The sequence below is a fragment of the Sorex fumeus genome, unplaced genomic scaffold (genome assembly GCF_029834395.1).
Source record: "Sorex fumeus unplaced genomic scaffold, SorFum_2.1 ptg000061l, whole genome shotgun sequence".
In the NCBI taxonomy this organism is placed as follows: Eukaryota; Metazoa; Chordata; class Mammalia; order Eulipotyphla; family Soricidae; genus Sorex; species Sorex fumeus.
The window spans coordinates 56561454-56697776 of record NW_026606118.1 but is presented as its reverse complement, the minus strand read 5'-3'; the positions used below and the strand labels follow the sequence as shown (position 1 = coordinate 56697776).

General features: G+C 56.6%; 8 protein-coding genes across 9 annotated transcripts; 4 read left to right on the top strand and 4 right to left on the bottom strand.

Annotated features, from left to right (window-relative positions):
• Positions 1–17697: 17697 nt before the first annotated feature.
• MYMX (myomixer, myoblast fusion factor) lies at positions 17698–17969 on the top strand. Its single transcript, XM_056126395.1, has one exon. The coding sequence runs from the start codon at positions 17706–17708 to the stop codon at positions 17967–17969; it is 264 nt and encodes an 87-aa protein (XP_055982370.1). The 5' UTR covers positions 17698–17705.
• Positions 17970–25336: 7367 nt separating this feature from the next.
• SLC29A1 (solute carrier family 29 member 1 (Augustine blood group)) lies at positions 25337–39200 on the top strand. Of its 2 annotated transcripts, none has more exons than XM_056126141.1 (13): positions 25337–25404; positions 29644–29723; positions 31494–31575; positions 31677–31903; positions 31977–32116; positions 33468–33602; positions 33714–33811; positions 33930–34008; positions 34187–34281; positions 34919–35027; positions 35265–35350; positions 38128–38327; positions 38595–39200. In XM_056126141.1, exons 2-13 carry the CDS (start codon positions 29695–29697, stop codon positions 38704–38706), a joined length of 1392 nt encoding a protein of 463 aa, XP_055982116.1. In that variant the 5' UTR covers positions 25337–25404; positions 29644–29694; the 3' UTR covers positions 38707–39200. The 2 variants fall into 2 exon arrangements, with proteins under 2 accessions (XP_055982116.1, XP_055982117.1); XM_056126142.1 differs by having other exon boundaries at positions 25366–25404; positions 29641–29723.
• Positions 39201–61995: 22795 nt separating this feature from the next.
• On the top strand, positions 61996–68453 carry HSP90AB1 (heat shock protein 90 alpha family class B member 1). The gene is made up of 12 exons (XM_056126180.1): positions 61996–62154; positions 63416–63562; positions 63793–63999; positions 64089–64248; positions 64343–64476; positions 64561–64869; positions 65247–65412; positions 66465–66655; positions 66756–66903; positions 67029–67297; positions 67645–67978; positions 68086–68453. The coding sequence occupies exons 2-12, from the start codon at positions 63416–63418 to the stop codon at positions 68193–68195; spliced, it is 2175 nt and encodes a 724-aa protein (XP_055982155.1). The 5' UTR covers positions 61996–62154; the 3' UTR covers positions 68196–68453.
• A 117-nt stretch (positions 68454–68570) lies between these two features.
• Positions 68571–71990, bottom strand: SLC35B2 (solute carrier family 35 member B2). The gene is made up of 4 exons (XM_056126182.1): positions 71855–71990; positions 71171–71364; positions 70862–71016; positions 68571–70044 (listed from the first exon to the last, which is right to left on the bottom strand). The coding sequence occupies exons 1-4, from the start codon at positions 71863–71865 to the stop codon at positions 69106–69108; spliced, it is 1299 nt and encodes a 432-aa protein (XP_055982157.1). The 5' UTR covers positions 71866–71990; the 3' UTR covers positions 68571–69105.
• Positions 71991–73730: 1740 nt separating this feature from the next.
• On the bottom strand, positions 73731–82481 carry NFKBIE (NFKB inhibitor epsilon). Its single transcript, XM_056126183.1, has 6 exons — positions 82028–82481; positions 79716–79818; positions 78489–78711; positions 75382–75470; positions 75029–75268; positions 73731–73831 (listed from the first exon to the last, which is right to left on the bottom strand). The coding sequence occupies exons 1-6, from the start codon at positions 82312–82314 to the stop codon at positions 73766–73768; spliced, it is 1008 nt and encodes a 335-aa protein (XP_055982158.1). The 5' UTR covers positions 82315–82481; the 3' UTR covers positions 73731–73765.
• Positions 82313–93307, top strand: TMEM151B (transmembrane protein 151B). Its single transcript, XM_056125895.1, has 4 exons — positions 82313–82481; positions 88407–88552; positions 90238–90678; positions 92127–93307. Exons 1-4 carry the CDS (start codon positions 82313–82315, stop codon positions 93276–93278), a joined length of 1908 nt encoding a protein of 635 aa, XP_055981870.1. The 3' UTR covers positions 93279–93307.
• Positions 93308–96386: 3079 nt separating this feature from the next.
• On the bottom strand, positions 96387–104568 carry TCTE1 (t-complex-associated-testis-expressed 1). The gene is made up of 4 exons (XM_056126181.1): positions 104452–104568; positions 102145–102713; positions 99793–100242; positions 96387–96596 (listed from the first exon to the last, which is right to left on the bottom strand). Exons 1-4 carry the CDS (start codon positions 104564–104566, stop codon positions 96387–96389), a joined length of 1344 nt encoding a protein of 447 aa, XP_055982156.1. The 5' UTR covers positions 104567–104568.
• A 16078-nt stretch (positions 104569–120646) lies between these two features.
• AARS2 (alanyl-tRNA synthetase 2, mitochondrial) lies at positions 120647–132357 on the bottom strand. The gene is made up of 22 exons (XM_056126177.1): positions 132121–132357; positions 130659–130850; positions 129810–129955; positions 129457–129624; positions 128429–128573; positions 128073–128218; positions 127855–127963; positions 127559–127597; positions 127365–127476; positions 125933–126066; positions 125593–125737; positions 125237–125409; positions 125010–125123; positions 124768–124908; positions 123523–123660; positions 123326–123435; positions 123111–123219; positions 122766–122888; positions 122540–122650; positions 121915–121998; positions 121729–121839; positions 120647–121392 (listed from the first exon to the last, which is right to left on the bottom strand). Exons 1-22 carry the CDS (start codon positions 132355–132357, stop codon positions 121228–121230), a joined length of 2952 nt encoding a protein of 983 aa, XP_055982152.1. The 3' UTR covers positions 120647–121227.
• Between the last annotated feature and the right edge of the window lie 3966 nt (positions 132358–136323).

Below are 136323 nucleotides of genomic sequence, written 5' to 3'. Positions count from 1 at the left end.
CATCCCACCCTGCTTCTGTGGCAGGGCATTCCCTTTTGTTCTCTCTCTCCTTTTGGGTGCTGTGGTTTGCAAAAGAGGCATTGGGTGGCAATCATATTTGGTCTATAGTCTACTTTCAGCATGCATCTCCCATCCTGGGAGGATCCTTCCAACACCCTTTATTTGGTGCTCCCTTCTCTATCTGAGCTGCCTTTTCCCCTAGCACGTGTGGCTGGCCTCCAAGCCATGGAGCAAACCTCCTGGTACTAATCTCGGCCATTCTTGGGCGTTAGTCTCCCATTTTGTTACTTTATGTTTCCCAGATGAATGCAATCTTTCTATGTCTGTCCTCTCTTTCTGACTCATTTCACTTAGCATGATACTTTCTATGTAGTACCACTTGTCTGTAAATTTCATGACTTCATCTTTTCTAACCGCTAATAGTACTCCATTGTGTAGATGTACCAAAGTTTCTTTAACCAGTCATCTGTTTTCGGGCACTCAGGTTTTTTCCAGATTCTGGCTACTGTAAATAGTGCTGCAATGAACAAACAAGTGCAGATGTCACTTCGACTATACATTTTTGCCTCCCTGGGATATATTCCCAGGAGTGGTATTGCTGGGTCAAATGGGAGCTCAATTTCTAATTTTTTGAGAATCGTCCATACTGTTTTCCAAAAGGGCTGAACAAATCCTGCCTGCCACTCTTAACTTCGTTGGTCACCGCCTGCCCATGAGGTCAGGGTCCGGAGCTCCTGGGTTCATCAGTTTGGGATGGGGTGGGGGTGCCCACATATACTCTGGCTTCCCACTGAGTAATCATCCCAGCCAGCCTCCCCCAAGCACAAAGTCACTCCTTTCTGCTTGTCCTTCTGTCTTTACTCATGTCCTCTCTCCCCTGGAGGGGGGTCCCCTCCTTGTGGCTTGTGTCCCCCAGACCGAGCTTCGATTTCTCTGATCCAATTGCTTGTTTCCTGCCCTGCTCTGCCTGTGACCATGTGCTGGACCAGGACTGGCCTTCTCGTGCATGTATTTCCGTAACTGCATTGAACAAGGTGATGAATGATCCGCTCAAAGTGTCACAAACGTCACAATCGGAACCCTCAAAGCTTTCTTGCCAAAATGCCCAGCGGCCAGCTACAGTGGAGCCGGTGGCCTCCTGTGTGGCCCTCCCAGCTCCATTCCCTTGACTGTCTTCCCCCTGCCCCCTCTCATGGTGGCTGAAACCCTCTCTGAACCTCAGCTTGTTCATGTCCAGAGAGCCAACAATCGAGGACATTTTTTTTAAGTAACGTAGGAGTACTGCTATTTGTTCAGCCATTGATCAAGCTGATTGAATTGGGCATGAACTCTATTTACTTTTTTATTTTATTGTATCACCGTGAGATAGAGTTATAAAGCTTTCATGTTTGAGATTCAGCCATACAATGATGGTAGAGTCTCTTGCCCCCGCGCCTGGCTGTCCTCGTCAGGGCCCCTTGGAAGGGAGCGGGTTGAGTTTCCTCCCCGCCCCGACCAGGGCTCCGGCAGCCGAAGACCTCCAGAACCAGCCACCACCATGCTGAGACCACTCTCCACACGCATGAAGGTACCGGCAGAGGAACAAAGGCATGTGGGTCCCGGGGCTGAGATCTCCAAGCCTGCTCGGATTGGGGCTGCGCATCCTCCACCCAGATCCTCCAAATTCCAGGAGGCAGGGGTCACACCCACCAACTGGCCCCCTGGCGCCATGTAATCCCATCAACGGTCAAGACTCAGAGACTATAAAAACCAGCTCCCGGAAGTAACATCTTATTATCTCATTCCTACTTTGGACAAACTGGCAGGCTACCGAATGTAACCTGCCCACACGGCAGAGTCTGGCAAACTCCCCGTGGCGTACCCAATCTGCCAAATACCAGTAACAAGGATGGGTCTCATTCTCCTAACCCTGAAAGAGCCTTGAATTTGGCACTTTTTAAAAAATCTCGGGGCTAGGATGAAGGAGACGTTACTGGGGCCTGCTCGAGGCAATTAATGAACAACAGGATGGTCGTGATCGTGATCGTGATTTTATTGTATCACTGTGAGTTATAAAGCTTCCATGTTTGAGATTCTGCCACACAATGATGGAATACCCATCCCTCCACCAGTGCACACTTTCCACCACCCACATCCCAGTCCTCACCCTGCCTCTATGGCAGATAATTTCCCCAATACTCTCTCTCTAATTTTGGGCATTATGTTTCGCTCGAATTTTCCCACCACCATTTAAACCTACCTGCCAGGGGTAGACACTAAAGGTAAAGGTAAAGGTAAAGGCCCTCCCGTTGATCGTCGATTTGCTCGAGCGGGCCCAGTAATGTCTCCATTGGAGACTTTGTTGTTACTGTGTCTGGCATATCGAATACTCTCGGTAGCTTGCTGGGCTCTCCGAGAGGGGCAGAGGAATCGAACTCGGGTCGGCCATGTTGGCCGCTTGTAAGGCAAATGCCCTACCACTGTGCTATTTTGCCAGTAAAGGTAAGGTAAAGGCCCTCCCGTTGATCGTCGATTTGCTCGAGCGGGCCCAGTAACGTCTCCATTGGAGACTTTGTTGTTACTGTGTCTGGCATATCGAATACTAGACACTAAATAATATATTTTCCATAGCTCATTTTGAATATCTTGAGAGCACGTGTGGCCGAGATTGTAAATATAAAATTCTAGATTGTAAATGGTTGGGCTCCAGAGACATCTCTGTGTGGCACTAATCCATTTTGGGATTCACCTGGGAGTCTCTAGGCCAGGGCTGTTGGTTATGCTAAGATGGCGTCTGGAGGGCGTTACAGCCAGTCTTCTGGATGGGTGGGGACCCAGGAAGGGATAGCCCGGGTCCTCTGCTGCCATGCGGTCTGGAGATTTAGTCCTGAACCCGCATACCTGGGCCTTGCTTGTGGAAGCTCTTGGTCACCAGGATTCCATCTGGAGTAGGTGGGGAGGGCACACCTGCTCCATCTGGGGTGACCCAGTGAAATTGACTCAGTATGGGGCCCACTCTGTGGTGTCTCCCAGGACTTTTTGCTGTGTTTCTGGGTCAGGGCTGTTAGTGCACGAAGATCCACATTACAAAATTTTCAGCAGATTATATCTTGGTTGGGAGAGCACGGCAGAGCCTGGCAAGCCCCCCGTGACGTATTCGATATGCCAGACACAGTAACAACAAAGTCTCCAATGGAGACGTTACTGGGCCCGCTCGAGCAAATCGATGATCAACGGGAGGGCCTTTATATCTTGGTGAGGTCCATCCTGAGACAGTGGAATCAGGCTTGGGGTATGATGGCACTTTTCGACTGTGGAAGCTAGTGGCCACTGGGGACTCTGCTTGGGTGGGCACAGGTCAACCCGCCCCCCCCCTCCGATTTACCCCAGTCTGTTCAGCCATGTGAGGGTCCGAGCTTAACTGCAGCTTTTGATCTCTTTTGAGATTTATTTAGGGGTCTCTGAAGTAAGGCTAGTGATAGAGCGTACAGGGTGGCACTGCAGTTGGTTAGTGGGGGTGGCTGCCAGTGCTTCCATGTGTATTGGGAAGTGGAGAATGTAGCCCATCCCAACTCTGAGAAAGCCTGGAGATTTCTGTCACAAAACCCACATACCAGAATTTTCAACAGATTATATCTTGGTGAGATTATATCTTGGTGAGACGGTGGAATCAGGCAGGGATATGGCAGTGATTTTGGCTTGTGGAAGCAAGTGGTTGCCAGGGACTCTGCTTGGGCAGGCCACCAGGCCAACCCACCCTCCCCCAGTTTGTTCAGCCATGCGTAGGTCCAAGATTAACTGTGGCTTTTTTTTTCTTTTTGGGTCACAACTGGCAATGTACAGGGGTTACTCCTGGCTTTGCACTCAGGAATTACTCCTGGCAGTGCTCGGAGGACCATATGGGATGCTGGGAATCAAACCCGGGTAGGCCGCGTTCAAGGCAAACGCCCTAACCACTGTGCTATCGCCCCAGCCCCTAACTGTGGCTTTTAATCTCTTTCGAAATTTATCCATGGGTCTCTGAAATAAGGCCAATAAATGAGCTTGAATAGCTGAGGTGGCTTGTGGGTGTGGCTCCCACATACCTAACTTTTGGCTGTTTAATTTCTTGGTAAACTTGGTCTCAAGTTGTTGGGGTCTGGCCAAAGGCACAGCAGCAATTTTGGGGCATCAGGAAGCCTTGAAGGCACCATCAGGCTGCTAATACACTGCTAATGCAGAGGTACAGGTTGACCTGTTGGCGGCACTGGACCCTCTATTGAGGACATTCTTAGGGATTAAGTCAATCAGATAGTTCATGAATGTTATGAGAAACGAGGAAGGAGGTGGGGCTTTGTTCTGAAAGAGGGGCGTGTTTTCTATGTTGGGTTCCATTCTAGCATGGAACTAGTTTGGTTTGGTGGTTTTTCTTTTTTTCTTTTTTTTTTTTTAGGGAGTCAGGGGGCGCATCTGGTGATGCTCACGGGTCACTCCTGCCTCTGACTCAGGAATTACTCCTGGTGGTGATTGGGGGACCATATGGGATGCTGGGGATCAAACCCTGGTCAGATGCATGCAAGACAAATGCCCTACCGCTGAACTATCACTCCAGCCCATGGAACCAGTTTTTTTTGTTTTGTTTTGTTTTTGTTTGTTTGTTTTGCTTTTTGGGTCACATCTGGCGATGCACAGGGATTACTCCTGGCTCTGCACTCGGGAATTACTCCTGGCAGTGCTCAGGGGACCATATGGGATGCTGGGAATCGAACCCATGTTGGCCGCATGCAAGGCAAACGCCTTATCCGCTGTGCTATTGATCCAGCCCCCTGGACCAGTTTTAACATGTTTAACTTTGGGGCTATACATAGCTGGCAGCACTACTCCTAGCTGTGTATCAGGAACTGGGTTGACTTGTGTTGCTGAGATGCAGCGGGCCTACTGCATGCAGAGCTCAGCCTCTGAGCAGCGGACCAGCCCTAACCTTTAAACCTAACACATTAGCACCATTTCCCAATCAAAATAAACCCAGGGACTGGGGTTTGGATTCAGGCTAGAGTTCATGCTTCACACTTGTTTAATCTCTGGTTTAATCCCAGCCAATACCAAAAGAAAAGTAAATCGAGGCACAGAGCTGCTAATGACTTATTTACCCACGAGTCGACACTGGCAGAACAGGAACTGCTGGTTGAATTGGGCCCGGCAGCTCTAGAACCCATTCACTTCTCCCCATCCTATCTCGTCTCCTATTATTTCTACCACCTCAGATCTGTCCTTTGGACTCAATTAATTGAACTGTGTGAGCAAATCACGATCTCCTCCTCCTGGCGAGATTCCAACTCTGGTATTTACTCTGGAGGTGTATTTTTTGCAGATAACCATGTATTGATTTCAGAGCCGGAGTGACAGTACAGCAGGTAGGGCATTTGCCTTGCACGCACAGCCTACCCAGGTTCAATCCCAAGCACCACCAAGAGTAATTCCTGAGTGCAGAGCCAGGAGTAACCCCTGAACATCACTGGGTGTGACCCAAAAAGTAAAAAACAGCAACCATGTATTAGTTTCATGTCCAAACTGTAGCTCTCTTGAGGTGAAAAGATGAGCATAGGCTGGTGGGAGCCCCAGGTTTGATCTCTGGCACCTCATCTTCCCCAGAGTGCTACTGTGGTCAGCACCAAGCTGGGGCTATCTCCCAGACCTGCTGGGTGTGACCCCCAAACTAAAAATAAATAAAAATAAAAATGCCAGGGGCTGGAGCGATAGCACAGCAAATAGGGCGTTTGCCTTGCACGCGGCCGACCCGAGTTTGACTCCCAGCATCCCATATGGTCCCATGAGCACCGCCAGGAGTAATTCCTGAGTGCAGAGCCAGGAGTAACCCCTGTGCAATGCCGGGTGTGACCCAAAAAGCAAAATAAATAAATAAAATGACATTTTCTAGTAGGTTAGCTCTAACTCATAGTCAACAGGGATAATTAAGAAAAACCTGATGTTTGGTAAGAGGAAACCGAGTGCTCACAGAACAGGAACTAAAGAACGTCGGCTTAGCACGACAGGCACCTGGGTTTGAGCCCCAGCATTGCATGGTCCCCTGAGCAGTGCCAAAGGCAACCCCACAGCACGGAGTTGGCATTGCCCTCTTCAATGCAGAGACAAATTTATGGGAAAATCTGAAAGGAGGGTCTGGACAGCGAGTACAGCGAATGGTTAAGGCCCTTTCTTGTACATGTGTGACCCAGGTTCAAGCCACAGTGCTCCATAAGGTCCCCCAAGTTCACCAGGAATGATCTCAAATGCAGAGCCAGGACTAAGCCTTCCACTTAGTTTGGTTTTGGGGTATGGTCCAAACACAAACCAAAAAATTTTTAGAGTGACTAGGAATGTAGTTTGGTAAAGCACACACTTTTTTTTTTTTTTGCTTTTTGGGTCACATCTGGCTATGCACAGGGGTTTACTCCTGGCTCTGCACTCAGGAGTTACTCCTGGTGGTGCTCAGGGGACCATATGGGATGCTGGGAATCGAACCCGGGTCGGCCGCATGCAAGGCAAACGCCCTACCCGCTGTGCTATCTCTCCAGCCCAAGAGCACACACTTTTGTATGTATGACGCTCTAAGTTAGATCCCTGGAATATCCCCCCCCCCACCAACACACACACACACACACACACACAGACACGGATAGATGGACCAACAAATAGAATCAAAGGTAGCAGACATAAATGCCTGGAGATAGTGCAGAGTGGTTTTATCTGCTGCATAGTATTCCACTTAATGGTTCTGTTTGCATTTCATTCTCCTGCTGATGAGCATTTTTGTTGCTTCCTGAGTTTTGGTTACTATAAAAAAGCATGAATGGACATCCTGGCGTGTGTTTCCCTCTGCACATTCTCTCTGTGAGAATTTCTCTAGAGTTCCATAGAGACGAATTTCTGGCTTCCAGGAAAGTGTGTTTCCTATTGGACTAGATATGGCCAAATTGACCTCTAAAATTATTATATCCATGAATTTCTCCTTCTCGAGGGTGTAAAATGCAACTTCTTTCCTGAATATAGATTTCACTTCCACCACTTGTGCTGGTGTGGACAAGCAGCTTTTCACTTTTATGGGGCCACTTGCGTCTCCTTCCCAGGAAATGGCCTGCTCATATCCTGTCTTTATTCTTCTGGTGGATTTTGGTCCTTTTCTTACTGATTTTAGAAGTACTCGATGGGGGGGAGGGGGGCTGGGCCTACAAACATCTACAGTGTTGACCTTGCATAAAGCTGACCCGGGTTCTATCTTTGGCCAATCCTTACGGTCCTCCGAGCACTGCCAGGAGCGATTCCAGAGTGCAGAGACAAAGCCAGCTGTGGCCCAAAACAAATGATCAAACAAACAAATGTACTTTCTGTACTGATTCCCAATCCTCTTCAGCTGTGTGAGTTGCAAAGTTCTTCTGGTTTGTTGTACTATCTTCTCCCTTGCTTTAGAGTGTTTCCTGCTTGGGGGGCTGGAGAGATAGCACAGCAGATAGGGCGTATGCCTTGCATGTGGCCGACCCGGGTTTGATTCCCAGCATCCCATATGGTCCCCTGAGCACCGCCAGGAGTAACTCCTGAGTGCAGAGCCAGGAATAACCCCTGTGCATCGCCAGGTGTGACCCAAAAAAATAGAGTGTTGCCTGCTTGTAAAGGTGCCTGAGTTATTACTGCAGGTGGGTGATTACACACTGGGTTCACTGTACTACGATATCTACTTCTGTGAGATCTTAAAAATTATCATGAGGGGGGGATGGAGCAATAGCACAGCGGGTAGGGCGTTTGCCTTGCACGCGACCGACCCGGGTTCGATTCCCAGCATCCCATATGGTCCCCTGAGCACCGCCAGGGGTAATTCCTGAGTGCAGAGCCAGGAGTAACCTCTGAGTGTTGTTGGGTGTGATCCAAAAAGAAAAAAAAATTATCACGGCAAAAGCTTGTAAAAATCTCTCTACCTGGGACCTGAGAGAGGGTGAGGCGCACGCCTGGCACACAGGCGACCTGGGTTCAATCCCCAGAACTACACAGGGTCCCCCAAGAACCACCAGGTGAGCACAGATCCAGGGGCAGATCATGAGTACCACTGAGTGGTCCCACAATTAAAAACAATAAGATAAAATAAAATCTCTACACAAGGACTGGGGAGAGGGCATGAAGGACTGGAGGGTGGGGGAAATCCAGGTTCCATCTCTAGACCAAATGAAGTAGGCCCTGAGCACCCCCAATATTTTAAATGGGGGCCTGGGACAGCACGGCAGTACAGCAGGGTAGGTAGGGTGCTTTCCTTGTGTGTAGCCCACCCGGGTTTGATCCTCAGTACCTCTGAACTCCACCAGGAGTTTCCTCTAAGTACAGAGCCATGAGTCACTCCTGAGCATTGCCGGGTGTGGACCAAATACAAAACAGAAGGGACAGAGAAATAATAAAAATGGATACGACATTTGTCTTGTATGCAGTTAATCCTGGCTCAACCCCGGCACAACATATGGTCCCCAAAGTCCTACCAGAAAGGCTAGTGGTAGGGTTTCTGCGTATACTGTTCCAACACCCCACCCTCCTCCACCAGTATCCCCCCCTCAACCTGCACCCCCCCCACACACACATACACATTAGTTGTTATTCTTTTTTTTGTGGGTGGCAGGGTTGGGTTGTACTGAGTAGCACTCAAGGGTTGACCGCATGCAAGGCAAGCGATCTCCTTTGTGTTCTGTTCTTGTTTGTGTTTTGGGGTACCCTTGATGGAAGGAAGGGCTACTCTAGATTTTGTTTCATTCGTTTTTTTTCCTTTCTGGGTCACACCCGGTGATGCACAAGGGTTACTCCTGGCTCTGCACTCAGAAATTACTCCTGGCGGTGCTCAGGGGACCATATGGGATGCTGGGAATGGAACCCAGTCAGCCAAGTGCAAGGCAAACGCCCTACCCATTGTGCTATTAAACCAGCTCCTAATTTGTTTTGTTTTTGTTTGGTGTTTGGATCATACCAGAAAATGCTCAGGGGTTTCTCCTGGCTCTGCACTCAGGAATTACTCCTGGCGGTGCTCAGGGGACCCTTTGGGATGCTGGGAATCAAACCCAGTCAACCACGTGCAAGGCAAATGCCCTACCTGCTGTACTATCACTCCAGCCCCTAGCTTTTGTTTCAGAGGGTCGCTCAGTGCTGCTCAGGGGTCCACGCAGAGTGAGAGAAAAACTGGGGCACAGAGCTCCCTTTCCAGTCCCCGAGACCCTCAGTCTTGGTCCCCCCAAAATTTTTTTCTCCACTAGGGTTTCACTCATTGTAGATTTGGTCTTGTGGGTTCTGTGAGGCCTCTCTCCCACATCAGCTACCACAGGCCTGACCTTCCCCATCTCGGGTCCTTGCGTGCTCTGGGCTATCTGCTCAGGAAGCAGCTGCCCAGCCCCAACAGCTGACCCAGCCTGAGGAGCTCACCCTTCCCACCTCAGTCCTGTCAGCTGAGTCTGAGGAGGAACAGTTGTTTCTGTGGAACAACGGGGCTTTCTGGGCAGGCTGCTCTCTCCCCACCGGGCGGCAGCAACTGTTGCTTGTGGTCAGGGAGCGCCCCACCTGTCAGCTCTCTCAGCCCCTTCAGGCCACACGCAGGCCCCTGAGTCATTTTCTTGACATCCTATGAACATGTTTAGCGTGTCTTACTCTCTCCGTGCCTAGAGTCGGAGGGCAGAGTGAGGCTCAGGGGTAGGGGTCATTCGCCCTGAGCTATGAACTCTTACCTCAGGAGCCCCTAGGTGCTCTCTCAGGTGCAGCCCTGTTTGGAGCCTCGGGGCAGTCCCACTCAGGCTGGGGAGTGATGATTGCCCCGAGCAGAGAGGTGCTGGGACAGATGGTGACTGGACTGAACTCCCGACTCTCAGTTTGGTATTTGGGCAACACGAACAGTGCTCAGGGGCTATTCCTGGTTTTGTGTTTGGAAGTTGCTCCTGGTGGTATTCAGGGGCCGGTAGGCAGTGCCAGGCACAGAGCCTGGGCCTTCAGCATGAAAATCACGTGCTCAGCCCGTTGAGCAATGGGCCCCTGAACTGCCAACTCTTGGCCCAGCCCCTCCTTCCCTTCCTATACCTCTGACCTCTGACTAACTTAGGACATCCCCAGGACACCTGTTCTCTGGAAACAGAGCCTCTCGGGTCTCTCTCCAGTGCTGTGTTGAGCTGTTGCCATTTGGGGAAGAAAGGCCACCTTTGGGTGGCATCAATCTCGGGATGCAGGACAACAGGGAATCTGTCCTACATGACACACGCAGAGGCACCCTGCGTTTCCTTGGGTCAGTTGGTGGCCAAGTTACAGAGTCTGAGGAGGCCAGAGGAGGCTGGGCAGAAGGCAGATGAGGGAGCTGGATCCTCTCTCAGAAGAACTGTTACGGGGCTGAATAGTACAACAGGTAGGGCGTTTGCTTGCCTTCTATTCTGTCAACCCAGGTTTGGTTCCTGCATCCCCTATGGTTCCCTAAGCACTACCAGGAGTAATTCCAGAGTGCAGAGCCAGAGTTGACCCCTGGGCATCACTAGGTATGATGCAAAAGAAGGAGAAGGAGGAGAAGGAGGAGGAGGAGGAGGAGGAGGAGGAGGAGGAGGAGGAGGAGGAGGAAAAGGAAAAAATCATCCAAAAAGAACCCATTAACTCAGTGTAACTCCCCACCCTGTCCTTGGCTACTCACTCCATCTGCCTGTCAATCTCTGGCAGCCCCACATCAGGGTCCCTGACCCCTTGCACAGGCCTTCCCAACAGTGGGGACCACATGTCTTCTGTCGATCCTCCAGAAGTGAGTGGGGTTGACATGGGGCTTGTGACTGGGGCATGTGAGGATACTATGAATCGGGGTGTAGGAATCCTGTGAACGGGGGTGCTGAGGGGCCATGAAATGGGAGTGCTGAGGCTCTAGCAAGATGCTTTCTGAAGGCCCTGAGGACCTGGGAAGGGATCAGAAGAAGCCCAAGGGCACCCAGACACTGATTCTTTTCTTTTTCTTTTGGTTTTTGGCACTCCTGGCAGTGCCCAGAGGACCATGAGATGCCGGGGACGGACTCTGGGTCTCCTACCTGCAAAGCTCATGCTCCAGTCCTTTCAACACTCTTTCTCTCTCTCTCTCTCTCTCTCTCTCCCTCTCTCCCTCTCTCCCCCCTCCCCCCTCCCCTGTCTCCCCACAATGTGCTAAACGAAGAGGTTTCATCAATTTCCTCAGAAATGGCCAGACCCAGTTGCTGGAGCAATAGTACAACAGGTAGGGCATTTGCCTTGCACACGGCGACCCTGTTTGATTCCCAGCATCCCATAGGGTCCCCCGAGCACTACCGGGAATAATTCCTGAGCACAGAGCCAGGAGTAACCCCTGTGCATCGCTGGGTGTGACTCTCCCCCCAAAAAATGGCCAGACCCTCCCACCCTTGCAGAGGGGCCTGTGGCAGGCTCTGTTTCTCAGTGCTTAGCCAGGAAGCCGGCCAGAGAGGACAAGACACTTTCCAGGAAAAGACTGAGGAAGTCCTTAGCAGAAATCTTTCTGGCCATGGAGAAAATGCCTGCGGCCCTGCCCAGGGAGCTAGGTGAGGAAAGTGAGGAGAAAAGAGGAGGGGGCTGGACACTGTCCTCCCCACCCCCCTCTCAGCCTCCACTCCCTCCTCCTCTCCCCAGGGTACTGATTTACCTGGTTTTCATTCTTTTTCCCCTTCCCTTTGTTCTAGCTGCAGACCAAAGGTCACACACACTCTTGTACCTGGGTGTGGTTGGGGCAGTGGACTGGCTACCACATTTATTTGTATTGTAACACCAGCTCAGACACAGTAGGGTGAGTAGGGTGATCCCCTGTCACTCAGGGCCCCTCTCCCCCCAGACAGCAGAATATTTCTTTGTTTTGGGCCACACCCAGAGGTTACTCCTGACTCTGAGCTCAGGGATCACTCCTGGCAGTTCTTGGGGGGACCATAGGGGATGCCTGGGATCGAACCCAGGTTGGCTTTGTTGAAGACAAGAGCCCCGCCTGCTGTCCTATCACTCCAACCCTGACTCACCAGGATTTTAGCTGTGGTTCTAAGCTTTACACGCCTGTTTGTGACTGCAGTGCACGTGATTGCGACACAGGGTCCATACTGCAGGATTGGAGTGCTCAGTGCCTCTCACTGCACTGAGGTCTGGAACGCAAGAGCTCATGCTCACAAGGCAAGACGCCTCAAATCATGGACTCATCACCCAGGGTTCCAATAGTTAATCTTTCTTTCTTGCTTGCTTGCTTGCTTGCTTGCGTTCTTGCTTTCTTGCTTTCTTGCTTTCTTTCTTGCTTTTGGGATCATTCCCGGTGATGCACAGGGGTTACTCCTGGCTCATGCACTCAGGAATTACTCCTGGCAGTGCTCAGAGGACCATATGGGCTGCTGGGATCGAACCCGGGTCAGCGGCATGCAAGGCAAACGCCCTACCCACTGTGCTATCGCTCCAGCCCCCCAATAGTTATTCTTTTTGTTGTTGTTGTTTTTGTTTTGGAGGTTTTTGTTTTGTTTTGCTTGCTTTTTGGGTCACTCCTGGCTCTGCATTCAGGAATCACTCCAGGCGGTGCTTGAGAGACCATATGGGATGCCGGGGATCAAACCCGGGTTGGCTGCATGCAAGGCAAACACCCTACCCTCTGTGCTATCACTCCAGTTCACCCAATAGTTATTCTTTATCTTGGCAGGGAGAGGAGGGGTGACATCCAGCGGTGCTGTGGACTACTCCCAACTTAGTCTTGGGGATTGCTCCCAGCAATACTTGGGAGACCATGCTGGACCAGCAGTGACTAAGCTTGGTTCTCCCTCATTGAAGCATGTGTTCCAGTCCTCTGAGCTATTTCCCTGGCACACACTACTTTTTTTTTTCTTTTTGGGTCCACCTGGTGATGCACAGGGGTTATTCCTGGCTCTGCACTCAGGAATTCCCCTGGCAGTGCTCAGGGGGCCATATGGGATGCTGGGAATTGAACCTGGGTTGGCTGCGTGCAAGGCAAACGCCCTACCTGCTGTGCTATTACTCCAGCCCCACGCACTACTTTTTAAGGGGGAGGTCATACCCAGTGCTGCTCAGGTCATACTCCTGGTTTTGCTCTCAGGGGTAACTCTTAGTGGGTTTGAGGAATCGTATGGGGTGTGGGAGATTAAACCGGGTCAGCCTTCCCCTCCACACTGTCTCTCCAGCTTTTTGTTTTTCTTTCTTTCTCTTTTGGGTCACACTTGGTGATGCTCAGGGGTTACTTCGAGCCCTATGCTCAGAAATTACTCATGGCGTTGTTCAGGGGACCATATGGGATACCAGGGAATGAATCTGAGGTGTCAGAGTACAGCAAGCGCCCTACGCACTGTGCTGTCTCTCCAACCCCTCGCACTATTCATTCTTATGACAAATGACCAAGCATTGGGGACGCAGCAACAGAAAAATAAGAGCTCTTGGGGGCCAGAAGTTCTTCGGGTGTATCAGCTTTGTGGTTTTAGGAACCTGTGTCTTCATTTGCTCAACGGTTAGGTTAACTGTTCCCCCGTGGTGTGGCAATTAGAATGGTGTGCGTTCCTAAACTCACCATGCAACATGCGTGTGGACATAGCCTGTGCACAGGTCAGGGAGGACACAGTCATTGCGGTGTCTCTGGAAGCCACTGGCAGAAAAGAAAGGAGAGAAATCTCTCTTCCGCTGGCACTGCCTCAGCTGCCTCTGGCCAGACGTAGAGTGACCTTTCTAAAGTTTTTAAGAAAATTTGTGTTTTGTTTCTTGTTTGGGGGCCACACCCAGCAGTGCTCAGGGTTTACTTCTGGCTCTGCATTCAGGGATCACTCCTGGTGAACTTGAAGGACCATATGGGATGCCGGGGATTGAACCTGGGTTGGCCACGTGCAAGGTAAGTGCCCCACCCAACTGTATTATCACTCTGGCCCTATCAACCAAAATTCATTTTTATCTTGATTTTTGTTTCACATTCATCCATGCTCGGGGCTTCCTCCTGGTTCTGAGCTCGGGGATCACTCCTGACAGTGCTTGGGCAAGCACCTTACCCACCCAACAACCTCTCCAGCCCCTTAAAAATTTATTTGCATTTATGGGCTGGAGCAATAGCACAGCGGTAGGGCGTTCGCCTTACAAGCGGCCAACATGGCCAACCCAAGTTCGATTCCTCCGCCCCTCTCAGAGAACCCAGCAAGCTACCGAGAGTATCTCACCCGCACGGCAGAGCCTGGCAAGCTCCCCGTGACATATTCGATATGCCAAACACAGTAACAACAAGCCTCACGATGAAGACGTTACTGGGCCCGCTCGAGCAAATCAGCGAACAACAGGAAGCCCGTGACCGTGATCATATCATGGTGTCAGGGACAGACCCCAGGCTTCACACATGCAAGGCAAGATCCCTGCTGAGTCACCTCCCTGGCCCTGAATTTAAGTTCCATGATGATGCTATTGGCGGCCAATGCTGGGCGGATGACAATGACATTCACTAGGCTGTGACACTTGCAAAGTAGTTTCATGGCCAGGAGTCCAGCATGGCAGAAATGAGACCTATTTTATAAAGAACAGAATGAGTTTTGTGGGTTTGTTTTTGTTGTTGTTTTGTGTGTGTGTGTGTGTGTGTGTGTGTGTGTGTGTGTTTCCTTTGGGTCCAAATCCAGAAGTTCTTGGGGACTGTTTGGGGCTGAATATTGAACCCTGGCCTCTGGCATGCAAAGCATGTGCTTGCCATTGACCAATCTCTCCAGCCCAAGAAGGAGGAATTTAAAATCAAAACATAGGGGGCCCAGAGCGGGTAGGGCATTTGCCTTGCATGCGGTCCACCCTGGTTTGATCCCCGGCATCCCATATGGTCCCCCAAGCACTGCCAGGAGTGATTCATGAGTGTAGAGCCAGGAGTAACCCCGGAGCATTGCTGGGTGTGGACCAAAAAGAAACAAAACCAACCAAAAAACCAGGTTGTACCGGTATCTTCTATCTCGGAATTTTATTTCATCTTGAGGGTAATAAGGGAACGTGGGTAGGGAAGAGGGTGCCATGGGAAAGGCCCATGGCAACAGAATTCCTGGGACATAGTAAAACCAATAGCTCAACCCTGCGGAAGAGCCCACCCTAGGAGCTCAGGCATGATAAGAACCTCACCTGGAGTCAGCAACAGACCCAGAGAAGGCTGGAAGGCTGGACCCCCCTCAGAGAGAAGCTCCAGCAGGAACAAAGGAAAGGAATTTCAAAGAACACTATCGACCACTCCCAATTCCACCCTCTGGCAACCACCCTCCCAATGGACTTTTACCTAGGCAGAAGCCCCATGTAGGGGCAGGTTGGAAAAACCCTATAAAAGCCACCTTGAACAAAGGAAGGACACACATACTTTTTTTTTTCTTTTTGGGTTACACAGGTGATGCTCAGGGCTTACTCCTGGCTCTGCACTCAAGAATTACCCCTGGCGGTGCTCGGGGGACCATATGGGATGCTGGGAATTGAACCTGGGTCGGCTGCAAGGCAAACGCCCTACCTGCTATGCTGTTGCTCCAGCCCACACATATGCTTCTTGGGCCCACGTGCTGCTTGTGCCCATGTAGCACCCGAGCAAGCATATGTGTCGCCCGCATCTCCCCTCTTGAGATGTGTACTTTCATATTTTCATATCCAATGCTGGGGTGTGTATAGGGGCTCTCTCTGCCCTTAGAGAAGCCCCCACTCTCTCCTAAGCGCGTTACCTTCTCTCACATTCTCTCTCTCCTTCCCCTTCTTAAAAGCCTCCAAATAAAATCTGTTTTGACTTCACTGCTGCTTGTCTACTCCTGAAATTCTTGTTTGTTTGTTTTATTCATTTATTTATTGAATCACCGTGAGAGCAGTTACAAAGCTTTGGGGTTTAAGTCTCAGTCATACAATGATGAAACACCTGTTCCTTCACCAGTGCCCATTTTCCACCACCAAAAACCCCAGTATGCCCCCCATCCCACACCCTCCCCTTACCTGTGGGGCAGATGATTTCCACATTACTCTCTCTCCACTTTGATTTCATTCAATATTCCGACCCCAGACCCACCATTATTATTTGGGATTTTACCCCAACACTCAGTTCTGCCAAAGAGGCAACTGTAGACAATTTGTTTTCTATTGCTGGTTATGAATAACATATGATGTCACGCGGCCACAGTAGTGGCCGCACGATTTTGGAATTCTGAAATTTTAACAATTAAATCTGGAGAAATTTCTACCAAAACCTGCTGGGTTCCGAGATTTGTTCCTGAGTCTCTGGGATCGTGGCCGTTAAGCAGCTTGATCAGTAGCCCTGAAATTCTTTTCTGCGAATCGAGACAAAACTGGTAACCCTGGGTCTCAGGGTGACAGAGGCGAATGGGGAGAGAGGGACCATCTCGCTCCTCCCTGCTTCACATAAGCCACCCGTGGGGCCCACGGACTTCAAAGTAAGGATCCCTCTTCGGAAGGGAAGGGGCATACCTAGTGGTGCTCAGGGCATACTCCTGGCTCTGCACTCAGGGATCATTCCTGTTGGACTTGGGGGGCCATATGGGGTGCTGGGGATCCATCTCAGGTGGGCATGTGCAAGTGTCCCACCCGCTGTACTATCTGCCAAGGCCCAGAATCCATCTTCCCGTCTGAATGGAGATGCCATGAGACCAGCTCTGAGCCTGCCCGGGAGGGACACTCTCTTCTATAATTGGTTCCATATCGCCTGGGTCCTAATTGCCGCATCAAAGCCTGTGGCCTAGGCTGTGGCCTTACTGCCCTGGAGTGTGGGTGACAGGATCTGATCCACCGTCCCCGCTGCTTCTTGCTCCCTGTCCCTCCCACTTACAGAGGAACTGAGGAACCGGAGTCCAGGAGACTCACGGTGCCTACATTCACACCCTGGGAACGTGCAGTCCGGGTTCAAATTCAAGATCTTCCCTGGCTAAAAATCCTGGATCTTCTTCCAGCCCACGGCCCCTCCCATCCAAGTCCCTCATGTCCACGTCCGTCCAAAGGCAGCTGTTCTCCCTTGCTCCCTGCCCCCCTCCCCCCTGCAAGCTGTCGTGGGTGGGGTTGGGGAGGCTGTGCTGAGTCTCACATTCAGTCTGAGATCCTTCAGGAGCAGGAGTTCTGGGTGAGAGCTGCCAGCCGTGTGTGCGGGTGTGTGTGAGTCAGTGTGTCTGTGTGAGAGCTGGGGTCGTGTGTGTGAGTGTGTGTGTGTGTGTGTGTGTGTGTATGTGTGTGTGTGTACATGGGCTGAGGCGCTGGGAAATCAGGTGAAGGTGAATGAAGATTTTCCTCCCTGGTAAAGCCTAGAGGACTTCCGGTGTAGGAGAAAGTCAGGTACTGAGGGGGGAGCAGGAGCCAAGAGGTGTGGAGGGCTTTGACCAGACGAAGAAAGTGTCCAGGGAAAGTCAGGAGGCGGGGGGTGGGGGTGGGGGGGACAATCCTTAGGCCCCAGGGGCTGGAGCGATAGTACAGCAGGAAGGGCATTTGCCTTGCACTTGGCCGACCCAGGTTCGATTCTCAGCATCCCATATGGTACCCTGAGCACCGCCAGGGATAATTCCTGAGCACAGAGCCAGGAGGAACCCCTGTGCATCACCGGGTGGGACCCAAAAAAGAAAAAAAAAGCCTTAGGCCCTAGCCGAGGGTCCACTTGCTTTATCTCTTTGTCTCTACTGTACTGAGACTCTCCTGCCCGCCCCAGGGCCCCCCTCCCCCCAGGTTTTGGCCAGGGAGGACACGGAAGAGCTGAGCCGAGGGTCCCCGCCATGCCAGCCCCGCTGCTCCCGCTGCTGCTACGGATGCTCCTGTCCCGCCTGCTGCTGCCAGCAGCCCGCCTGGCCCGCCAGCACCTCCTGCCCCTGCTGCGCGGCCTGGCCAGCCGCCTGCGCTCCCAGAGCCTGCGGGAGGCCTTGCTGGGCTGCCTGTTGTTCATTCTCAGCCAGAGACACCCGCCGGGTGCTGCTGCCACCGCTGAGGCCTCTGGGGGAGCCCGCCCGGAGAGAAAAGACAGGCTAGCACCCCCCAAGTGAACCCCCCAGCCCCGGAAGCTGCGGTAGCCATGGGAACGCTTTCCTTCGGAGTCAGACCCTTCTGGCAACGTCTCTGACTGCAGCCTGCCCAACACGCTGGGAGTGATCGTGAGAAGGAAGAGCCTCGCCGGGACTCATCTTCCCTCTCCCAGCGGGATGGGTTGCCACGGAGCCCTGTGTCCTGCGGAAGAGCCATCTTCTCTTCTTCCTCCCAAGAACTCTGCCTATCCCCTCCAGACCAGCCCTGGAGAGGAGAATCTTCCTCCCTGGCCCCTCTCCTCTCCAAGCAAATGGGGACTTGAGATGCTTTGGGGACAATGTCTAACCCAGCCACAATGACAGTGGACAATTTAGCCTGTGGGGGAGAGAGTTTTCTCTTGTTTTCGTTTGGTTTTGGTGCCCCAGCGAGCCTTCTAGTTGTGTGTGTGTGTGTGTGTGTGTGTGTGTGTGTGTGTGTGTTGGGGAAGGGATAGTACAGGGGTTAAGGTACCTGCCTTGCATGTGATCAACTCTTGAGCACCATCTAATATGGCCCAACCCTGCTTCTTCTCCAAAACAATCCCCCAAACTAACAGGAAGGGAGGGGGGAGGGAGGGCTGGTTGAGGGGGGGAGGTCAGTGGGTCTAGTGGAGGATGCATTGTTGGAATATTGCATGCACGAACCCTCTCATCAGTTGTATTGTAAATCAAGGTGTTTAAGATTAAAAAATAAAAAAAGGGGGCTGGACCCATAGTCCAGGGTGCTTGCCTTGCACTTGGCTCACCTGGGATGGATCCCAGGTTACCACATAAGGTGCCAGAGCCCATCAGGAGTGATCCCTGAGTGCAGAACCAGGAGTAACTTGAGCACCACTGGGTCTGGCCCAAAAACAAACCAAAAAAAAAAAAGAGAGAGAGAGAGAGAGAGAGGGAAGGAAGGAAGCAAGGAAGGAAGGAAGGAAAGAGGGAGGGAGGGAGGCTAGAGCAATAGTACAGAAAGTAGGGAGTTTGCCTTGCATGTGGCTGACCTGGGTTCGATCCCTGGCACCCTATATGGTCCCCTGAGCACGACCAGGAGTCATTCCTGAGCACAGAGCCAGGAGTAACCCCTGAATATCACAGGGTGTGGCCCAAATGCCAGCCCTCCACCCCAGAAGGAAAAGATAGGAAGGAAGAAATTCTGTGTGATGGGGGGGCGGGGAGAATCAGGAGCTCTAGGCTTCCTTTTGCTCCCTGTTGATGCTTAATGTCACTCCTGGTACTTTCTCTGGTTCAACCTCAGTGAGAATGTCACTCTGTGATCCCTAAGTCACAGATCTGAACAAACTCAAGAAGCAAACAGGCTCTGGTCCTGGGGCTGGAGCGATAGCACAGCGGGTAATGCATTTGCCTTGCACGTGGCCAACCCAGGTTCGATTCCCAGCATCCCATAGGGTCCCCTGAGCACCGCCAGGGATGATTCCTGGCTGCAGAGCCAGGAGGAAACCCTGTGCATCTCCGGGTGTTACCCAAAAAGGAAAAAAAAACAGGCACTGGTCCTGCCGCCAGGGGGGAGACTCAGCGGGCGCTGGGGTAGGAGGAGCCCTGTGTGGAGAACCCCAGGGAAGCGAAGAAGAGACCTGGATGAGGGGAGTGGGTGGTGACACCCTCTTCCAGCTGGCAGCCAGCGCCTGCAGAGTCTGCTAAGAGGTGTCAGTTTGGGTCAGGAGAGAGAGCTCTGTGCGCTGAGCACAAACAAGCTTTGCATGCAGGGGCCCTGCGCTGATTCCTGGAGAGAGCTCCCCGGGGTATCCCCGCCCCCAGGCGAGCCAGAGCCGGCAGAGCTGGGAGAGGCTGAAAGTAGCTCGTGAGAACCCCCGAATATGGTCCCCAACACACACACACACACGCGCATGCACGCACACACGTGCAAGCAGGGTGGGGGTCTGGGAGTAGCTCGTGAGAACCCCAGAATATGGCCCCCAACACACGCACGAACACACACACACACACACACACACACACACACACACACACACGCTTGCACGCACACGCATGCAAACACCAGCTGTCTGTTTGCTTAGCCTGGGGATCATTTGCTTTCTCTTCCTGTGCAACGGCCCTGCGCCCTTCACGGCCGGCAGGAGGCTCCGGGTGTAGGGCGAGGGGTGGGGGTGGCTTTATGGGGAACATAAAAGCCTTTCGGGAGCCCCCTTTGGACCCCACACCAGCTGCCCTGGTGGGGAGGATCGAGGCCAGGGCCGTGAGCCCCCAGCCCCAGCCCCGCCGCTCAGCGCCACCCTCCAAGGCGCCTGTGCTCGCCGCGGCTCTCCGGAAGGCGGCCTGGGGGGGTGCTCGCGGGGGACGGCGCCTCTTGGGGCGGGGGGGCTGCTCGGACCCCCGCCCGCTCCCGCGTCCCCTGCTGCGCGCATCCCTGCGGGCCCGGCCGGCGCGCCGCGTCCGTTGCAGCCGCGCTCCGGGGCGGGCAGCGGGGCCGGGGCCGGGGCCGGCGGGCGCGGGCAGGCGGCGGTTTCCGGCCTGGGCGCTGGCCCCGGCCCGCCCGGAGGTGACAAGGCCAGGAAGGCGGGCAGGGGCCCCGCGGGGCCGGAATTTCCCGTCCCCCACCTGCTCGGGGGTGCCCCCCTCGGAAGTGTCGCAGGTGCGCGGGGGCGCGAGGCGGGGCGTCGTGCGGAGGGGGTGCGGGGGTGCGGGGTCTGCAACGTTCTCACGGAGGGGTGCGCTCCCCATGGACTCGGAAGTTTCTGGCACCCGAGGGAGGAGAGGGACGCATTTCTGGGACGTAGAAGGCCACGGTTAGAGGGCGACCCTCCTCCTCCCCCTCCCGACTAAGGATGTCCTCAAGGTCAGTGACCTGGCCAAGGGCCGAGGTCTGAGAAAGTAGCCCGGCAGACCAAGGTCACCCCGAGTCCGGCCCCCCATACCCACACCCACAAGGAAGGTGGCCCACGGGAGCCCCCCTGTCTCCACTCAGTTTGAAGTCATGTCTTGGTTTGTTTTGTTTTGTTTTATTTTTTGGGGTCACACCCGGCGATGCTCAGGGGTTACTCCTGGCTCTGCACTCAGGAATCACTCCTGGCGGTGCTCAGGGGACCCTATGGGATGCTGGGAATCGAACCCGGGTCGGCCGCGTGCAAGGCAAACACCCTACCCGCTGTGCTATCTTTCCAGCCCCTCTTTTTTTTTTTTAAATGCCACACCTGGTCTTGCTCAGGGGTTCCTCCTGGCTCTGCACTCAGGAATCACTCCTGGTGGTACTCTGGGGACCCTATGGGATGCTGGGAATTGAACCCCGGTCGGCCACGTGCAACACAAACACCCTACCCGCTGTGCTATCACTCCAGCCCCAGTCATGTCTTGTTTATCAAGATTTTTTATTTTTTGCATTAACTTTAGTATTGTTAAATAGAGCTTTGAGATACTATTTATCTTAATTATTGAGGCCTGGGGTCAAAGATCGTACAGCGGGTGCTTGCCTTGTGCATGGCTAACCCAGGTTCAATCCCTCACTCTCCATATGGACCCTGGACTCCCCCCAGGAGGGCTCTCTGAGCACAGAGCCCCGAGTGAACCCTGACCACTGCCTAGTGCAGCCTCCCAAAATATTACTGAGGAGGTTTGGGTTTGGGGGCCACACCCAGTGGTACTCAGGGATCACACCCTATATGAGGTTCTGGGAATCAAACCACCTCGGTGAGTACAAGGCAAGTGCCCTAACCACTGAGCTTCCATCTCTCCAGCCCCAGTTTCTGAGTTTTATTTTTAACACTCCCCTCAGGCAAATGTCTCAGGGGTCCCTCCCTAGTCCCAGCCCTCCCACACCCACAAGCCCTGGAAATAAAGTCTCAACACAGCTGGGAAGCTACAAACACCTGAGACACCTGGAGAGGGGGAAAGAATGGGGGGAGGGGGAGAGACAGGAGCAGGGAAATTGGGGGAAACCACAGTCTTAAAATTGGGGGCTGGAGGATGGCAGAGTGGTCGAGCATGAGGCCACGAGTTAGATCCCTGGCATCACCCCACATGACTGTGCAATCCCAGTGGCACAACAAAGTGACCTCAGACATACAACAACCAAGTGTGTGTGTGTGTGTGTGTGTGTGTGTGTGTGTGTGTGTGTGTGTGTGACCTGGATCATTGCAACAGCTCCCAAGGGAGGAGGAGAAACTTGAGGGAGCTGGTGAACCTGTTCATCGTCCTCCAGGTGAAGGAAGCCGGGGGCACCTGGCAGGCAGCGATCAACAGGCGTGTGGGGCTTGTCTAGGAAAACTCCCCACACAGGAAATGTGTGAGTTGGGGGCCCTGAGCTGTCCACCAGGGGGCCCCGGGCACCCACAACAACCAGGTCCAGGGAGGCAGCTCGGGAGGAGTGTGGGTGCTGGCTGGGGGCCCAGGCAGGGTGACTGACTGCCAGATGGGCTCCCCTCCAGCAATAACAGCCCCGGCACGGCCATGCCAATATTGAACCATCAGGCCGCCGAGGGGGTGGGGAGGAGAACTGCCTTGCCCGGTCCCGCCAGGACCCTCACCACTTCCGTCCAGTTTCTTTGCACACAGCTGTGGCCTCTGACCACTCAGACCTGCCGCCCCCAAGGCCCGGAGACAGGAAATGAAGTGGGAAGAGAGACTGAGGCCAAGGAAGAGGGGAGAGGAAGAGAGAGAGTCTGGACAAACACAGGATAGGAAGGGAGTGGGTCGGAGGTCCAGACGCGAAGCAGCGCCTAGGAAAACACCACCAGACCCATCTTCCTGCCCTCAGTTTGGACAAGGCTGAGTGGACCGTGTGTCATGATCGGTGGGGCCCTGTGCCGGCCGGCTTGAAAACAGGCCTTCTGGAACAGCCCTGCGTCTGCTTGACCCTAAGTATAAAAGCTGTTGCTTCCCCCTCAGGGCCCTGTTCTCTGGGGAAAGGGTGTGACTCCTGAGGATGTTAGTACCGCTAATTGTTAATTAGTGTCTGTGGCTTCTCCCGGGACAGCACTCCGGGGTAGTCGCAGGGTGGAGAAGAGATCTTGACTTTTTACTCAGCATCTTTCCAGCCATTGGATTTTCCTCTGGCACCTACAACTGCTAGAGGGGCAGTAACGCGTGCCCCCACCCCAATTTATTGTCTAACTAGAAGGAAGGGAATTCTGGGGCTGTAGAGACTAGCACTGTAGCACTGTCCTCCCGTTTTTCATGGATTTACTCGAGCGGGCACCAGTAACATCTCCATTGTGAGACTTAACTGTTTTTGGCATATGGAATACGCCACAGGGAGCTTGCCAGGTTCTGCCGTGCGGGCAGGAGACTCTCTCGGTAGCTTGCCAGGCTCTCCGAGAGGGATGGAGGAGTCGATCCCAGGTCGGCTGCATGCAGGGCAAATGCCCTACCCGCTGTGCTATCACTCCAGCCTGTAGAGATGGTACAGGAGTTAAAGGCTTGCCTTGCCTGCAACCAACACAGGTTTGATCCCCAGTACCATGGGATGTGACCAAACGCCCTCCACCTGCCAAAAGAGAGAGTCTTTGAACACCGTCTTGGAAATTTAGAGGACTGAGCCTCTCTGGGGCATACGCACCTCCCCAGACAATGGGGGGAGTGGGAGCTCTCCGAACATCTGAGACTAGGATTTGCACAGGACCTGGTGTTCCTACAGGAGCCATTCCAATCTCTTGCCATTCCAATTGTGTCTCTGTTTTTCCAAAATGCTGGGTTTAGAGAGAGTGAATCACCAGGCCTGAGGGATAGTACAGCGGGTACGGCAATTTGCATTGCACATGGCCAACCTGGGTTCTATCCCCAGCATCCCCAGACCCTGCCAGATCCTGGAGCACAGAGCCAGGAGGAAAGGCAAGGATGGAAGGAAGGCGAGACAGTCATGAGTCGAGTAACGCACACAGTGGGCAGTGCGGTGCAGTGCACTCCAGTGACGAGGGTTGGGTCCTGGTACCCCATCTGGCTCCCTTCCAGCCTGCCAGGAGTGATCCCTGTGAGGAGAGCCAAGAAAGCCCTCTGAGCATCACCGGGTTTGACCCAAACATCCCCTCCGGATCACTTCACTTAATCACTTAATCCCCGTTATTCATCGATTTATTCGAGCGGGTGCCAGTAACGTCTCCATTCATCCGGATCACCCGGGGAAAAAAGAGTGCATCATAAGGTAGCTACAACCTGCCCTCCCATCCCCCTCCAAGTGAGATGGGTTGTATATCAGAGCCAGGAACAGGAATCATGTAGGTCAGAGGGGACTTCCCCACACCCCTACACTCTGGGGGTGTGGGGCAGTCCCCACCCGGGGAGAGCCATGTTTCTGGAGAAAGGAAGTACTGTACAAGCTATAGCACTATGGGGTTCAATCCCCAGCATCCCATATGGTCCCCTGAGCAGGGCCAGGAATAATTTCTGAGTGCAGAGCCAGGAGTAACTCCTGGACACCACCTGAGCACGCTGTCAAAAAAAAAAAAAAGTGATTCTGAAAAGGGAGGGTGTACCCCAGAAAAAGAAAAACATCTTGCACAAGAGAGTGTTAGCACCTAGTGTCTGGAGAGCGTTAGCACCCAGTGTCTGGGGCATTGGGGCACCCACTGCCTGGAGGGTGGGGGGACACTCAGAGTCTGGAGGGTGGGGGCACCCAGTGCCTGGAGGGTGGGGGTCACCCAGAGTCTGGAGGGTAGGGGCACCCAGTGCCTGGAGGGTGGGGACACCAGTGCCTGGAGGGTGGGGGCACCCAGTGTCTGGGGCATGGGGCCACCCAGTGCCTGGAGGGTGGGGCCACCCAGTGCCTGGAGGGTGGGGGTCACCCTGAGTCTGGAGGGTAGGGGCACCCAGTGCCTGGAGGGTGGGGGCACCAGTGCCTGGAGGGTGGGGGCACCTAGAGTCTGGAGGGTGGGGGCACCCAGTGTCTGGGGCATGGGGCCACCCAGTGCCTGGAGGGTGGGGGCACCCAGTGTCTGGGGCATGGGGCCACCCAGTGCCTGGAGGGTGGGGCCATCCAGTGCCTGGAGGGTGGGGGCACCCAGTGCCTGGAGGGTGGGGGCACCCTGTGTCTGGGGCGTGGGGCCGCCCAGTGCCTGGAGGGTGGGGGGCACCCAGTGCCTGGAGAGTGGGGGGCACCCAGAGTTTGGAGGGTGGGGGCACCCAGCGCCTGGGGCGTGGGGCCACCCCGTGCCTGGAGGGTGGGGCCACCCTGTGCCTGGAGGGTGGGGGCACCCAGTGTCTGGAGCGTGGGAGCACCCAGGCGGGCCCGGAGCGCCGCCGGAGCCACGTGGCCCTCGCGGGGCTGGGCCGGGAGGGGCGGGCCGGGCGCGGGCGCGCGGGCGGGCGGGCGGGCGGCGCCCGGCGGGGGCGGGGGCGCGCCGGGGGCGGGCCCGGCTGGGGGGCGGGTTTGAAAGTGCTGGGGCTGGCGGGCGGGCGGGCGAGCGGGCGCGGGAAGCTGCTACGGAGTGCGGAGCGGGCGGCGGACGCGGCTACCCTGCAGGTGCTGCCGGGGCCCCGGGGGGACGGGCGCGCCCGGGCGGAGGGCGCCGCTGCCCGCGAGGCCGGCGGGCCGGGCCCGGGCCGGACCCTGCGCGGCCGGCCGGGGGGCGCGGGGCGCGGGGGCAGCTAGCGGCGCAGCACGTGGCGCCCGCGCGCCGGGGCGCGGGGGAGCCCCTTGGGGGCGCGGGTCGGGGGGACCCGGAGCCCGCGGTGGCCGAGCTGACCCGCTGCTGGGGCCGCAGACGAGACGGTCGATCTCGATCGATCGCCCGGGAAGGGGCCGCGCCGCGCGGGGGCGAGCGGGGATGGGGACACGCGGGCGCGGAGGGCGCGAGGGGCGACCGGCCCCCTCGCGACTTTTCTGGACCCCGCTCGGCCCCGTTTTCCGCCCGAGGGGACCCCTCCGTCCCCCCAGTGGAAGGATCAGAACGCTCGATTTCCCCCAGGGAGTAGGGCAGGTCCCACCCCGCGGCCCCGTCCGGCACCCACTCCTCTAGGTGACCTCCAGACCTCCCATTGTCCCGCCTTCCTGAGCCCCCTCCCCACCCCCGCCCTGAGCCAGGATGCCTGTTATGGGCGGGGGGTGCCATCCAGGGGTGACCTCAACCCCCCCATACCTATCCCTTTAGTTAGAGTAGAGCACACCCCCTTTTAAAAATTTTATTTTTGCTTTCGGACTCCGTCCGGCAGTGCTCGGGGCTGGCTCTGTCCTCAGGGGTCATTCCTGGTGTACCCTGGGTCCATTTGGGGATGCTGGGGATGGAACCCTAGGGGTAGGCTGAGTGCCTTACCTGCTGTACTTTCTCTTGGCCGAACTCTGTTTTTTTTTTTTTTTTTGGTCTAATAACGTTAAGGGAAATCAGCCTCTAGACCTTCCTCTCAACCCCGGGAGCTTAGACTAAGTATCACACTTTTTGTTTGTGTTTGTTTGTATTTTGTTTTGGGGTCACACCCGGCAATGTTCAGGGGGTCACTCCTGGCTCTGCATTCAGGAATTATTACTGCTGGTGCTTGGGGGACCCTATGGAATGTTGGGGATCGAACCCGGGTCAGCCACGCACAAGTGCCTTCCTGGCTGTACTCACTCCCATGCCTAAGCATCAGGGTTTTTTTTTTTTTTTTTTTTTTTTTTTTTTTACGAGGACAGGTATTAGGCCGCATCCGGAGTGCTCAGGGCCACATCCTTGTCTGCGCTTAGGAGTGATGCCCCCCCATGCAGTGGTGAGGGAGGGATGTCACTGTAGGCATCAAAGTAGGTTGGCTGCCGGCAGGCAAGAACATCACCTACCCTGCCCTCAGCATCTCTCTCTTTTTTTTTCTTTTTGGGTCACACCTGGCGATGCACAGGGGTTACTCCTGGTTCTGCACTCAGGAATCACCCCTGGCGTGCTCAGAGGACCATATGGAATGCTGGGAATCGAACCCGGGTCGCCCGCATGCAAGGCAAACACCCTACCCGCTGTGCTATTGCTCCAGCCCCTCAGCATCTCTTGAATTTGAGCCCCGTTCACTAGCTCTGTGACCTCAGGCGGGTAACCCCCGCCCCCAAGCCCAGCTGCCCCCATCTCTTTGTGTACTGGCTTCCAGGTGGTTGTGAAGGGGGGGGGGGGGTGTTGGGTGTCTGCAGGTGCTGGCTGGCCCCATCTGAGCTCCTGGGTGCGGAGAATTCCACGGAATCGGGAGGGTTTGTCTCCCAGGGGAGGCTCTTAAGCATTAGGTCTCGGGAGCTGGGGCTTGAGGAGGGGCACGGGCGTTTGGCTGCGTGCAAGGGCCCCATCTCGGCAGGCCACGGCCTGGCTTAGAGGGATGCCAAGTGCTCTGAGCTGGGATCAAATCCCTGGTTGCTGCTGGGCAAAGGAGGGCAAGAACGGGACACCTGGGCTGGCAGCTCAGTGTCCGGATGTGGGCAGGGAGGGAGTGGGGCTGCCCCTAGAGGTAAGTGGGGGCTGTTGAGAGCCGGGGTACAGAACCCGGCGGGGGGGGGGGGGGAGGCCAGGAAGCTGTGCCACTGTGGGCTCAGTTCTCTCCACCCCGGTCTAGTCTGGGTTGATCTGGGTTGAACCGCACTTGCTCTTAATAGCCAGGAATCTTGCCTGCGGGGGCCGGAGGGTGCTTGGTGGTGAGAAGCTGGGGGATCTCTGTACCCTGCCCACTGCGCGTGTACACACACACACACACACACACACACACACTCTCTCTCTCTCTCTCTCTGCCCGGGAGAAAAGCTGGGTCTCAGGGCCAGAGAGATAATAACGCTGGCCTTGCACATGGCCAGCCAGGGTCGGTCCCCCTCCCCCACCCCCCACGCACACCGCATCTCACATGGTCCCCCGAGCATCACCAGGAGCCACCCCTGAGCCCAGCCTTTCCTGCCCGCTCCCAGGCCTTTGCACCCTTGCCCCCATTTCCCAGAAAAATGGGAAGGACACCTGTCCAGGGCCAGGGAGGTGGCTCGACAGTAGAGCCCGGCCGGCTGTGGATGAAGCGGTGGGTTCCATCCCCTGCACCCCTGAAGAACACAGTGCTGGAGCCAGAGCCATGCCTGGCCAGCGAACAACTGGTAGAAGGATCAGAGGAGTCTTCTGATTCTCTCTGGGAGACCGAGGAAGGCCTGGACAGTCTGTCTCAGCCCTGGCCACACCTTTACCCCCCCCCCCCCCCCCCCCCCCGCAGAGGAGACTCTGTAATCTTTCAAGCTACAGGAGTGGTCTTATCTCCCTGTGATGTGTGTGTGTGTTTGTGGTGGTACCAGGTTCTCAGAATGGGGCCACTGCCCTCAGCATGTGTGCGTGTGTCTATGCGTGTGCACACACACGCGAACTTGCACTCTTGGGGGCGCTACCAGGTTCTCAGAACGGGATGGCTCCCCTCGTGTGTGTGTGTGTGTGTGTGTGTGTGTGTGTGTTTGCGTGCGCTCGTTTGGTGGGGGGGCGTTACTAGGTTCTCAGAACGGGGCAGCTCCCCTCGTGTGTGTGTGTGTGTGTGTGTGTGTGTGTGTGGCGGTACCAGGTTCTCAGAATGGGGCCACTGCCCTCAGCATGTGTGCGTGTGTGTATGTGTGCGCGCACACACGCGGGCATGCACTCTTGGGGGCTCTACCAGGTTCTCAAAACGGGGCAGCTCCCCTCGTGTGTGTGTGTGTGTGTGTGTGTGTGTGTGTGTGTGTGTGCGCGCGCGCCTGCCAGGCTTCTCAGAATGAGGCAGCCCCTCAGCAAGGCAGGTGGCTGGGGTTCTTTGATACGCCCTGTGCCATGACTGAGCCTGGGTGAGGCCCCGCACCACGGCTACCCCGGCCTCCCCCCATTCCTCCCCCTGGCCAATGGGAGACCCCCGTGGGTGCCCCGGGGCCCAGAGCAGCCCTGCCAGCACGGGCCGGGGAGGGGCAGGTGCTGTGGTGGGACCAGGTGTTTCCGCTGCATGAGCCAGAGTGAACAGGAGGGGGTCAATGCCCTGGGCCCCCCAAGCTCTCCCTCTCGTTTGCCCTCAGAACAGGGAAGTGGCGCGCAGAGGAGTGACTCAAGGAGGAAGCAAGAGAGAGGGGTGACTGTGGGCTGGGGTCAGGGGACGGCCTGTGTCCCCGCACCTCAGTGGGGGCGGGGGAGGGCGGCTTTCCTAGAAAACTGGCCTGAACTCGGAAGCCCCCGGGCAGCAGCTGGCAAGGAAGGGCGAAGTGGCCGAGGTGGCCGCCCAGGGGCTGGGGCTGGGGCGGGCGACGGGGTCAGGCCTGCAGAGAGGCCACTGGGGGCGAGGCCAGGGCCACAGATCGGAGTGTTCTGACGCCTCCCGGCCCCTCTTCTTCTGTCTCCCTCCTCCTGGCCCTCCTGCCCCCCCCCTCCGCCGCCACCCGTCCCTGACCCCCCTCTCTCGCCGTCGCTGCCTGCCTGGCACCCTCCTGGCCCTCCCTCCCCGCTCCACGCTTGCACTGTTGGCTCTGCTCACTGCTGGCTTCGCCGCAGGATAAAAATAGCAGGGGGGCAGCTGCTGGCCAGGCCGGAGCCAGGTAGAGCCTCTCCAGCGAGGGGGTGCGCGGGGCTGCCAAGCGACCCTGAGAGGCAGGGCCACGGGGTGAGGGGCGGGGGGGGGAAGAGCCGGGGGACTTCCAGCCAGCTTCCCTGGGCTTGCTGTCTGCCCTGCCTCCTCCTCCTCCTCCTCCTCCTCCTCTCCTCCTCTCCTCCTCTCCTTGCGAGTCTGCGGGGCGGCCGAGCCAACACGTGGCCTCATACTGCTCTGTCCTCAGCAGGCCTTGGAGGGAGCAAACTGCTAGCCAGGCGAGACCCAGACTGCTGTCACCATGACAACCAGCCATCAGCCGCAGGACAGGTACTGGGGGACCCAGGCTGAGGATCCAGGGGGCAGTGGGGCCGGGGCGGGGGGTGCTACTCCAGGGAGCAGGCGGTGGGCCTAGCAGCAGCAGGTAGCTGTGAGTCCGGTCCAGCCTCGGGCGGGCACTGGCTGGGCGCTGGCTGGCCGCTGGGCCGCCCCTCCCTGGCCCGTCAGTGTTTCCACTATTGTTCTCCAGGCCCAGAGCCGCTTCCGACTCCTCCCGCCAGGGCTGTGGGGAGAGGTTTGGCAGCCCTTGACACCCCAGAGCACATCTGGCAGAGCTGCCGCCGCTCCTTCTGGGGGCCAGCACAGGGCCTCTGCCCGCGATGACCCCATCTATGCTGGGCCTTGAGCTAACCGGCCCCATCTCTGGGGGGAGGGGTGTGCCCCCACCCCCTAGAGCCCAGCCGGCAGCTGGGGTCACACACATGTGGAGGGAGGCGCCACTGTTTCATCCAGGGAGTCCAGTGCCCCGGGAAACTGGGAAGGCCTGGCGGCAACCCCAGGCTCCTCCTGCTGCCCGCCCCCCCCCCCCCCCCCCCCGCCCACTTCATCTCTGTTCCGCTGGCCCCACCCCCTCCACCCCCGGCCTCCAGACCCCTGTAGCTTGATGTCGGAGACCATTTCCTTCCTGTAAACCAAGAGCTGAGGGTCTTCACACAGGTTAAGGAGACCTAAGGCAGGCCCCCGTTGGCTCCTGCTGGTCCCCCTCAAACCCCCTGGCTCGGCCTAGCCACTTCCGCCTGCCCCCTCTTTGCTGGTCAGCCCTCCACTTTTGCGTCCTTGGCTGACACTTTCCATTCATTCTGGGCCTCTGCGTCCAGCCCTTAGCTCGGCCTTCACGGTGGGGACATATAGGAGAAAGTTAGGTTGCTCAGACTTGCCCCCTGGGGGTGCTCACCCAAGCTCCGCCCTGTCCTGTCTCTTTGTGGCCCTGGACTTCATCTCTGCCAGTTCTGAAGAAAGCAGGGGTGCGTGGGAGAGAGGCTGGTAGACCACAGCCTGGGCTGGGAGGTGGCGGGAGCTGGCCCGTCCCACACAGACCCTGCGTGGAGGACTCAGGCGGGCGGCGTCCAAGCCAAAGCCAGCAATGCTTGTTGACCGTCTGGGGCCCCTGATGACTCCCCTAATCCCAGGCCTCCTGGCCTCACCTCGCTGGTGGCATCTACAAAGCCCGTTCTGTCTGGGCCGGAGGGAAACGGCTCCCTTACCTCCCAGCTGCCCTCAGGCACTCCGCCCCCGGGCCCAGCGGGTCCCAGACGAACACTGACGGTCTGGGAGTTTGACCTCAGAATCCTCTTTGGGGAGCCACAGAGTTCCTGCCCAGACATAATCACTTCCAGCCAGCCCAGGGGAGAGGGCCGTGGGGTACAGAAGATCCTTGCTGTTTGCTGTCTCGCTGACCCGCCCACCCTGAGCCCTGAGTAGGATTTCCAAAACCACCTCCGGATGTGTGGGTCACACGCCTGCTGGGTCCCCCGAGCCTTGGTTGCTGAGCACCGACTTCTGTCGGGCCTGTGTTCCCGGTCCCTTCCCCCGCGACACGCTGCTGTGCCCTTTTCCCTACCCGGGACACCTCCCCCGCCCCCCACTTCCACCCGTAGGCCAAACGCCCAGGGACGCAAACACGCCCAGGGATGCTCTGTGCCCTGGGCCCTCTGCAGGCCCAGGGAGTGGGTGGAGGGCGGGGAGGGCGTTTCCCGGCTCGCGTCAGCCAGGAACGAGGGTGGTGGCGGTGGGTCACGGCCCTGTCTCTCCCACCTCCAGGTACCGAGCCGTGTGGCTCATCTTCTTCATGTTGGGGCTGGGGACCTTGCTCCCCTGGAATTTCTTCATGACCGCCACTCTGGTGAGATGGGCGGGGAGCCGGAGGGCTGGGCTTGCGGGGCCTCGACCTGCCCCTGTGGACCCAGGAGAGACGTCCCAACCCTTGTCTCTGCCACCCTGAAGTATTTCACAAACCGCCTGGACAAGTCCCAGAACATGACCTTGGCCGCCACCACCACTACCACCACCACCACCGCTGCCGCCACCGATAACCCGATCGGGAATGTCAGCGGCACCACGCCCCCTCCAGGCCGGAACGCCCTCAGTGGCATCTTCAACAACGTCATGACCTTGTGTGCCATGCTGCCTCTGCTGCTCTTCACCTGCCTGAACTCCTTCCTGCACCAGAGGTGAGCCCCTGCCCGGCCCCCGTGCCTGCCGGTTGCGGGGGACCCGTGGCTGAGTCCCCCCGCTCCACGGCAGGGTCTCCCAGTCTGTCCGGATCCTCAGCAGTCTCTTCGCCATCCTGCTGGTGTTCCTTGTCACCGCGGTGCTGGTGAAAGTCCCCATGGACGCGCTGCCCTTCTTCGTCATCACCATGGTCAAGATCATGCTCATTAACTGTAAGAAATCCTCCCACCCTCATTGTCGTTTTTTTTGTTTTGTTTTGTTTTGTTTTTTATCCCCATCACTCCCGGCAGTGCTCAGGGGACTCTCTCCTGGCAGTGCTCAGGGGTGCACCGTGCAGTGCTGGGGGTCCAATCCAGGCTTCCTGCGGGACAAGTATGTGCAGAAGCCTGTTGGATGTCTCCGGCCTTTCAGACCCACAGGCAGTCCACGGGGGCGCCCGTCACAGTCCCCCCTCTGCCCTGTAGGCCACAGGGATTCTCTTGGGCAGTCAGGGACCTGCGGAGCCAGAGAGCTGAGCTGGCACAGGGCTGAGGCAGAGGGGAAAACTTCTCAGCATCGGGGGCTGGAGTGATAGCACAGCGGGTAGGGCTTTTGCCTTGCACGCGGCCGACCCGGGTCCCGGGTTCTATTCCCAGCATCCCATATGGTTCCCCGGGCACCGCCACAGGTAATTCCTCTGTGTGCATGAGCCAGGAGTAACCCCTGTGCACTGCTGGGTGTGACCCAGAAAAGCAAACAACAAAAACTTCTCAGCATCAAAGCACAGCAGCAGCACCAGCGCTATCGGATAGAGGATGGGGCACTTGCCTTGCACGTCGATCCCTGGCCTCCCCTAGGGTCCCCCACGCCTGCCTGAGCCAGGAGTAAGCCCTGAGCAAGGCTGGGGATGTGGCTCAGGGCTCGTGCCACGGGCCCAGCCCAGGTGAGGCCCCGGCACGGCACCACCGGGTCCGTGAGCACCTTGAAGTGTAGCCGCCTCAGGCCCACACCGCTGGGCCAAGGAGCATGGCCAGGAGCAGTGCCTGGAATGTGTGTGGGCATGAAAACAGAACTAGAGGGGCCGGAGCAACGGGACAGCGGGTAGGGTGTTTGCAACCACCGACCTAGCTTCGATCCCCAGCACTCAGTAAGATCCCCAACAGCTTGCCAGGAGAGACCCCTGAGCACAGGGCCAAGAGTAAGCCCTGAGCATTGCTGGGTGGGGCCCACAAAACAAAAATAAAGGGGCTGAAGCAGTAGCACGCGCACACACACGCATACACACACACACACACACACAAAGAAGCAATAGCACAGCGGGTAGGGCATTTGCCTTGCACGTGGCCAACCCCGGTTCGATTCCCAGCATCACATAGCATCCCCCGAGCACCGCCAGGAGTAATTCCTGAGTGCAGATCCAGGAGTAACCCCTGAGGTGTGACCCAGAAAGCTAAACAAATTAAATAAAAAAGCAGAATTAGAGACCTGTTTGCCCCAGACCTCAGCACCTCCCAGCCCCTCCTCCGTGGAAGTGAGACCCCCGGTCCCCCCCTCTGCTGACAACAGCCCTGTCTGCCCCCCCAGCGTTTGGCGCCATCCTGCAAGGCAGCCTCTTCGGCCTGGCCGGCCTCCTCCCCGCCAGCTACACAGCCCCCATCATGAGTGGCCAGGGCCTGGCTGGGCTCTTTGCATCAGTGGCCATGATCTGCGCCATTGCCAGTAAGTGCCGCATGTCTGTCCCCGTTACCGTGGGAGCCGGATGCCAGTGGGAAGCGTGAGGGGAGGAGTGGGGTGTGGCCGTCTCCTCACAGACCCTCCTGCCCACCCCAGCTGGTTCGGAGCTGGCCGAGAGTGCCTTCGGCTATTTCATCACCGCCTGTGTGGTCATCGTCCTGACCATAATCTGCTATCTGGCTCTGCCGCGGCTGGTGAGCACCAGGACAAAGCCTGGGGGGTGGGGGTGGGGGCTCCAGTGCTCTGATGCTCTAGTGTTCTGGAGATCCACCTGATAATCCCGCTTCCCCGTTGCCCCGCCCGCCTGGATAGGAATTCTACAGGTACTACCAGCAGCTGCAGCTCGAGGGTCCTGGGGAGCAGGAGACCAAGTTGGATCTCATCAGTAAAGGTCTGAGAGCCTAAAGGGCCGGGGACGGGGGCAGGATCTGGGGGGGGACCCTGTCAGGGCCAGCAGCACCCTGGCAGCCTGTGTCCTGGCGCTGGGGAGGAGAGGGTGATGGGGTTAGTGTCCACCCCCAGCTCGGTGTCATGTGTTGCTCTGCGCTTCCCACCATGTCACCCCGCAGGAGAACAACCAGGTCCAGGCAAAGAGGCCAGAGTCTCGGCCCCCAACTCGCACCCCGTCACCAAGAGTCACTCCGTCCTGGCCATTCTCAGACAGGTATGTGGAACAGGGCGCCGGTCCTCGGCGCTCCTTCCTTTCCCCTCCCTGGCTGTGTGTCTGTCTCTCTCCCTCTGTCCCTTGGGTACACGCACCTTGGGGGGAACGGGGCTTCTCGCTTCGGGGTTCTTCCTCGCCAGGTGGTTGTCTTGAAGACACAGCCTGTTCCTTTTCCTTTTTTTTTTTTTTTATTTAGAGCGATAGCGCAGCGGTAGGGCGTTTGCCTTGCGTGCAGCCAGCCCGGCCGAGCCGGGTTCAATTCCTCCACCCCTCTCGAAGAGCCCGGCAAGCTACCGAGAGTATCTCGCCCGCACGGCAAAGCCTGGCAAGCTCCCCGTGACGTATTCGATATGCCAAACACACGATATGCCAAACACCGTAACAAGTCTCACAATGTTACTGGGCCCGCTCGAGCAAATCAGTGAACAATGGGAGGACAGTGCTACAGTGCTACAATTTATTTTTTATTTTTATTTCTTTCTTCGCTTTTTGGGTCACGCTGGCGCAGGAGTTACCCCTGGCGGTGCTCAGGGGACCATATAGGATGCTGGGAATCGAACCCGGGTCGGCCGTGTGTACAAGGCAAACGCCCTCCCCGCTGTGCTATCGCTCCAGCCCCTTCCTTTCTTTCTTGCAGATCTCAGTCCTGGCTTTCTCCGTCTGTTTCATCTTCACTATCACCATTGGGATGTTTCCCGCCGTGGCTGCCGAGGTCCGCTCCAGCCTTACGGACAGCCACACCTGGAGTGAGGACCCCCAGGGTTCGGGGTTGGGTGGGTGGGGGGGTTGTGCTAGACGGGCTGGTGCAGGCCTGAGAGAGGCAGAGCCTGGGCCGCTGCTTCTCGGCACGGCTTTCCTGATCCATGTGCCCTTCCTGGCTTTGGAAGCAGCTTCTGCTGATCGCAGTGTTTCCGGTGAGGGTCCGACTTGCCAGATCTGCCTGTCTGTGTCTGGTAATGGTCCCCTGATCTCTTCTTTTCTAGAAAATTACTTCATCCCTGTGTCCTGTTTCTTGATTTTCAATGTCTTTGACTGGCTGGGCCGGAGCCTCACAGCTGTATGCATGTGGGTAAGTGAAAGAGGGGCACCGAGGGGCCAGGGAGGGTGGTGGCCTTGCATGTAGATGACTTGGCCTCAGTCCCCAGCACCCTGCGTGGTCCCCTAAGATCCTCCAGGGGTAATCCCTGAGAACAGAGCCAGGCGTAAGCCCTGGTCCAGTGTTTTATTTATTTTTTTGACTTATTGGGTCACACCCAGTGATATACAGAGGTTACTCCTGGCTCTGCACTCAGGAATCACTCCTGGTGGTGCTTGGGGGACCCTATGGGATGCTGGGAATCGAACCCGGGTTGACCGCGTGCAAGGCAAACGCCCTACCCGCTGTGCTATCTCTCCAGCCCCTCTTTTTTTCTTTTTAAATGCCACACCTGGTTGTGCTCAGGGGTTACTCCTGGCTCTGCACTCAGGAATCACTCCTGGCGGTGCTCGGGGGACCATATGGGATGCTGGGAATCAAACCCGGGTTGGCTGCTTGCAAGGCAAACACCCTCCTCGCCGTACTATCACTCCAAACCCTGGTCCAGTATTTTAAGGGAAAGGAGGCAGGAGGAGCGTTGAGCTCTTAGGAGAGGTCAGAGTATGCAGCCCGAGAGGTGAGAAAGGGAAGTCCTGGGCCAGGAAGATGGGGGGCTGGACATCTGCTTTGCGAGCAGCCCAACCCAGTTCAATCTCCAGTATCACGTACTGTCCCCCAAGCACTGCCAGGAGTGATCCCTGAGCTCAGCAGGGGTAAGGTGCCCCCAGGTGTAGCCCAGAGTCGCCCCCCTCCACTCCTCTCCTCCTCACCCACACAAAAAGACTTTAAGAATCTCAGCAGTACCCTAGTAGAGGAAACATGTTCAACTTAAAAACAGAGACTTAGGGGCTGGAGCAAAAGCACAGTGGGTAGGGCGTTTGCCTTGCACGCAGATGACCCGGGTTTGGTTCCCAGCATCCCATAGGGCCCCCTGAGCACTGCCAGCAGTGATAACTGAGTGCAAAACCAGGAGTAAGCCCTGTGCATTGCCGGGTGTGATCCAAAAAGCAACAAAACAAACATAAAAAGCAGAGACGTATTCTTTCATAAATACATAAAGAGTACAAGTCTTGGTGCACACTGGAATATGTCTGTGTATACACAGCGCACAGTGGGTCCGTAATCACACCATTTTGTTCACCATCAGGGTTTGGGGTGGGGGGGTGCTTAGTGCTTATTCCTGACCCTGTAGTCAGGGATCACACCTGGTGGACTCAGGGGACCACAGAGTGTCAGGGATTGAACCCGAGTGGGCCGTGTACAAGGCATGCACCCTTCCCGCCATCACTCCAGTCCCTAGTCACCTTCGTTTTTTTGGAAAACTAAAGGTGGGGACTGGAGTGGACGTACAGGGGTTCGGGGCCTTGCCCCTTACATGTGGGCAACCCAGGTTTGCTCCCCAGCATCGTAGATGGTCTTCCAAACTCCGCCAGGAGTGACCCCTGGGTGCAGAGCCAGGAGGAAGCCCAGAGCACCACCGGGTGGGCCCCCAAACACAATTTTTTTTTTTAACAAGGAATAAACAATCCTGGTCAGTGTTGAACACCAACATTGTTTGAGGAGCTGCTTTTGTTGCGAGTAATTTAACTTCAGTCCCAGCTTCCACTGGTTGGCATTAAGGAGGACTTAGCTGTCTATATTGTCTACTCATCATCCATATCAAGATAGCTGTGGGGCTGGAGCCATAGCACAGTGGGTAGGGCGTTTGCCTTGCACGTGGCCGACCCGGGTTCGATTCCCAGCATCCCAGATGGTTACCCCAAGCACCACCAGGAGTAATTCCTGAGTGCAGAGCCAGGAGTAACCCCTGTGCATCACAGGGCGTGACCCAGAAAGAAAAAAAAGAGATATCTGTGAGCTGGGGAGATTGCTCAAGGGAAGGAGTATAGGACCACCACATGCCTGAGTGGGACCCCCAGCCCCGTATGGACCTCTGAAGCACCCAAGCATTTAACTGTCAGCATTACCCTCCCCTCTCAAAACTCACACATTCACAGCGCGCGCACACCCCACCAAGCATTGCCTGGGAAAGCCCTTAGTTGGGCCCGGGAAGAGATGTACAGAAAGAAAGTCCCATCATCTCCCAGTCAGGCCTGCATATCATTCTCCAGCCCAGTTTTAAAATTCCTGTTCAGGGGCTGGAGAGATAGCACAGCGGGTAGGGCGTTTGCCTTGCACGCGGCCGACCCGGGTTCGATTCCCAGCATCCCATATGGTCCCCTGAGCACTGCCAGGAGTAACTCCTGGGTACAGAGCCGGGAGGAACCCCTGTGCATCTCCAAGTGTGACCCAAAAAGCAAAAAAAGAAAAAAAAATCCTGTCCAGAGGGCCAAGAGAGATAGTCCAGCAGGGAGGGCGTTTTCCTTGCATGTGGCTGACCCAGGTTCGATCCCTGCCATCCCATATGGTTCTCCCAAGCACCACCAGGAGTGATTCCTGAGTGCAGAGCCAGGAGTAACTCCTGAGCATCGCCAAAACAAACAAAACAAAATAAAATAAAGGGGGCTGGAGCGATAGCACAGCAGGTAGGGTGTTTGTCTTGCACGCAGCCGACCCGGGTTCAATTCCCAGCATCCCATATGGTCCTCTGAGCACGCCAGGAGTAATTTCTGAGTGCAGAGCCGGGAGTAACCCCTATGCATCTCCAGGTGTGACCCAAAAAGCAAAAAAATAATAAAATAAAGTCCCTATTCAGATCTCGACTGGTCCCCATGCATGGGCGCGCGGGGAGCCAGTGAGGGTCGGGCTGAAGCACTGCTTTGTCCCTGCAGCCCGGGAAGGACAGCCTGTGGCTGCCGGGCCTGGTGCTGGCCCGGGTGGCTTTCGTGCCTCTTCTGCTCCTGTGTAACGTCCAGCCGCGCCGCTACCTGCCCGTGGTCTTCGAGCACGACGCCTGGTTCATCTTCTTCATGGCCGCCTTTGCCTTCTCCAACGGCTACCTCGCCAGCCTTTGCATGTGCTTCGGGCCCAAGTGAGTGGACGCGTCAGCAGTTCAAGCCCCATGTTGGAGCTCAGGGTCCCCGGGTGGCGGGGATGCCAAAGGGGCCCCCCAGCTGATGCAGTCGGGGGTGCAGAGTGGCCGGGGTGGGGGGCTGTCCTGGGGTGGACAAGTTGCAGACCGGGTGGGAAGCAGGGTGGTGGCGCTGAATTGGGTTACCCCGATGGCTCCCGGCCCAGATGCTCTGGGCCGGCCCACAGTGTTTGGGGGTCCTAAGGCGCCCTTGCCCCCTCTCCGCAGGAAAGTGAAGCCGACCGAGGCAGAGACAGCAGGAGCCATCATGGCCTTCTTTCTGTCCCTGGGCCTGGCGCTGGGGGCCGTCTTCTCCTTTCTGTTCCGGGCGATCGTGTGAGCATGGATGGACGGCCGAGAGGACTGTATGGACCGCCCGCTTCGCCTTCCTCCCAGGGATGGGCAGGAGCACCCTGGACGGTTCTCGGCTGACCACTTCTGCTTTCTCACAGCCTGCACTGGGCCCCAGGAGGAGGGACACCGGATGGGGGCGGGGGGGTGTGTGGAACGCAGAGGGTCCAAGTCGGAAGAGGAACCGTTGTCTGGGGGACCCCCACATGTGCAAGGCCGTTGCTGAGGCCTGGCTGAACATCGCAGCACAGGCGAGGCTGGCCGAATGTGTCCGAATGTCCGTCTGACCGAGGGCTAGGACTGTGCTAAAGGTCTCGTCAGATACTTCCCTTCCCGTGCCCCTCCCTGCCTCCCCCTGCCTCCGGGCTACCCATCACGCACCCTGTACAGTTGCTATTTTACTGCCTTTTTTTTATACCAGACAGAAACCAGGTGCCTTCAGAGGCTCTCTGATGATTAAATAAACTTTTTTTTTTTCCTCCATGGCCTGCCCGTGTCCTCCAGCCCCGAGAGGACAGAGATGACAGAAGGGCAGTTTAATCTGGGGAGGGGGAGGAGGGGCGAGCCTGACCTAGCTGGGCCAGGGCCAGCGCTGGGCCCAGGTCCAAGTTGGTGTGGGGTGGGGGTGCGAGGCGGGCGGAGGGGGGAGAAGGGAGTTGTCCTCCGGGCCCCCAAGGGGCTGCAGTGCCACCTGCTGGGGGACCAAGAAGCGACAGGCCTAGAGCCGGGACACCCAGACTCTTAACAGACCAAGCAAAGCCATTTTGGGCTGCTCCGTTCCTCCTTCCACAGGGCTCTGGATGGAGACGGCACCCCATCGATCCTGTGTCTTCGCTGTTCTTAGCCCTCGGGTCCAGGAAGGAGCTGGGCAGGATTGGCCATGCGCCCACACCTTGGGCAGGAAGAGGCAGCGGGCTGTGGGTCCGCCCCCACCTGGCTCCCGGCCCTGACGCCCAGACTTTGCTTCCTGGGGAACAAGGGGCCTATGTGTCTTCAACTTGAAACTGAGCCCTCTCCGCTTCTTTTCCCTGGGGAGGGACAGGAGAGAGTGAGACCCCACCCCAGCTCTGGGCAGCCTTCTCAAAAAACTGCCTGCCTGTAGGGAAGGCACTTGGCCACGTATGTGGCTGCCTCCCATCTGGTCCTCAGCAGTCCCCAGAGCACCACCAGGAGTGACCCCTGAGCACAGCCAGCTTTGGCCCAATGCTCCGCCGCCCACCCCTCATGACTTCTTGACCAGAAGTGGAAACTGGTAGGTGGGTGACCACTGCCTCGAGCATCCTGGCCCTCAGAGCGGGCGGCTCTTCCCCCTGTACAGCCCTCACTGCTCACGGGCCCCTGACCTTGGGTAACTCTAGGGTTGGCATCTCTGGTAGGACTTTGCTCTCACTTCGATTTAATGGAACCCTTAAGGCTGGAGCGATAGCACAGCGGGTAGGGCGTTCGCCTTACAAGCGGCCAACATGGCCGACCCGAGTTCGATTCCTCCGCCCCTCTCGGAGAGCCCGGCAAGCTACCGAGAGTATTCGATATGCCAGACACAGTAACAACAAAGTCTCCGATGGAGATGTTACTGGGTCCGCTCGAGCAAATCGACGATCAACGGGAGGGCCTTTACCTTTACCTTTACCTTAAGGCCTCATTCAAGGCCATTAGCACATTTTCAAAGCTCTTTGAGCTCTGGAATCTTAGTTAAGAAAGTTCTAGGATATGGCCTGGAGAGACAGCACGTTGGGGAGAGTGACCACTCTGCCCTCAGCCAACCTGGCTTCAATCCCAGCACCATATATGGTCCTCCAAACCCCACCAGGAGTAATCCTTGCCTTGCACTCAGCTGACCTGGTTTGAGCCCCAGTACCACAGATGGTCTCTCGAGCACTGCCAGGAGTAACCTCCGAACGCTGCGAGGTGTGATCCAAACTCTTACAGCCTCCCCCTCCCCCCATCATGGATCAGGAAGTGGCGTCCAGTTCTTGTCCAGCGAGGGTATGTCTCAAATCAGTGGAAAACAAGGGAATACTTTTCAGATGAAAAAAATTCTAGTGGGCTGGAGCGACAGCACAGCAGGTAGGGCGTTTGCCTTGCACGCAGCCGACCTGGGTTCTATTCCTAGCATCCCATCTGGTCCCCTGAGCACCACCAGGAGTAACTCCTGAGTGCAGAGCCAGGAGGAACCCCTGTGCATCGCCGGGTGTGACCCAAAAAGCAAAAAAAAAAAAAAAATACTAGTGAACTCCGTGTTCACTAGTGTTCGGTGTGTTGCTTGGCAGTGGATGGGCTGCAGCACACCTGGACCTGACTTCCCACTGGACCCAATCCTGAGAGACCAATGGGGCTCCTGAGCACCTGCCCTGGTCTCATCCCCACTGCTACCTGGCCTCTCGCAGCCCCTCCCACACAGGGCCACAGAATGCAAACACTCAGGCAGACTCAGGTCCTGCCAGAGCAGGCCAAACTGACAAGCCCTTCCACAGGGCTCCCCACCACAACCAGTCCCTTAAGCAAGGACCTTCCCCGCTGCCAGAGTGTGTCTCCAATCTGCTGCCTCCCTGGCGGGCCTGAATGCCTCATCTGTTTCCATGGTCTGTGCGCATGGGGGAGGCAGACGGGGTGGAGTGGGTGTCTGAACGCCAGCCGTCGCAGGAAGGAGGGAGAAACATCTAGATCACAGCCACCGCTTTCTGAAGTGAAGGGGATGTTGCAGAGAATCATGAGGCTCTTTCTTAAAATGCTTTCTTTTTGGGGGGGGGGGTCAGGGGGGCACTGCCTGCACTCCTGCTTGCTAAGCATCGGGCCTTTTGAGCTCTCAGCAGCCTCACAGTGCTTTCTAATGCCAGTACCCCAAATATAGGCTCGTTTCCATTCCTCTGACCTTCCTTCCACCTGGCAACACGAGTGGGGCTTAGTATCAGGTCTCAGGAGCAGGGAGGGAAGTAGCTGAAAATTTCCAACGCACGATACCATGCCCCGGGTCCCGAGTTCAGCACATTGGCTGCCCCTAGCACCTCCAGGTATGAACCTAATTGGCTGCCAGTCTTGCAAAACATAATTCTGGGGCTAGAGCGATAGCACAGTGGATAGGGCGTTTGCCCTGCCCACGGCTGATCTGGGTTCGATTCCCAGCATCCCATATGGTCCCCTGAGCACAGCCAGGAGTGACTGCTGAGTGCAAAGCCAGGAGTAACCCCCTGAACATCACCGGGTGTGACTCAAAAAGAAAAAAAATCTGGATTCTGGTATTGATCAGTTAAGACCCACAGCTGGGCTGAGTAGCTGGGAGTGTGAGGTAGGAGCTGGGGTTCGGTTAGGTGGTTCGGTTTCCTGCCTGCTGCTGCAGTAATGGCTTCCGACCACAAGCTGGCGCTGTGCACTCCACATTATCCGTGGGAGGCCGGTCTCTATGGCCCGATTCTGCCAGTACTTAGCTTCCTCCAAGAGCTGAGCACAACCATCGCCCAAGGATTCTTGCCTCTTCCAGGACTTGCTCCTGCCCATCACCTTCATTCTCTGCGGCATTTTTTTTTTTTTTGCTTTTTGGGTCACACCCGGCGATGCACAGGGGTTACTCCTGGCTCTGCACTCAGGAATCACTCCTGGCAGTGCTCAGGGGACCAAATGGGATGCTGGGAATCGAACCCGGGTCGGCCGCGTTCAAGGCAAACGCCCTACCCGCTGTGCTATGGCTCCAGCCCCCTCTGCGGCATTTCTAACCCGACATACCAGACGCTGCTCAGCAGCTGGTCTCCCTGGGGTGGCTGCCACGGAAACCGAGCTCCCTCCTGTTGAATATTTAGTTTGGGGGTAGACCTGGTGGTGCTCATTGGCTTAATCCCATTTCAGGGGTCCGTGTGGTACCAGGGGGAATCAAACCGAGTCTCCCTGCATACAAAGCATGGGCCCTCGGAGCTTTGGGGAAAACTAAACACCCCAGCAGAATCAGTGGTCATGGAATTGGGTTGGAAAAGGGGAAAATCTGCAGTCATTCACAGAAGTGAAGCCTTATTTTCTGTCTCCTCGGCTATACCTTTGGGCTGAATATGTGAAGAGCGTAATTAATGTATACGATGGGGAAGGGGTGGTGTTTTATAGGAAAGTTCCAATTATTAGGAAATACTCCCTAGAATGTCATACGATGGCAGTTGGGTGGGCAGAGAGATATTCCAGGGGTTCGGCATTTTCCTTGCCTGTGGCTGACCAGGGTTTGCTCCCCAGCACCCCATCCAGGTGGTCCCCAGAGCCTGCCAGGAGTGATCCCAAAGGGCAGAGCCAAGAGTAAGCCCTGAACGCCGCTGGGTGTGGGCCCCCAAAACAAATCCGTCCATGACAGTCACTCAATATGGATGTGAACGGAGAAATGCAGAGTCATTTTAAAGAGACAGCCCTGGACCGGCCAGCAGGCCTTGAAGTCAAGCTGCTGAGGGGGAAGTCCGGCCTGCAGAACTCACACGGCGGTTGACACTGGTTCCCGGGGCAAGTCCGTGGTCAGTGAAGACGGGTACTTGTGATGGGCTGGACCCCCAGTGCCCCTCACCATGTCCTTAGCTTGGGTTTCCATGAGCTCAGCTCCACATGACCTGGGTCCGGCTCGGTGCCCTCACCCCTCCCCTGCCCCCCTCCCCCAGGAAAGGATGTGTCACTCAGACCCCCTGCATGCCTCAGGAGACCTGGTGCTTCCTGACCCCGAGCCAGTTGGCATTCTCCACCCCCCCACCCATGGTTGGGTGTGTGCTCAGTGAGTCAGCACCACCTCACAAAGCCGGGGCCTGTGCACCAGCTCTTTCCCCGTGGTCGCCACTGGCCATTCCACTCAGAGCCTACGAGTCCATCTGGGGCTTGTGCAGGGTACCAGCTGCGGCCGCACAGCCTACTTATTTACTCACCCCCTCTGTCCTGCATGCCGCCGACCCGGGTTCGATCCCTGGCATCCCGCACGGTCCCCCGGAGCACCGCCAGGAGGGATTCCTGAGTGCAGAGCCAGGAGTCATCCCTGAGCATCGCCGGGTGTGGCCCCAACTCCTCTCCCCTCCCCCAACAAAACAACTCCCCCTGCCCTTTGGGATCACTCCTGGCAGGCTCTGGGGACCACCTGGATGGGGTGCTGGGAGCAAACCCCTGGTCCCCCAAAACCAAAAGATGGGGCTATCTGTGTCTAATGCGCTTCCAAAGGAAATGAAGGGGCATCTCGCCTCTGGGCAGGGCCCGGATGCGGGGGGGGGGGGGGGGGGGGCGGGGACCTAAAGATAACAGCCCGCTGGGCTCCCCTCCCCCGCACCTCCGGCCCTCGGAAGCTTCCAGAACCTCTTCTCTCCCCTCCGCCAGCCGTCTGTCCAGCGCGCTACCGCTTGGGTCCCAGCTGGCGGTGCAAGGGCCCCGGCGAGAACCCGGGCGCTCGGGCGCTGCCCCGCTCCGCAGCTGGGGTGGGGTGACGTCATCCGAGCAGGGCGCCCCCTAGCGGGAGCGCGCGCCCTGCGCTCGCCCGGGACTCGGGGCAGGTGGGGGACCAGCCGGCAGGTGCGCCCCGCCCCCGCCTCCCCCGTGAGCCTGGGTGACCTTGAACCGGGCGTTTTTCCATCTCCGAGCCGCTCATCTGTAAAGCTGGGGTGAGCGGGTGCTCTGTTTACCTCCCCGGCTGCAAAACTCCACGGAGACAAGCTCGGATTACTTCGCCCGGCTGCTTCCGAGCGAGCACCCTCCTACGTGCATCTTCAGTCCTTGCCAAGCGCTTTATTGTTTTTGTTTTGTTTGGGGGCCACACTCGGCATTGCTCGGGGCTACTCCCGACTGCGCTCAGGAATTACTCGTGGCGGTGAACGGGGGCATCCTGGGGATAGAACGCTTGGTTTGCAGTGTGCAAGGCAAACGCCCTACCCACTGCACTATCACTCCGGTTCCCTGGTAGGCCCTTTATTTTTTTATTAATTTGTTCATTTATTTTTGCTTTTTGGGGTCACACCCGGCGATGCACAGGGGTTACTCCTGGTTCATGCACTCAGGAATTACTCCTGGCGGTGCTCGGGGGACCATATGGGATGCTGGGAAACGAACCCGGGTTGGCCTGGGTCGGCCGCGTGCAAGGCAAACGCCCTAGCCGGTCTGCTATCACTCCAGGCCCCTGGTAGGCCCTTTAACTCTAGAACACCAAGGCTCAAAAAGTTAAAGGATGGAAAAAAGAATCTGTACCGCAGAGCACCAGGTAAACTACTTTTTCACCCCTACACCCTCCCTCCCCATCTCCCTATCTCACCCCATCTCTCTCACCTTCCTTCCCTGCTCCCAAGTAGCCCAGAGACTGCCCTATTTCCACATCCTGGTGGCTCCCAAGCCTTGGAAACTGAATTCTGTCCCATCCTTCCAAGCTAAAAGCAGCCATCCCTGGGGCTGGAGAGATAGCACAGCGGGTAGGGCGTTTGCCTTGCACGCGGCCGACCCGGGTTCGATTCCCAGCATCCCTTATGGTTCCCTGAGCACCACCAGTAGTGACTCCTGAGTGCAGAGCCAGGAGGAAGCCCTGTGCATCGCCAGGTGTGACCCAAAAAGGCAAAAAAAAAAAAAGCAGCCATCCCTGATTCCTCATACCCCACAGGCCTATCACAGCCTCGCCAACCCCTTATCTGGCTGCTAAGGAATGACCCAGAAACCCAGTCAGTTGAGGGAGTGCTTGTGCCTTGGCGGGACAGGTAGCAGACGGAACAGTTAAGTAGGTCAGTGTTGTTTGTGGTGCCACCTGCCCCCCTGTTCCCTGCCCTGCCTCTAGCCTACACCAGCTCTAACACTCAGGCCTTTGTTCGGGGCTCACACCCAGCAGTGCTCAGGAGCACCTGAGAGGTGCTGGGCGGGGGTACCTTGCAGTGCCAGAACAAAGACTCTTGCATGCAAAGTAGGCACTCCAGCCCCCTGGGGCTGTTACACTTTCTTAATTAAAGGGAGCCTGCCAAGCTATGTCTAATTTGGGGCCCGGGCTGGGAGAACTCCGCCATATCCCTTGGGCTGTTGATCACACCTCCTTAGAAAGTCCAAACACAGTCCTATGAGTATGAACAGAAGCTTCACTTACAAATCCAGAACGGCTGTTTCTAGTCAGAGCGATAGTACAGCGGCTAAGACGTTTGCCTTGCATGCAGCAGACCCGGGTTCGATCCCTGGCATCCCATATGGTCCCCTGAGCACTGCCAGGAATGATTCCTGAGTGCAGAGCCAGGAGAAAGCTCTGAGCATCACCGGGTGTAGCCCCAAAACCAAAAATCAAACCAATTCCTGATCTCATCACATTCTCTGGCTGTGCTCAGGGGATGCATATGTGTTGTCAGGGATCGAGCCTGGGTTGGTGGCGTGCAAGGCAAGTGTCCTATCCACTGTACTTGTACTATCTCTGGCTCTGCCCAAGATACTTTCCTCATCTCCATGACTTTGGCTTCACTACTTCTGGCTCTGCTACTCGGGAATTACTCCTGGCAGTGCTTGGGGGACCATATGGGATGCCGGGGATCGAACACAGGTCAGCCGCGTGCAAGGTAAATGCCCTACCCGCTATGCTATTGCTCTGGTCCCTGTCCCCTCACTGTAGATCAGAAGGGCACACACCTGGCCTTTCACTGATCTCCCCACCTGCAGCCTTTATATTCTTCAAGCCAAGCCCTGTGTAATCTCCAAATGACTTGGACAAATACAATTAACTGACTCGAAGGCTGAAGCAATAGCACAGCGGGTAGGGTGTTTGCCTTGCACGCAGCCAACCCGGGTTCGATTCCTCCGCCCCTCTTGGGGAGAGCCCGACAATGAACTGACTCGAGCTAGTAGACAGAACATACTCAGGCTTTTATCTGACAACCGGGTACTCTTGAGCACACGTGAAAGATCTGCAAATATTAACCATGTTCTAGCTTACAAAAGAAGTCTTAGATACAGGGGCTGGAGTGATGTGTGGGAGTTAAGGCTCTTGCCTTGTGTGTGATCAGCCCTGATTGGACCCCTGGCACCATCGGGAGTGACCCCTGAGCACTGCCAAGCATGGTGCCATTCCCTCCCCATCAAGTCTCACTTAATCACTTAATCACTTAACTTCCCGTTAGTCGTCGATTTGCTCGAGCGGGCGCCAGTAACGTCTCCATTTGTCCCTGTCGCGTGCTAGTGTAGCCCAATGGCATCTCTTCGCTCCAGGAACATGGAGGGCCTCAAACCGATCGTTCATGACCTTGACAAAGAAGTCTGACCATCTGGTAGGTGGGCGGCCACGCGGTCTCTTGACATCCCGTGGAATCCAATCAGTAACAGCTCTAGTCCAACGGTCGTCTTTAAATCTCATTACGTGACCAGCCCATCTGATTTTCGACACCTTGGCAAATGAGACAGCGTCCCTGATCCTTGATCGTCGACGGATGTCAGAACTCCGGATTCGTTCTCTCATTTGAGTGAAACGTGATAGTCCAAGCATAGCTCTTTCTATTCTTCTTTGGGAGACCTGAATGGCGTTCTCATCTTGTTTGCGTAGGGCCCAGGTCTCTGAGGCATATGTTAATGCAGGAAGAACAGTGGAATCAAAGAGATGTGCCCGGAGCCGGAGGTTCTTCGTCCTCTTAGCTATTTCTTGGACGTTCTTGAAGGCGTTCCAAGCCGCTCTCTTCCTCCTGCGCAGCTCGGGTGCCAGGTCATTTGTCATGTTGACCTCTCGACCTAGGTACACATAGCTGTTGCATTCGGAGATGGTCGTTCCATTGAGAGCGAATGGGGCGTCAGGAACGAGGCTGTTTCTCATAAACATTGTCTTCGTAAGATTCAGCTGTAGTCCTACCTTTCCACACTCACGGTCAAAGTCGGCCAGCATTTGTGCCGCTTGGCTGATGTTTGGTGTTATTAAAACAATGTCATCAGCAAAGCGGAGGTGGTGTAGTTGCCGACCATCTATCTTCACTCCCATTCCTTCCCATTCCAGTCGTCGCATGATGTTCTCGAGGGTGGCACTGAAGAGTTTTGGTGAAATGGTATCACCCTGCCGCACCCCTCTCTTGACATCAACGATCACTTCTTTGTAGAATGGTGAGATCCTGGTAGTGAATCCGCAATACAGCTCACGGAGGATCCTGATGTATTGGGCTTGAATGCCCTGATTGGCTAGGGCTTCAATGACCGCTTCTGTCTCAACAGAATCAAAGGCCTTCTTTAAATCAATGAACGTTAAGCAGAGCGGCATCTTGAACGTTAAGCAGAGCGGCATCTTGAACTCCCGAGAAACATCAAGTCTCAAATACCCAAAAATGCTTATATCATCACAACCATTACATATCTACAATATAATGAAAGAGAAATATAAAAATATGGAACTTTTTTTTTCTTTTGGGGAGGGGACAGAGAAGGAGATTGGGCTGCACCTGACTGTACTGAGAGCTTCCTCCTGGCTCTGTGGTAGGAGATCAATCCTAGTGATTCCTGAGGCAAAACATGGTGCTGGGGCTCAGATTGGGGGTCTGCTATGTGCAGAGCAAGCTCCTTAACCCTATACTATCTCTACAGACCCCCAAATAAAAACCATTTTGAGCCCGGGGCTGAGAGTTGAGTGTGTGTGTGTGTGTGTGTGTGTGTGTGTGTGTGTGTGTGTGTGAAGAGAGGGTGGGTAGGTCCTTGCCCTCCAGGATTTAAGCCTCGGTGCTGTATATGGTCCCCTGGAGCATTGCCAGAAATGACCCCTGAGCACAGACCCACAGATAATCCCTAAGCACCCCCAGGTATCACTCAAAAACAAAATTCAAGGGGGCTGGAGCAATAGCACAGTGGGTAGGGCGTTTGCCTTGCACGCAGCCAACCCGGGTTCAATTCCCAGCATCCCATACGGTCCCCTGAGCACTGCCAGGGGTGATTTCTGAGTGCAGAGCCAGGAGTAACCTCTGTGCATCGCTGGGCGTGACCAAAAAGAAAACAAAAAACAAAAAAAACAAAATTTGAAAGATAACGGCTGGAGACTTTTTCCCACTCTGGAAAAGTCTGGGTTCTCTCTTGATTTTTTTATCTCTATTTCTGTCCCTGGATATGTCTTTAAATATCTGTCAATAAAAACTGTTTTGTATCATGAACAAAACTAGCAAGAGATGAAACCCTATCAGGTGAGAGCTGTATCTCAGTAGCAGCAGGCCTTGCCGTGGATGAGGCTTTGGGTTCTATTCCAGCACCGCAACTACTGAATGAAACACGTAACAACTGATCAACAAGGAATGTGGTTCCGTGGCAAAATGAACTGCCTTGCAGCCACAGACTGAGAGTCGGGTCCCTGACACCACCCCACGAGCAGAGTGTGGTCCCAGAAGCGCCGTCTCTCCCTGGCTGGGGTTGATCTCTGATGCTTCAAAGTGGGGTGTGCAAGGGCCACTTGAAATGCATGGAGCCCAGAGTACGTGTCCCACACAAGGCAGCAATAGGAAGAAACGAAAGCCGGGGGAGGGGGAAATCCATCAGGACACTGTGGTGAAGTGAAAATTATGAAGAAGGGGGCTGGAGCGATAGTACAGCGGGTAGGGCGTTTGCCTTGCAGGCGGCTGTCCCAAATTCGATTCCCAGTGTTCCATTTGGTCTCCTGAGCACCGCCAGGACTGATTCCTGAGTGCAAAGCCAGGAGCATCGTCGAGTGTGACCCAAAAAGCAAAAAAAAAAAAAAAAAAAGCAAAAAAATGAAGGAAGAACAAGTGATGAAAATATCACTTGTTGGGGCTGGAGTGATAGCACAGTGGGTAGGGCGTTTGCCTTGCACGCAGCCAACATGACCGACACAGGTTCGATTCCCCGCACCCCATATGGTCCCCTGAGCACCGCCAGGAGCAATTCCTGAGTGCATGAGCCAGGAGTAACCCCTGAGCATCGCCGGGTGTGACCCAAAAAGCAAAAAAAGAAAAAAGAAAGAAAAAAAATATCACTTGTTGCTAAGTAGACAGTATGGGGGTAGGATGTATGTCTTGATGTGACCAAGCTGGGTCGATCCGCAGCACTTACAAAGACTCCAACGTCACCAGACATAGTCGTGCAGCTTTGATTCCAAAAAAACCCAAATACTGCTGGTGGTCCCCGGTGTCATCTCCAAAAACCCCCAAATACTGCTGGTGGTCCCCGGTGTCATCGGGCCTGAAGAGGAACTGCGTACTTGGCCCTAGCACTGAGCCATAGAGCACGTTGGCCAAGAACTACTGGGAGAGGCCCTTTGGACCTCTGAAGAATATTTAGGAGCCCCGTGCCCCCAAATCCAATGATTGAGATTTACAAAATAGAGCTAAAAGAGCATTTGAGAAATCTGTCCTCTTCAAACCTTACATCAGAAAGGGGTAGAGGTTAAAATCTTGATGTGCGAATTATTATCTAGTTGTTTGGGCCACACCCAGAAGTGCTCAGGACTTACTCCTGCCTCTGCACTCAGGGATCACTTCTGGCAGGCTCAGGGGGGGTCAAGGATCAACCACAGGCAAGGCAAGTAAGTACCCTGCCCCATCATTACTCTGGTCCCAAATATACTAAATATTAAAGTTAAGAGAACAAGGGCTAGAACAGCGACACTCTTTTGATTTTGTATTTGTCTTGCATATGGTGGACCCGGGTTTGATCCCCAGCATCCCACATGGTCCCCTGAGCAACAGCCAGGATTGGTCCCTGAGCACATAGCCAGGAGTAAGCAATAAGCACTGCTGGTTGTGACCTAAAAAAACAAAAAATAAAAATAAATAAGATTAAGGGGCTGGAGTGATAGTACAGCGGGTAGGGCATTTGCCTTGCACGTGGCCGACCTGGGTTCGATTCCCAGCATCCCATATGGTTCTTCGACACTGCCAGGAGTAATTTCTAGTGCAGAACCAGGAGTAACCCCTGTACATCATCGGGTGTGACGCCATCCCCCCCACCAAAAAAAAGCAAAGCAAAAATAAGTAAAGTTAAGAAAATAGGAGAAGGGTCAAGATAGTACCACAGGTAGGATATTTGCCTTGCATAGTCAGCCTGGGTTTGATTTCTGGCATCCCATAGGGTCTCCTGAGCACCACCAGGAGTGATTCCTGAGTGCAGAGCTAGAAGTAAGCCCTGAGCACCACCGGGTGTGGCCTAAAAATAAGAAAGAAATAGAGAAAAAAGAAAGAGAGAGAGAGAGAAAGAAAGAGAGAGAGAAAAGAAAACCGGGTAAAGGCTGGGAAGACCACTGAAGGGAATGAGCATGTCCATCATGCACATAGCCTGGGTTTGGTCCTCAACCCCTCTAGAACATTGAGGATAGACCTGGTGGCCCTCAGCAAGGAGAGGTGCCCCTACGCCCTCAAAAATAAACAGCACAGCACACAAAATAGAAAATTAAAAAGAACAGAGAATTGAATATTTAACAAACAATTTTTTTTTGGCTGGGGGCACACCCTGTGGTGCTGAAGGCTACTCTCAACTCCAGTTTTTGTTTTGTTTTTCTTTTTCGTTTTTGGGCCACACCCGGGGATGTTCAGGGGTCACTCCTGGTGCTGCACTCAGGGATCATCCCTGGAGGTGCCCTGCGGACCCTATGGGATGCCGAGGATTGAACCCAGGATGGTCCTGGCAAGGCAAGCGCCCTCCCCACTGTCCTATCACTTCAGCGGTTCAGCCCCATTCTTGGGGACCCTCTCAGCAGTTCTCAGGTGGAGGATAACATTGGTTTGTCCTCTCTGACTTGCCGCAGGGAGCTTAGGTTTATTGGGTTACTCCCCTCACAGTGCTCCCATTCCTCTGTGCTTATTTGTAACCTCTTTCTTTGTGCTCTGTTGACAAAGAAACAAACAAAAAATACTGTTTTTCTCTCTTCCTTAAGTCCTTTGCATAGTTAATTCAGAGCAATGTCCTTTTTGTATGGGCACAAGAAGCCAGTTAATGTTATGCTTTTGTAATCGGGAATTAATTTTGGGAGTTAATCAGCTCCAGATAATATTACCTCCGGGGCATCTGTTCTCCGACTTAAGCCTCAGGGCATCTGTTCTCTTGACCTAAACCCCAGTTCCCCTTACTTCCAAGCAACCCCAAAGCAGGGTCTCAACGAGGGACTAGGTGGACCCATGGAAAGCTATGGGCTAAGTGCCACCCTGGCATCGAAATGGGCCTGGCCAAAGTGCCATAACACTTAACTATAAGTTAAGAACATGGTCATGGACAAATGCTGTCATGATCCAAAAAACAATAACTAGATTCTGACCCTGCTAGGGTTAGGAATGATTAATGAGGCCTGAGCACTGTAGTCTGAGCCTGTAGCGAGATGTGCCCAGGAGAGTCATCCTACGAGCTCAATGTATCTCTTACTGGGTCCATGGAAAACAACTAATATTAAGAAGTAGAATTGGAGCTGGAGCAATAGCACAGCGGGTAGGGCGTTTGCTTTGCACGCAGCCGACCTAAGTTCGATTCCCAGCATCCCATATGGTCCCCTGAGCACCGCCAAGAGTAATTCCTGAGTGCAGAGCCAGGAATAACCCCTGAGCATCGCTGGGTGTAACCCAAAAAAGAAAAAAAAAAGAAAAAGAAAAAGAAAAGTAGAATTAAGATGTTAATTAAGTTATTAAGTTATTGAACTGAGGAAAGGAGAAAAACACCTTAAGTGGTGTTTGTCTGTGAGCAAAGGAAGGGCTTTCTTATGCTGATTTTGCTGCGGGAAGGGGTGTGGTGACCACTCCCAATACAGAGAGTTGAGAAGAGATGAGAGAGACCAGGACAGCGAGATGGAGAGCGGAGAGACTAGCAAGGGGGACTGAGGGAGAAGAATGGAGGGAAAGAATGCAGGATCAGGCATGCGGAGAGAGCCCAGAGATGCAGCTAGAGAGGGAGCGTGGAGAGATGAGCGGGAGAGACAGGAGGAGACGGGAATGAGAGGCAGCGTGAGACTAGAATGGGGAGCTTAGCAAGACTGGAACAGGCCCGTGGGGAAACCAGAATAAATGGCAACTGATCATCATCAACCAGCTTGACCCTCGTTTCCTCCTTCATCCGCCCCATGGCCTGGGCTGCCCGGGGTGGGGGAGCGGCCCGGGTCCACCAAATGCGGCGGCCAGCGGGAGAGCCACGGGGGCTTCCCCTAGCCACCCGGAGATTAATACACTCAGGAGCTCACGCCTTGGTGGGAATTGAACCCAGAGCTTGCACATGCAAAGCATGCACTCTGTCTGTTGAACTCTCTCCCGGCCTCCTAACAGACATGTCAAAGCAAACATTTCCCCAAAAATGCAAGTGAGGGATTAAAGATCGGCGAGATAGTGCAGGAGGCGAGAGAGGCACTTACTTGCCTTACATTTGGCACTTCAGCTGCAAGCCTGGTTTGCTTGCAAATACATCACCGCCAAGGTTCACTCCTGAGCACAAAGCAGAAGTAGCCTCTGAGTGCCTCTGAGTGCGGCCCAAACCCTTGCCAATAAATAAATTAAAAGTGATGTCAGAGAGGTAGCTCAGTGGGCTAGGGTGCATGCTTTGCATGAAGGAACTCAATCCTCAGCACTGCATGGTCCCCCAAGCAAAACCAGAAGTGAGCCCTGGGCACCCAGCACCAAGCCGTACCAGGCAAAAACCTTAGCCAATATACTATTGTTCCAGCCCCCCAAAAACAAAAACAATTTTTTTTTGCTTTTTGGGTCACACCCAGCAATGCTCAGAGGTTCCTCCTGGCTTTGCACTCAGGAATTACTCCTGGTGGTGCTTGGGGGACCATATGGGATGCAGGGGATTGAACCCGGGTCGGCCACATGCAAGGCAAATGTCCTACCCGCTATGCTATCGCTCCGGCCCCAAAAACAAATTTTAAAAAAATTAAAGAAGAGGCTGGAGGGATAGCACAGCCGGTAAGGCGTTTGCCTTGCATGCGGCCGATCCGGGTTCGATTCCCAGCATCCCATGTGGTCCCCCGAGCACCGCCAGGAGTAATTTCTGAGTGCAGAGCGAGGTCACACCTGTGCATCGCCGGGTGTGACCAAAAAGCAAAAAACAAAAAAAAATTAAAGAAGGTTGGGGCCAGAGGGGCGCATGCTTGCCTTGCATGTAGAAGACCCGGCTGTGATCTCCAACATCCCATATGGTTCCTCATTTAGGAGTGATCCTGAAATGCAGAGCCTGGAATAAGCCCCGAGCACTGCTGGGGGTGGCCCAAAATCCAGTCCTGTGAAACATAAATGAAGATCAATACAAATAAGATGGGCAAATGTTCGATGAAATTGATCATGAATAAGATATGAAATAAGAGGGCCGGATCAATAGCACAGCAAGTAAGGTCTTGCCTTGCACACAGCTGACTGGGGTTTGATGGTTTGATCCCTGGCACCACGTATGTTCCCCTGAGCCAGCCAGGAATGATCCTGGAGTGCAGAACCTGGAGTTACCCCCCGAGCATCATCAGGTGTGGCCCCCCACCCAAAAGAAAGATATGAAATAAAATATTGAAATACTTTTACAAGGAAAAGGAGACAGAACATTTAAAAGATAGTCAAAGGCAGGGGAGGGAGGCGCAGAGTGATAGTACAGTGGATGGGCTTGCAGGCGGTGGACCAGGGTTCGATCTCCAGCATTACACAGGGTCCCCCAGCCAAGCCAGGAGCGAGCCCTAAGCACAGAGCCAGGAGTAAACCCTGAGCACTGCTGGATATGGCCCAAAAACAAAATCAAAAGTAGGAGCCTGGGAATGGCTCCGTGGCTAAAAGCAGCCACCCAGCAAGTGTGAGTCTGATCGTTGCTGCCACCCGTATGTGCCGGTTCAGAGCAGGCAGTTCCGCTGTTTGGGACCCCTAGCAAGTGTCATAACCTAGCATGCAAGCACCATACCAAGGATGTGCAAGCCAGTCATCGCAACACATTAGAATAGCAACATGGGGGGCTGGAGAGATAGCACAGCGGGTAGGGCGTTTGCCTTGCACGCAGCCGACCCAGGTTCGATTCCCAGCATCCCATAGGATCCCCTGAGCACCGCCAGGGGTGGTTCCTGAGTGCAGAGCCAGGAGTAACCCCTGTGCATCGCCGGGTGTGATCCAGAAAGCAAAAAAAAAAAAAAGAATAGCAACTTGGGGAAGGGAAGAGGAGAACCATTAAAACGCGTGGGGAAAAGGACCTTATACACATTATATATGTATACACACATGAGGTCAAAGAAAAGAGGATGACGAGATTTAAATAAAAACACATTAGAGTTTTGAGCTATCTCCCCAGTCAAGTTATATATGTGACAAACTATAAAAATTTAAAGAGACATCATTTTAGTCTTTTTCCTGTTTTTTTTTTTTTCATCCTGAGGTGCTCCGAGATCACTCATGGCAAGAGTCAGGGACCATATGTAGTCTGGGGATAAAACCTGGGTAGATTGCATGCAGGATAAGTGCCCTACCCCTGTACTATCACTGGCGTCCATCATTTTAGTTTCAGTAAGTCTATTAATCAGTTAAACATAAACACAGTGAGAAAATGACAAAAACCAGTATTCTCAGTATGTGCAGAAATCTAATTTTATTTATTTATTTATTTATTTTGCTTTTTGGGTCACACCCAGCGATGCACAGGGGTTATTCCTGGTTCATGCACTCAGGAATTACTCCTGGCGGTGCTCAGGGGACCATATGGGATGCTGGGAATCGAACCTGGGTCAGGCCGCGTGCAAGGCAAACGCCCTACCCACTGTGCTATCACTCCAGCCCCCAGAAATCTAATTTTAATACTCTGGTCTTTTTGTCCTTCTGATTCATTTCTCTTAACAAGAGAATAATTTTAATAATTTTTTATATTAAAAAATCTAATTTTAATAATTTAAAAATTAAAATCTAATTTTAATACTTTGTTCAGATTTAAAATGTGCAAAAAGGAATTGGGAAACTAGTATAGGGGCTAACGTAATTGCACCCAGCCAACCTAGGTTTGATCTGCACCCCATATGGTCCCCTGAGCACTACCAGAAGGATCCCTGAGCACAGCCAGGAGGAAGCCCTGAGCCTAGCCACGTGTGATCCCAAAACCCAAAACAAAAGACTCAAGAAATTAGGAGCCAGAGAGATACAGGAGCTGCCACACTTGCTTTGCACACAGCTGGTCCTTGTTTGAGTCCCAACAGCACATATGGTCCTCAGAGAACTGCCAAGGGTCACTCCTGAGCACAGAGCCAGGAATAGGCCCTGCGCACCAGCGGGTGTGGCCTAAAAACCCAAAAATAAAACCAACAAATCTAGACTTTTCTTCGGCTTCCCACTGCCCCCTACCCCACCCCGGCTTGTTTGGGGGCCACACCCGGTGATGTTCAGGGGCTATTCCTGGCTCTGTGCTCAGCGATGACCCCTGGCAGTGCTTGCTCAGGGCATCGTGTTTGCTGCCGAGAGGTTGAGCTCGGGTCACGCCTTCTTTAACTGCACGCAAAAAAGGACCTTAAGTTCTTTGCTATTCCTCAAGCCCAGCTTTTGTGTTTCAGCCACACCTATTAGTGCTCAGAACTTATTCCTGGCTCTGCACTCAGGGATCACTCCTGGCAGGGCTTAAAGGACCAGATGAGGTGTCGGGGATTGAACCCTGGTCACAGCGTGCAAAGCCCTACCCACTATACTCTCTCTACGGGCCCTAAGGTCCGTGTTTTTGGTTATGCTTCATGGTTTTCGGTTTCTTTGGTGGTTTGGGGGCCACAACTGGCAGTGCACAGGGCTGCCTCCTGCCTTGAACTCAGGAATCACTGCTGGTGGGCTCAGGGGACTGAATGGGGTGCTGAGGATGGAGTCCTGCTGGTAGCTTGCAAGGCGAGCACCCTACCTGCTGTCCTGTGGCTCTGGCCCCAGCCTTCTTTCTTTATAGACCACATAGGAGTGATATCTCTGGTCTTTTTTTCCTTCTGATTCATTTCTCTTAACAAGAGGCCTTTTAGTTCCATCTAAGTTTGTAGTGAAAGCAAGAGTTCATCCTTTCTGACACCTGAGTAGTATTATATCGCTTCTACATCACAACTTGGGGAGGGTTGTGCTTGGGCCACATCCAGGAGTGTTCAGGAATCACTCAGGGGACCAGAGGGGGTGCTGAGGACTGGTCCCAGAATCCCAGGTTGGCCAGGTGCAAGCACTTGAGCCATTATACTACCTCTAGTCAGTATACTACAATTTCTTTTGGTTTTGTTTTTGGGCCACACCCAGCCATGTTCAAGGGTTACTCCCAGCTCTGAGCTCAGGAATTTTTCCTGGTGGTGCTCGAGGACCATGCGGGGTGCCAGGCAATGAAACCCGGTTGGCCACACGCCAAGGCAAATGCCCTGTCTGTTGGACTACTGCTCCAGTCCCACTGACCCCAATTTCTGGAAAGTTTCTAAACTTTTTTTCAGAGAGGCTGAACCATTCTACATTCCCCCCACCCCGCCTCCCCGCCCCAAATGACTGAGGAGTCCTCTTTTCCTTTTTCTCTGTATCCCGGCCAGTACTGATTGTTTCTGGTCTTTTCTGGCCTAGGCCATTCTCACTAGTGGACTTCACTTAGCTTCCAGGAGTCTGCAAACTTCTTCTGTGAAAGGGAAGAGGATAAGAACCTGTAAAACTGTCAATTTTAGGGGCTGGAGTGATAGCACAGCGGGTAGCGCGTTTGCCTTGCATGCGGCCAACCCGGGTTCGATTCCCAGCATCCCATATGGTCCCCCAAGCACGGCCAGGAGTAATTCCTGAGTGCATGAACCAGGAGTAACCCCTGTGCATCCCTAGGTGTGACCCCAAAAAAGCAAAAAAAAAAACCTGTAAATTTTAGAGCAGGAGAGATAGTACAGGGCTTAAGGCGCTTGACTGGCACGGAACTGACCCTGGTCTGAGCCTGTGTCCAACTAGGGCTCCCCCAGCACCTCCAGGAGTGATCCTGGAGCACTCTTCCAGGAGTAAGGCCGGTGAGAAGGTGTGTCCTCAAAACAACGAAATGTAGATTTGACAAGATATATTATCTTTGCCGCAGCTATCAGTGTTATAATGCTCTCAGGTTGTGAGGTGATCAAGATTGAAGCAGAGGACTGGAGATAAAATGGCCAAATTCAGTACAAACTCCGAGGAAGGGGAGGACAGGGCAGGGAAGTTGGGGCATGGGGGTCGTAGAGCAGGTTGCAGGGGAAAGGTGAAAAACCTCCTTTTAGGGCTGGAGTGATAGCATAGCGGGTAGGGCGTTTGCCTTGCGCGCAGCCAACATGACCGGCACAGGTTCGATTCCCCGCACCCCATATGGTCCCCAGAGCACCGCCAGGAGCAATTCCTGAGTGCATGAGCCAGGAGTAACCCCTGAGCATCGCCGGGTGTGACCCAAGAAGAAAGAAAAAAAACTGCCAATGAAAACTGCCAATGAAGGGGATTGCAAACTGCCAATGAAGGGGATTGAGGGAAGAGCTGGAGGGTTGAATTATCATTTGCACATCCTAAACCCAGTCTCAAATTTTTTTTTTTCCTCTGGGGTCGTTCTCTTGCTAACCTCACCCTATTTCCCTCCTGACTCTTCATCACCAGCGTGAAGACAGCCCAAAACATGGAACACGTGAGTGTGGCTTTATTTTAGTAACCCTGGAGGGTCATAAATTCTTTCTGTAATCTTGTTGGTGTCAGAGCGCAAATCCAGGCCATCACATTTGCTCTGCACTGAGCCCCATCTCCAGCCCCCGATCACAGTTCTAATTCCATCCACTTTTCAAACGCTAAAATAGCACTCTTTTTAAAATTTGTTTTCAACCATTAAAAAAATGTAAAAATTCTTACCCTCAAAACCTATGAAAACAGGGGCTGGAGCGACAGCAGAGTGGGTAGGGCGTTTGCTTTGCACGGGGCCGACCTAGGTTCGATTCCCAGCATCTCAGATGGTCCCTCCAGCATCGCCAGGTGTAATTCCTGAGTGCAGAGCCAGGAGTGACCCCTGAGCCTCGCTGGGTGTGACCCAAAAAGAAAAAAAAAAACTATGAAAACAAGCAACACGTTGCAGGCTGTGACTTGTCGGGCGTGTTGCTTCATTTGGTTGCTTGCCAGTAGCAGAATATTGGACTGACTCTCCAAGGTCTGGTCGGAAATGAAAAGTATCTTGGAAACGAGCAGGACTGCGGTGCCGTAGTGGACAAGGCTTCAGGAGATAGCTCATAGTGTCGCATAATTTTTTTTTCCTTTTCAGATTTTATTGTATGATGGTGTTTACTTACAACCGTATTGGTGAAAAAGAGGGAAAAGTTTAAAACTTTTTTTTTTTGGTTTTAGGGCCACACCTGGCAGTGCTCCTGTCTCTGCACTCAGGGATCACTCCTGGGGGGGCTCGGGGTCGGGGGGACCCTATTGGGATGCCAGAAATTGAATCCAGGTTGGTTACATGCAAAGGAAAAGCAATACCTGCTGTACTATCTCTCCAAAGTTTATTTATTTATTTTGCTTTTTGGGTCACACCCAGCAATGCACAGGGGTTCCTCCTGGCTCTGCACTCAGGAGTTACTCCTGGCAGTGCTCAGGGGACCATATGGGATGCTGGGAATTGAACCCAGGTCGGCTGCGTGCAAGGCAAACGCCCTACCCGGTGTGCTATCACTCCAGCCCCTCTCCAAAGTTTAAAATAATTTAACAAAGGGCATTACAGCTGATCTGATCATTAAAGAAAAACATGGCATGCTACAGCGTGTCAATCATCCCTGCGCTGGAGCCATGCTAATCTCTGTCTGTTCTGATTTTGTGTATGCGCTGCTGCAGTGAGCACAGGGTCATCACACGCTTGAGTCTCAGTCACGTCCCTCAATCTCAGCTAAAGCCAGATGAGGTTTGGGTCGCCTGCAGCTGTGCCCAGAGCTTCTGGCTTCAGGGGACCACGCTGAGTGCTGGGGATGGAACCCGGGTGGGTCTGGGTAAGGCGAGCGCCCTACTGGCAGTACCGTCACTCCTGCCTTTAAGGCCAGAACTCCTGAGCACTGCATTTGTGATTTGTGGCCTTCTTTTTGTGCTTGTTGTTTGGCTTGGGGGCCACAGGCTTATTCCTGGTTCTGTACTGAGGAAGTACTCCTGGCAGTGCTCAAGGGGACCATATGGGATGCTGGGTCTCGAACCTCAAGATGCCTCACTCGATGCCTTACCTTAGCATGGCTCCAGCGCAAGGATGATCAACACGCTGAAGCGTGCTGTGACTTTCTTTAATGATCAGACCAGCTATAATGCCCTTTGTTAAACTATTTTAACTTTAGAGAGAGAGTACAGCAGGTAGGGCTTTTCCTTTGCACGTAACCAACCTGGGTTCAATTGCTGGGATCCCATAGGGTCCCCCCGAGCACCCCCAGGAGTGATCCCCGAGTACTATTGCTCCAGTCCTGCATTTGTGGCCGAGGAGGACTAGACCCCCTTATAACTTCTCCTGCCTTTCTTGGAGATTCCTGGGCTACGGTCCCTCTGTTGAGTCTGTGTCTTTCCAAGTTTTTCAGGGAACAGACCTGCGCAGCTTCACTAACTGGAGCCCGCCGGAGCCCTGAGCCTGCCTGGTTTGCTGGGCCGAGCCTCTAAGTCTCTGGTGCTTCTCCCACACTGCTATGATTCACACTTGGCCTGCTGCAGCCCCCACCGGGGCTGAGGACACCCTGTCCTTGTTTATGCATCTCTGCCTCCCCAAGCGACGCTCAGAGTGGGGACTCAGTGTCAGCAGTGTGGGAGAGTGATTCTAGAAGGGCTCTTCTAGAAAAGCGAGCAGTTTCCATGCGAGCGGGTGCAGGATCTGAGCCTTCCTCATCAGGAGAGGCCTGAAGACTCCCAGGTCTTGACACCTGATTTACCAAGAACGCTTCCTGTTTTGCACAGGGGTCTGGGGAGGAAGACTAGAGCCGGGGGACAAAGGAGTGGAGCGGCAGCCTTCTGTTCCCAGTTCACGAAGGTGCCCGGGGTGGGTGCGTGGGGGGCGGCCAGCTCTCTTTCACCCCTTCACAGGATGGCAGGAGCAGCCTTTCGGGACTTCTGTCCAGGGGGAGAGGTGTGCTGAGGCTGCGGCCTGGGATTGGGATTTCCACTGGAAAGGAGCACTCTGGGGCCTTCTGGGGCTGCAGCACACCCTCCTCCGCACACTCAGGTTTCTCTGGACCTCAGCAAAGGCGAGAAGGAGGGAGAGGCGAGACGGTGGCAGGGACGGTGAGGTGGAACCTGGGGCATGCAGCAGAAAAGCCAGGGGCCTTTTCATGCAACACAAGAACAAAGAAAATGTCCAGGAAGCAGCGCTGGCAAGGAGGGCTGTGGGAGCCCCTCCCCAGCAACCAGGGGTGCAGAGTGGGTGGGTGGCTGGGTGGCTGGGGGCTGGGGATGAGGCAAGGCCGGCTCCCCAGCTAGGGGGCATAGGGGGGCATCAACAGTGGGTCCCAGCGGCACCGGGCATGCGCGACAGAGCCTGGGGGGGAGGGGGACTGTGAGCTTTTGAAGCTGAACTACCGGGTTTCAGGTGCCCCTTTTGGGGCCAGCATCCCCCGCAGCCTCCAAAGGCCCCGTCACCCTGCTGGAGGGGGTGGGGGTCCCCGGGAACCCTTCCCTCCCCAGGTCTAGGCCTCTGCAGAACTGAGGGGGGGGGGGCGAAACACCAGGCAGACCGAGAGGCAGCTCGTGGGCGGCGGGCACGGTCCCTGGGGGGACCCCGTTTCTCTCCATCCCCCCCCCACGCCTAGGGGCAGCACCGGGTGGGGCGGGAGGGCCGGCCAGCCCGCCCGCGGCCGGGGTCCAGCAGCAGCCCGAGAAGCCCCCCGAGGCCGCAGACCTCGGCGCGGGGCGGGGCCGCTGCAGAGCAGGCCCGGGCTGCAGCGGGCGGGGCGGGGCTCCGGGAAGGGGCGGGGGCGGGGGCGCGAGCGCCTAGACCAGCCTAGAAACTGCTGGAAGGATCGCAGTACCGCTGCCGCCGCCGCCGCTCCCTCCGCCGCGCGCGCCCGAAAGAGTCCCTCGGCCGGCCCCGGCGGCGCCCCTCCCCCCCGCCGGGGCCACACCCCGCGGCCCGCACGGGGCCCTGTCCCGGTCCCTGTCCCCGCCGATATCCTCCCCGCTCCCGGTCTGCGCACTTCCCCGGGCAAGGGCGAGCGGGCAGCGGGCGGGGTGTGCCCGGCCGTCCCGCTGCGCCCCTCGTTTCGGGTCTGGGGGGGGGGAAGCTAGAGAAAGCGTGCATGACCTGACACCATCCCCAAGTCCTGGCTCCCAGCCGGGGGGTCCCAAGCCAGGCAGGGAGGGACGGGGCCGTGCCAACTGCAGGCGACCGCCGCTCGCTGGCTTCACCACCCCCCACCCCTCCCATTTTGGACCATGACGTCAGCGTGGCCGGGAGGCGCAGGTGCGGGGCGTGCGGACGCCTCCTTTAAGGCGGAGGGATCCGGGGCGGGCGGTTGGGCTGTGCTGCGCCTTATATAGGGCGACCGGGGCCCCGGAGCCGCTCTCTTGAGTCGCCCCCGTGCAGCCTCGTCGCGGCGCGTGAGCTGGACCCGGCCCGAGCCCGCCCTGCTCCTTAGCGTTCACGGCTCTTCTCCTTCAAGGTAAGGCCGCGGCCCTCCCCGAGCTCGCGGCGCCCGCCGGTGCCCCGGCCCGACTCGGCCCGGGGGTCTGCGCCGCGCGGGCGCCTGTGGCGCTGGTGGCCCCGCGGGCTTCGCGTCCGTCTCCTCAGGAGAGCGGGCCGAGGGGGGCGTCTCGGGGCTTTCCTCGCCGGCGGGCGGTGGGCGGCCGCCGGGCGGGGCGGGGGCAGCGGGCAGCGGCACGTGGTGGCCGCGCCGGCCCGGGACGCTGCCATGTTTGTCCCTCCACTTCCGGGCCGGGCACGTCCCCGGCCGCCGCGCGAGGGTGGGTGGTCGTTGGCGCGCTGGCCGGCGTGACTCAGCGCTGGCCGGGCTCGCTCGGCCCAACGGGCCCCGCGCCGGACCCGTTGGTCAAGCTGCCGGGGTGGGGGCGGGGAGGGCGCCTGGGGTGGGGGGAGACCGCGTCGGGCCTCCTCGGCCCGCCGTGCGCCCCCCCCCCCGATTTCTAGAGCTTTCCAGAAGCCCCGGTGGAGGCGGAGGGACGGCCCGGCGGCGCGGGGGAGGGGCAGGTTCTGGAAGCTTCGGGGCCTCCCTCCTCCCCCGCCCCTCCCCGGGAGCCGAGATTGTTCTGGAAGCTTCGGGAGCCCAGCGCCCCGCCCTGGTGCCCGGATGCTGGGACGGGCGGACGGAGGGAGGAGGCTGCGCGGCGGCGCCCCCTCCTCGCGTGGCCCCGGGCCGGCGCGTGTCCGGCGGTGACGAGGGGCGACCATGGCCACCATTTTGATCTGCTGGGTCAGCTGGCGCTCCCGCTGGAGGGGGAGCCCTGCCCGTGGAGGGGTCGTGGCCGGACCAGCACTCTCGCTTCCGGCCGGGGCCCCGTGCGGCGGGGGGGACCACCCCGCTCGGCTTCGGGGGCAAAGGTCCTCGTCCCCTCCCCCGCGTGGGGCGCCCGCCTCGCGATCTCTCCCTGCGGGGCCGCCGTTGAACGGCAGGCGACCGGTCGGCTCTGCTCGCCCCCGAGGGTGGTGGAAACGTGGGTGACTCGTTCGATCGTCCGAGGGTCTTGGGCGAACCGATGGCCTCGGCTTTTGTCGCCAGTTGCCCACGAACCGCGTCCCAGCTCGCTCGTGGGGGTGATGCCCCCCTCGTGTTGGGTTGGGGCTGCGGGCTGACGCCCGACTCGGAACGGTGCCCTGAAATCGTCCCTGGTCTCAACAGATTGTGGGGAATTTTGGAGTCAGTTTGACGAGTCCTGTAATCCTCTGATCATCGATTCTTGTTTTAGATGCCTGAGGAAGTGCACCATGGAGAGGAGGAGGTGGAGACTTTTGCCTTCCAGGCAGAAATTGCCCAGTTGATGTCTCTCATCATCAATACCTTTTATTCCAACAAGGAAATCTTTCTCCGGGAGTTGATCAGTAACGCTTCTGATGTGAGTGGTCTGCAATTGTATTTTTGCCTTCCACGCTAAAGGGAAGAAAAAAAGACGGGGTAACTTGGTATTTTGCAATTCGTGATGATGGTCAAGACCGTCATTAAAAGGTTTGCTTTGATCAGTGTGGGTATATTGGATAGTGTTGGTAGCTGGTTCCCAAAAAACACGCAAAACTCCACATTAGGAAACTATTAAACAGACTCATAAATTGCGGATTGTATTTGCAGGCCTTGGACAAGATTCGCTATGAGAGCCTGACAGACCCTTCCAAGCTGGACAGCGGGAAAGAGTTGAAAATTGACATCATCCCAAATCCTCAGGAACGCACCCTGACTCTGGTGGACACAGGCATTGGCATGACCAAAGCTGATCTTATAAACAATTTGGGAACCATTGCCAAGTCTGGCACGAAAGCCTTTATGGAAGCTCTTCAGGTATGTGGTATTTAGGTGCACAGCGTTTGCTTTTTGTTAGTATTCTGTCTTATTTCAAACCGCTGTTTGACTTGAAAACTTTTTTGCAGGCTGGTGCAGACATCTCCATGATTGGGCAGTTTGGTGTTGGCTTTTATTCTGCTTACCTAGTAGCAGAGAAAGTGGTTGTCATTACAAAGCACAACGATGATGAGCAGTATGCCTGGGAGTCCTCTGCTGGGGGTTCCTTCACTGTCCGTGCAGACCATGGTAGGTTTTAAGATGCCTGGGTTTAACTTCTGGAGGGGATAAATCTTGACTGAGTTGACCTTCAGTTTCACTTTGCACTAATGGTGACTTTCAGGTGAACCTATTGGCCGGGGCACCAAAGTGATCCTCCATCTTAAAGAAGATCAGACAGAGTACTTAGAGGAAAGGAGAGTCAAAGAAGTGGTGAAGAAGCACTCACAGTTTATTGGTTATCCAATCACCCTCTATGTGAGTATTGACTGATACCTCATGTGGGAACTGCAGCTTGTGATCCCTTCTCGAACCTCAAACCCTTGTCTTTAATACTGGCAGTTGGAGAAAGAGAGAGAGAAAGAAATCAGTGATGATGAGGCAGAAGAGGAGAAAGGAGAGAAAGAAGAGGAAGATAAAGATGATGAGGAGAAGCCCAAGATTGAAGATGTTGGCTCAGATGAGGAGGATGATAGTGGTAAGGATAAGAAAAAGAAAACCAAGAAGATCAAGGAGAAATACATTGATCAGGAGGAGCTCAATAAGACGAAGCCCATTTGGACCAGGAATCCGGATGACATCACCCAGGAGGAATATGGAGAGTTTTATAAGAGTCTGACCAATGACTGGGAAGACCACTTGGCAGTCAAGGTGAGAAAGGAGGCTTTGGTTGGTAGGAGCAAGCATAGAGGGTTTTGCTAAGTCTTCCCAGAGATCTCCACGGCAGTTTTACATATCCAGTGTTCTGTTGGGACACTTGTCACTGCACACAATTTTACATCCAAGATTCATATTAAATTAACTGTTCGACGTCAACTTGACTACAGAGATTCAATGATGGTATTAAATGAGGAGGCAATACAAGAGGTTACAGTGCTTATTTAACTTAACACTGCTCAATCACTATTATGTCTTAAGGGAGATCCCCTAACACTTAGGTCAGTGCATGGAAGGCAAACACCTTGCTCTGTAAACCTGTCCCCAACCACTACTTGCATTAATACTCTTAACCTTGCATTTCTTTATAGCACTTCTCTGTAGAAGGTCAGTTGGAATTCAGGGCATTGCTCTTCATCCCACGCCGCGCTCCATTTGACCTCTTCGAGAACAAGAAGAAGAAGAACAACATCAAACTGTATGTCCGCCGTGTGTTCATCATGGACAGCTGTGATGAGCTGATACCAGAATATCTGAGTGAGTATATCCTCTTTGTTGTACATGGTTAAAGCTTTTTTTGGGGGGGGTCACATCTGGCAGTGCCCAGGAGTTACTCCTGAGCTCAGGAATCCTGCTGGGCTTGGGAAACCATATGGAGCTCTAATGTGGGGCTGCTGTGTGCAAGATAAACCTGCCTGTTTGGTTCAGTACTCTTATGTCTAGCCCTGCACACAGTTAAAACCTCTTTCTTAACAGAAATGTAACCAGTTTTCCTCAGTGGTGCTGGTGAGGGCCTGAATGTATGCAATATATGTTCTATTATTAAGCAGTTCCCTATCTAGCCATACTATTCTGGTGTCATGGATTGAACTATGACATTCAAGTGTTTTTACTTTGATCTACATCATTTGGGAATTGGATGTTATAAGCTTGTTATAAGCATCCTCTATAAATTAACAATTAACAGTGAAAAACTATTTTTTACTGATGCATCCCGAGAACTCTCCCTCACTTTTTTCAAGCTGAGGTGCTACTTCTGGTTATGTCGTTCTAGTTTTTCTGGTAGGGATTCAGCCTAGACCTGGCACAGCCAGCTGTCTCCTGCCATCTCCTTTAAAAAAGTGTGGTGGGGGGCACTTAACGGCAATGGTCAAGGCTCTTACACTCCAGGATACCCTGGCAGGGCGTGGGCCAAATGTGGTTTCAGGGATTTTTGTCTGCTGAGTGCAAGATGAGCATCATCCTACCCTACCTATAGTGGATAGGGTCCTGTTTCTCTACCCACAGTGCTCTCTCTCTGACCCTGTCATCTTGTTCCTTTATAGTTCTTGGAATCAAACATGAGGTCTTTCAAATACAAGGCTAAGTGCTTTACGTAGCACTGAGTTAGATCATTGGCCAAAACAATACTAAGTAATTCGAAGGTTTTTTCCATGAGATTCGTACCTGTGTGACATGAACTTGACAGTGTCACCGTCTCTTCAGGGAGGGTTAATCATTCAGCTAATGCCTCATCTGCATGGGTAGTGGGAGCTCCACCCTGTGTTCACGTCTGCTGCTTACCATTCTTCATCCCTGGCTTATCGCAGACTTCATCCGTGGTGTGGTTGACTCTGAGGATCTGCCCCTGAATATTTCTCGAGAAATGCTCCAGCAGAGTAAAATCTTGAAGGTCATTCGCAAAAACATCGTTAAGAAGTGTCTCGAGCTCTTCTCTGAACTGGCAGAAGATAAGGAGAACTACAAGAAATTCTACGAAGCATTCTCTAAAAACCTAAAGGTAAGATCACGTTTATTGGTAATCTAGGTAGATCGTCCACTCACAAAGTAGTTACGTAGGTAAAAGATTAATTCCAAGTAAAAATTTTTTGTCTTTAAAGCTTGGGATCCATGAGGACTCCACTAATCGGCGACGCCTTTCTGAGCTGCTGCGCTACCACACTTCTCAGTCTGGGGATGAGATGACCTCTCTCTCAGAATATGTCTCTCGCATGAAGGAGACTCAGAAATCCATTTATTACATCACTGGTATGTTGGAGCCATTAGGTCTGATTAAAACCTTGGGTAGGGAGGAGGAATATTTATTTGAGGGGAAGATACTTGACAACAGACGTATGCGTTGTTTTGAGCTGTTGTTCAATAAACCTTAACAGGTGAGAGCAAAGAACAGGTTGCCAACTCGGCCTTTGTGGAGCGAGTGCGAAAGCGGGGCTTTGAGGTAGTGTACATGACCGAGCCCATTGATGAATACTGCGTGCAGCAGCTTAAGGAATTCGATGGGAAGACCCTGGTCTCAGTTACAAAGGAAGGCCTGGAGCTGCCTGAGGATGAAGAGGAGAAAAAGAAAATGGAGGAGAGCAAGGCCAAGTTTGAGAACCTGTGCAAGCTAATGAAGGAAATCTTGGATAAGAAGGTTGAGAAGGTAAGCACTAAAGGATGTTCTCGCCATCGTGGCCCTTTAAAGACCGAGACAAAGATTTTAGACAGTTGGTTCAGGGGCCAGATAGATAGTTAAGTACATAGGTAAGGCACTTACCTTGCACTTGGCTGATTTGAGTTTGATCCTTAGCACCGCACCACTAGGTGTGGCCCCCAAAACAAGAGGACTTGGTATTTGATCTCTTAGCCTGTACCAACAGCTTTAAGTTGATCCATTTGAATTTGGCGTCCCTTCAGAATTTGAGCCACTTAAAACACCTTCAACTGAGGATGCTCTTAAGGTAGGAACCCGATATAATGTCAATTCGGGCTTTTTGTGATTCTTCACAGGTCACAATATCCAATAGGCTTGTATCTTCACCCTGCTGCATTGTGACTAGCACCTATGGCTGGACCGCCAACATGGAGCGGATCATGAAAGCTCAGGCCCTTCGGGACAACTCTACGATGGGCTACATGATGGCCAAGAAGCACCTGGAGATCAACCCTGACCACCCCATTGTGGAGACACTGCGACAGAAGGCAGAGGCAGACAAGAATGACAAGGCTGTCAAGGACCTCGTGGTCCTGTTGTTCGAAACTGCCCTGCTGTCCTCTGGCTTTTCACTTGAGGACCCCCAGACCCACTCCAACCGTATCTACCGCATGATCAAGCTAGGCCTGGGTAAGTTCCCTTTGGTGCCCGACGCGCCAGGAGCCCCCCACTCCTAGGGGACAGGTTTGAATCAGTGCTTGCAGCAAATCTCAGGTCACTTCTTCTCTACTTTGTAGGTATTGACGAAGATGAAGTGACAGCTGAGGAGCCCAGTGCTGCTGTTCCTGATGAGATCCCCCCTCTTGAGGGTGATGAGGATGCATCTCGCATGGAAGAAGTAGACTAGAAGTTTCTACCTGCAGATCTGTTCTCTGTATAGTGTCCTAATCCCTTCCCCTTGCAGTCCTGAGTGGTCTTATCCACCTGGCTCTAGTGGTCTTTTTTTTTCTCCCATTCCTGTCTTTTCTATCTTAAGGCAGGTTAGGGGTAGGGTCTCAAGCCGCCCCCCTTCAAATTTGACTACAGGTTTGGATGTTGTGTATTGTGTTTGTTTATTTTGTTCTGAAATTAAAGTATGCAAAATAAAGATGATGTGTTTTCTACAGTTCTGCTCTCTGAGACAAGTACAAATACGCTGCTTACCTATATTAAAATGCTGTCACCATGTAACCAATTCAACTGGTCACACCATGAAACTGGCTACTGAAACATGACACAAGACCAAGACATTGCAGCAGTTTAATAAAATAAAATTATAATAGAGCCAAAAGTTACATATCCAAAGTACCAAAACCTGCAACTGGCTCATGGAGCTGAGCTTAGTGACCCAGGAGCATTATAGGGGGTGGTGGCATTACTGGGCTGATACCCCTTTAACCCCAGCACAGCACCATCTTTTTCCTGGAAAGCAGCATTTTGAGCCTACAACACTTGTGCTTTTCTCGCCAGAGTAAGAATGTCACTGGGAGGAACCCAAACGTATTCCAGGTCGGGGCTGAGCACAGGTGAAGTGGCAGAGTCAACAAGGGCAGGTGGAAGGGTTTGGAAGGTGCCTGGCTTCTGGGACCTCCCTCCCTCTGTCCACCTTGGACTCCATCACACTTGAGAAGAAGGGTGGTGACTTAAGGCAAAGGGGGGTTGGGGGCTGCCTCCAGGGCTGCCCGTGTCCAGCTGCTAAGCTGGCATGTACTGGAAACCTGCATTTTGCCTTTGAGCCAGCCAGCCTCTGAGCGGCTACCATAGAGGAAACTCGCCCCTCAGACTTTCTGGACTGGGGGCTCTACAGGTGCCACCTTCTTTCCCCTTTGCTTTAGACGGCCCTTGGCATAGCCCCGGAGTAGGAGGGCAATGAAGGCCACAGCCACCCCCAGCCCGCCCACCACAGTGACGGTGTGGCCGTAAAGGAGGCAGGAGAGAAGGATGGCAAAGGCCTGGCGGAGGGTCATGATGATGGTGAAGACGGCAGCCCCGAACTGCCCAATGGTGTAGAAGATGAAGAGCTGGCCACATGCAGAGCAGACTGACAGCAAGAGCGCGTGTGCAGCAAACTCACTATGTCTCCCCATGAAGCGAGTCCCCTCCAGAAGAGCCCCCTGCTCCAGCAGGGACCCCATTGTGAAGAGGCAGGAGAAGAGGTTGACCCCAAACATCATCTGAACTGGCGACATCTTATAGGCAAACAGAGCGTCCTGCCAATTGGAGGTGAAGCTGTCGAAGACAATGTAGCCCGCCAACAGGATGAGGCCTGAGAGTGTGGTGGCCGGAGAGCTGCGGGGCTCTGGTCCACTGGACAGCAGAAACATGCTGACCCCGATGGAGAGGAGGGCAGCTGTCAGGTACTCCCAGTGTTCGTAACTGCGCCGGGACACCAACTTTCCCATCAGCATCACAGGGATCACCTTGGAGGCTTTGGCCAGCACTTGGGTGGGGAAACTGACAAACTTGAGCGCTTCATACTGGCACCAGCTGCTAAGTACGTTAGACAGGCTGGCAAAGGAATACCGGTACATGGGTGCTCCATGCCGGGGCTGCTTGAACACCATGCAGCAGAGGCCAGCCACAATCAGTGCCAGCACTCGGTTCATCAACACCAGGAACTGTGAGTCTGTGAAGTGCTCCCCTGGGGATGTGGGTGTGGCGCCATAGCTTCGAGTCATCACTCTCTCCTGCAGGACACCCCAAGTCAGGTAAGACGCCTGGGGGGGAACAGACAATAAATAAGCAACAGAGAAAAAGTGAACAAGATTGGATCTCACTAGTCTACCCCAGGAAGCGGAAATTACTTCAAGCAGTGGTTCTGACCCCTGGTCCATGGGCTGCCGCTGTCTGATACAACGACATAATCCATGTATTAAGTGGGAGTAACTAACCCCCAGTGGAAACCGCTGATCTAAAGAGCAGCATATTCTGGTTTCTCTAGTGACTAGAAGTTTCCACTTCCTAAGCCTGATTTCACCTCGTAGGGAATCGAATATGCAAGGCACATTAAAATGACAAAAGTACAGACCTTGTCTTTCCCCACTCGGGTATATTATATTAGGGTATATTAGAGTTGTGTCCAGAGAATGAACATAACTCCAGAACATTCTATGAATACAACTCAACCAATCTGGGCCAGCAAGAATTCTCAGAGAAGATTGGAAAGCTGTTAGACAGGGTCTTTGGGGTGAAACGAACAGTGCCCATTCCAAAATGCTATGAGGTCGGCTTAGCAACCCTCAGGCAGGCCTTTGCGGGGGGAAAGTTGAAACAGCGATCTCAGACTTGCATCAGATTTACAGCAGATGAGCCACTGCAGGAGGAAGTGTAGTAACGGCATCGCAGATAACATGGAAAAGGGGGTAACGGAAGGACAAGAGATAGAGCCTCCAGCCCTTGAAGAAGATGGTGGCCGAGTGTGGCCCAGGAAAGACAGCAACCAGCCAACTTTGGGAAGGCGAAAACTTGGGTTCCAGGAACCCTGCCCACCCACCAGGAACCACCCAGAAAGAAAAGCAGAGCCTGCCCACCTACCTGGAGACCCCCAGCACAGAAGAGCAGCTTCAGGGCCTGCCAAGTGGGGGTGGTCTCTGGGGGCTCTGCCCGGGGAGTCAGAGGCACCTCGTCGGAAGGCTTGGCCTCGTTGCCAAACACGCAAGCTTTCACCAGGGGGTAGCAGAGACCCCTGCCTGAAAAGGCACAGGAGATCAGGCCCCACCACGCCCTCCGGGGGCCCCCCAGCTGCGGCCCTCCCTCCCCCTCCTCCCTCCTCCCCCGGCTCCTGACCGCATCCCGCGGCCCTCCTAGCCCGGAGCCGGGACCCTCCACCCGTACCCCACACACCTGTCTCCAGGTAGTTCTTGCGCCTCAAGTACCGCACCAGCAGGTACCCGGGCACCATGAAGCTGGCGTAGCCCGCCGCGTTCACCAGAAAGCGGAATAACCACAGCTGGGTCCAGGACGCCGGAGGGGCTTCGGGGGTCTCCCCACCGGCCCCCGGGGAGGGGAGCGCCGTGAGCACCACCACTGCCCACCACCTGCGGGGACAAGCGGGCGGGGAATCAGAGGCCCCGGGGCTCATCCCTCCGGCCCTCGGGAGGAGACCACGCCGGAGAGCCTCTCCCCGCCCCCCTCAGCTGCAGCCGGCCCGGACAAAGAGCCTCTCTCTCTCCTGGGGGGGCCGGCGCGGCCGGGCCGGGCTCCCTCCGGCCCTCCTCCCGGGGGCGGGCCGCCCCTCGGGCCACACAGGTTCCCTCTGTTCCCCGCGATCGGCCCGCAGCCCGGGCCCACGGCGGCCGCCCCGGCTCCCCCCGCCCTCCGGGGACCCCGATTCCTCCGGACGCCCCCAAGGAACGTGCTGCAGCCCCCGACGCCCCGCCGGCGCCGGGGACCGGGCGGGCCCGCGGCCGCCCCCCCCAGCAGCGACCCCCGCCCGGGCCCCCCCGGCCCGGACCCGGCAAAGGCGGTCACGTGGCCCGGGGGCTCGGTCACGTGAGCCCGCGGCGCCCCCCGGGCCCCCCCCCGCACCTGGCATCCATGGCTCCCGGGCCGTGGGGCGGAGGGGGGGCCGGGGAATGCGGGTCCCCGGGCCGCGCGCGCCCTCCGCTCCCGCCGCCGCCGCCGCCAGCAGCCGTGTGAGCGCGGCCAGCGGAAGTGCCGGCTCTTCCCGCCTCCCTCCCGGGCCGCCCCCCCGCCCCCGGCCGGGCCACGCAGCGCCCTGGGCCGCCGCCGCCGCCGCCGCCGCCGCCGCCGCCGCGCCACAGCGCCCTCGCGCGGCCCGGAGGGGAGGCGGCTCGGGGGCCGCCGCCCGCACCCCGCCCTGCGCCTCCGCTCCGTCCCCGCTTCCCACGGCTCGTCCCGCGCGGGACGGGGGCGGGGGGCCAGCTCGGGGACGGGGACGGGACGGGCACAGCGAGGCCCTCCGGAGTCCCCGCACTTCCGCACGTCGCCGCCGTCGGCCCGTGACCTTCCTCTCCTGGCGGGGCTGCCCGCGCTCGCTCCCCACCCCCGGCCCCCACAGCCCCCGTGACCTTCGGGGCTCGGCGTGACCCGGCCCCGGTCCGCAGCGCCCCCGCCCCCGCCCCCGCCCGAGTCCCCCGGCCGGCTCTCAGTTCCTCTAATTCACCCAGACTTCCCCGAACGGCCTCCCCCGTCCCGTCCTCTGCCTCCTGCCTCCTGCTCCACTTGGCCGCGCAGAGGCCTCTTGGGCCGGCCACCCGCTCCGCGGCCCTCCCTTCCGCCCCTTTCCTCCGCAGCACCCGCCGTAATTCACAATAACGAATTTATTGGAACGTGTATGAGTGATCGCCTGGCTCACTGGACTGTGTGTGAGCTCCAAGGGGCCAGAGACTTGATTTATTCCTATACATATATTATATATATATATATATATATATATATATATATTGCTTTTGGGGTCACACCTGGCGATGCACACGGGTTCCTCCTGGCTCTGCACTCAGGAGTTACTCCTGGAGGTGCTCAGGGGACCATATGGGATGCTGGGAATCGAACCTGGTTCGGCCGTGTGCAAGGCAAACACTCTACCTGCTGTGCTATCGCTCCAGCCCCTCCCCCATATTCTTCATCGCAATGGAGCCTGACCTAACATACGTGGAATGCAAGAAAAAGTCACTTAAAAGCCACCGACACCTCGACACCTCGGGTCACCCTCCCAGGCCAGCCCATCTGCTCCAGGCTCTCCAGATGGCCCCCTGGGGACGGAGGGGAGGGGGAAGCCTCCCACCTGGGTCCCCCTTTCCCTCCTCCTCGGCCCCCTGCATTCCCGCAGAAAGGCCTGAGGACCGTGGGTTCCTCTCCCCTCCCCAACGAGGCCCCAGCCTTCTCCCTGCAGCCGCCACAAGGTCACTGAGCGGCTCGCCTAAAATTTCCCAACACCCTGACATGCACGTACACAAAACAACTGGGGCAGAGCGTGAGCAGAGTCTCTGCAGGTTTAGTGTTGTGTGACCGAGAGTTCCTCTTCCCCATCGGCCAGCCTGGGGGCTCCGGTGTGAAGTCCTTCAGTCAGAGTCCTCAGCAATGAGGCGGAACCCCTCCGGCTCCTGCGGGTTCCTCGTTCAGTCTTGCCCCCCTCGGGGGCATCCATGCTTCCTACAGGTTGGCAGTTCCAGGCTGACCCAACAACACCCGGGGGGAAAATGAGGCCCAGCCCACCTCAGGGGAGGCAGACAGGCTCTGCTCAGGTCATCCAGGGCTGGAAGGGGGTGGGGCGGCGAAAAGGGGGGGGCGACTGTCCCAGCAACTCTGCCGCCTGGAGCACCGGGCCCTCCAGACGGTCGCTCTCACTGTGGGTTCCTCCTCTGCTGGCCACCGGCTGGCCTCCGCGGTCCTGGGGACACAGGAAGGGCACGCGCCCGGGTGCAAACGCGCTGTGGCTCCCGGCTTTCGGGGGAGCAAGGCAGAGCCTGCCTGGCTTCAGTTGCTGCACCGCAGTGGCTTTCCGGAGATCTTCAGGTCATCGAAGGGCAAAAGAGCAAGAGGCTACGGGAGAGAAGGGAGAGTGGACGTCAGGCCCCTGGAAAGGGCAGCCACCCAGGAAGGAAGCTGGGAGCACCCTGGGGCCATTTCCCGACCAAGTGAGAGCGGAAGGATACCAGGGAGCACTTCCTACTGATCTCCAAAAACGAGGGCTCCCTCCAACGCCCCTGAGGATTGGAACTGGATAGAAAAGACTTAGCAGTGACCCCGCTTCTTTGGCCCCCCGACTTCAACTGCTGTTGACTGGATTAGCAAGACCCCAACTGTTATCTGACTGCTTCGCTTTCTGGTTAGATCCTCTGTCTTCTATGAAGTTGATGTTTCTGCACACTCAGAAAAGATACCCACTATCGTACAGTGGGTAGGATGTTTGCCTTGCATGCGGCCAACCTGGGTTCGAGTCCCAGCATCCCATATTGTCCTCCGAGGCGGAATTCCTGAGTGCAAAGCCAGGAGTAACCCCTGTGCATCGCCAGGTGTGACCCAAAAAGCCAAACAATAAAAAAACACAAAAAAGGGACCCCTCTGGAATAGCGAGAGCCCCATGGTCACAGTCAAGTAATCTTTCGAGGGAAACGCCGGAATATCAGAACTAAGAAGCACCTAGGAGGTAATACAGTCTATGGGTCTGTTCTTGTTTTTTTTTTTTTTTTCTGAAGGTACGTGATAGGGGGGGGAAGGTAAGAATTCATAGAAAATCTCCCGTTTCCTTTTTTTTTTCTTTTTGGGTCACACCTGGCAATGCACAGGGGTTACTTTACTCCTGGCTCTGCACTCAGGAGTTGCTCCTGGCGGTGCTCAGGGGACCCTATGGGATGCTGGGAATCGAACCCGGGTCAGCCGCGTGCAAGGCAAACGCCCTACCCGCTGTGCCATCTCTCCAGCCCCTCTCCCGTTTACTTTTGATTCCAACCGTGGAAATACCTGAGCCACATTCCTCATCTGCAACCACCTACTGAAGTGGAGCCCAGGAATCCGGGACAGACTCTGGGCCCCCACTGACCCGACACCTAGCTGTCCTCATCTGTAGGGAGGCCGGCCAAGTCCATCTGGGGCCTCAGAGGGTAGCGCGGGGGCGGGGGTGGGGGGAGGAGGCTGTCCACGCTGTTGGTGAGAGCCACGGCCTTCACGGGGCCTCCTAACCCAGTGCCCCTGGGCAGGGTGGGGCGGTCCCTGGGCAGCGCTGCCCAGGCCTCTTACGTCCTCCGCCAGGTCCTGCGGCGTCTCGTCCTCCACGTTCCGCAGCAGGGAGTCGGCCCCGGCCTCGCACAGGGTGGACGCGATGCTGCTGAGGCCGCGGCCGGCCGCCAGGTGCAGGGGCGTGCACCCGTTGAGCATGCGGGCGTCCACCCGGGCGCCGGCCTGGAGCAGGAACTGTACCAAGCCCCGCTCCTGCGTCTCCACGGCCAGGTGCAAGGCTGTCTTTCCACTCGTGCCCTCCTGGAAGGAGATCAGGACGTCAGTCAGCCCCGGAGAGGGCCTGGCGCGAGCCGCGGGGGCCACGGAGTCCACGCCGCGCCCCCCCCCCCCCACTGGCAGACTGGCCGCCTCACCTGCGCGTCGATGTCAGCTCCGTTCCCCAGCAGCAGTTCCATCAGCCTGCGATTCCTCTGCAAGGTGGCGATATGGAGACAGGCCAGACCTGGGACGGGGCGGACGCCGGGGCTGATCAGGTGCACCCACCAACCCGGCTCTCTCTCTCTCTTCCGGGACCTCTCTTCAGCCCCAAGGGACCCACTGCCCACTAAATTGCCTTGGGTCACAGGACTGTTAAAACGCAAACCCCAAAACCCCCTCAAAAGTCTTAGGGGGGAAAGGACTCAAAGTTTCCATCTCTCAGAGTCATATTATCACAGCGTTCATGCTTCATGCTCCAAGGGTCAGGCTGCCGAGTGACACACTCGCCCCATCACCGCCCTCCCCCGCTCACCCCCTTCCTTCTCTCAAACCCCACCCCCAAGCCCCATTCAGAAGCCACCTCCTTCAGACCTCCCCAGGTCTGCCTGCGCCCACCCCCAAGGCTCCCTCCGTCCCTTTGCTCCTTCCTTCCTGGCCTGGACCCCTGCTCTTTGCTTGGAGAACTAGATTCCTAGTTACATCCCTGACCTCCTCCAAGTCACTGCTCAAAGGTCCCTGTCTCCCCTATTCCAACATGACTTCAAGGGGCTGGAGCGATAGCACAGCGGGGAGGACGTCTGCCTTGCACGCAGCCGACCCGGGTTCGATTCCCAGCATCCCATATGGTCCCCTGAGCACCGCCAGGGGTCATTCCTGAGCGCAGAGCCAGGAGGAACCCCTGTGCATCGCCAGGAGTGACCCAAAGAGAAAAAAATAAATAAAAACAAAAAACATGACTTCAAGGTCCCTTCCAGTTCTCATCCTGCTCTTTCTCCCCCCCCCCCTTTAACCTCTACTGTATTCATACTCACAGAATAGGGGGAAACCACAGAATGAACAGGGGGTCCCCTCCCCCTTGAAACTACTAGAAAATGAGGCACGTACGTGTGTTGCCCGAGCCCAGCCCGTGAGCTGCTTGTGCCCACGTGGCCAAGCACATGCAGTGACTAAGCACACATGTCGCCCACATCTCCCCTCTTGAGATGTGGACTTTCATGCTCTCATGCCCAATGCTGGGGTGTGTGGAGGGGCTCTCTCTGCCCCTGGAGGAACCCGGGTTCTCTCTTGAGTGCGCTACTCCGTCTCTCTTATGCTCCACTCTCGCCCACGTTCTCTTCCTCCTTCCCTTCAAAAACCCTCCAAATAAAATGTTTTACTTAAAAAAAAAATAAACTACTATGAAATGAACCTACTCAGTTCATTTTCCGGGGAGCGCTGGGGGGAGGAGGCCACACCTGACGGTGCTTGAGGATTATTCCTGGTGAAGCTCGGGCTACCGGGTGCCAGAGACCAACCCTGGACTCCTCCAAGAAAAGCTGCCTCACTCCTTCCATTTACTGTGTCTCAGTGGTTCTGTTTTGTTCCCAGAAACAAAGAAATTCAGGCCAGGCTTCTAGACTAGCATCTGGCACGCAAAAGGTCCTCAGTGCAAATTAACGGATTCCTTTAATCTCTACTATATGAGTCACATGGACTAGGGATGCAGTTCAGTGGCAGAACACATGCTCTACATGTATGAGGTTCCTGGTGCTCCCCTCCCTCACCACACAAATGAGGTAATACATTTATTTTATATTCGATCACGACGATCACGACCATCCTTTTTTTGTTTATTGATTGCCTCGAGCAGGCCCCAGTAATGTCTCCTTTGTCCTAGCCCTGAGATTTTTTTTAAAAAAGTGCCATATTCAAGGCTCTTTCAGGGGTAGGAGAATGAGACCCATCATTGTTACTGGGGACCAATTGGCATATTGGGTACGCCACGGGGAGTTTGCCAGACTCTGCCGTGTGGGCAGGTTACATTCGGTAGTCTGCTATTTTGTCCAAAGTAGGAATGAGATGATAAGATGTCACGCGGCTGCAAATGCGGCCGCGCACTTCCGGGAGCTGGCTTTTTATAGTCTCTGGGTCTTGGCCGTTGATGGGATTACACAGCGCCAGGGGGCCAGTTGGTAGGTGTGACCCCTGCCTACTGGAATTTGGAGGATCTGGGTGGAGGATGCTCCAGCAGCCGAAGACCTCCGGAACTAGCCACCGCCATGCTGAGACCACTTTCCACACACATGAAGGTACTGACAGAGGAACAAAGGCATGCGGGTCCTTGGGCTGAGATCTCCAAGCTTTCTCGGATCGGGGATGAGCATCCTCCACCCAGATCCTCCAAATTCCAGTAGGCAGGGGTCACACCCACCAACTGGCCCCCTGGCGCCATGTAATCCCATTTTATATTAGTATTATTATTTTTGCTTTTTTGGGGGGTCACACCCGGTGATGCTCAGGGGTTACTCCTGGCTCTGCACTCAGGAATCACTTCTGGCGGTGCTCAGGGGACCATATGGGATGCTGGGAATCAAACCCAGGTCGGCCAGGTGCAAGAAAAACGCCCTACCTACTGTGCTATTGTTCCAGCCCCTATTTTAGATTATTTTTGGTTTTGGGTTTGGGATCACACCCAGTGATATTCAGACGTTAATCCTGGCTCTATACTCAGAAACTACCCCTGGCCATGAGCAGGGGACCATATGGTATGCAAGAGATAGAACATGGGTCAGTCACATGCGAGGCAAGCATCCTACCTGCTGTACTATTGCTCCCAGTGCCAAATTAAGTAATACATTTACATGGAATGAGGTCAAGGTTAAATTCTGCTTAGCCTGCACTAGGTTCTCAGTCAACTCAAAGATCACATTCATTACATTCATTCATTCATTCTCTTTTTTTTTCTTTTTGGGTCACAGCCAGCAATGCTCAGGCTTTACTCCTGGCCTTGCACTCAGGAATCACTCCTGGAAGTGCTCAGGGGACCATATGGGATGCTGGGAATTGAACCTGGGTCGGCCGCATGCAAGGCAAACGCCCTCCCCGCTGTGCTATCGCTCCAGTCCCTCATTCATTCATTCATTTAGTAGAGATGGACTGGGCACCTATGTGTGTATGCACCCACGGATGTGGAGGCAGATCCATGGACAGGTCATGATCTTCCTTTCCCTGAGTGGGGTCCCAGCCCCCCGTCCCCTCCCACGTCCCTGAGGCTGCACCGCACCTTGCCAGTTTTGCAGCTGGAGGTCCAGAGAGTGGGGGGGTCCTCTGCCTGGCTCTGGTCGTGCCTCCAGAAGGCAGCGGGCACAATCCAGGTGCTGGCGCTGGCAGGCCACATGCAGGGCTGTGTCCCCACGCCGATCCTGGAGCGCCCGGCTGGCCCCCTTCAGCACCAGGGCCCGAACAGCACTCGGCTGGTCCAGATGTACAGCTAGATGGAGCGCTGTCTGCAGGTGCGAAGAGAGGGTCACAGGGCCACCGTGGCACACCCCCACCCCCGCTCTCCGCTGGGAAGGGGGTGGGGGTGTACAGCACTGTCAGCTGCCAATGACCTCTGAGGACAGCTTCTAAAGGTGCTGACCGTGGTCTTCCTCCCCTTTGTCATCCTTTTCTGTTTTTGTTTTTGGGTCACACCTGGCGATGCTTGGGGGTTCCTCCTGGCTCATGCACTCAAGAGTTATTCCTGGTGGTGCTCGGGACTATATGGGATGCTGGGAATCGAACCCGGGTTGCCGCGGGCAAGGCAAACTCCCTACCCACTGTGCTATCACTCCAGCTCCCCCCTTGGTCATCCTTTTCTTTTTCCTTTTTGGGTCACACCTGGCGATGCACAGGGGTTCCTCCTGGCTCTGCACTCAGGAGTTACTCCTGGTGGTGCTCAGGGGACCATATGGGATGCTGGGAATTGAACCCGGGTCGGCCGCGTGCAAGGCAAACGCCCCGCCCGCTGTGCTATCTCTCCAGTGCCCCCTTGGTCATCCTTGACCCAGCTCTTGCAACCCCAGTTCTGGAAGTTGCAGGGAGGAGAGCCTCCCCTGCTCTTCCCAAGTGTCCCTTCAGTCCCTGAGAAAGGACAGCAGGGTCAGGCTGGAGCGTGTGTCCCCCCTCCCCTCCTTGGTGAGAGCCCTCTGCTGTCCCTCAGGGCTAAGAGGAGAGGCCACATGCGCCTGGCACAGTCCTCTGTCAGCACCCCTCTGGAGGGGGGGTCCCCCCTGGCAGCTGGCCTTTGTCCCACTCCTTGCACTGGGCCACCTGCTGTGTACGGGGGTGTCAGCACCGGGCCACCTGCTGGCTAAGTAGGAGTCCCCTTGGCCAGGCCGGGAGCACCACGTGGTCCAGGGCTGTATCTTACTCATCTCTGGACCTCGGCTTTCAGCGGGCCTCACATGTGCTTCTTCAGCGTGCAGCCCATGCCGAGGACACGGCTCTGGGCCCCGACCCCTCCACCCACCTGGTAGAGGTTGTTCTGAATGTCCAGGACCTCCTGGGGCAGCAGCGCCAGGCAACAGAGCAGCACAGCTGGGGCCTCATGAATCACCGCCAAGTGGACCAGCCTGGGGGAGGGGCAGAAGGCAGGGTTGGGGGTCCGGCTCCAAGGCCAGAGGGGCTGGGGTTGGGGACAGCGGGCCCGCGTTTCCTGGGGCTTGAAGGAACGCGTGGCCTTCTACGTAGTTATCCACAGGACAGATGCAGAAAGTGAGAGTGTGGGCCAGGAAGTCAGGAATGGGGGCAGAAAATCCGGGGGCCTGGCTGTGGGGGCTCCAATTCCCTGACCTTCCAGAGAGCCTGGACTAGGCGGGGGCCGGGGGGTGGGCAGGAGCTTCCTGTGCGGCCACCCGCAACGGGCTCCCTTGGTCCCTCTCCTGATCCCTTCCAAGACCAGCTGCAGCTGAAAGCGCCCAGGGAGGGATCGTGGAGGCTGAAGTTCTGCAGGTCACACCCCCTAGGCCAGAGGCAGAGCAGAGAAGACACAGGTGCCCTGTCCTGCCAGCGACTGGTATTATTCATTCCAAGGCAGAGAAAAGAGAAAGCTGGACGAGACCCAGGAGAGCAAACAGCACTGGCCCCCGGAGGAGTCCATGACGGCCCTCCACTCCCGCCTGAGGACTGAGGCTTCGGGGCTGCTTGGCCTCCGTGCTCTTCCAGGCACCCTTGAGGGGGAAGGTTGTGTTCTGCAGAGCAAGTGTGTTCTCGGCAGAGGACAAAGAGGCTTCGTGTAGGGCTGGGCTGCGTGCAGGGGCCAGTGGGGAGGGGAAGTTCCTGTGCTGGGGTTTTCCCCCCAGCATCAGGTGGGGCAGACGACAGCCAGAGCTGGAGGGTCTGTGGAGGGGGGGGAGGGCGGCAGCTCGACTCAAAGGCCTGGCTGGGGAGGGGGCAGGCCACCGTGGTGGGCAGGCCCAGGAGCCAGGGGGCAGGGAGGAACCACGGCTGGAAATCCCCTGCGCCAGGCCAGGGCTGCTGGCTGGTCATCGACTGAAGCCACCTCCCTCCCTCTCTCCCCAGCTCGTCCCGTCCCTCCTCCCACTTCCTCTTCCCAGTTCCACGCATCCCAGACAGTTCCCTGGGAAGAACATGCCCCCTTCCTCCTGGGGATCCCCTGGGGATTCTTGACCCCTCCCCCCCACCCCAGTCTGGACACCCCAGCTGACTCCCTCAGGGAAAAGACAAAAAAAGTTGAGGCTCAAGACCAGCTCCCCACTCCCGGGGTCAAAGGTCTGCACTAGAGAGGCCCTGCCCCACCCCCAGGCGGCAACCCCAGAACTGGCTTCTTCGGGCCTGGGAATTGAGAGGTGGGCCCAGAGAACTGAAAGGTCTGGGGTTACTTCTTGCAAACCACCCTGGGTCTGCCAAGGTTGCATCTCTGAACCTCAGCTCAGGACAGACACCTCCAGCTTCCTCTGCCTGGCACCCCGAGTGCACCCCATTCCCGTCCCCCCAGCTCCCCCCATCTCACCCCTAACCCCAGCAGCCATCCCCGTCTCCTGTCAAAGCTTTCTTCTTCTTCTGCAGGGGCGAGACCACAGCAGCTGCTGCCCCTCACATCAGTTCCCCACAACTCAACCTGGCAGGGGGGGTGGGTGGGCGGGGCTGGCCGTGGAAAAAGGCAGAGGGAGGGGGATTTGGGGGTTCGGGCAGCAGAGGGTGTCAGGACACTGACTCCAGCCCTCACTTCCCCTTTCTCTGCAGAGGAGGAAGTGAGCTGGGGCTCACAGCGCTGCCTGTCTGCTGGGCCGGGTGCGCCCCAGCCCGTCTCAGCACCCCCACTCCTACGGGGTAGTGCACCCGGGCGCACCCCCACCGCGCGCTTCCTGGGTCCCCCCCTGGCAGCCTGTAGCTGGCACCGTGTGTTCCTTCGGGGCTGAGGTCAGGGGCTGGGCACCCCAGAGCTCGAGGAAACGAAGTAGCCTCTCCCCTCGCCAGACACGGATGGGCTGCACCGGTCGGGGGGCTCTTCCCGGGCTGGGGGGCGGGCGGCGGGGCGCGCGCGCGCGCGGCGGCTGCAGGTGCCTACTCCGGGGAGGGGGTCCCCAGAGGGCTGGCCGCGAGACCTTAGCGTCTCTTTCCAGCCGGCCCGGCCCGGTTGCGGCTCGGGGTGGCCCGTGGAGCTGGGAAGTGCGGGGACTGTCCCTTGCAGGCGGGGCCAGCGCCCGGGCGCTGGGCGCGCGCGAGGGTCCGGGGAGGCGAGCTGGCCGGTCCGGGCCGGGGCTCTCTGCGTCCCAGCCGGGACCCCCCCTCCCACCGCACACCCCCCGCCCTACTCACGTGTCCCCGTCCTCGGAGATGTAAGTGAGCGCTTCCAGCTGCTGGGGGCTCAGGGCTCCGGCGGGGGGCTCCGGGCCGGGGCTCCCCGACAAAGGCCGGGCGTCGGGGCGCGGCGCGGGGCCGGGGGCGGGGTCCGGCCGCTCGCCCTGCGGCTCCTCGACGGGGCCCCGCGGCGGGGGGCACGGCCCGGGGGGCTCGGGCAGCGAGCGCAGGGAGCGCAGGGACTCGATGCCCGAGTCGTACTGGCTCTCGTCCGCCTCGTCCGGCCCCTTCCGCGCCTCCGACATGCCCGCGGGCCCGGCCCACGGCTCGGGGCTGCACGTCCGCCCGGCCGCCGCGGCCTCTTCTGCGTCCCGCGGGGGCTGCCCGGGCCGGCGCGCAGGGCCAGCGCGGTCCACGGCGGCGGCGGCGGCCAACGGCTGCAGCTGGGCAGCCAGATCTGACGCGCGGCCCGGCCCGCCCCAAGCCCCGCCCCAAGCCCCGCCCCGACGGGCGCTTCCGGGCCGAGGCTCCGCCCCTCGGAATCCCCCGGCCCCGGCCCCGCGCGCCCCCCGCCAGAGGCCCCGGGCCCTGACCCGCCGCGCGTCCCTGCGGCCTCCCGACCCACCGTGCGCGCACCCACCCACCCGCCCATTCATTCTTTTCTGCTCCCGGCTCGCCCTTCTCTGCACGCGGTCTTGCTTCCCTTCCTCCGTCTCTTCAGTTCATTCATTCATTATTTCCTTTCCTTTTGTTTGGATGCCAGGATGGACTCAGGACTTTGGCGGGTTGGGGCGTGTGTTCTACTGTAGAGCTTCATCTTCAGTCCCCCACTCACTCGTTTTCGTTTTACTTGAGCACTGCACTGTCCTCCCGTTGTTCCTCGATTTGCTCCAGCGGGCCCAGTAACGTCTCCATGGTGAGACTTTGTTGTTACTGTGTTTGGCATATCGAATACCTCACGGGGAGCTTGCCAGGCTTTGCCCTGCCAGGGAGATACTCTCGGTAGCTTGCCAGGGTCTCCGAGAGGGGCGGAGGAATCGAACTCCAGTCGACCAGGCCTACCCCGTGCAAGGCAAATGCCCTATCGCTCGCCGTGATCGTATACATTTTACTTTAAATTAAAAAAAATTATTATTATTGAGGCTGGAGAGATAGCACAGCAGGTAGGGCGTTTGCCTTGCACGCGGCCAACCCGGGTTCGATTCCCAGCATCCCATATGGTTCCCTGAGCACCGCCAGGAGTAACTCCTGAGTGCAAAGCCAGGAGTAACTCCTGTACATCTCCGGCTGTGACCCAAAAAGCAAATATATATATATATACATATATATATATATATATTACTATGGTTTCTGGGCCACTGCTGGCAGCACTCAGGGCTTACTCCTGGTTCTGTGCTCAGGAATCACTCCTGGCAGGCTAGGGGGACCATATATAGGGTGCTGGAGGTTGAACCTGGGTTAGCCGAGGGCAAGGCAAACACCTTACCCACTGCTGTACTATCTCTTGGGTCCCTCCAATTAACTTGTTTTTTTAAAGGATTTATTGTTGAGGACCACGTGGGTGGAGGGACATGAAACCGCAATTTCCTGTCCACCACCTATTTCTCTGCTTTTTTTTTTTCTTTTTGGGTCACACCCAGCAATGCACAGGAGTTACTCTTGGTTCATGCACTCAGGAATTACTCCTGGCAGTGCTCGGGGGACCACATGGGATGCTGGGAATCGAACCTAGGTCGGCTGCGTGCAAGGCAAACGCCCTACCCGCTGTGCTATTGCTCCACCCCTCCCCCCCCCCAATTTCTCTGCATTTATTTTACTTTCTCATCTCCCAGTGCCAGGAGCTTGGTTAGGGAAACTCTTATCATTATCTTTATTTTTATTTATTTATTTATCTTGCAGTGCCAAGATGGAACTCCTCCATTATCTTTATTTATTTATTTTTTTGCTTCGGGGGCCATACCTGACAATGCTCAGTGGTTACTCCTGGCTCTGCACTCAGGAATCTCTCCTGGCAGTGCTCTGGGATGTCGGGATCGAATCTGGGACAGCTGTGTGCAGGGCAAGAACCTTACCTGCTTTACTATCTCTCCTCCCTGTTCACTGTCTTTAAAGGAGCTCTTCTGGGGCTGGAGCAATAGCACAGCGGGTAGGGAGTTTGCCTTGCATGCGGCCAACCCGGGTTCGATTCTCAGGATCCCATATGGTCCCCTGAGCACCACCGGGGTGATTCCTGAGTGCAGAGCCAGGAGTAACCCCTGTGCATCACCAGGTGTGACCCAAAAAGCAAAAATAAATAAATAATAAAGGAGCTGTTTTTCCTTTGGGTCCTGGATTGATCTCCTGTATCACGTCCTCGATCACACAGAATTGGGGACGGAACTTGTTTTTTTGAAGGTTTTTTTCAGGCAGTTTTCTGGGGTAGGGGGTACGGTGTGGAGACCCTGGGCCAGAAAGATAGTACAGAGGTGGGACTGGAGTGATAGCACAGCGAGTAAGGCTTTTGCTTTGTATGTGGCTGACCTGGGTTCGATTCCCAGCATCCCTTATGGTCCCCAGAGCACCGCCAGGAGTAATTCCTGAGTGCACGAGCCAGAAGTAACCTCTGTGCATTGCCAGGTGTGACCCAAAAAGAAAAAAATGAAAGAGTACAGAGGTTAAGGCACTTACCTGACATACAGGGGGCTGACCTGAGTTTGAGTCCCACACTAAGCACCACTGGGAGTGACACCTGAGCACAGAGCCAGGAGCAGTTCCTGAGCATTGCTGGGTATGGCTCAAAACCAAGAGGAAAAATGTATCTCAAACAAAACCCAGCGCTCAATTAAAAATAGCACAGCGGGTAGGGCGTTCGCCTTCCAAGCGGCCAACATGGCCGACCCGAGTTCGATTCCTCCGCCCCTCTCGGAGAGCCCGGCAAGCTACCGAGAGTATTCGATATGCCAGACACAGTAACAACAAAGTCTCCAATGGAGACGTTACTGGGCCCGCTCGAGCAAATCGACGATCAACGGGAGGGCCTTTACCTTTACCTTTACCTTTTATCTAAAAAAGCCATTTCTCCAGGGATGAAACATAGCTTGGTGGTTACCACATCAGGTTCCTGAGGGGAAACTTAGTTCCTCATGGTGGGGCAGACATGGAGAGGCCTAGACATGCCGGGTCACATTCTGCCTCCTTCTGCAGCCTCAGCTCCAAAACATCTTTCCTCCTTCCTGGTCCCTGATTTCTCTGAACCTCGGGAGGCCACACAATGCACTGCAAATCATGATTTATTTTCTCCGCCAGTTACCATCATCTGAAACCAGCAATGCCTTCAGGGATCTTCCGTAAGGGCCAGGTCCTGGCAGAGAGGAAAGGAAGCTGGAGTGAGTGTCAATATGTTGATTGCTACTTGCCATCTTTCATGGACTCATTTTTTTGGGGGGGTGGGAGAGGGGCACACCCAGCTGTGCTCAGGAATTACTCCTGGTGGTGACTGGGGGCCATACGTGATGCCAGGAATCGAACCGGGGTTGGCTGCGTGCAAGGCACCCTGTCCCACCATGAGACTCATTTTTCTACCCATTGCATGATGAGCATGAATGGAGCTGTGCCGAGATTTCAACACTGCTCCTCCTGTTGGAAGCAAAACCAAGTCCTGCAGTAACAGTAATGACCTACAAAAGCCAGGGGCCCCTCCCCAAAACTTGCCCTTGAGTCCAAGTCTTCAGGAAACCCGCTAGTAATCATCAAACGGGGTGCTGTACAAAGACAGGAGAACCGGGGTACACGCAGTGGGACCTGATGCAGGCGGGAAGGGAAGAGGGCTGGGGTCAGAGGCTTCTTGGGAGTGGTGAGTGGAGGGGGAAGAGCAGGGGGAGGAGATGAGAGCCTGAATCCCCCCAGGGAGAATGTGTTGAGCAGGAGGGAGGAGAAGGCTGGCGGGGAAAGCCCCAGGAAACAGCCTCCTTCCTTTGAGCTCGGTGTGACTTCAGAGGTTCTCCACTTCCTCCCATAACAAGTTCCCTCCTCAAAGTCCCAAGCAAAAGCTCAGTCACCAAGTCCAGACACAGATGGCTAGAGCTCCAGCTGTCACCTCCATTTAGGGCTCCGGAAAAGGGAGTTTTGGAGACTTGACTTAGCCAAGGTTGAAGAGTGCCAAGCCAGGTTCTCCTGTCCCTGTTCCGAAATGTAAACGCCGCCCCTCACCCCCAGTCCCCAGAACATCTAAGGGGTTGGAGCATGTGCACTCATTGTAGGGTTGCAAGAACTCAGGTGTGTGTGTGTGTGTGTGTGTGTGTGTGTGTGTGTGTGTGTGTGTGTGTGTGTGCGCGCGCGTGCTGACGTCTCCCCTGCTTCACACGGAGGCTGAACTTAGGGGAAAAGGCGCAGACACGAACAGGTGTGCGGCAGTCCTTCGTCTGGCCACTTGGGGTCAGCATCGAGTCATTCACCAGGTCCAGCACCGCTCTCCCAGCTAGGCTGCTGGGGACTCTTCAGAAAAGGGGAAAAGGGATCTTGCAGTGTCATCTGGAAAGATGACCTGAAGATTTTGTCTCGCGCCACAGCAAGATCAGGAGCCCTGACTTGATTTCCCCAGCCCCGTTTTTCTCCCGGGCTGGACACATCTGGTCCTCCTCTCCCGGCTGGTGAATCTTCTGATTCTCTGTGGCATGCCTGAGCACCCAACTTCCGCCCAGTTCATGCAGGCTGTCTTGAGGAAACAGGCGTGGTGGCCATGTGAGCAGCTGGGCAGCTGTTGTCTTCCACTGGCCCTGCTTTGTGCCCTCCCAAACCACCCCGGGCTTCCAGTGGAAATGGAGACGTAGTGATGTCGGCTTGCATCTCTCGGGAGTTCTGGGGTTGGCTAGCTCTTTCCCTGAAGTCCCTGAAGAGAGGTTAAGGCGGTGGGGTTGGGGGTCAGGAGGACGGTGGATGGGGACTTTGAGGGATCTCTTTGGGTTGGGTTCTGCCAACCTAGCATCATCCGGCAGAGTGCGGAGCGCTGAGCTGGTGGTACAAGAAGACTGGGTGGACTGGGCTTTGGGGCGGGGACTTCCCTCAAAACAAGGGTGCAATGTAGTGGAACAAACTGAGACCCCCCATCTCCTCTGCTCCGGGAGCCAAGGGGAAACCCTACCTCTTTAAGGCCACTTGCTTCCTCTGTTAGGGCCAGCGGGATAGACCCACTGACCTGGGGAGGACCAGGAAGGATGGAGACTTTGGGATTTGTTGTTTGTCTGTTTGGGAAAAGCACACTCAGTGGTGCTCAGGAGGTAACTCTGGGCTCAGGGCTCACTCCTGGCAGGGCTCAGAGGATCTGGAGGACGAACCTGGATTGAGCACATGCCAGGTGAATGTCTTACCTGCTGTGCTATCCCTCCAGCCCTCCGACTCCTTTTGTTTTTCCTAGGCCTGTGACTGAACTCAGGGCCTCCAGCAGGCAAGGCACGAGCTCTCCTGCTGATCTCGTCCCTACGAGAACTGGGCAGTTCGCACAGGTTTATTTCGTGTTGTTTTGGAGAGGTGCTGGGACGGAAGTGTTCTGTTTCAGTTATGCCTCTGCATCCCCAGAGGTGAATTCCAATTTTTTTTGGTGTTGCCAGGAACTGGAGTCTCCTTGAGAGGGAGACACTTGCCCAAGGTCACACGACTCCTTAAAGGCAGGATGAAGACTTGGCTCTCCCGCGGCGGGGACGGACACCTCCGGGCTCCAGGCGGAACGAGCCGCATCCCCGCAGACCGGCCGCCCTGTCCTCTCCTCCGCCCCCCGCGAGCCCTCGCCGAGTCCGGCGCGGGTCCCTTCCCGGCCCTCTGGCCCGGCCCTGGGCCGAGGGGTCTCTAACGTCGGGCTCTCCCGCCTTAACTCCTTAGTCCCCACTGGGCAGCCGGCGGGCTCAGCCGCGGGCTCCCCGGCCCGGGGCTCCTCCTCGCCTCGCTCCACCCCGGGCCCCGGAAACGTGCGGGAGCCGGGGCTGGGGTGGGCGCCCCCTGCGGCCCGAGCCCGGCGGGGGTGGGGGGGACGCGGGCGGGGGTGGGGAGCCCCTGTTGCTTCTGCCCCCGGGGGGGCTCTCCGGCAGGCTCGGGGAAGGCGGGGTTTGGGGGGCCGGGGGCGGGGCTCCGGCGCCGGGGAGGGGGGGGCCGCGCTGGCTCCGGCTCGGCTCAGACAAAAGGCGGCGGCGGGAGCGGGCGGGAAGCGGAGCGGCGCCGCGAGGGCCTCAAGGTGACACCCGCCCCCGGCCCCGGCCCCCCCGGCCCGGCCCCCCGGCCCGCCCCGCCCCCGCCCCCCGGGGCCCTGCCCGGGCCCCCTCCCCCCGCGGGGGGTGGGGAGCAGCGCGGGCCCCGCCCCCTCCCGCCCCCTCCCCAGGGCCCGCGCAGGATGCCCGCGGCCCCCGGCAGCCCCCCGGGAGGCCCTGAGCTCCGCGCGCCCCCTCTGCGCCATGTCCCCCCCCCGGCTCGGCCGCGGGCGAGAGCAGCGGCGGCGGCGGCGGCGGCGGCGGCGGCCCGGGGGTCGCGGAGGAGCCCACGGCGGCGGCGGCGGCGGAGGGCCCGGCCCGCGAGGAGGTGAGCGCCCGCAGCCCGGCCCCATCCCCCGGCCGTTCCGCCGCAGCGCGGCCGGCGCCCCGCAGCCGCAGTCCCGCGCGCTGCCCGCCCGGAGGCCCCGGCCGGCCCGGCGGCGGGCGGGGAGGGGGCCGCGCCGGGGGCGGGGCGCGGGGGTCGCGGGCGGGGCGGGGCTGGGGGCGGAGCCTCGCCCGGCCGGGGCGCGGGGCGCGGGGCGCGGGGCGCGGGTCGGGCCCCGGGGGAGCGGGGAGCGGGCGGGCGGCGGGCGGGGAGGGGGACGCGGACGCGGCCCCCGGAGGCCGGGCTCGGCCGAGCGCGGGCAGGGGCGACGCCCCCCGGGTGGCCGGGGCTGCGGGGGGCGCACCTGGGCACCCCGAGGGCCGCGCAGCCGCCTGCCCCCCGCCCCCCCGCCCCCACCCCAGCCCCGGAGTCCTTCCGAACAGTGACCCGAGGCGCAAAGACAAAGAATCGGAGCAAGTTCCAGCACCCCCGCCCCCCACCCCGTGCACGCTCGCGGACCCCTGCCCCGATCCGGCAGGGGCCGGGGAAGGTGCTTTCACCCAGGCTCTCCTGGGCACCCCGCCCGGCCGGGAGGTGCGCATCTGCACCCCGCCGAGGACGAGGCTCCCGAAAGCGGCAAGGTCCCGGGTGGATGTTCCCGCTGCCCATCCCTTGCCCGGCAGATCGCACGCCCGCTCCCTCCGAGTCCACACCCGCTTCTGGGTGGGTGGCCGCTTGCGGGTGGCCCTCCTGCCCCGGGGAGCCCAGGAAACGAGGCTCAGCGGGAGGAGGCGCCCGGCGTGCCAGAAAGCTGGACAGCGGGCAGCAGGGTGGGAAAGTGCCGGCCACCCCCCAGAAAGCCAACTCCGTCCTCGCCCCGTTCAGGGGCTGCGAAGAAGAGGAGGCTGTGCCCTCAGGAGCACCCAGTCGAGTGGGGGTGGGGGGGAGCCAGACGTGGAAACAGCTCCCGCTGCGCGAGTGTGGGACAGAGCGTGGCGGGTGCTTTTGCGGGGGGCCTCCCCGCACCCCACTAATCGGTTTGTCTTGACAAACGGCTGGGTCGGGAGCCGCTTCCTCTCTCCAGCCCAGGCCTCTGCCCTTGGCACCAGCTCCGCCTGGGCAGCCTTTCTGCTCAGGATGGTAGGGGACCCGGAAGCGAGGCTGGGAATTCAGGGCGTGGGCTGTTCTGGGGACCCCCTTTCAAAAAGAGGATGGAGAGGTGGATGGGTCAAAGGGAAGTGACTTCTCTAGCACTCCGGGCCGGGAGGTCCTCTCCTAAGTGGGCAGGTGATGTGGGAGCCCCCACCCCGCGCTTCCTGGATTACCTGGAGGGGGTAAGGGCTGGAGACCTACCTTGGCTGATGCCTGTCTGTCTGTCCTCCCCTCTCCCACCCTGTCCACACCTCTCCCGTTCCACGGCCATTTGTCCTGACTCTGGGCGTCATCCTCTCCATCTGTGCCTTGTTTCGTTCCCCACCCGTCTCTGGTTCTGATTTCTCTCTGCCTCTTGCGACTGTTCTCTCTCTGCACGGCCCCGTGTTGGCCTCCCGTGATTCCCTTCCCTTGTGTCGTTGTCGGTGGCTGCCCCTTGACCCCCCTGCCTCTCTCTGCCTGTGTCTGCACGTCCCTCATTCTGTGCTGCCACCCCTCCCCCCTCCTCGGCCCCTCTGCCCATCCCTTCTGAGCAGCAGCGGCCCGTCCAGCCCTCTTTCACCAAGTCCCTCTGCCGTGAGTCCCACTGGAAGTGCCTGCTGCTCTCCCTGCTCATGTACGGCTGCCTGGGGGCCGTGGCCTGGTGCCACGTCACCACGGTGACCCGCCTCACCTTCAGCAGCGCCTACCAGGGCAACAGCCTCATGTACCATGACAGCCCCTGCTCCAACGGCTACGTCTACATCCCCCTGGCTTTCCTGCTCATGCTGTACGCCGTCTACCTGGTGGAGTGTTGGCACTGCCAAGCCCGCCATGAGCTGCAGCACCGCGTGGACGTGAGCAGCGTGAGGGAGCGCGTGGGGCGGATGCAGCAAGCCACGCCCTGCATCTGGTGGAAGGCCATCAGCTACCACTACGTGAGGCGGACGCGCCAGGTCACCAGGTACCGCAACGGAGACGCCTACACCACCACCCAGGTGAGGGGCTGGAGAGGGGCACAGGCCAGTTCAGCGGGAAGGGGTGCTGGGGTGCTCCCCAGCCCTTGGGGAGAGAGGCACAGGCTGCAGTGAGGGCCAGTGGGTAGCGCCCCCAGCAAACTGCCGGCTCAAGCTGGCAGCCAATCAGAGCCCAAGTCCTTCACTCGGCTTCAAAGTTTTATTGAGCCCTCAGAACCCTCTGAGGTTAGGGGATCTTTATCCCCCTTTTGGAGGCGTGGAGATGTCAAACGGAAGTTTGACTCGGAAGTTGATCCTTGAGTCAAATGACAGGCATGTGGCAAAGCTGGGATTCGAACTCCCGCAGCTGGGATCCAGGGTTACTGGGTGGAGGCAGCTTCACAGGCTCAGCCTCACAATCATGAGCTCACCTGTCTGGTGAAGTGGCCTCAGGTAAGGAGATCTACAGTCAGGGACGTGCCCAAGGCATGCAGCTTCTTCTTTTTTTTCTTTTTGGGTCACACCCAGCGATGCTCAGGGGTTACTCCTGGCACTACACTTAGGAATCATTCCTGGTAGTGCTCAGGGGACCATATGGGATGCTGGGAATTGAACCCGAGTCAGCCACGTGCAAGGCAAACACCCTACCCGCTGTGCTATCTCTCCAGCTTCTACATGAGGGTGCTAGCACCACACTTCAGTCCCTGGGCCCCAGGGCCAAGGCTCCCAGAGGAGGGGGCCAGCCCGCTGATACCAGTCAGTCCTCCAGCACTTGTCAAGGTCAGATTTCCGGGAGACCTGGAGGAGGAGGTCGGGATATTTTCCGGATGACCTCCAGAGCAGTGTGAGGCTGATACACAAGCCTGGGGCGGGTGGGCATTAGGTGGGAAAGCTGGGTGATGGCTAAGGTAGGGAGAAGGAGTTAAGAGATGGAGGCACTGGACAGGGTGCCATTGGTTTCTGGGCTGGCCACACCTAGTGATGCTTAGAGGTTCCTCCTGGCTCTGCACTCAGGAATTACTCCTGGCGGTGCTCAGGAGTATAGGATGTGGGGAATTCAGGTGGGCCACGTGCAAGTCAGTCGCCCTACTCGCTGTACTGTGGTTTCGGGCCCTCTTGGGGGTGGGGGCATTTGCATTGCGAGGCAGCGTGCAGGAATGGGGTCCAGAGGAGGCGGGGCAGAAAGCAGCAAGGCAAGGCCTTCACCGACCTCAGAATCAGCACAAGCCGAGGCATGGGCAGGGAGGAATTCTCAGCCCGCCAGCACCGCCCAGCGCCCCCGACGGCGCTGCCGGCCTCAGTTTCTCTCCGCAAACCAGGTGAGCCGCGGCTCCCCACCTGGGCCAGGCCGCAGTGGGCAAACGGGCGTAGGGTTTGGGCCAGGCCAGGCGGAGCCCCGACGATGACGGGGCGACCCCCGGGTTGGGGGGGGGAGAGCGGCCAGAAGCGACCCCCTCCGCCACCCGCTGCCTTCCCCGGGGCGCCCGCAGGTCTACCACGAGCGCGTCAACACCCACGTGGCCGAGGCCGAGTTCGACTACGCCCGCTGCGGCGTCCGCGACGTGTCCAAGGCGCTGGTGGGCCTGGAGGGCGCGCCGGCCACGCGGCTGCGCTTCACCAAGTGCTTCAGCTTCGCCAGCGTGGAGGCCGAGAACGCCTACCTGTGCCAGCGCGCGCGCTTCTTCGCCGAGAACGAGGGCCTGGACGACTACATGGAGGCGCGCGAGGGCATGCACCTGAAGAACGTGGACTTCCGCGAGTTCATGGTGGCCTTCCCGGACCCGGCGCGGCCGCCCTGGTACGCCTGCTCGTCGGCCTTCTGGGCCGCGGCGCTGCTCACGCTGTCCTGGCCGCTGCGGGTGCTGGCCGAGTACCGCACGGCCTACGCGCACTACCACGTGGAGAAGCTCTTCGGCCTGGAGGGCCCCGGCTCGGCCAGCAGCGCGGGCGGCGGCCTGAGCCCCAGCGACGAGCTGCTGCCCCCGCTCACGCAGCGCCTGCCGCGGGTCAACACGGTGGACAGCACGGAGCTCGAGTGGCACATCCGCTCCAACCAGCAGCTGGTGCCCAGCTACTCGGAGGCGGTGCTCATGGACCTGGCCGGGCTGGGCGCGCGCTGCGCCGGGGGCGCGGCGGCGTCGGGGGGCTACGCGCCCGCCGGCCGCTACGGCGGCGTCGGGGGCCCGGGCGCGGCCGGGGTGGCCCCGCTGCGGCGCAGCTGCGAGCACTGCCAGCGCGCGGCCAGCAGCTCGTCCATCTTCTCGCGCAGCGCCCTGAGCATCTGCGCCAGCCCGCGGGCCGGCCCGGGGCCCGGCGGCGGCCCCGGCTGCGCGGGCAGCCGCTTCTCGCTCGGCCGCCTCTACGGCTCGCGGCGCAGCTGCCTGTGGCGCAGCCGGAGCGGGAGCGTCAACGAGGCGAGCTGCCCCACGGAGCAGACGCGCCTGTCCAGCCAGGCCAGCATGGGCGACGACGAGGACGACGACGACGACGACGACGAGGACGACGAGGAGGCCGGGCCGCCGCCGCCCTACCACGACGCCCTCTACTTCCCCGTGCTCATCGTGCACCGGCAGGAGGGCTGCCTGGGCCACAGTCACCGGCCGCTGCACCGCCACGGCTCCTGCGTGGAGACCTCACTGTGACCGCGTCGCCCCCCGACGTGCCCCCTCGCCCCGCCGTGCGCCCTGCGCGCGCGCGGCCGGGGAGTCGGGACGTCGGGGAGGCGAGGGAGGGCGGGCGGGCGGGCGCAGGGGACTGACTCACCCGGGGCGGAGACCACCCGTCCCTCCGTTTTCCTGTACATAGACGGATGGGTGGGAGGGGTCAGAGCTTCCGAGAGCCCCATCCCAGCGGATGGTCACTTCCAGCCCCGCCCCCGCGTCCCCCTGGGGTCGCCTCTCTTTCCTTGCGCGCGCACACACAAGTTCAACCTATCTACTACTGACTGTTACGTGGCTACTGGGCTGTGGGGATCCGCCCGCGCGGGGCCTCATCTGCAGTCAGAGACCCCCGACGGGCCGCCGGGGAGCTTGAGGGGCGGTGGGGAAGCGAATTGGGGGCCGTTTCTCCCTCTGCTGCCTCGCCCACTCTTCTAGCCAGCGAGCGAGCGAGCTGGGGCGGCGCTCTGGCCCCGGGCAGGGCTGGTTTCCAAACGGCTCCAGCCCCCCACCCTGGTCTTCATCTCAAAACGCCCCCGACGTTGCTCTCCGCTCTTTGGCGCTGCCCGCCCGCTCGCGCGGTCCTTTCTGCCCCTCCCTCGGCTGTTGTTGCTCTCCCCGGGTCCCCCGGGGCGCCCCGCCTGGGGCCCTGCAGGGACAGCTCACCGTGCACCTCTCCCCCGTCCCCCTGGCGCCCTGCTGGCTCTGCGAGGCTGTGGCGGGGCAAGGTGAGGAGGAGCGCGGCGGGTGGGCGCAGTGTCCCTCGGTCCTTCCTCTAAAGAGCCCCTCGGCCCCCTCCCGGACTCACCGCGGTCACCTCACCCGGAAGGGCTGAAACACCCCCAGGACCATTACCTGAAAGCTGGCCCGGGTGGATGATGGGGTCGAGGGAGCAGTAGCAGATATTCTGGGGGAGACAGAGGGGAACTTGGAAACCAGGTGGGAGTCAGGAAGTCGAGGAATGAATGGAAGGGCTTCCAGGAGGTGGGGGTGTCTTCGGGCTGAGAAGTTGGTGCCCAGCTGGGGGAGGCCTCAGACCTGAAGCCAACAGCGAGGCCAGGCCGACTTTCTCCTGGTCTTGCCTGATAGCCCTGCCCTCCCCCGCCCGGTCCAGGGGCAGGGGCCCTGCCCTGTGGTCCCAAGTTCAGACACCCCTGGGCCCGCCCCTCACCTCCCAGCCGAGATGCTTCCTGTGCATGTCTGATCCACCGCCTTCCCCCAGCTCCCCTGGCTGCCGGTTCCAGCTGGAGAGACGAGTCCTGGGGCTCCGACACTGCTCCCCACCTGTTTCTCACTGGGCCCCTCGACACCCACCTATGCAACAGCCCGGCTTCCCTTCCTCCCTCCTGCCCTCTCTTCCAGACGGGATGTGGATGGCGCAGCTGCCGGGGGACCCTGCAGACCTGTGGCCCTGGGGCGGTGAGCTTTACCTTCCTGCCCGAGATGGTTGAGTGGACAAAGATGGGGCTCCCTGTTGGCTTGCCCTGGGCAGTGTTCAACCTGCTGCCTCTTTCCTCGGAACTGGGAAGTGCCGATCTGTGAGGCCCAGCTGTGGAGCTGGGGGCAGCCTGGCTCCCCTCAGGGCTGCCAGGCTGGAGGAACTCGGAGCTTCCTCCCTTAGGCCAGCTCTGGAGACAGAGGAAGGGAACCGGTGGTGGTGGTAGGGGGAAACCCCGTTTTTTTCTCCTGTTTTGACCATTTTTGCCTACGACCCCCTTACACAGCCAGCCTCACCTTCCACAAACGCACAGACTTAGAGAGAAACCAAGTCCTTTGGTCTATTTTTCTTGGTAGCTTTATTGATTGCCAGGGAAAATCAGAAAAATTAATTAATCTCTAAAATTAAACTTTACACTGAATGTTCTTGTTTCTCTAATTAGAACCTCTGCTAGCAACTGTGGCTTGCACATATCCCACACTCAGACGCACGCACGCACTCACACTTGGACGCTGGCACCCCAGAGCGGACAGAGGGGGTCAGGCTGGGCGGTCCAATGGCTCTGACAGGCGCGTGAGGGCCGTCACCCCCGAGCCCCCTTTGGTGCTCTACCCAGCGCCTACTGGTTGGGAGGAGTACCCCGAGGAACAGCCCCCCAGGCTGTGGTGGCATCTCCCCCCATCTCAAAATATGTGTGTCTGGAGGTTCTGGGGTGCTTCACCCCAGGAGGAGGGGAGCTGGGGTTCAGCTTGAATCCATCTAGCAGGGCCCTGGGGTGGGGATGGTGAAGCCCCATGGGTGTGGTCCCGGGGGGTGCACAGGACACTGGGAGACTGTGTGTCCTGGGGACGAGAGTTTGTGGGGTGACGGTCTCTGTCAATCGGGTACATCACACTGTGGCCTTTCCGTTGTGGATTTCCAAGCGCAAAGATTGTACAAATCAAACTGGTGGAAAATAAAGTTGTGGATGACTCACTGGTGCCCCTTCCCGGCGTGCACCCCCGCACCCCTCTCCTCTCGTGGGGGAAGCCCCCTGGGGCTCACACTCTCCAGTCACACTTCCCTCATTCCAGGTTGGGGATGAGACTCAGGGATGGCCGGGGAGGGGCATGTGTGGGGGGAGGGTGGGTGAGCCTGGCAGAGGTAGAGAGAGGGAGAGAAGGTCAAGAAGAATCTATTCACGGGGAGGGGGGCTGGTGGGGGGAAGGAGGAGTCCGGGAGAAGCTGGGGGCTGGTGGGAGAGTCCCCGCAGGCATAGGTCCGTGGAGTGTCCTCTCTCCTTCCTGTCCCTGTTTGTGGTCATTTGGAGTGGGGGCGGCATTCCAGTAATATCACTCGCTGTGACAACTGGGCCCTACTTCCCCCCTCATCTTCCATTTTGTCCTCATATCTTTTTTTTTTTTTGCTTTTTTTGGGTCACACCCGGCAATGCACAGGGGTTACTCCTGGCTCATGTGCTCGGGTGACCATATGGGATGCTGGGGATCGAACTCAGGTTGGCTGCGTGCAAGGCAGACGCCCTACCCACTGTGCTATCGCTCCAGCCCCTTGCCCTCATAGCTTGATTCACACAACCCTTCATCATTTGCCCTGAGATGATTTTTGACCCCCCCCCCCCACCAAAATGATGCCTTGCAGTAGGCATGGCCTCACCTCTATCCTACAGGGTTCCCCGATCCCTTGGCAATGATGGGGGACATGAAAAGGCTGGGGTTCAGGTCCCGCTGGCGGGCCATTTCACGGTTGGTGGCGAGAGCCTGGCCGATGAGGTACTCGCTCTCCTGGGCTATTTCGGAGAGACGCAAGTCAAACTCCAGGAGCGTCCGGTTCTCAGACATCCCTTCCAGAAGCTGCTTCCCACCATCCTGGGAGAGGGCACAAGAAATGGTTTTTTTCTTGTTAACGCCCCCCTCCACACACACATGTTTTTCTTTGGGGGGGGGGGGAATGTGACGGAAACCAAACAGAAGTTCCCCTCACTCTCTGGCTTTGGGCAGCTTCCTGGCATTTCTCCTGCTCCAAGAGGAAAATGGTGCTCAAGAGATTCGCTAACTTGATTCTTCCACCTCAGTAGGCTGAAAACCATGATTGTGTGGTAATGATGGTGATTTTGTCCCTCAGTTCAGCCCTGGGGATGTGAGACAAATCTGGCTGAGAGGATCACGGCTGAGAGGAGGCAGTGACTTCCAGAAAGGGTCTCGGGACAGAAAAGGGAGCAGGAGAGAGGGGTCTTTGGCCTTTTCCTGCCCCTGAATGTGGTCCTGAGAGAGGAGTGGGGGCGGAGGCCCAGCTGCAGGGAGGCCTGGGAGGCCTGTTGGGCAGAGTAGGGATGACGCTGAGCCAAGGGATTGGCGAACCCCAAACCTCCTACTCTGAGACTTCCGGTTGGGATTTTTGAGGCAGATGGTGAGGGACTTCTGGTTACTCGTAAGCCAGAGCACTGCCTGGAGACGGCATCTGTGAGCAGGACAGTCTCTGGGGAGGACAGGTCCAGGGTGAGGGTGTGAGGGGACTAGCAGGAGTAACCCAAGGGCACTCCTAGTCTTCATAGCTTCGACCCTCCTGGGTTGGTGGGCCAGGCGCTCTCTGAGAGAACATCCTATGGAGAGCGGAACTCTGCTGTCCGGGCACTTGCCTCGCATATGGCTGACCCGGGTTTGATCCCTGGCACTCCATGCAGTTCTCCAAGTCCTACCAGGAGTGATCCTTGAATGCAGAGCCAGGGATAAGCCCTCAGCACCTCCAGATGTGATCCTACCAAAAAAATACCCCCAAATCCCGATACACACAAATTACAAACCAGGGTTTTGCTGTATGACTGTGAGCAGCAGAGTGCTGTGGAATCAAATCCGTGGGGTAAGAGACATTTAAAGTAAAAAAAATAAAGGGGGGGGGCTGGAGCAATGGCACAGCGGGTAGGGCGTCTGCCTTACATGCGTCCGACCTGGGTTTGATTCCCAGCATTCCATATGGTCCCCCAAGCACCGCCAGGAGTAATTCCTGAGTGCAGAGCCAGGAGTAACCCCCTGAGCGTTGCTGGGTGTGATCCAAAAAGCAGAAAAAAAGAGTAAAAAAAAAAGAGAGAGAGAAGGGGTCAAGAGATAGCCCAGGAGTGAAGACAGTTGCCTTGCATGTAGCCCACCCCAGTTTTAGCCCTGGAACTATATGGTCCCTGAGATTAGGATTCCCAGCACCACACAGTGTGAACCCCTCAAAAAATGAAGGTTAAAATTGGGACCAGAGATATAGTATAAAAGTTAAGGTGCTTGCCTAGTCATATGGTCACTCAATCCCTTCTAGGAGTAACCCCTGATTTATGAGTAAGCCCTGAACACTTCCAGCTCTGGCTCCCAAAAGAGAGAAAATGTGTAGGAGATTATACAGGGAAACATCTCTTGTATGAAGAACAGTGAAGGATAAACCTCAGTTATATACCTTGGATGTATATGTTCTCTAGGTATTTGTATAAATGGCCATTTCTGACTCTAACTCCCTTGAGAAAGTTCGAGAGATGTCTGTTGGAATGGGCTCAGCCCAGCCTTCCCACGTGTCCCCTGATCAGTTTGAACCACAGCTCTGACCCTTGCAATGACTACTGGCTCTTCTTGAGAAGCTCACTAATCTTTCTCTGAGACTCAATTCTCCACCCATAAAGTGAAGTTGAGAGTACACCTCTTGGACGGAGCAATAGTACAGTGGGTAAGATGCTTGCCTTGCATGCGGCCCCTGGGTTCCATCCCTAGCACCCCAGATGTCCCCTGAACCCCACCACTCAGAGTGATCCCTGAGTGCAGAGCCAGGACAAAACCCTGAGCACCACCAGGCATGGCACCACAACAAACAAACAAAAAAAGGAGAAATTAAAAAAAAATATGCATCTTGGGACTGGTGAAAGATCCCTAGTGCTAGAGACAGGCTTAACCATACAGGGCTCTGAGCTCGCTTCCTGTCACCACATGCCCCTCACTAGCCACTGGGTGGCCCTGGAGTGACCTAACCAACAACACCCTGCTCGAGCGGGCCCAGTAACGTCTCCATTGGAGACTTTGTTGTTACTGTGTTTGGCATATCGAATACGTCACGGGGAGCTTGCCAGGCTCTGCAGTGCGGGCGAGATACTCTCGGTAGCTTGCTGGGCTCTCCGAGAGGGGCGGAGGAATCGAACTCGGGTCGGCCATGTTGGCTGTGTGCAAGGCAAACGCCCTACTGCTGTGCTATCGCTCTAGCCCGATTATTGCTAATTGAAACCAACACCCTAAAAAGATAAAAATGTGCATTTTTTTTTTGCTTTTTGGGTCACACCTGGCGATGCACCGGGGTTACTCCTGGTTCTGCTCTCAGGAATCACTTCTGGTGGTACTCAGGGGACCATATGGGATGCTGGGCATCGAACCTGGGTGGGCCACGTGCAAGGCAAATGCCCTACCCACTCTACTATTGCTCCAGCCCCCAAAATGCACATCTTTTGGGCCAAGGTTTTCCCTCTCACTGAGAACCCTAGGTTTGATCTCCACCTTCTCCCCCAACACTAACAATACCTTCTGCGTAAACTGGGAGGATTAAAGGCATTTATATGGCTACTGGGTACCGGATACATGGAGCCCCGAGTAATAGTAACAACAGGAAGTTCCTGTGGGTCTAGCTAGTGCCTGCCACGGATATTCAATTCCAGTCAGAGTTTCACTCAATCCTCTGATCAACAACACCCAGGGAAAGAGACCATTTGTGTTTGTTTCTCTGGGGGCCACACTCCGTGATGCGCAGGGCGTACTCCTGGTTCAGTGCTCAGGGTGAGGACTTGGAACTGGCAGTGCTCTGGGGACCACGCGGTGCTAGGGATCAAACCGGAAGCGTCAGGCATACCTGCTCGCAAAGCCTCAGTGTTCCTCTCTGTGGCCCCAGAAACAGACACTATTGTTAGCTTCACTTTGCAGATCAGAATAAAGTGCAAACAGACGGAGCTGGGATGGGAACCGGGTAAAGCCTGGGCTCTTCAACATTGTCCTGGACCCCCCCCCCACCCCCCGCCTGGTCCCGGAAACGGCGACTCACGTGACTCACCGGCCCAATGTTATTGCAGGCCAGACTGAGGCTGGTGAGGGTGGTGTTGGTGGGTAGCACCTGGGACAGCAGCGTGGCCGTGCTCTCGGACAGCTCATTGCTCCCCAGGTGCAGCGTGGTCAGGCACTTGTTGGTCTCCAAGGCGTGGACCAGCGCCTGGCCGCCCTCATCCTCTATGTAGTTGAGGCGCAAGTTGAGGGAAGTGAGGGTGTTGTTGTGTGCCAGGGCGTAAGCCAGTGCCTGGGCACCGGACGTGCGCACCTGGTTGTTGGCCAGGTTGAGCACACGCAGGCGGCTGTGGCTCATCAACTTGGCGGCAGCCCGTGCCCCTCGGTCCCCAATGAGGTTGTGGGACAGGTCCAGTTCCTCGAGGGCTGGGTGGTCCAGGAGGCTTCGGATCAGGATGCGTGACTTGTCATCGTCCACTTTGCTTCGGGTCAGCCTGAAGATCTGTGGGAAGGGAGAGAGAGAGGGTCAAGGCACCTGGTCGCTGGGACCCCCGGGCTCGGTTTGCCTGTTTACCTCTTTCTGCCACACGGGGGCCTGATGTCCCAAAGCTGGGACTGGGTTCTTGTGGGAAGAGGACAGGCCGACCCAGTAGGACTGAATTGTACAGAATCCGTGGCGGTGGAAGGGAGAAGGCTGCCATTTATAGAGCAATTACTCTGTGTAGGGTGTGCTGGAACATTTCGTGACCATTAGTTCTAACCCTCAGCATCCCGATGGGGTTGAGCGAGCTCTCTGCAGTTTACAGATGAGAAAGGGAGACTTAGGGCACATGGAGCATTGGCTCAGCATCACCATGATTAAGCCAGAGAGGGAGGTTTTCTTTGTTTTGGTTTGGTTTTTTTTTTTTTGTGTGTGTGTGTGTGTGTGTGTGTGTGTGTGTGTGTGTGTGTGTGAGTAGGGGGGGTCATACCTGGTGCTGCTCAAGGTTTACTCCCTGTTCTGTGCTGGGGTGGGGGAAGTCATCCCCGGGGTTCAAATATAATCTCAGCCCATTGAGCTATCTCTTCTCTCTCTCTCTCTCTCCGTTCTCTCTTTCATCTCTCTCCCTCTCTCTTTCTCCTCTCTTTCTCCTATTTTGGGGCCATGACCAGCGATTCTCAGGGGTTACTCCTGACTCTGTACTCAGGAATTACTCCTGGGGGTGCTGTCACTGTCACTGTCATCCCGTTGTTCATTGATTCACTTGAGTGGGCGCCAGTAACGTCTCCATTTGTCCAAGCCCGGAGATTTTAGCAGCCTCTCCTTACTCGTCTTTCCCAATGATTGGAGGCTCTTTCAGGGTCAGGGGAATGAGACCTATTATTGTTACTGTTTTTGGCATATCGAATACGCCATGGGTAGCGTGCCAGGCTGGGGGTGCTAGGGGAATCGAATGGGGATTGAACCTGGGTTGGCCGTGTGCAGGGCAAACGTCCTCCCCACTGTATGATTGCTACGGCTCCTATTTCTTCACAGTTCTGACAGGTACCTCAATGAGAGCTATCTCCCTTTCTTTTGTTGTTTTGGTTTTTATTCTTTACCTGGGGCTGGGGCAGGAGAGAGAAGTGGGAATTAGGCGTTTTTATTTGGAGGTGTGTAGAACTGAACCCAGGGGCATGTGTTTTATTGCTAAACCACATCCCATCACCTCCTCTTTTTTTATTTTTGGGTCACACCAGCGATGCTCAGGGGTTACTCCTGGCTTTGCACTCAGGAATTACTCCTGGTGGTGCTCAGGGGACCATATAGGATGCTGGGAATTGAACCCGGGTCGGCCGCATGCAAGGCAAACTCCCTACCAGCTGTGCTGTCGCTCCAGCCCCACCTCCTCTTCTTGAAATGTGCCCTGCCCTTGGCTTTGAGATCCAATTCTATATTCCCCATTTCTCCCTTCCTCTGAATTTCTGGCCGGTGCTTCCTTTTTTCCCAAGAGTACTTGGGACATACTTAAACAAAATCTTTCGTTGTGTATCTAAGATTCAAATTTAACTGGACATTCTGTGTTTTATTTGTGGCAACCCGGTCCTACTTGCAATGTTTTATATCTGTGCTTGAGGACCGGGGGCCTTCAGTTCCAGCTGTAGCCTGGAAGGCACCAACGATCTGAGTTTGTGCAATGTTACCTCTTCAGCACCGAGGACAGGGCCAGTGCACCAAATACACACCAAAACCAGGCAGGTAAATGTGTGGCCAAGAATGTTAGTTTCTACAACCAGAGGACCTCAGCTCCCTGCAGGGTTTAGGAGGGACGTTTGGTCAACTGAGGAGAAGGAAGTGGAGGAATGATGGCAGCGGGGTGGGGGCGAGAGGAGAGGAGAGAGGGATCCAAGAGACTGGAAAGAAAGTTGGTGGGATGGGCGGTACCTTGAGGGTGTGGCACGCCTTAATGGTGGCCGCCAAGGAGTGGCAGTCGCGGTACGTGAAGAGGAAGAGGTTCCACTCGAAGTTCATGCCACAGTCCTTGACGCCAAACACCAGGTCCAGCTCCTCCAGATGTTTCAGGCCGGCCACCAGCGGTCCCAGGCAGTAGTGGTCGGTGATGGAGTCCTCCATGTCCCCCTCGCTGCCCGAGTCCGACTGTTCGCCGTCTTTTGAGTGGCGTGGGAGCTGCACGGGAGGGAGGAACTGGTCCACGCGCAGCCGCCGCACGTAATCCTTGCAGAAAGGCAGCAGGTCCAGGATGACGGCAGGCTCCGTGGTGCCCGGGATGAAGTGCGTGAGCAGGTTCTCCAGATGCCGCTCGAAGAACATGTGCTTCCAGCTGCCCCCGTGGCGTTCCACATGGCACACCTTCCAGCGCTGCATGCAACAACGCTGCCAGTAGCTCTCGTCGTCGATGAGGTTGGCGGTGATGGAGATCGGCAGGTCGGGTGGCAGCGAGCTGAGCACCTTCTTCTGGTACTCTGGGAGCAGCTCCGTCAGGATCGGGTTGCCTTTGGAGCAGGAGGGAGAGCTGGATGTCCAATTCGTGGGGCCTGACACCCGGCTGGGCCTGCCCATTCCCAGGCCTCCAGCAGCCCCAGTCTGAGAGGGGAGGTCGCCTTTGCTCTCGGGAAGGCCGAACTGGAGGGAGGAGAAGGACACGCTGGCCTGGCTTTGGGACATCCCTGCATGGGGCTGGACACCTTAGCACCTTGGGAACCCTGCTGCCACCCCTGATGAAGACACTCAGGTCCTGCCTTCAGCGACTAGTCTTTTTTTGGGGGGTGGGGATGGGGGAAGAGGTTCCAGACAGTGCTCAGGGAGCCTTGGTCCCCTTCAGGGATGCTCAGACTGTGGTACCACTAGGTCCCTGTGGGTCTGGCCTGGTGCTGCTCAGGGACAGACAACCTCTGTAGTTTGGGGGACGACACCTAGTGCTGGCATCTGAATCTGGGCTAGGTACATGCAAGGCCTGAGCCCCAATCCTAGATCTCGATCCTAGATATCGGATCCTAGGGATCTTTCAGTCTGATGGGCACGATGCCTGATTTCAGAGTCCCCAGTTTGATGCTTTTGTTTTTTCTTTGGTTTGTATTTTAGTTTCGGGGTCACACCCAGTGGTTCTTAGGGTTGATTCCTGATTCTGTGCTCAGGGATCCATAGGAGATGCTGGGGATGAACCCGCATTGGCCACGAGCAAGCCACGATCCTACCCACTATGCTATCTTGCTGCTTCGCCCCCTCCAAATTTGACTGGACTCATCATTTACAAAACAATGATTGCAAAAGGTTTTGAGAAGAGAGAGTGAGAGTGAGTGAGTGAGAGAGAGAGAGAGAGAGAGAGAGAGAGAGAGAGAGAGAGAGAGAGAGAATGATAAGGCACTCGCCTTGTGTGGCTGAGTCCTGTTTTAGCCCTTGTAAATCACAGGGCCTCCTGAGCACAGATGTGTGTGGCCAATTTTTTTTGAGTGCTTACCAAGTTTTTTTTTTTGGGATTGCTTACTTTGTTTAAGATAGCGTTCTAAAAGCTTAGGGGATAAGAGGAAATTAATGAGGGCTGGAGAGATGGTACAAACACATGCCTTGCATATGGCAGGCCTGGGTTCAACCCCTGGCACCTCAGGGGCCCCTGAGCCTCACCAGGAGAAACTTCCCAGCTATACTGGGTGGTGTGGCCCTTCAATAAAGCATAAGAAAAAAACAGAATATGGGTCAGAATGATAGTACAGTGGGTAGGACGCTTGCCTTGCACTTGGCTGACCTGAGTTTCATGCCCAGCTTCCCATGTGGTTCTCTGAGTCTGCTAGGGGCGATCTGGGAGCACAGAGCCAGGAGTCAACCCTGAGCACTGCTGAATGTAGTCCCAAACCCCAAACCAAAGCACCCCGTGAATGGTGCTTGGTTTCAGAGGTTAAAGAATGGCCACAGGCCTTTGGAAAGAATGCACCTCCTCAGAGCACAGAATACGGAGCCAACCCAGACTCCCCACGGAGGAGGAGTCAGTTTAGCCTGGGCCCCGGGTTTAGCTGGACAGAGTGGGAGAGAGTGGGTGCTCGTGAGTGAGTGTCTGGAAATGGGGACAGCAGGGGACACTGTCTGAAACAGGGGACAGTGGGGGACACTGGAATGGGGGACAGTGGGGGACACTGTTTTGGCCCCACAGGGAAGGGAAGGTCAGTGGGACTCAGAGCCTGGAGTGAGGCGCAGACTCTTAGATCTCTCCATCCTCCCGGGGCAAGGAGGACTTACTCTGAAAGTTCTGGACGATGTGCTTGATGCAGAGCTCTGTGAGGTAGGGCACGTTGGTCAGGGTCCACTCAGGATCCTCGGAGATAATTCTGCGCATCCGACGCACAGTGCCCATGGCACGAGAAGTCTTGGGCGTGTCTCGAATCGGCAGTTGAGTGTTTGCTGACTTGGGGGCCTGTGGGATCACGCTGGCCATGTGGCTGATGGAGGAGGGCACGATGCTGGACCGCTGGTTGCTCGAGGCTGATGATGCCCTCTTAGAATCCGCCATGCTGCGGCCTGGCCACGGGGCCTGTGGCCCCTGGGGGATGGTCTTGTAGTCGGAAGCTTCTCAGACTGGCTGGTCCTGGGTGCCGGGTGGGGAGTGGGGAATCTAGAGCAAGAGGAGGCGGGAAGGGGTGCAAAATAGCTGTTAAGGATGTTGCTGCAGAGGTTGGGGTGTGGCGCGTGCACACGGCTGTGGGGCTGGCATGCTGCCACACATGTTTCTGGGGTGATTACACCCGTGCAGATTCCGGGACTCACCAGGACCCGCACCCTGGACTGGCAGTGCTTGCACGATCTTGGGAAATCACACTCCTGGCCCGACTCTTTTTGTTTTATTTATTTATTTTTTGCTTTTTTGGGGGTCACACCCAGCGATGCTCAGGGATTATTCCTGGCTCTGCACTCAGGAATCACACCTGGCAGTGCTCGAGGGACCATATGGGAATCGAACCAACCTGGGTCGGCCGTGTGCAAGGCAAACGCCCAACCCGCTGTGCTATCACTCCAGCCCCTCCCGGCCTCACTCTTGCTAGGCAGATGGCATTTGCTGGCATTGTCTGGAGGTCCAGAAGCAAAGCCTGTGACTGGCTGTGTGGTCCTGGATAGTGGAGGTAGTGGAGGTCAGCAGATGAGGTATTTATCTGGCTCCGGCAGGGTGGGGCTTCTGGGTGTGATCCCTGGGTCGCCAGAGTTTGGTGGAAGCAGGCAGAGGATCTCCGTTTTTGGGTCCTGTTGAGCCTGGAGTCCAAGGTCACCAAGTTCCACTTACCTGGTTCTGTGGGGCTTCTCTCTGACCCTCTTCTGTGAAATGAGGTTACATGTACCAGTGGGGTGAGTGGGACAAGTGAGTGGAATAGAATTGTGCACTAGAAGAAACTAGCAAGGAGCGCCCCAACTCCAAACAATGATCTCTGTCCTCCTTCAGCCACGGTTGCCCTTCAGCACTTACCCACGGTTTGAAAATACTACGTACAATGAAATATTTTATTTTGGTTTTTGGGTCACACCTGGTGATGCTCAGGGGTTACTCCTGACTACGTACTCAGGAATCACTCTGGTGGTGCTAGGGGGACCACGTGGGGTGCTGAGGATTGAACCCAAGTTGGCTGTGTGTAAGGCAATGCCATACCTACTGCATTATCTCTCTGGTCCAATTATTTTTATTTTGGAGCGATATCTGGCTGTTTTCAGGGATTATTCCTGTTTTTGTGCTCAGGAGTTACTCCTGATGGGGCTCTGGAGACCATAGTGGTGCCAGGGCTGGCCAAGTGCAAGGCAAGTGCCTTACCCCTGTATAATCTCTATAACCCAATTACTAGTGAATTGTTAATTAGATTTATTGTTATGGGGGAGCCTCCTCTGTGGTGCCTGAACACCACCAGGTGCCAGGATGGAGCTCAGGGCCATGAACATACACTTGAGTCACATCCCTGGGCCCATAATAAGATATTTTGAGAGAGATAAGCTATTTCAACATCACTTTTGTTACAGTATTTTAAAATTATTATTATTATTATGATCATCATTATTTTATTTTCTAGGAGGGGCACACCCAGCAGTGCTCAGGGGTCACTCCTGGGATTGAAGGGATTGTACGGATCTGGGAGTCCTATATAAGACCCGTGTCTCCCCATGAAAAGGGGCGTTCTAGCCCATTGAGTTTTCCCCCTGGCTGTAATTGTTCTGTTTTGATTGTAAGTTGTTTTGTTAATCTCTTACCAGCCTTAATTTATAAATTAAACCTTGTCCTAAATTTGTGTTTATAGGAAAAAGCAATCTCTATAGAGTTTGGTCCTTTCTGTGATTTCAGATACCCACTGGAGACCTTGGAACATACAAGGGTTTCAACTGAAATAGCTGTTAGTGATTACAAGGAATTGTATGCCAGGGACTTAATCGAACAGCGTAAATCTTATAATTTAAATGTGCAATCAATGTAAAGTTTTTTGTTTGTTTGTTTTTGGGTCATAATCATCGATGCTCAGGGCTTATTCCTGGCTCTGCACTCAGGAATTACTCCTGGTGATACTCAGGGGACCGTATAGGATGCCAGGGATTGAACCCAGGTTGGTTGTGTGTAAGGCAAGTGCCTGTATGTTGTACTATCTCTCCAGCTCCTAAATTTTTTTTTTATCACTTTGGGGCATTATTTGTTTGTTTTACTCTTCTCTGTTCTTCTTTATCTCTCCCCCTCCCCCCATTTTGTTTTTGGACCACACCTGGCAGTGCTTCAGGTCTAACTCCTGGCTTGGTGCTCAGGGATCCCTCCTGACAGGGCTCAGAGGATCATATGGTCTGTAGGAAATTCAAAAAGTGAGGTCAACCTTGTGCAAGGCAAGTGCCTTAATTCCTGTACTGTTTGCCCAGCTCTAGATCTAACCATCTTGACGACTTCATTGTCATTAGGTCTCAAAACTCACAGCTGTCACTGAAATCTGGCCCCTGTTATTTTTCCTTCCCTTCCTCCTTCCCTCTCTCTCCCTCCCTCCCTCGCTCCCTCCCTCTCTCCCTCCTTCCCTCCCTTCTTCCCTCCCTCCCTCTCTCCCTCCTTCCCTCCCTCCTTCCCTCCCTCCCTCCCTTCCTCCCTCCCTCCCTCCCTCCCTTCCTTCCTTCTTTCCTTCCTTCCTTCCTCCCTTCCTTCCTTCCTCCCTTCCTTCCTTCCTTCCTTCCTTCCTTCCTTCCTTCCTTCCTTCCTTCCTTCCCTCCCTCCTTTTTTGGGTCACACCTGGCAGTGCTCAGGGCTTACTCCTGACCATGCTCAGGGACCATATGTGGTGCTGGGAATCAAACTGGGCCGGCCCCTTGCCCTACTTGTACTATCTTTCAGGCCCATGTTTTCTTTTTAGAAAAATTTGTAAGGGCGCAGGCGGAACAATAATAGAACAGATAGGATGCTTTCCTTGCACAGGGCCGACCTAGGTTCAATTCCCGACACCCCATGTCGTCCCCGCTTAAGCTCCTCTAGGAATAATCCCTGAGCTCAGAGACAGGAGTAAGCCCAAGTATCACCCGTTGTGATCCAATGAGCTGTTTTGTACAGCTGACCCTTGAACACCATGGTCTCAACTGTGAGGGCCACTTTTTTTTTATTATTTCTTGGTTTTCTTTCTTTTTGTTTTGGGGGGCACATCTGGGAGCACTCAGGGGGATTATACAAGATGCAGGGAACTGAAACTGGGTCAGACACGTGCAAGGCACGTACCGTACCTGCCGTACTATCACTCCCGCCCCAGGGCCACTTTTTCAAGAACTATTCTTCGGTGTGTGGTTGTGGCTGGTCCTGGAGGTCTTCGGCTTCCGGGACTCTGCTCGGGTCGGGGAAGGATACTCAACCACACGGCAGAGCCTGGCAAACTCCCCGTGGTGTACCCAATATGCCAAATACCAGTAACAATGATGGGTCTCATTCTCCTAACCCTGAAAGAGCCTTGAATGTGGCACTTTTTAGAATCTCAGGGCTGGGACGAAGGAGACGTTACTGGTGCCTGCTCGAGGCAATTGACAAACAACAGGATGATCGTGATCGTGATTCTTCGGTAAATGTGACCAACCTGGGTTCGATCCCCGTGCCCCATGTGTTCCCTGGAGCAACACTAGGAGTGATTCCTGAGCGCAGAGCCAGGACTAACCCCTGAGCATCGCTGGGTGTGGCCCACAAACAAACAAACAAACAAACAAAAATCTCTGATGGGGGCTGTAATAATAGCACAGTGAGTATGGCATTTGCCTTACATGCGGTTGACCCGGGTTCAATTCCTAGCATCCCATATGGTTCCCTGAGCACCGCCAGGAGTAATTCCTGAGTGCAGAGCCAGGAGTAACCCCTGTGCATTGCCAGGTGTGACCCAAAAAGCAAAAAAAAAAAGAAATCTCTGATGGTTCTGGGGGCCTGAGATATGTTCCGTAGGCAGGGTGCTTGCCTTGCACTCAGTTGACGTAGGTTTGACCCCGGGCACCTCTATCTATGATCCCCGGAGCCCAGTCAGGAGTGATCCCTGAGCACAGAGCCAGGAGTCAGCCCTGAGTACCCCTGGGTGTGGCCTCCAAGCCAAACAACAGCCACCTGCGTCCTTCCCAGCCTTCTCTGCACAGCGTGGGAAGGGAGAGGTTCGCCAGACCCCTGCCCTGCCAGGCGCCAGCATTTCTTCTCTCCCTGCTAAGCTCTCCCTCCTCCTCCTCTCTGCCTCCTCCTGGAATCTTCCTCGTCCTGCCCGTTTCCTGGCATTCTGGAAAGCAGACGACGGCGTGGGAGGCGAAAAGGCAGCTAAATCTGGGGCTGAAGCAAGACAGAGCGTGCGTCTGGGGACAGTGTCCGTGTCCCTCCCTGCACCCGGGCTGTCCGAGCCTATCCCCAGGCTGCAGGTGGCATGGCGGAGCCTCGCTGTTTTGCTCCCTGCTTCTGTGCCCTGGGCAGTGGCCGGTGGGAAGGGACATTCTGAGCCAGCCAAGGTGTCCTTGGCAGATGGAGGGGACCAGATGGTGCCACCTAGCCACCCGGCATCTCAAGGAGGAAGAGCCTCGCTCTGTGTGTGTGTGTGTGTGTGTGTGTGTGTGTGTGTGTGTGTGTGTGAGAGAGAGAGAGAGAGAGAGAGAGAGAGAGAGAGAGAGAGGAATGAGGGGAGATGTTTGTATTTGTCACACCCTTATGCAAACCCACAAGCAGTGCATCTGCCCAGGGTTGTGGGGTGAGCCTGGGTGTGTGATTGACTAGTGACCCCTCAGAGGGTGTGGTCCGGCACAGGTGCTGCTGAGAAGCACCAGGCAACAGCCTCTTGGGCTGTGCCAGGACCTTGCGGTGTGACCTTGGCCGAGTTCCTCGCCTCTCCGAGCTTGAGTTTCCTGATCCATAAAACGGGGAGACTTCTCTGAGGTACTGTTGTAGAGACAGGGATGACAGGGTGACAGTGTGCCAGGGGAGTGTGTGTGGGGGGGTCTCTCCAGCTCTGTGAGGGCGGTGGGGTTCAGGATGTGAGGGTTCAGGGGGCCCTGGCAGGCTGGACATCAGGACAAGGACTGAGACCCCAGGCCAGGCCTGACCCCGCCAGTAACCCATCGGGCTCTCTCCAAGTTCTGGCCTCAACACTCAAGTATATTCCTTGGCTGTCATGTCTCGGGACACCCCAAGGACACCCCAAGGTCACTCAGGGGAGCAGGCCCCAGAACAGCAGAGGGAGCCCCAGTTCCCTGGTGGGTGTTGCCTTGGAGCCAGCTCTGTGGGCATTACTCACCCCCTCTTTCCTCTGGGAGCCACGTGTTGAGCAGGGTGGGGGCCTTCTGGGATGGGGTGCCTTCAAGCCTCACTGTGTAAGCGGGTGGCATCGATGCTTGAAGTCTTTTTTTTTTTTTTGCTTTTTGGGTCACACCCAGCAATGCTCAGGGGTTATTCCTGGCTTTGCACTCAGGAATTACTCCTGGCGGTGCTTGGGGGACCATATGGGATGCCGGGGATTGAACCCGGGTCGACCACTTGCAAGGCAAACGCCCTACCCACTGTGCTATTGCTCTGGCCCCAAGGCTTGAAGTCTTTTAACAATTATTTATTTATTATTCTTTTGGGTTTTTTGTTTTGCTTAGTTTTTTGAGCCACACCCAGTGATGCTCACGTGTTACTCCTGGCTCTGCAGTTAGAAATAACTCCTGGTGGTGTTTAGGGGGGCCATACGGGAATCTGGGGATCGAATCTTGGTCCGCTAAGTGCAAGGCAAGTGCCCTATTTGCAGTACTGTCTCTCCAGCCTCAATTTATTATTTTTTGGGGGCTACACCTGACTGTGTTCAGGAATCATTCCTGGTGGCGCTTCGGGTGGGACCATATGTGTTTCTGGGGGATGAATCAGAGTCAGCTATGTGCGGAACAAGTGCCCTACCCCTTATACTGTCTGCACAAACCCTCTTCCTGAGGGCTTCCACCACTCAACCCTCAGCACAGCTGGTGTCAAGGACTCCCCCCCAAACACACCCCTCCCCCGCACCTGCCAGATTCATAGAAGCCCCCATCCACGGGGTTTCATGTCAATGCTGAAACTCACGCGGACACAGCGGAAGTTTCCACTCACTCGCATCTTGATTTTTTAAAAATAGACATTACAAAATATTTTTGGTAAGCGAATTATTACTAGTCACAGCGAATTCTTCTAAGGAGAATTTTCAGCTCCAAATGTTTTCTCTCTGGCCCTCTAAATGTGTGTTGTTTCAAAAATACACTTGTGTATAGGGGCTGGGTGTATAATACAGTGGGTGGGCAGGTAGGATTTCTGCCTTGCACGTGCACCCTGACACCTGTCTGGTCCCTGAGCCCACCAGGAATGATCCTGAGTACAGAGTCAGGAGTAAGCCCTAGGCACTGCCAGGTATGGCTCAAAGACAAAAGGCCCTCCTGTTGATCGTCGATTTGCTCGAGCGGGCCCAGTAACGTCTCCATTGGAGACTTTGTTGTTACTGTGTCTGGCATATCGAATACTCTCGGTAGCTTGCCGGGCTCTCCGAGAGGGGCAGAGGAACCGAACTCGGGTCGGCCATGTTGGCCGCTTGTAAGGCGAACGCCCTACCGCTGTGCTATCGCTCCTTTTTTTTATGCTTATAGAGGGCTGGAGGGATAGCACAACGGGTAGGGAGTTGCTTGCATGCGGCCGACCTGGGTTCGATCCCTCTGTTCCTCTCGGAGAGCCCGACAAGGACAAGCTATCGAGAGTATTCCGCCCACACGACAGAGCCTGGCCAGCTCCCCGTGGCATATTTGATATGCCAAAACCACAAAGAAGTCTCACAATGGAGACGTTACTGGTGCCGTCCACTCCAGCAAATCGATGAACAACGGGAGGACAGTGCTACAGCTTAGAGAATATATTTTTGACTCAAGTGGTAAAGCAAAAACCTTGTGTTATGAGAGCCTTTGGATTTGATTCTCAGCCCTATATACTCCCTGACCCCCCACCGTATAGGTAGGCGTAACTCATTAAAAATACAAAATAGGGCCAGAGAGATGGTACAGCAAGTAGGGTGCTGCCCTGCAGGTGGCTGACCTGGGTTCGATCCTTGGCATCCCATATGGTCCCCTGAGCTCTGCCAGGAGTGATCTCGGGACACACAGAACCAGGAATAAACTCTGAGCACCACTGGGTATTACCCATCCCAAAAATGCTTTCCCCAGGACTGTAAAGATTGGACAGTGGATAGGATGCTCGTACACAGATACTAAGCTCAAGGCTGTATAGAGCTCAAGGCCAGCATGTGTGAGGCCCTGGGTTTGATCCCCAGCATGGTATGTCTCCTGAGCATTCCCTTGAATGATCCTGGGTTCCCTGAACACTGCTGAAGGCAGCCCTAGTGAAAAAGGTTTTCTGGGGCTGGAGAGATAGTACCAAGGGTTAAGACACTTGCCTCACATGTGGTTGACATGGATAGAATTCTGGGCACCACATATAGTCCACAGAGTACTGCCAGCAGTAATCCCTGAGCACAGACCACGATGAGCCCTGAGCACAGCAGAGTCTGACCCACCCTGTATCCTTTCCCCCGACAAAATTTAAAAAAAAAAAGTTTTTCCTCCTAAAGGAAAGAAATCTTTTAAAAATGTTTTATCTGGGTCCAGAGAAATAGTATAGAGTGTAGGGCTCTTGAACAGAATACAAGTTTTTTTTTTCTTTTTTTGGGTCACACCTGGCAATGCACAGGGGTTACTCCTGACTCATGCACTCAGGAATTACCCCTGGCAGTGCCCAGGAGACCATATGGGATGCTGGGAATCGAACCCGGGTTGGCCGTGTGCAAGGCAAATGCCCTACCCGCTGTGCTATCACTCCAGCCCCTAGAATACAAGTTCTATACAAGTGTTGATCCGAGTTCGATCCCCGGCTTCCCATAGGGTATCCCAAACACTGCCAAGAGCAAATCCTGAGTGCAGAGCCAGGAGTTATTCCTGAGGACTGCTGGGTATGCCCCCGCCCCCCAAAAAGAGGGGATTGCTTCCGGTAGAGTTTGGGTGACCGTGAAGCGCTGGGCATAGAGTCAGGGTTCCTGCATACAGGCTGTGCTCCTGCCCCATGGAGCATCTTCCTGGCTTTACTCCTGACTTGGGGATCAGTCCTGGCAGGACTGGGGGACCATATGGGATACCGAGGATCCAACTTGGATCTGACAAGCAAGGCAAGCACCTTATCTGCTGTACTATCTCTCCAGCCCCAATATCGAATTCTTTTGATTTTATTTCATGCACTGTGATTTACAACACTCTGATGAGACAGTTTCATGCATATGTGCATAGATTTCAACAACCACCCTCTTTCCCCTCACAAGTGTGTCCATTCCTGCCACCAGTGTCGGAAGGGATGTTCACTGGGCAGCGCCAGGCACTGACCAGTGACCTCACACATGTAAGGCATGAGCTCTACCACCGGCTTACACCCCCAGCTCTAGGAATAGAATCTTAATATTACGTTTGTGCATGAGGGTTGATGGTAGCCAATAAACATTGAACTGGTTTTGGAAAATACAGCTCTTTGGGTTTTTTTTGCCTCTTTTTTTGGAATTGTTTATGTTTTTGGGGTACACCTGACAGGTGCCCTGGGACTACTCTCAGCTCTGTGCTCAGGGGTTGCTCCTGGACTTGCTCAGGGGACCATGTGGTGGCGGGAATTAACCGCCAGGCCTTCTGCATGAAAACCACATGCTCATCTCATGATCTGCCTCTTCCTCAGATCATCCTCCTCCTCTTCCTCCTCTTCCTCCTCCTCCTCCTCCTCCTCTTCCTTCTCCTCCTCTTCCTCCGGCTCCTCCTCCTTCTTCTCCTTCCCCTCCCCCTCCCCCCTTCTCCTCTTTTGCAATTCTGTGTTAATGTATTTTGGAGTTTACAAAATAGATAAGGCCTACATATATAAATTTCCCCCTTACACTTTATATAAAATCTAAACACTTAAAATCTCAGGGCTATGACAAATGAAGAAGTTACTGGTGCCTGCTTGAGGAAATCGATGAACAACGGGATGACAGTGACAGTGACAGTGGCAATGACACTTTATATATATATAAACTCTGTTGTTTACAAAGTTGTTTGTGGTACAGGCATTCAATATTCCAACACTAATCCCACCACCATTACACCTTTTTCTCAACCATCCCTTAAGCCTGTCCCCATAGCAGGCCCTCTATAATTTATTTCATATTACTTATTATCAATAATTGGCTAACAGAGTGACCAAAAATGTTTTCCTAGAAGAAAGTTAGTGAAAACTGTCTCTCACCATGGAACCACTGAGTCCTCGTAAACGGGATTACTAAGATGGTGTGACAGGTGGAGCCCTGTGTGCTTGTGTTTTGTTGTGTTGTGTTTTGTGCTGCTACTGGTTTATCAGTGCTGTCGAGTCTGAGATGTGCCTGCATGCAGCTCATCCTTTCCTGGAGGGGAGGGGTACGCCCTGGGGTGCTCTGGAGTGACCCCTGGCAGTGCGGTTCCATATGTAGTGCTGGAGTCTGAGTGAGTTTGTTTACATATGCAAGGCAAGAGTCTTACCCTTCAGCTATCTACCTGGTCTCCTACATTTATCTTATTTTTGTTCATTTAATTTGGGTATGGGGGTCACAACTGGTGGTACTCAGACCTCAGTCTTGGCTCTGTGCTCAGGGACCACTCCTGGTGGGGCTATACAGTCCATCTGTGGTGCCAGGGATTGAACCGGGCAATTCATGTGCAAGGCAAGCGCCTTACCCATTGTACTAATAGCTCCGGCCCCCTACATTCCGTCATTTAAACGTCAATCAAAAGCATAATGGGGCTGGAGAGATAGTACAGCAGGGAGGGCATTTGCCTCGCATGTGGCTGACAGGGTTTGATTCCCGGCATCCCATATGGTCCCCCAAGCTTGCTACAAGTGACTCCTGAGAGCAGAGCCAGGATTAACCCCTGAGCATTGCTGGGTGGGGCCCCCAACCAAACAAACAAATAAGGCATAGTATTTATGAAATATATACTGACACAAATAGAGCAAACTTAGAAGCTTTTGTGAGTGTGTGCACAGAAGCCTTTCTAGGCGTGCTGCGGGCCACCCGGACTATACCCAGCAGGGCTCTGGAGCCCCAATGCTGTCGGGATTGAACCCAAGTCTCTGTGCATGGCCAGCAGTGCTCCAGCCCTTAGAGCTAACTCCCAGGTCCTGAATGTATCAATCTTAAAAAGAAAATGCCATGAGATACAGCATCCTTTTGGAGAATTGAAGTATGCAGGAGACGTGTGTATGAGGACCTAGGGAGCTCCCAAGGACCCAAGAGGGATGCCCAGAAGCAATGACCTTTTCTGGAACTTTCTTTCCCCGAGGAACTATGGGGCAGTAGGAGAATCTAGACTTTAAGGACTGGAAGTGTGAAGAGATGATAAAGGTGCTTGCCTTGTGCGTTCGAATCCCTGCTACTGCATAGGACCCAGAGCACAGCCTGGAATGATCCCTGATTGCAGAGTCAAGAATTGGCCATGAGCATAGACCAAAATTAAAAAAAAAAACAAAACAAAACAGTGAGCTGGAGCGGTAGCACAGCGGGCAGAGCGTTTGCCTTGCACGCGGCCGACCTGGGTTTGAGTCCCAGCATCCCATATGGTCCCCTGAGCACCGCCAGGAGTGATTCCTGAGTACAGAGCCAGGGGTAACCCCTGAGCATCGCTGGATGTGACCCAAAAAGCAAAAAACAAAACAAAACAAAACAAAACAAAACAACTAGGGGCTGGAGGGGCTGGAGCAATAGTTCAACAGATAGGATACTTACTTTGCCTGTGGCCAATCCATTTTAATCCCCAGCATCCCATAAATTCCCCCAAACACTGCCAGCCAAACACTGCCAGGAATGATTTCTGAGTGCCGATGCAGGAGTAATCCCTGAGCATTGCCAGGTGTGGTACAAAAACAAAAATAAAAAACAGGAGCCGGAAAGAGAGGACAGTGGGTAGGGTGCTTGCCTTGCACGTGACCAATCCGAGTTTGATCTCTGGTATAGCATATGATTCCCTGAGCATTGTCAGGAGTATTTCCGGAGTACAGAGCCAGGAGTAACTCCGGAGTACCTCCAGGTGTAACCCCAAATCAAACAAACAAAAAATGAATAAAAAACAAAACAAAACAAAACAAATCCACCTCTGGTTCCTTCCCTTGGCAGACACCTATGCTGTTTAGTCTAGGGAGAAAACAGGAGCCCTGGGATGGAGTTTCTCAGGAAAGTGGGGGTGAAATGCTCCGTGCCCGGCCTTCGGGTGTCTGTGTGGGGGTCTGTCGGCTTTCAGAGCCATGCCTCCAGGGTATCTGGCTATCCCCCCAAATCGCAGCCTTCCCTGCTGACGGCCCCACTCTATGTCCTCACTCAGAGGGTTCTGTGGGTTCTTCTGTCTGCGGTCCCAAGCACAGGTCATCAAAAGCGCTGCAGCGTCCCACTTTGGCCCGGGGTGTCCTCATTTTGGATGGCTGGCGTCTAGTAGGCAAGTGTTCTGCCTATAAATAGTTCCTGTTTGTTTTCGGCCCTCAATTGCCGGTGCTCAGTAGGAGGCAGCATCGAAGCTGCCTGAGGACTCAGGAGTGACTGTGTCTAAGGTGATTCTGCTCTGCCGTGCTGGGGAGACAGTGCAATGGTACAGCACATGCCTAGCATGGCTGAGGCCCTGGGCCCTGGGTTCGATCCCCAGAACGCCAGACTTGCAAGCACCACTGCTTCTGGCCCCTGTTAAATACACAAACCAAATCTCTACACTGCCCCATCTGTGAGGCCATGGGCATGTCACTGAACCCTCCATGCCTTCTTTATTCAGGGAAGTGTCCAGAGTGAAGGGAGCGTGTGTGAGAGAGATTTCCTCCGGAGTTGGATGGAGCCAGAGTTCCAGGGGCATGTCGGGGATTATCAGAAGATGGTAGAGGCCTCCCCGATTGATGTATCTTTTTTTTTCCCGCTTTGGGGGTCACACCGGGCGACGCACAGGGGTTATTTCTGGCTTTGCACTCAGGAATTACTCCTGGTAGTGCTTTGGGGACCATATGGGATGCTGGGAATCAAACCTGGGTCGGTCGTGGGCAAGGCAAACTCCCTACCCACTGTACTATGACTCCAGCCCCCCCCCCCCCCCCCCCGGCCAATGTATCTTAATCATCCATGTTGATTATGGAGGACTGTCCTGGTCACTAACTAGAACACCCACTTCACAAAGCAGGCAACGGGCTTAGCACCCATCTCAGTGTGGCTCATGCCTGTTCTAAATTCCCCTTCACTTCAAAGAAATGGGGCCATACCTACTGATGCTCAGGGCTAACTCCTGGTTCTGCACTGGGGAATCACTCCTGGCAGTGCTTGAGGTGCTTTGTGCGGGGATGGAACCAGGTCGACCTAGCACTTGTAAGGCACGTGCCCTGCCTGCTGTACGACGACACTCTGGGCCCAAGGCCCTTCTTTCTTTCCACGCACCAAAGCAAATAACTAGATGTTGGGGTGTCTTCTCCACTTGCCCCGCCCTCATCGCCTGTTCCCCGCAAACCTCCCAAGATCTCCAGCTCACGAGCTACCAAAGTGAAATCCTGGTAACCCCCTCAGAGCTGACCTAAGCAGTTCGGGCTTCCTCCTTCGGGCTCCCAAGGGCTCCTCTCTCCCTCCCCAGCAGACTGGAAGTGCCGTCCGCTGTCCAGCGTCCAGGCCAGCTCAGAGGTGGTCTCAGATCTTCTCCATCCTTCTCGGTCCCCACTTCGGTCTGTCCACTCTGGGCCCCAGCCCTCTCACCTCCCGCCTGGGGCGGGGGGGGGGGGGCACTCTGCACCCTTCCGGCTCATCACTGTCCTCGGGAACTGGGCTTTTGTCTAAATCCTTCCTGATTTCTTTGTTAGTTTTTATTCCTGGCTCTGTCAGGAATCAATCTTGGCAGTGCTGGGGAGCTTGGGGTGCTGGAGAACCCAGCTTGTTTCCTGCAAGGCTGCTGTACTATAGCTCTGGCCCTGCTTCCTTCCTTCTCTCTCTCTCTCTCTCTCTCTCTCTCTTAGCTTTTTGGGTCACACCTGGCGATGTACAGGGATTACTCCTGGCTCTGCACTCAGGAATTACCCCTGGCAGTGCTCGGGGGACCATATGAGATGCTGGGAATCAAACCCCGGTCTGCCTCATGCAAGGCAAACACCTGGTGCTATTGCTCCAGCCTCTCTTTCTTTCCTTTTTTAATTTTTTATTTAATTTTTACTTTTTAATTTTAATTAAAAAAATTTTTTTTGCTTTTTGGGTCACACCTGGCGATGCACGGGGGTTACTCCTGGCTTTGCACTCAGGAGTCACTCCTGGCGGTGCTCAGGGGATCATAGGGGATGCTGGGAATCGAACCCGGGTCGGAGTGTGCAAGGCAAACACCCTATCCGCTGTGCTATCTCTCCAGCCCCCCCCCCCCTTTTTTTAAAAATGCCACACCTGGTCGTGCTCAGGGGTTACTCCTGGCTCTGCACTGAGGAATTACTCGAGGTGGTGTTCAGGGGATGCCAGAGATTGAACCCGGGTCGGCCAGGTGCAAGGCAAGCGCCCGACTATTGCTCCAGCCCCTTCCTGATTCCTCAGTCCCTGTGGATGATGCCAGAATTCCTGGTTTTGTGGTGAAATCAACAGAAGAGGAACAGACGGCTCTGTCAAGTGCCGCAGCAGGCCTACCCAGCCGGGCCAGGCTCCTCCCCCAACTCCTGCTCGCCGAGCTGTGGTCTGCAAAGGACTGGAGCGTCGCCCCAAGCCCGGTCTCCCTCACGCCCCCCTGCTGAGACACCAGCCAGGCGCTCAGCTCCAAAGGCCAGCCCGCCCCTCCTTCTGCCACTGGCTGCTGCCTGGTAACCAAGGGAAACATGCACTGGGAGGAAGTCAGTCCAGAAGCTTCTGGGCCTTCAGCGGGGGCCTGCAGCCTGCAGGAGCTGGGGTGGGTGGGGTGGCCCTTTCTGACACCTTCCCCACTACCTCCCTTCCCCGCATCCACGGAGCAGAATCTAGCGGGGGAGGATGCAGGCGTCCTGCCTCCAAAGGCACCGCCCGGCCCTTCCGCACCTTCCCCAGCGCCGGACGCAACCTGGGGTCAGCACTGGGGCTGGCCTGGGCTGCTGACCAGGGTCTGGGGGCTCTGCGGGAGAGAGCGCAGGAGGGGGGTTCAGGCCGGCCGGAGGGTGTGGGGGGCCGGGAGAGTTCGGTTCCAGGGGAGTCCCAGGCTGAGTGGAGGTTCCCTCACCTGCTCGGAGCCGGCTCTGCTTCCCCCAGGACCCTGCGGGGCCGGGTGCGGGCTGGGCTCCCGTCGTTAGGGACGCCGCGCGTTGCCAGGGGGCGGGCCCGGGGCGCGTGCGCCCGAGTTCCACCCGCCCAGGGTCCCTGCCGGCGCCTTAGAGCCAATCTGCCCGTGATTTGGCATTCTGGGGCACCTTTCCCCCCCCCCCCCCCCCCGGACGGGTGGGGTTGTTTTGTGGGCAAAGGTAGAGGAAGGGGCCCTGGCAGAGCTCCCGGATGGGAAATGGGCAAACTTGTTCCTTCTTGGTCCTTGAGTGGAAGTGGGGATGGGGGTGACGGGCAGGCGGAGGGATAGTCCAGGGAAAAGCTCCGTGGGGTTGCAAGCCCCCAGGCTCCCACTGTCCCCTCCCTTCCCAGCCCAGCACCAGGCTGGAAGGTTCCCTACCTCGGGGCTCTCCTCCAGCCCTGGGTGATAGGAGGCCTGGTTCTCCTTCAGGGGCGCAGGTGGGCTCGAAAGCAAAGAAAGGGTCCTGCGGACGGGGAGGGGGGAGGGAGGGGAGCCCCCAGAGTAGTGGGCAGGACAGCCTGCAGGCAGAGCTTGGTTTTGATTTCAGGACGCTGCTGTGGTAACCGGCATCAGTTAGCCGCTCAGAAACTGATGTGTGAGGAAAGGGACACACGCACAGTTCCGCAACTTTGTGTCCTGGTTAAGGGTTGGGGGGGGGGGGCACACTCCCCTAGGAAAACTTCCCAACTCCCAGGAGCCCAGCGAGCGGCAGGGACTGGAGGGGGGGGGCCCTTCCGGCCCTCCTTGGTGACTCACCAGCAAGTCACTGGAGCATCGGGTGGAGGGACAGGGACAGGCAGCAGGGCTGGCTCCGCTCTGCTAACTTTAATTAGATACCTCACAACGTGGGGGCTCTGGACTTGAAGATGGGTCCCCCGGGGCCCTTCCCTTCATCCAAAAGCCATTTGGGGACAGCGGTGGAGCTCTAGCGTCCGGTGTGGGCCAGTGCGTGGTGCCAGCAGGTCGGGCGGGAGCTGCTCTCTGTCTTGGGTTTCCGGCTTTGGACTGCCCACTTCCGGGGGTCTCTCACTAGTGTCACTGAGGGGCTCTGCTCTAGTCCGCCGCCCCTCGCGCCTGCTCCCACTGGACTGTGCTTCCTCCTCCCTCCTACAGGTCTTGGCCCTCCCTCGTCCTCCATGTCCACGAGGCCCAGCTGCTTCCTAACCTTCCCAACCCTTCCAACCCGCCTTTCTGCAGAGACCTCATCACTCACTGCTGCTGGATTCTTTTGTTTGCTTGGTTGCTTCTTGGGCCACACCCGGCGATGCACAGGGGTCACTCCTGGCTCTGCACTCAGGAATTGCTCCTGGCAGTACTTGGGGGACCATATGGGATGCTGGGAATTGAACCCAAGTTGGCCATATGCAAGGCAAGCACCCTACCCACTGTCCTATTGTTCCAGCACCCATATATATATACTTCCTTTGGTGGGACTGTTTTCCCCACTAGAAGTTAAACCTCCACAAGGCAGGTCTGCTGGATTCCTGCCGCTGAGTCAGCAACTGACCAGTTGCTTGTGGCTGAGTTCATCAACAAAGTGGGACCCAGAGAGGACTCAGAGGCAGAAGTGCAAGTTCACAAGTTTAAAACCCAATGCCACCTGCTCACCTTCAGGGAGGCGCTGACGGTCCTGCTGTGACTCCCAGGGCCGTCAGTGCTAGTACGTCAGGGACAGCCACGAAGACCCACCCTGCGGGCCTCCGGCTCGAGATCCTGGTGCTAGGGACGCCCTTTGGGGTGCCTGGATGGGTCTGACGTAGGGAGCCCACTGGGCACTCCTGGGTTTCTGGCATGGCCCAGGTCTGGATGCCCGGCGGTCTTCCTGCCTAGTGTGTGTGTGGGGTCAGACTGCTGAGAGGTTGGCACCATAGGCCGGCTGCTGGAGGGGAAAGTCTGCTGTTGGCAAAGCAAAGGAACCTTCGAGAGCTCACTCTCTCCTCTGTGAAATACTTTTTAACGAGCCAGCACAGGCAGACAGCCTGTTTCTACACAGTCACATTTGTGGTGGGGGGGGAGGTGACTGGGCCCCTCCGCCGCCCCCAGCCCACATCTCCTCTGCAGGCAATCTTGGTAGGAATGGCCTCCTTCCGCTCAGCAGCTGGATTCCGGCCTCCAGTCCTGGGCTTCAGGCTCAGGGGCTGTTCTCAGGCTCCTCCAGGGCTCCGGCCACCAGCGTGTCCCCTTCCCCCCCATCTGGAATCATCCGAGCTCCCAGGGGTTGGGGGGGGGCGGGGGGAGGGCCCTGGGTCAGAGCTGGTTGAGGGCGTAGGCTCGGGCTGTGCTCAGGGCAGCATCCAGGTCCGAGGTGCTTCCGGTGCCCTGGGCCACCACCCGGGAGCCCCAGGCCTTACCCCCCATGTGGCGGCACACCTCCAGCGCCCAGGCCTCCGCTGTGAAGGCTGGTGTGGTGCCCTGGGGACAGAGACACCGGGGCAGTGACACAGCGGCTCTCCCCATCCTCTGCTCTGTGCACCCGCCAAACGGAGGTGGGGGGATTGATGAGGTGAGGCCAAGAGAAGGCAGGGCGTGGAGGTCAGGGAGGGTGCGAGTATGTGCATGTGTGTGATCGTTGTGTGTACCTGTGAGTGAGCGCCTCCGTGCACGTGTGTGTGCACGTGTGTATGCATGTGGTTGGGTGTATCATGCATATGTGTGTCCAGGTGTATCAGCACCTGTGCTCGTACGGTTGTGTGTGCACGTGTCTGTAACGTGTGTGTGCTTGCCCGCGTGTGCCCTCCCACCCCTTACCTGTGCCACCTGGCAGGCACACAGCACGCGGCCCAGGGGCTGGGGGCTGAGCAGCAGCACGGAGGTGTGGGGCGCCTGCTCGCACAGCTGCCGGACCACCTTCACCAGCACCTGGGAAGGGGAGCCGAGAGTGACCCCAGGGCCCCTGCTGTGCCCGGACCCGGAACCCACCCCCCACTCACACACCGAGAGGGACTCAGCGGAGACTGTGTCCACGATCACGGGCCCCTCCGAGTGCCGCTTCAGCAGTTCCTGGGTTTTCTGGGCAGCCTGGGGGTGGTGGTGGGGAGCTCAGGAGGACGGTGGTGCGTCAACCTGGGAGGCACGAGGCCCCCAATTCTGCACCAAACCCCATCCACAGGCCCGTCCACTCCTCTTCTCTCTTCGTGGCAGTGTGACCTTCAGCCTGCGGTGGGGGGTGGCAGGGTCCAACTGCCCTCACCATACCCCTACCCCGCCACTGCCCTTCCTCTCTTTAGCTCCTGGCCCCCACGAATAGGCCACGGAGGTGCGCATGCGCATCCCCAGGCTGGAGCACAGATGGACGGGGCAGGCGGGGGCCAGAGCAGGAGACGCTACAATGTGGGGGGGAGGGGCATTAGGGCTGAAGGGCTCATTCCAGTAGCTTCCTGGAGGGGGGCTGGGCCAGAACGGGGGGGGGGGGCAGGGGTGTGTGTGGGGGTGTGGTGACGGGGGAGGAGGCTGGTGTGGTGTCTGGCAGGAGAAGGCTGCGGCCCCCCCCCCACCGCCCCCCTGCCTCCCCAGGGCTTGTCTCTGCCGTGTCTCTGTTTCGGGGTGCAGGGGTGCAGACCTGGCCCACTTCCAGCTTCCGGACGGCGGTGTTGGCGCGCCGCTGCAGTGTCTTCAGAGCGGCCTGCAGCTCCCGCCGCTGCCACTGGGGCATCAGGGCCGTGTCCACTGCCTAGGCCAGAAGCCGTCCCTCATCCCTGGCCCGCCACGCGCACCCTGGTCCCACCCAGCACAGGGGAACTGGAGAGGGAGGGAGTGGGGGTGGGGTGGGGCGCAGGGAGCCTCACGTCCGAGAGGCGGCCCATGTCCTTGGCCAGCCTCTGTGCCTGCACCGAGTCCTGGCTGCCCCGGCTCAGTCGCTCGGCGGCCGCCTCCACCTCCTGGGCCAGGCGCTGGCCCACCTCGCGGGCCTGCAGGGGGAGAGAAGGACGCCCAGGCGCTCTCTGGCTGTGTTCTCCCGGGCCCCGGGGCCCCCCAGAGCACGGCTGGTCAGGGTCTCCCAGGAGACCCCGAGTAGTTAGCCGGGAGCAGCCTGGGGAACCCGCGTGGACACGGGTCTGCCGCTGGGCACCTGCGCCCTGGCATGTCCGTGTGTCCTATCCCCCACGTCCAGGCCCGGCCGGCTGGCTCACCTGCTGGGCCTGTTCCCCGGTGACCGCCAGCAGGCGGGTGGTGCCCTTGGTGAGCTGGCGTTCCCCTGTGATGACCAGGTCCCCAATTGCCCCCGTGCGGAGCAAGTGTCTGCGGACAGAGGGGACAGGAAGTGAGGGAGCCGCGGGGGAGGGGACAGCAGCCGGAGCCCCCTGAGCCAGGTGGGCAGGTGGGGCGGGGGAAAGGGGGGACTCACGTGCCACAGCACAGCTCCACGGATGCCTGCAGTGCCGCCTGGGAGGCCGGGTCCAGGGCCTGGGCCACAGGGACCCCCACCGACACCACCCGCACAGGGTCCGGGTACACCTGAGGGTGAGAACGAGAGGCCCCCGCGTCCGGACACTGGCTGGACAGGGGCCGGTCACCCCCACTCCAGGGGCTCCCCCAGCTCACCTCGTCCAGGGAGCGCAGGCCTGGCACATGGGCCGTGAGCGCCAGGGACACTTCCTCCGTGTACACGGTCTCATCCTGCTCCACAGCCTGGCGCACGGTACCCTCCACCACCCGGAGCTGCTCTGGGCTCAAGGGCGCCTGGGCGGTGGGCGGGGAGGGGTCAGTGGGGAGGAAGGGGAGGATGTCAGGCAGCCTGGATGGTAGAAGTGGTGTGCCAGAGAATTCCCACTCTCCCCAGATTCCCAAGGGAGGCTGGCACCTAACAGGTGCCCAATAAACGTGTGTGATGGTGAGTTAAAATCGATTTTTGCAGGGACCAGATAGTACAGTGGGTAGGGAGTTTGCCTTGCACAAGGTCAACCCAAGTTCAATCCCTGAGCCCTGTCAGGGATGACTGAGCGCAGAGCTGGGAGGAATACCTGAGCTCCACCAGGAATGACCCCTAAGCACAGAGCCGGGAGGAAGCCCTGAGTTCCACCTGGAGTGGCCTCGGAGCACAGGGCCGGGAGGAAGCCCTGAGCATCGTCTGATGTGGCCTCCAAACAAAGCAAGCTTTTTGGGGTGGTGTCAGGGCTGGAGCCTGGGGCCTCACGCTTGCAAGCACATCCCCAGCCCCTTGACAAGACACCCGAGGAGCTGGCAGCTGCCCTCTGAAGCTCCCTGGGCGTCCGGCTACAGTTCTTTCCCTAGGCACCGGAAGTGGCTGGACAAGAAGCAACTGTTTCCAGTCGGGGAGCTCTCAAGGGGCAGCTGATTGCAAGGGGCATAGGATGGCGGAGCAAGGAGCACTTGGGGAACTGGCACCCTGTGAGTGCTTTGGTCCAAACGTAAAGCAGGTGAGAGAGCACGTGGGTAACACAGGAACAAGGGAGCTGGGTGGGGGTGGGGGGCTGGGAGGGGCTGAGGGGACAGCAGGGGTGCAGAGAGGGGCTGGCCTGACCCTGCCTGGCAACGGAGGGGTTTGGAAGAGGACAACCACTCAACGAACAAATGGGGGACCCCGGGGACTGAAACCTCCAACTTCCCACACGGGCCCAAGCATCCTTCTTTTCCACAGACCGACAAGCCGTTAGTTTGCAGCATTTGGCGTTTCGGGGCAGCGCATGACCCCGTTGGATGTGTCTTCACTACTGCGGCCTCCCAGAGTCCCAGGGTCGCCCCCACTATCGGATCGACCCTGTTCTGCCCCTCCCCTGCCCCCCCGAAACGATCCCCTCACGCCCGCCTTGCCGGGGCACTGCTCACCTGGGTGGCCACGTCGAAGCGCAGCCGGTCGGGGCTGACATGGGAGCCGCGCTGCTCTGTGCCAGGGCCGAGTGCCTGCCGCAGCGCCCAGCTCAGCAGGTGGGTGGCCGTGTGCTTCTCCATGCAGCCCAGGCGCCAGGCCTGAGGGTGAAGGGGTGATGGTGGCGAGGATGGGTGGGGTGGGGTGGGGTGTGCGTGCGTGGGGGAGGGCAGTGCAGAGGGGCAGCGGGGTGGGGCCCTACCTTGTCCACATGCAGCTGCACCTGGTCCCCCACCTGCAGGCACTCGGGGGCCACCACCTCATGCAGGACAAAGGCCCCGCAGACCTGGGCGCGGGTCACTGGGAACAGCACGTCCTGCGGGCAGGCAGGGGACCGATCAGAGCCTTTCTTTCTCCTGGGTGCCCCTCCCTGCTCCAGACGCCTCCTGCGTCCTGGGGGGGGGGTGTGGTGGGGTGGTGGGGGCTCACCTGCTGCCCCACCCGGACCAGGTAGCCCCGGTCTGAAGCCTGGCCCCCCTGTTCGGCGTAGAAGTTGGTCCGGTCCAAGAGGAGGCCACAGCGCTGGCCGTCCCCCACGGCGGCCACGGCTTTTCCGTCCTCGGTGTACAGCTGGAGGACCTGCGCCTCACAGGGGCCGAACTCTGCAGGGGCGGGGTGGGCAGAGGTCTGAGGGGTGGGGGAGTGGGGAGGACTCATCCTGGGGGGGGGGGGGGGGAGGGAGGGATATGGCGCCCCCAGTGGCCGCCCCGGTGAATGCAGGGACGTCAGACCCATCTGGGTCAGGCAAGCTGGTCTGGGTCCCCAACTGGGTACCCGGCTCTCACCGTAACCCCTGCTGGGGTGCAGGGAGTAGTCGTACTTGTGGCTGTCGTCGGTGGGGGGAAGCCCTTGGCGCTGCAGCTCCCCCAGTGCGTGCACGTCGAGCTGCAGCCCCTGCTCCTGTGCCGGCTCGACCTGCCGGGCGCGGTGCTGCAGGGAGGCCCACAGGGAGCTCACAGACTGCCCACCGGCGCGCGGGGCTCAGGGGCAGGTCGCCCCTGCTCACCCCCGCGGAGGGACAGGGGCAGGGATGGCTCTCCTGGAGGACCTCTCCCCTCCAGGAGCCCAGGGGGAGGTGGCCAACAGAACCTTGGGAGGGGTGGGGGGGGGGGTTCCAACCTGTACCTGGGCCTCCTCCTGGGCCAGGCGGGCCAGTCCGGCAGAATCCAGCTGCACCCCTTTCTCTTCCAGCATCAGCTCCACTAGGTCCAGGGGGATCCCCAGATTCCCCGAGAGCGACAAGGACCAGGCAACCTCAGCTGTGAGGGAGGAAAACAAGGGAAAAGGAGGGGGGAGAGGCAGGACAAGGCAGGGTGTGTGAGTGAAAGGGTCAGGGCTGGATAGGGGGTGTGAGTGTGTAAAGGGGGCAGGACAGGGCGTGTGTGTGTGTGTGTGTGGTGGAGGTCAGAGAAGGGCCAGTGTTATTCCAGGGGGAAAGGGTGTTGTCCCTCCGCCTGCTCCCCCTAGACGGCTCGGTGGTCGCCATCCTCCAGAGGCCATTGGACAGTCAGGTTTGGGCCCTCAGTGACGAGACACGTGGGGCCTCATGGGATAGGGGTGGAGATGGCCCTTCCCTGCCTGCCCCAACGAGACCCTGAGTCACCTCCCATGAGCGGCCTCTCTGGCTCCTGATCAAGCTGCTTAATGACAATGATCCAAGAGACTCAGGAGCAAATCTCGGAACCAAGCAGGTTTTGGCAGAAATCCCTCCAGATTTAATTGTTAAAATTTTGGAATTTCAAAATCGTGCAGCCACTACTGCAGCCACGTGACATCATATGTTATTCATAACCAGCAACAGAAAGCAAATTGTCTACGGTTGCCTTTTCAGCAGATCTGAGTGTTGGGGTCACTGTCACTGTCCTTCCGTTGTTCCTTGATTTGCTTGAGCGGGCCCAGTAACATTGTGAAACTTGTTACTGTGTTTGGCATATCGAATACGTCACGGGTAGCTTGCCAGGCTCTGCCGTGTGGGCGAGATACTCTCGGTAGCTTGCCAGGCTCTCCGAGAGGGGCGGAGGAATTGAACTCGGGTCGGCCGTGTCGGCTGTGTGCAAGGTAAAATCCCAAATAACAATTGTGGGTCTGGTGTCAAAAATATTGAATGTAATCAAAGTAGAGAGAGAGTAATGTGGAAATCATCTGCCCCACAGGAAGGGAGAAGGTGTGAGATGGGGGTCCCATACTGGGGTCTTGGGGGGTGGAGAATGGGCACTGGTGAAGTTACGGGTGTTTCATTGTTTCATTGTATTCACAGCCCGACTTAAACCCGAAAGCTTTGTAACTGCTCTCACGGTGATTCAATAAATAAAATTTTAAAAAATGGGGGAAAAAAAAAGTAAGGTGGAGTTCATGCCCAATTCAATCAGCTAATCAGTGGCTGAATAAATAGCAGTACTCCTACACTGAAAGAAAAAAAAAGAGAAGGGCCAGTGTTTCTGACCACACAGAGAGCACTTGGGCAGCCTGGGGGAAGGGGGGTCATCCTCTGGGCGTGCCACTGGAGAGGACAACATGGGACGGAAGGGGGGCGGGCACCCCCCAGCGCCCTACTCACCTGGGAACAGGTCGGAAGGGCCCAGGCGCTTCAGGGTCCTGTCGATGATGCGCCGGCCCCGCTGCAGGGAGGCCAGGAAGGCGGCCTCGCCCTCGGACACCACGCGGGCCACCTGCAGGGCACAGGGCAGCACAGGGCTGGGCGGGGGAGCTCCCCACTGCTCAGTCCCCCCTGCCTGGGGCTGGGGTCTGTACCTGCTCTGCGTTCTTCCCCAGCTCCGGGTAGGCGTCTCCCTGCCGGATGAGGAGAGGCCTAAGGGCTGGGGATGGCAATCGGCCCCCCACCCCCCCCACCCCCCCAGATATCCACCCTGGGACTCTGCCAAGCGGGTCCAGGCAGAGGCGGGTTCCAGGGCCGCTATGCAGCCCAGCGTCCTCCAGCGGCGGACAGGATGATGCACCCTGGGAGAGCCTGGGCTGGGGCACCACCTCTGGCCCAACTCCCCGCTCCCCAGGAAGGTCCAGGGGAGGCCCCTGGGTACTGTCCTTACCAGCGTCTCTACCACCACCGGCACCAGGCTGCTGAGGAAGCCGGGGGGTGCCCGCAGCACCTCGGCAGAGAACCGCACGGCGCGCCGCAGGATGTGTCGGAGAACCAGTCTGGAGGGTTCAGAGCCCAGATGTGAGCGGCACAGAGGGCGGCAGCGTGCGCCCCCACCTCAATCTCCAACCCCCCCCCCACTCGCCCCCCACCCCCGTTGTGACTCACGGGGCACCCGACATCCCCGGGGAAACGCCGTCGGCGATGCAGACACTGAGGGTGCGGATGTGGTCAGCCACCACGCGGTAGGCTGTGTCCGTACGCCCCTCGTCCAGCGCCCCGACCCGGCCCTGGTAACGGGGTGCCCCGCAGCCCTGGGAAGCAGAGGAGACATGGGGGTGTCGGTCACAGCTGGACCGGCCTAACTCAGCAGGGGGCCGGAGACCCAGGGGCCAGACCCGCGCACATGCTGCCGTGGGGGTCGCAGCACTCTGGGGGCGGGGGTGGGGGTGGGGGGGAGAGGGTGGGCACAGCAGGGTCTGCAAGAGCTGCACAGCCAGCGGGCCGGGCACGCCGGGGCTCACCTGGTGGATGGCGCTGAGCAGAGGGGAGAAGAGGTCCGTGTCGTAGGTGGAGCGCTGGCCCTGCAGCACGGCCACCAGCCTCTCCAGGCCCATCCCCGTGTCCACATGCTGCTGGGGCAGGGGCTGCAGGCTCCCATCAGCCTCTCTGGAGGAGAGCGGGGTGTGGTCCCGGCACGGGTCCGAGACCCGAGAGGAAAAAGACAGGGGCAGGTGGGCAGGGAGTGCAGAAAACCATTCCCAGCCTTGCCCCAAAAGCAAAGTGATGGCCCTGGGCCTGTCCTTCCTCATCAGGGTGACCACCTTCCCCTGCTTGGACCCCCACCCCCCTTGCTGAACCCAGACATCCCCTGTCCAGGACAAAACTCTTCAGATTGGCAATAATTATGTTTTGTTGTTCTTCTTGAGTTGGGCTAGAGTGATAGCACAGCCGCGCAAGGGCGTTTGCCTCGCACGTGGCCAACCTGGCTGGACCAGGTTCGATTCCTCCACCCCCTCTCGGAGAGCCCGGCAAGCTACTGAGAGTATTTTGCCCGCACGGCAAAGCCTGGCAAGCTCCCCGTGACGTATTTGATATGCCAAACACAGTCGCAACAAGTCTCATAATGGAGACGTCACTGGGCCCGCTCGAGCAACTCGATGAACAATGGGAGGACAGTGACAGCTGTTCTTGAGTTACACCAGGTGATGCTCAGGAGTCATTCACGGCTGTGCTCAGGAGTGATGCCCTGGTGGTGTTTGAGGGACCAGAGGGATCAAACAGACAGCAGGGAGGAGGCAAGGCCTTCACCTCTGCATTTTTCTTTTGGCCCCAGCAGCCAAGCTTAAGCTTAAGCGACTGTCAAGTTCAATCCATGTTGAAAGAGAGCCGAGGCCAGAGAGCAGCACGATTGGTCTGAGCCCGTGTTATCTGGGATGTGCCCCGAAGCACCACTGCAGGGCCTGCTCGTCTAGGAGGGGACTCTTGTCTCCTGAGGGCTACCCGGGCCACTGGACTGGGGAACTTCCTCCTGCTTCAGGACCCCCATTACCTGTTGTGCTGCATGAAGACCAAGTTCCAAAGCTCCACCAGCTGAGGGGCTCCCACCCCACCAGCGAGGTCATAGTGGATCTCGGTACAAGGCCCACAGGGCCCAGTGTCCCCCATCTCCCAGAAGTTCTCTTGTGGTCCAAAGGCAAGCACACGGCTGACAGGCACCCTGGGAAGAAAGTTGGGTGCCCGGTGGGGACACAGACAAACCCTCTGGGTCGAGCACCCGTCCCGTGGGCCCAGCAACAGGAGGTGCTGAACCTCCTTGTCATCGCACCCTGACATATGCCAAGGGGCTGACGATGGGCGCTGGTCACCCTCAGCGAGTTGACAAACGTGGAGGTGTGGACTCACCCTAAGCTGAGCCAGATGTCCCTGCTCTCCACATCTGGGCCGAGCCCCATCTTGGGGTCCCCACCAAAGTAAGAGACCCAGAGCCTGTCCTCGGGGATCCTGTAGACCTGGGTCAGCAGTTCCCAGGCCATGCGGCAAGCTTCCTCCTGCGGGGGGTGGGGCAGAGGCAGAGGGTGGAGAGTCTACGGAGCTGCATGAACCCATCCCTCCATGTCTGACGCCCATGTCACTGCCCACCTTGTGTCCAGAGGGTTTGTGTTGATCCCTGTGCTCAGGGATCACTCCTGGCATTGCTCAAAGGGTCAGATGTGGCATCAAGGCTGGAACCTGAGTTGATTGGGGGCAAAGCAAGTACCTTCCCTGCTGTACTCTCTCTCTCTCTCTGGCTTCTGTTTGTCTCTGCCACACCCTGAGATACTGGGGGATATCCCCCCACCTTGTGGCTGGGGGCTATTTGCCAGCATCTGCTATCTAGGGGGCCATGTCAGCATCTGCTATCTTCCTCGCCCCTCTGCTTGAGTTTCTTCCTGCCCAGAAAGCTTTGTTCTTCTTCCTGAGCCAACTATTTCTCAAGTTCCCAAACCCCTTCTCCTCCAGGAAAGAGCCTCCAGCCAGCTTGAACTGGGATGACTTCACTCCTGCATGTCCATATTACCACCTGAGCGTGTGTTCCTACAAACAGTGACTAGCCTTCAGGCATCAGAGACAGTCCGATTCCAGCACTTAGCCTGTCGAGTATGAGACCCGCCTCGGCAGACCCAAGGAGTGAGGACAGGGCTCGTCATGAACCCCGTCTCGGTCCTGACCACGAGCCCTTCCCAATCCCAGGGGCTTCCCAGAGACACTCACCTTAAAATATTCCCCCCCAAAGGCCCAATTGCCAAGCATCTCAAAGAAGGTATGATGAGAGAGGTCCCGGCCCACGTCCTCTAGATCATTGTGGCGGCCTCCAGCCCTCACGCACTTCTGGCTGTTGGCCACTCTTCGGAAGCTGGCCATCTCACTTCGGGGATCCACAGTACCCAGGAAGATCGGCTTGAACTGGAAACACATGGAGAGGATGGAAGGGGTCTAGCCCAGTCCCTCAGTAGGAGGGGGATGTGGGGAACAGAGCAGAGACGGTGCTATGGCAGTGCGGTTTTGGTCCAGAGGGCAATGGGGGACCTGGGGGTCTCCCATCTGTTGTATGGGGGGGCACACAGGGGAAAAATAAGTTATGAAACAGACCCTTTGCTAGAGTGAATAAGGGGAGAAATGTGCTTGCTGGTGGCCGAGAACAGGGTATGGCACGACTGTGTCCTTCATTCCAGCCTCTTCCACCATACCCAGAACCTCCAGGGTACACAACAGAATGCACGGGGCACTCCTTCTTAACAATGTCAGTACTTAATAGGGATGCGACCATGTCGCCCATTTTACGGATGAAGACAATGGCGTCTGGTCTGGAGAGGGTAAAAATGTCACACAAAGCCAGATGCTGAGAGGACATAATTTAGCAAACTCTCGTCAATCAACATTTATTTGACGAATGAATTTTATTTATTTATTTTTGGTGTTTGGGCCAGAGTGATAGCATAGCGGGTAGGGCGTTAGTCTTGCACTTGGCGGACTTGGGTTCGATTCCTCCACCCACCTCTGAGAGCCCGGCCAGCTACCAAGAATATCCCACCCACAGCGCAAAGCCTGGCAAGCAACCCGTGAAGTATTCAATGTACCAAACACAGTAACAACAAGTCTCACAATGGAGACGTTACTGATGTCCAACTGAGAAAATCCATGAACAAAAACCGGAGGACAGTGCTACAGATCTATTTTTGGTGTTTGGACCACACCCAGCGGTGCTCAGGAATTGCTTCTGGTTCTGCGCTCAGGGGTGACTCCTGGCGGGGCGCTGGAGGAGGGGGGCCCAAATGGGGTGCCCGGGATGGAACCTAGGTCGACCACGTGCAAGGCAAACGCCCTATCCTCTGGACCACCACCACTCCAGCCTCCCGAATTGGTTTATTTTAAAACACGAGGGACATGAAGCCAAACAACCCCCGACTCTGCCCCATCGGCGCCACACCCGCTACTAACGGGCTCCTACGTGGTAGGGCCGGCAGAGCTCTGAGGACCCCTACCCAGCGCCCCCAACCTTGCCTGTGCCGCACCGCCCTCGGGCCCCGCCCTCTGCCGCTCCCGTCCAATCCCTGGGCGCCGTGCGCGGAGGACGCCCTCAAGCCCCGCCCCCTGCCGCTTCTGTCCAATTCCCGGGCGCCGTGCGCGGAGGACGCCCGCAAGCCCCGCCCCGCCGGCGCGGCCCGACCCCCACCTGGTTCATGCCCGCGTTGACGAAAAGCAAAGTGGGGTCCCCGCGGGGCCGCACGGAAGCCGAGGGCACCACGCGGTGGCCATGGCGGTCCCGAAAGAAGCTCAGGAAGGCGCTGCGCACGGCGGCGGCCGCGGCTGGAGGGGGCTGGGATGAATGCGGCCGACGGCCCGGGCCCGGCCAGGGGGGCGTCCTCCGAACGGCCCACCGCAGCTGCCCGGCCGCTACCGACGCCGCCATCTTAACTCTGGGCAACGACTTCACGGGGTCAAAGGGCACCTCCGGGCGAGAAAGCGCTGTGAGGAGGACGCTGTGTGCCGGGAGCTGCGAACAGCGGCCCCTGGCGGGTGGAGGACTTGGGTAGGGTGGGCACAGGTCCTGCCTCCAGGGTGGAAATGAATGAGAAGGCGATTCCTGGTGCACAGTAGGGCTTTAATCCCTCCGCACTAAGTTTTAAAAAATTATTTATTGAATAGCCCTCCTCGAACCCTGCCAGGAGTGATCCCTGAGTACAGAGCCCAGACTAAACCCGGGGCACCTACATGTGTGGGCCCCAGCCAGAAAAACAAGTGTTGGGGCCTGAGAGGTAGTTCAGATAGTGGTGCCGGGAGGGTGCTTGCCTTCCATGTAGCGGACCGGGGTTCCATCCCACGTATCCCATATGGTCCCTTGAGCGCCGCCAGGAATGATTCTTGAGTGCAGAGCCAGGAGTAACCTTTGAGCGTCGCTGGTTGCGCCCCCAAAACCAACCCCCCAAAAAATGTTTATCGGGGTGGTGGAGATAGCTCAAAGAGGAAGGAGCTTATGCTTTGCTTATTTGCTTATTTGATAGTTTAGGGGAGGGAGCCCAGAGTAGTTAGCTGGGCGTAGCCCCCAGCATCTGTAGGTGTGGGCCCCCCCAAACCAATCACCCCACCCCAAATATTTACGTATATATGTATTATATATATATATATATTGAGAGAGAGAGAGACACTGAGCCTACTATGTGTCAATCGCCGTTTTAGGCACTTAAAGTACACTGTACGATCACCATCACGACCATCCTGACCATCCTGTTGTTCGTCGATTGCCTCGAGCAGGCCCCAGTAACGTCTCCTTCATCCTAGCCCTGAGATTTTTTAAAAGTGCCATATTAAAGGTTCTTCCAGGGTTAGGAGAATGAGACCCATCATTGTTACTGGTATTTGGCATATTGGGTACACCAAGGGGAATTGGCACCAGGGGGCCAGTTGGTGGGTGTGACCCCTGCCTCCTGGAATTTGGAGGATCTGGGTGGAGGATGCTCAGCCCCAATCCGAGCAGGCTTGGAGATCTCAGCCCCGGGACCTGCATGCCTTTGTTCCTCTGCTGGTACCTTCATGCGTGTAGAGAGTGGTCTCAGCATGGTGGTGGCTGGTTCTGGAGGTCTTCAGCTGCCGGACCCCTGGTCGGGCGGGGAGGGAAACTCAACCCGCTCCCCTCCAGGGGGCCCTGGCGAGGACAGCCAGGCTCAGGGTAATCCCATCAACGGCCCAAGACCCAGAGACTAGAAAACCCAGCTCCCGGAAGAGAACACTGTGCACTCATAACAAAATTTACAAGACCCTGTGCTCTCCTTGTAGCTGTGATTGTTACATTTAGTCATTCTACAAGGTTGCAGATGGAGTTTTGTTTGCAGCAAACAAAAAAATTCTCCAAACTGAAATATGAATGTATTATTGTCACTGTCACTGTCCTCCTGTTCATCGATTTGCTCGAGCAGGCCCAGTAATGTCTCCATCGTGAGACTTTGTTGTTACTGTGTTTGGCATATCGAATACATCACGGGGAGCTTGCCAGGCTCTGCCGTGCGGGCGAGATACTCTCGGTAGCTTGCCAGGCTCTCCGAGAGGGGCGGAGGAATCGAACTGGGGTCGGCCATGCTGGCTGCGTGCAAGGCAAACGCTCTACCCGCTGTGCTATCGCTCCAGCCCATGAATGTATTATTACAGAAATTATTCTAGCAGGGGCCTTCACCCAGACATCACATCACTACTTTTTCTTTTTTTCTCTCAGATTTTGCTCAGGTTTTGCATGACAGTAATACGCTTGGGGTTTTAAGACTGATGTGGATCTGGTGTGGAAGCATGATTTTTTGAGGGGTGTGTCCCTTTCCCCAAATGAAATAGTTAATGAAATATAACACACATTATATGACTATAATCCACATATTATATGGTTCCATGAAATGTAATTCGCCTATCACATACTTCACTTGCTTAGGACCCAAGGAATAGCAGGGAGTCTTCCAGCATCTTACTTGCAGGCATATGGTCACTGCTCAAATCAGCGACGTCCCCATGTACTGAATGTGAACTGGAAGCTCTGCTATCTGCTAGTTGTGGCCCCACAAGCGATTTCCAGTCACACTACAGTCAGGAGTGTGCGAGTACACACAAAGGTATGAGACCCCCACCCCCCCACCCCCCACCCGTATGCACCATAGTTTAAGAGACGTGGGTACTATGGCCAGGAAGTGCCCCCTCTGGCAGCACGAGTGCAAGCGTAAGTGACGGAGAGCATTTACCAAGTATGCATGCATGGTAGGGGTGGAGGAATGGAGCGATAGCACAGCGGGTAGGGCGTTTGCCTTGCGCGCAGCCAGCCTGAGCGAGCCAGGTTCGATTCCTCCGCCCCTCTTGGAGAGCCCGGCAAGATACCGAGAGTATATATTCAATATTTCAAACACAGTAACAAGTCTCAAAATGGAGGCGTTACTGGGCCCGCTCGAGCAAATCAATGAACAACAGGAGGGCAGGCAGCACCGCAGTCTAGGAACCTGGCGTGCAACCTTCCTGCCATCTTCACTACAGAGGGCTGGAGGGAGGGAGGCTCTAACCATGCAAGCAACCGACCCGGTTTGATCCCTAGCACTGCACAGTCCCTTGAGTCCTGAAACCAGGAGTAGGCCCTGAGCACAGCTGGGTGTGGCCCCAAGACTTAGGGAAGGAGTGGGGAGAGGGAATGAAAAGTAAAAAAAATATAGAAATCCACCTACTTAAAGTGTGCATATCAGTGGCTTTTAGCATATGCGCTGCTGTGTAGTCATCACCGCATCACCATTAAAACATTTTCATCACTTCCAAAATAACTCCCTAACCCCTACTCCAGCCTCCATCCCAGCCCCCATCACAAGGAGTCCTTGGCAACCAGTGATATGCTTCGTCTCTATGAACTTGCCTTGGCTGAGTGTTTCATGAGTTCAGACTGATGAGTGCCCTGCCCATATTTCAAACAGGCTAATTTCAGTCAGGTGAGTACCAGAGAGCAGCTCCTGCCAAGGGCCAGTTGAGTCTGAGTTCACCTGACATGACCATGGGTGCATTCAGCATGTCCTTGAGATGGTCCTCGAATCGATTGGTAACCTTGGTAACCTGGGAACGTCGGCCAGATGGGCTCATGTCCTTGAGGTGGTCCAGACCCTGCTTTACAAAGTAACACGCTTGGGAGTTTCTGCTTCTGTGCTTTCCGGGGCCAGCTGCCTGCAAATGCCCCAAACCCCATCAGATAATCTGTAAAACAGCTCTTGCCTTTGTTGGGATGGAACAGTTCTGGAGCATGAGCTCAGCTGAGTCGGCTAGAAGATTATAACAGTGTTTTCCCAATTCTCAAGGCAGTTTTCTAGCTTTTGGTGGGGATTTCTGAACAATACAATATGTATATTTTCTAACAGTCTTGTGATGGTCTCTTTTTCATTTTGGTTGTCATATTTTCCAGGTTTACCTATATGATATGTTGCATTCTCCGAATGCAACAGTTATATATACCTAGGTCGAGAAATCAACATGATGAATGACGTGGCACCTGAGTTGTGCAGGAGGAAGAGAGCGGCTTGGAATGCCTTCAAGAGCGTTGAAGAAATAACTAAGAGGACAAAGAACCTCCAGCTACAAGCACATCTCTTTGATTCCATTGTTCTTCCTGCATTAACATATACCTCAGAGACCTGGGCCCTACGAAAACAGGATGAGAATGCTATTTGGGTCTCTCAAAGAGGAATTGAAAGAGCTATGCTTGGAATATCACGATTCACTCAAATGAGAGATAGAATCCGGAGTTCTGATCTCCGTCAACGCTCAAGAATCAGGGACGCTGTCTCATTTGCCAAGTCATCAAAAATCAGATGGGCTGGACACGTAATGAGGTTTACAGACAACCGCTGGACTAGAGCCATTACTGACTGGA

What these genes read in the sequence shown, in the direction of transcription:
- TCTE1 (XM_056126181.1), bottom strand. Translation starts at nt 104,566, where the DNA reads ATGGGCACTGTGCGTCGGATGCGCAGAATTATCTCCGAGGATCCTGAG. An exon ending in CATCGTCCAGAACTTTCAGA is followed by an intron (nt 102,714 to 104,451) that starts GTAAGTCCTCCT and finishes CCTGCTCCAAAG; the next exon opens with GCAACCCGATCCTGACGGAG. An exon ending in AGGCGTGCCACACCCTCAAG is followed by an intron (nt 100,243 to 102,144) that starts GTACCGCCCATC and finishes CCCTTCCCACAG; the next exon opens with ATCTTCAGGCTGACCCGAAG.
- SLC29A1 (XM_056126141.1), top strand. Translation starts at nt 29,695, where the DNA reads ATGACAACCAGCCATCAGCCGCAGGACAG. An exon ending in CAAGATCATGCTCATTAACT is followed by an intron (nt 32,117 to 33,467) that starts GTAAGAAATCCT and finishes CTGCCCCCCCAG; the next exon opens with CGTTTGGCGCCATCCTGCAA. An exon ending in TCCTGGCCATTCTCAGACAG is followed by an intron (nt 34,282 to 34,918) that starts GTATGTGGAACA and finishes TCTTTCTTGCAG; the next exon opens with ATCTCAGTCCTGGCTTTCTC.
- NFKBIE (XM_056126183.1), bottom strand. Translation starts at nt 82,314, where the DNA reads ATGTCGGAGGCGCGGAAGGGGCCGGACGAGGCGGACGAGAGCCAGTAC. An exon ending in TTCAGAACAACCTCTACCAG is followed by an intron (nt 78,712 to 79,715) that starts GTGGGTGGAGGG and finishes TCGCACCTGCAG; the next exon opens with ACAGCGCTCCATCTAGCTGT. An exon ending in GAGCTGACATCGACGCGCAG is followed by an intron (nt 75,269 to 75,381) that starts GTGAGGCGGCCA and finishes ATCTCCTTCCAG; the next exon opens with GAGGGCACGAGTGGAAAGAC.
- TMEM151B (XM_056125895.1), top strand. Translation starts at nt 82,313, where the DNA reads ATGCCCGCGGGCCCGGCCCACGGCTCGGGGCTGCACGTCCGCCCGGCC. An exon ending in CAGATCTGACGCGCGGCCCG is followed by an intron (nt 82,482 to 88,406) that starts GCCCGCCCCAAG and finishes GGAGGCCCTGAG; the next exon opens with CTCCGCGCGCCCCCTCTGCG. An exon ending in ACGCCTACACCACCACCCAG is followed by an intron (nt 90,679 to 92,126) that starts GTGAGGGGCTGG and finishes GGGCGCCCGCAG; the next exon opens with GTCTACCACGAGCGCGTCAA.
- AARS2 (XM_056126177.1), bottom strand. Translation starts at nt 132,357, where the DNA reads ATGGCGGCGTCGGTAGCGGCCGGGCAGCTGCGGTGGGCCGTTCGGAGG. An exon ending in TGCTCAGCGCCATCCACCAG is followed by an intron (nt 128,219 to 128,428) that starts GTGAGCCCCGGC and finishes TCTGCTTCCCAG; the next exon opens with GGCTGCGGGGCACCCCGTTA. An exon ending in ACATGGGCCGCCTCTCGGAC is followed by an intron (nt 122,651 to 122,765) that starts GTGAGGCTCCCT and finishes CTTCTGGCCTAG; the next exon opens with GCAGTGGACACGGCCCTGAT.
- SLC35B2 (XM_056126182.1), bottom strand. An exon ending in CAAGAACTACCTGGAGACAG is followed by an intron (nt 71,017 to 71,170) that starts GTGTGTGGGGTA and finishes GTGCCTTTTCAG; the next exon opens with GCAGGGGTCTCTGCTACCCC. An exon ending in TCTGTGCTGGGGGTCTCCAG is followed by an intron (nt 70,045 to 70,861) that starts GTAGGTGGGCAG and finishes GTTCCCCCCCAG; the next exon opens with GCGTCTTACCTGACTTGGGG.
- HSP90AB1 (XM_056126180.1), top strand. Translation starts at nt 63,416, where the DNA reads ATGCCTGAGGAAGTGCACCATGGAGAGGAGGAGGTGGAGACTTTTGCC. An exon ending in CACTGTCCGTGCAGACCATG is followed by an intron (nt 64,249 to 64,342) that starts GTAGGTTTTAAG and finishes GGTGACTTTCAG; the next exon opens with GTGAACCTATTGGCCGGGGC. An exon ending in GTTATCCAATCACCCTCTAT is followed by an intron (nt 64,477 to 64,560) that starts GTGAGTATTGAC and finishes TAATACTGGCAG; the next exon opens with TTGGAGAAAGAGAGAGAGAA.
- MYMX (XM_056126395.1), top strand. Translation starts at nt 17,706, where the DNA reads ATGCCAGCCCCGCTGCTCCCGCTGCTGCTACGGATGCTCCTGTCCCGC.